Source organism: Panthera tigris, chromosome B4, assembly GCF_018350195.1.
Source record: "Panthera tigris isolate Pti1 chromosome B4, P.tigris_Pti1_mat1.1, whole genome shotgun sequence".
Lineage (NCBI taxonomy): Eukaryota > Metazoa > Chordata > Mammalia > Carnivora > Felidae > Panthera > Panthera tigris.
The window spans coordinates 121,549,469-121,693,647 of NC_056666.1; the positions used below are offsets into that span (position 1 = coordinate 121,549,469).

Genomic DNA, 144,179 nt, shown 5'->3' on the forward strand with positions numbered 1-144,179 from the left:
AAGTTCTCTATATCTTTTTCTTCATTTCCTGACCTCTCATTAATTCTTTATTTTTGCCTTAATGTGTTGCTCTCTCTTGTCCAAAAATTAGTCAAGAAAAGCCACCAATATCTGCTATGATGCAAAAGTAACCTGCTAAACATTTTATCACCTTTCAATGTAGTGGAACACTGATAGTCTCCTTGTAACATTTTGTTGACCTCACTCAGTGCACCTCAGTGTTCTGGCTCTCTTTCTATATTTGTGACTGAAGCTTCTCAGAACCCCCTTCCTTTACCCAAACTGAGTAATGTAGTTCTTTGGGGTTTAGTCCTGGGCCCTCCAATCTTCTCCATACTCTCTCCTTAGGTGTTCTTATCCATTTTCTCTTTCTAAATTGTCTTCCTTTTTTCCTCCCTCCTTCCCCCACCTCTCTTCCTATCTCCTTTTTTTCTATCTATCTATCTATCTATCTATCTATCTATCTATCTATCTAACATCTATCTCCATAGAAAATGCACTGTTTTGTTTTCTATTGCATATATTATAGGCTACTTTAGATATAATTATAAATCTTAAATTTTTTTTAATGTTTATTTTTGGGAGAGAGAAGGAGAGAGAGAGAGAGCAGGGGAGGGGCAGAGAGAGAGGGAGACACAGAATCCTAAGCAGTCTCCAGGCTCCAGGGTGTCAGCACAGAGCCCGAAGTGAGGCTTGAACTCATGAACCACAAGATCATGACCTGAGCTGAAGTCAGATGCTTAACTGACTCAGCCACCCAGGTGCCCCTTGATATCATTCTAAAGCTTTCTTTGAACACCTAATCATATAGTTTATAGAGATATACCCCATTTTTCAAAACGACATGGTAGTGCTCATTACTGTGAATACATTCACAATTATTTAATCATTACCTCCCACCTCTGTCAACATTGATATTATTTACAGGTTTTTACTTTAATAAATAGTGGTGCATCAGATATCCTTGTGCTTTCCCCGATGCATACACTCGTGAGGACTTCTCTAGGGTAGTAAGTAGAATTGATGGAGGATATGGGCATTTTAAATTTTACTAATTACTGCCCACTCACCCTCCAATGAACTAGAATATACATCCACAAGTAGAATATGAGAATATGTTTTTCCACACTCTTGTCAATACTTGATATCACTAAACCTTAGAACTTTTACCAATATTATGAGTAAAAAATTCCATTTCACTGTGGCTTAGATTTTAATTTTTCTCACTATAAATGGGAGTGAGCACTCTTTTTCATATGACTATCAGCCATTTGTATGTTCACTTCCACAAGTTCTCTGTTCATATCTTTGCCCAATTTTATACTGGGTTATTTTTATTTTTATGTTGATTTATAGGAATTATGTGTAGATTCTGGGCAGTTTCTTCTGTTACGTATGTTCACGCTACTTAATATTCCTAAGCTCACTTTAGTCAATAGGTAATCATGAATACCTAATAGAGTTATTTTGAGGATTAATTGAGATAAGATATTTAAAGCCCTTCATCCAATACCTGGCACATAGAATTCCTCAAGAAATGGTTGCTGCTGCTATTGTTTATATTTTAATTGTTTTTATTTTATATGTTTATAATAAATAATATATTATTATTGTTTATATATCATATTATTATATTTTATTATTGTTTATTATATTTTTTTCATCACAAAATCCTACCACATTTTCCTCAGGCCCCAACTCAAGTTTTCATTCATTTATTCATACATCTCGTGAATCTTTATTGAGGACCTTATATGTATCAGAAACTGTTGTAGGTGCTGGAGATACATCACTGAGGTCAACCAACAGTAAGCAAGCCAATACATAAGCATATGTATAATATAGAGCCAGTGGGAAGTGCTATGGGGCAGGGTAAGGGGATCAAAAGGCCAAGACAGGGTATGCTATTTTAGATCGAGGCCAGGGATGGCATCTTTTCTTTTTCAGTGAAAACTGTGTGAAGTAGGAAGATCCATGGGAATACCTGGGAGAAAGAGCAAGTACTTTGTTCATGTATTTGTTTGTTTCCCATCTCACTCTTACTGTGATATACGACTATACTATACTATTACTATCATATAATGTTTTTTTTCATGACTATATTCCCAGAATGGTACCTCTCACACATTAGAACTCAATGAATTCCTATGAGATGAAAGCCAAATCCCTGACTTCAGAGAATCTACAATATGGTTGATGGACAAGTGTTACATAGAGGAAAAATAAACTAATGATGGATTAGTAGAGAATTAGATTCCTAATGAATGTACTGCTAATGAGGGGTTCAGGAGTTTAAAAGAGTGAAAAATCCAGGAAAATCCTGGCTTGAAATAGGCTAGAGAGACAGAATTTTAACATGAGCCACATGTTAAATGATGGCTAGCCTTTGGATATTTGGAAAAGAAGGGGGGCACTTTCCAGGTAGGGTGAATGGTTTATGCAAAGGTGGGATACATGTCAAAAGTTTAGTTGTAGTAGATATTGGGAAAATTTAAGATATCAGATTGGACATTTGAGACATCAGTATGTAGTCACTGAGGTTTTTGAGAAGATATGCTAACTAGGATTTTTAGAATTTTATATAAAATAGATTGGAGATGGGAGAGCTTATAGGCAGTCATTGCAACTGTTCAGAAGGCAGTAGGTGTTGCACTATGGTGATGTCTTTGGTGATAGACAGAAAGAGAGATATGAAAGATGTTTGAATAAAGATCTCAGGGGGATTTTGTTTTGGCCTAAATATGCATTGGATGGTCAAATGTGTTGCTAAGGACAACTCCAAGGTTCTTAACGTGATTGACTGAGTGATGGTGCCATAGACAAAAGTTCCAAATGGTAAATTCCTTTCAGGGGTAGGGGCTGAGAGAGGAAAGTGAGTAGAAGTCAAAGTGATGGAAGATATCCAAGTGGAAATTTCCAGTAAGACTTCAGATGACTAAGGGATTTAGAGAATGTAGTCTCTTTCCAAATATTTTTTTTCTTTTTGCCTATATAAAAAGTGTTTACTTTATGTGTTTCCCTGTGGCTCTGTTGATTACATTCTTATGTGTGGTTTGAAGCTCCTCTGCTTCAAACCTGTATTTGTTTTGGGCATGGTTGGAGTAGGGTGCTAATGAGCCCAAGGTCATGGGTTTGATCCCCAGAAGGGCCAGTTAGTTTCATGGAGAGGAAAACTGTGTTCTGTGGTTCACAGACTTCACCTCTAATCCTGTCTACTTGTCTCTAAACTATGTAGCATTGGTCCCAAGGCGGGGGACATGAGAAAGTATGAGTGATTATGTGCAATCCATTAAAACTACTGGAAGAGTGGCTTCACGTGGGTTTATCTGGGTTGCTTCTTCAAGAAATTTTGTTTGCCTTTCTTCAGAGATCATATTTTCAGAGACAACGTCATGACCAAATGCACATGGAACAGTATTGTTTATGGCCACCCACATCTGTTTTACCACATTTATTTACTTCTCAGGTAAAAGGCAGTATGATGATCCAAGAATGTGTTGTTCAGTGCAAGTGTCTTCTTGGAAGTATTTGAATATTATCAGTCTGACTTTGGGAATTGGCTTACTAATATTGTACAAATAAACCCTGGAGAACATGAATGTGCCCAAAAGACTCTCTAAGCAAACCTTTTACTGACATATTTTCCTTATCTTATCAGGCTGCTCTAGCTTGCTGCATACCCTTACTGGGAAATACAAGTCTACACTCAGAATTCTTGCGAAATGATCATACGTGGATGCAGCATAGAATGTGCTGTGTTTAAAAGAGTGACGGTGTTCATAGAACAACCTTTGGACAAACCCACAGAAGGCATCTTCTACATAAGTACAGAGTTGCCAAGATTTGCTGGGATAGCATCTGAAGTCTGTTTTTGTGGATACTGCATTTTCAAAAATCAATCCTAGAGGTTCTCAAATTGCTTTTCCAGTTGACTGATACACCCCTGGGTCCTGCAAGAGCAACCCAAAGAAGATTTGGAATAATGTTACACACATATTGAAAGATTCAAACTAAATCCTCAGTTTAAGAAGCACTTGAAAATAGGTTCACTTTTCTTTCAGGGACTCTTGTGTTTGCCACATCAGGGATATTTCTATTTGACATTATGGAAAATTTGAAAGGCTGAGTAGTAAGAGACTAGACCATCAAATATTATTTAACAGGTTGCCAAAAATTACAGTGATGACTTAGAAGAATACGGCATGGAACAAATATGACTAAAAGTAAAAGGTAGAATAACTGAAGTTATATGCTGATGAATTCAGGAAAACTGATTAAAAAGTTATTGGTATTTAGGTTGTGCATAATGAAACACAAGGGACTTATTTGCATTGTTTTCTTGAACTTATAGTAAAAGAGTAGTTATTTTGATATTATATAGGGACAGCCTGAAAATACCATATAAGCTCTTAAAAATCATTATATGGAAAGTTTGTACCTCTGATGGCTGGGCTGGGCCAGGGTGAATAAAAAGAAAGGATCAGTGACACAGCAAGAAAATGCTGGGCTCACATTTGTGATGCAAGGATTTTTAGGTTCCAACAGTTCTTTTCACTTGATTTTGCTGTCAGAATCAAATTAAGGAAAAAAGTGGTCACTTGGTCAGTGTCAGAAAAGTTGAGGCCTTGAACCAGAGCGTACATAGGAAAGGGTGTGACAAGCCAATGGAGAGAGTTCTACCTTGGGTATCTTAGGTCTTTAATTACCTCTCTCATGACTAATAAGACAATGGAAGTAGAGCTAATGAAGGAAATCGTACAAAAGTTAGGAATCACACTAAACAAGAGCTGATGAGCAGACCAATGCAGAACTGTGCCAGTGTTTTAATCTAGACATAGAGAAATTGAAAAGATGAAAAGAAAAAATTAATACAAAGTGATGAGTTTCCATAAAGGTTAATTTATTAAATTTAAGAAACTTCTATTTATTCTGAGATTATATCCATGATATTTAAATGCATTCCCTTGTAATTACAGAAAGATTCTTTTTAAATGTCCTTACTGTAGTCAAATATATTTTTCTACCTTATGTCAATTTACACGTTTATTTTTGGAAATTGCACTATTTTGAGAAATCTAGAAGTTTAGGGACTTACATGATAATGTTCAATCCTCAAATACTAATATTAGGTAGACTATTATTATTATTATTATTATTATTAATTTTTACAAAAGAGGAAACCGAGACTCACAGAAGTTGTTTTAATTTGTCCAAAGCAGCCAACTAGAAATGTCAGAACCACAACACAAACCCACATCTGCCTGATTTCGGTGCTCATGCTTCTTACCACCATGTTATCCCTGTGGGTATGAGTTAGGGTCCAGTGAGGGGAGCAGAAACCATTCTAGGTATTGTAAACAGAGGGTATTTAATACAGGTGATGGAAGAAATGAGTATCCAAATAAGAAAGGGGAGTCAACCCAGAGATCAACATCAGGAAGTCACTACCATCGTTGCAGACAGGAGGTGGTGTTCCCATCTGAGAAAAACCATCTGGGTGGGTCTAGGTCCCCTCCTGGCACAGGGTGCTACTCAGGGTGGGAGCAGGAACCATGAAGGACTTGCCATCAGTGCCAAAGATGCTACTTGAAACAGAGAGAGAAAATGGGGAATACACCCCGGCTTCTTCCTTCCTCCTGCCTTGCTTCTTTTGTCACAGTGCCTCTTATTAGGCAAACCTAGTCAGCAACCAGGGAACACAGGGACTGGGAAATGTCCCTTGTGAAATAGTGAATGAAGGGAATGTTGGGAAATGGGTATGAGCACAAACAGATAAACATTCTAGTGTAAAATATGTACCTTTTACTGTGGCTGTGAGGTCCAGAGATACCAGGAGAAACTTTTCAATATTAACAGTGTAAGAGAATTTATTTGGTATAGGAAGGGGATGGGAATGTTTCCATTTCCAAATGACCTTTAAAGCAGAGAGAGGGAAAAGAAATAAGAAGAGTATTTTGGTCTTAGGGTAACCTTGCCTTTGAGTATTTTAGGTTCTACGAGGGTGGCTGAAGTAGAAGTTCTGGGCCAAATAAAGTGGCAGAGCACAACCCTGGGTATGGTTTCTGCTTCTGATACTGTTGTCTCCTTCCTTCTTTACAGGAAAAATTACTTTCTCCTCACTGTCTCTCAGAGATTTGAGGTGGGAAGGACAGTCCCATAGTTGTGGGGGTGGAATGATAGATTCAACCATAGTACTTATATAGAGACTTGCCATGAATGGAGATGATGACCACCCCACACCCCACTCCCCATTTCCATTTGGAGAGAGACTGTTACTACTGTTCCCTGAGAAAGAGGTTGGGAGCTAAGTAGGAGCCACTGAGTTAAATAAACAAAGTAGAGCTAGGAAATTATAGGACAGTTACTCCATTTTTAACTTTCCTGGTAGTAGTCATTAAAAAGAGAAACCTCCTTTCTGGGCCACATTTCCTACCTTGCTTGAAATCCAAGGTCGAATTTTACTTCGGATGTGCTGCTGCAATTGTCTCAAATCCAATTTACATCTGTTTCTGTTTTTACTGATTGCTTTATTCTTTTCAAAATCATCTCATCCCATCACAGGGTGAAGGAAAGAACATTCAGAAACCAGATGTTATATTAACCATAACCATTATCCTTTATTGGATCCCAGAGAGATTTAATCTCTATCCATAAACAGGTGAGGAAGACACCAGCTTTCAGCTCAGCATTTATACTTTAAAGACGCCTCACTGAGAAGAGGGCAAACCCAGGGAGGATCCTAATTGGTATGTATAGCCCAGTGGTTCAGTTCTGTCAAACCCAAAGCTCCCCTTTATGGAACAAATATTTTATGATATACCCTTTAATGCCCCAAAGAGAAATTCATAGATAATGCTGACATATACAACTTCAACAAAAAACAAAATGTTGCCTGAACCATAATATAAGGGAGAACTAAAATGAAAATAGTTTATAATAGAATAACATGCATTACAAGATAGAAATGCTCAGGCACAACTCTATTAGAACACATAATGAAGTGGTCAGATGTTTACACTTATGTGGAGAATCATGAATGTGACAGCTGCAAGCAGACTGATCCGTTCAGAGAATGGAGAGATTCAAATAGCACAATTAGCATTGTCATCAATGATGTTTTTTTTTTTTTTCTAAAATAGTGGCAACACTGGGTAAAGTTCCAAATGAAATAAAGTACCACCTTCCTCTTAATTTACATGGTAATTACATTCCTGGAAAAAATCAGCTTATATTAAAGTTATGGAAGAATACTTTGAGCTTATGAATAAATTGGAGTTACAGTCTAGGCTTACGTGATTACAAATAGGTTTGTCATCTATGTGAAATGTCTGGAGTCCTAACCCCTGTCCGGCTAAATGCCAATAATGCCTTCCTCAATCATCATGACTGACAACCCCAAATGTCCTTACATGTTTCCAAAATGCCATTTGGGGCTAGCATTATACCCACTGGGAAGCCCTAGAGTGGTATAATTAAGGCCCTTTTGAAGGGCAGGGATATAAGAACATGTGTCTCATGAAACTCACCCCTTGAATCCACATTTGTCTACGAAGCCCCAATTCAACCATGTCCCTGGAGACCACACTGGCTGTGATAAGCTGTCAAGAGAACAATAGGCATATTGTTGCCAAAGTTCTTGGCGAGATTCTTCATCATCAGCTTCTAGTTTTACTTATGTGGGAATGGTTCATTTCTGGACTGTATAAGGACCCAAGTCATACCTCCTCATTGAGAAATCCCGAGATTGGCTTACCATGGGATGTTACAATCACTATATGAAGGACTATCAGGAAGTGACACTGCAGTGTGAATGAGCAGAGAAATGGCGACAGGTAGGGTTGAAGGCCCAGTTAGATCCGTTGGTTATTGAGCAAAAATGTTTACTTATGTTCAGAATATAATATTCATAAATTATCACTCAAAGGTGCAATTAACTATATTTTTTCCTATAGCATGTAAAACCAAACTTTAACAAGAATGTATCTGTCAGTATATGGAACTGACCTTGGGTCTGGATTGAGGCATGAATGGCAAAATAGTAAAAACGCAGGTTTTGATGTCCCCAGTTCCAGATTCAAGCCCACCCTGCCTGTGACCTTCAGTAAGTTAAATAATGTCTTTGAGTTTCCATTTCTTCATCTGTAAAATAGGGTTCATAACAGTGCCTGACTCAGAATTTTTATAAGGACTAATGAGATAATAGAGGTAAACCACTTGGCATAGTGACTGACCCATAGGAAGTGCTCAGCAAATATTAATATTATTAATCAACAATATTACCACTCTTACAGATCTTACAGGAAAGCAAAAATGTCATTTTAAAAAAGCAGCTGCAATTTTACTCAGACGACCTTGAAGGAAGACAAAATTCCTCTTAGGGACAGAATTGCTCTTTTGTTTAGGAAAAATCACCTTTGGGGCATATTCAGTAATAAAAAGTGAGCAGGCCCTCCTCCCACTCCCAACAAGGGTGAAGCTGTGACAGGGAAGATTGCTCTGCATGAGAATGAAATAGAATGTCCTTGAAAGTTCTTTCTAAGGGAGAGTTTGAAGGATTGGATAGGAAGTAATTCCAGGGAGAGTTTGCTGAGGAGAGGAAGGGGTCTTACTAAAATGACAAGAGACACTTGAGCAGCCAGAGATTCCTTAATGGATTTTAGTGACAGTGATGTTTGACATTGGCAGCAGATTTCTGCCCCATGCTTAATTGCCTCCCACTTCATCATCCCCAGAGCCTTCAGTGAAAGGCGGTACCCACATTAGCCTAGTGTGAAGGAAGGGAGAAAAGTATTGTCTAGGGGGGAAGGTGGAGAGAAACAATGCGGTTAGAAGCTCATGGCCACTGGAAGCAAGATGCTGAGCACAAATAGGACAAGGAAGCCTGGAAAATGTCAGTGTCAAAGGAGAGCCGCAGAAACTCTGAGGGAGTCACAGAGTAACGGTGAGCTGCACGTGGGAAAATAATAAACTGGTATTGCTAGGAGTTTCTTAAAATAAGTACGAGACTCCTGAGCCTTTTAGACATTTAGGTAACTTTCCAAATAGTTCATGGGAGGTTTAAGAAAAGGCAAATAGAATGAAATGCTTTCATATAACAAGAGGGAAATTACTGATCTTTCCACTTTGTGCTTCCACAAATACTGCTATGAGTTTGATATTCAGTAAAGAGTTAGAAAAATTTATTGAAATAAAAACCCAATGCTGAGAGACCACATTCTGATGGAACCACACAATATTGGGAGTGTATTGAATGCTACTTGTAGATGTGTCCTACATGATAGAAAATCTTTTCCCAGACCATTTGTGTCATGGATTATAACTCACTGTTGGGTTACAGTGAGTGGGGTCAGTTACTTAAACCTGCTTTATTGTTAATGCATATATTGTACAATTCATACATCTTTTACATAGTTTGTACAAGTTCTTTGAAACATTTATTGTTAAATATAATCTGTAAATTCTATAAGATATCTCCATCCTGGTATATGATTAGTTTTATTTTTCTGGGTAAATTTTTTTGTTTATTTATTGCAGTGATTTAATTAATAAAAATGCTACATAACAATAGAATTCTTAAGGAATGACACATTACACCAACATTGTCCAAAAGAACTAATTAATCAAACATGATTCATTTTAATGTAATTACTAAAGAAAGATATATCATTTTATTATGACGCTCTAGCCATACATTTTTCCAAATATGGTTACTTAACAGTAAATGTAAGATAACGATTCAGTTAGTTACAGTTTTAGAAGTCATTAGGATTGATATCCTCTGCCATAAGTGAATAATGATTTCAAATGCAATCAGAATTAATTTAATAAAAAAATGCCTTTGAACTAAGACAGATATAATGAATGACCAATCATTATTTTCTTGTTCCAAAGTAGCAGGGAAAAATTCAGTGTCTGTAAGTGTCTTTATCACACCTGGTTTGTAGGTGTGAAAAAACAAACAAACATATGAATCAAAGCACATGATATAATCCCAGTTCTCATAGTTCATTAACTCTCTTAGTAACAAGAGATCTGACATGGTACTTGGGGCCTTTATGTAAACTGAATACAAGCTGCATGGTGTTTGAAAGTTTTTAATATTTGAATAGACATTTTAATGATACACAGACACAGATAAGAGATGTGAGTAGACAGTTTGAGGTTGCAGACTCCCTCCTGCAGTGTGTTTAGCAGCAGGTACAAGATAAATATCCAAACAAAATCAGATTAAGAGATTCACAGAAGTGACTTTGCACTGGGTAGGTAAAGGGGGCCAGTGGGTGGCTTGGAAGGGATTTTGAGTTTTGTTTTTATTTTTCCTACTTTTACATCAGTGTAGTTTGGGTAAAAGAAAATGAATATAATGTTTACTTTTAGGCTACAGTAGGCCTGGGCAATTAAAAGAAAGGGCAGATTCTAAGTCTTATGAAAGGTCATTTTGAAGGTGACAGGTGATTCAGCAAGGACTAAGTAGGAGAAACTATCTCCATCTTAAATCACATTTCAATTGGGCAGTAACATTTGGACTTTGTGTTCTCCATTTTCAAATGAAAAAAAAATTTTTTTTCCCTTCAAAGACCTTATCAATGACAGCTGAAGAATGGGGAGAAAGAAGGACCATGTTTAAGATCAATGTGTAACCATAAATTAAGAGGGAACATGAGGAGTATTTATTTTTAAAGAGGTCCCTTTAATTCCAGGGTTTCAGCCTGGTCACCCCTTTATAAAATTTTGAGGCAGATACTAAATGAATGACTGGGAGGAATAGAAACAGTTTCAAAAACTCCCTGGGCCTCTGTCTTATCTATGAGAGGTTTCCCCAAAAAAGTATTGTTCCAGATAGGACTTGGTTATTTCAGTTGGTATCTTTATCCTGTACCATATGCACTTAAAGCTTCAGACAGTCTTCTCATATCCTTTTTTTAAATAGAAATCACACACACAAAAATACCTATGTATCAGTTTCTAATACCTAATAGGAAAGTCTTTTAGAATATTAAAATAGCAATAAGCAAATATGTACTATAAGATTAAACACTAGCATTGAAAACAAACAAACCAAAAACAAAGAATCAACTAAATTTTCTTCTTGTTTTTGCCCCCTCATATTCTGAACTTCATGATCATTGCAGGCAAGGGGCATAAATAATTCTTGTATTAAAAAATCAGATTTATCTTTTGAAAATATTGTTGGGAAAGCACAGGTGATTTGAGTGGGAATGTTCTTTCTTATGAAAAGAGCCAAACAGGATCTGTCTCTAATAAATTAGTATACTCTTTTAAGATTAAAAATAGCAAAAACATTTTAAATAGTCTGATTATAGTTTCAACAAGTCAAACATACACTTCTATCTAGCCTATAGTTTTAAAGAGTCTATGTGGGTTTAACTTATCATCCCTCATTCCAATACAAAAAAAGAAAAGAAGAACCAAGTCATTTTTGAACATTAAGATATTCATAAAGACTGTATAAAGTAAAAAACAAAACAAAACAAAAAACCCAAAACAAAAAAATCTTCACAGATTGTTAGCCATCTCTTTCAACGATTTCTCATAAATTCTTCTCTTTCCTTATCAGTAGATAACCCCCATCTCATAAGGAAATACTTTCCAACACTTCCCAATGAGATCAGTGATTGCTTTTTATGAGAGCTACTGCTCTTTGAGATGTTTAGATGAAGGGAGAATATCTTCTATAAACCAGTAAATGCCAAAGAATGACTTAAGGGGGATATGGCAGAAGCTATTTTTAGCAGATTTAATCTATGCCTTTTTTCTCTTTGTTTTTATTTTCTCCACTTGCTGAATATCCGTTTTTAGAGCAGAGAGCACAAAAATCAATAAGTAACTTTATCATCTTTTGTTCTGCCAGTTGCCTGTAAGGTCCTCCCCGCCCTCCATTTATACTCTATGCTCTTGATTAAGGTATTTAGATTGGATAATATATTGCTAATTTTTCTGAGTTTGAGAGCCGGCAGAATAATGGAGGCTTCTAACTTCAGAAAAATGCCATCTTCTGCCTCCACACCCCCAAACTCACAATTTGGTGAACAGTACGCTACTTGTGAGTGATAAAAAGTTGAAAGGTGGTGGTGACTAGACCTAATGCTATTTTATTAAGCCATCTATCTATAGAATTGTTGTTTTCATACTTTAAAAAAATATGTCTATGCTTTCTTTTTTTTCTTTTTTTTCTCTTTTTTTTTTTTTTTTTTTTAGTCAAGTACTTTCTTAAAGAAACAATAGCACCACATTGGCATAGCTGGCCAAACAATAAATGGGAAAGCAAAATGTGCTACATCTTCCATTCAAGCAGTCTCCCAAGTGCATAAACTAGTAACAGAAACCCTGGAGCCACAGTGCATGAGATGGTTTCATCTACATAAACATTGACATTCCAAGGAGGGGATGGATTCTCAAGGGAGGCCAGGCTTTTTTTTTTTTTTTTTCAATAAGATTTTCCAAGGAAGTGATTTCTTCTGAGTATTCCATTGGACCCTTAGGATGAGCGTGTGTGTGTGTGTGTGTGTGTGTGTGTGTGTGTATACATACATGCACATGCATGTGTGTATGGAGGAGTGGGTATTGCAAATTTTTCTCTATCTCTAGAAGAGTAGATTCTCATGTAAAGATACATTAACTTTTTCAGTGGAGCCTCCTCATCTTAAAGTCTTCAAAAGATACTGTTCAATTATTTGGGGAATTGGGAACAGAGATTTGATGTAGGTAATTCAGTATTGTCAGTTAAACTAGAACTAAGTCTGTTATTACCAATATTGACAGCTTTTTCATAAACATTTTGAAATTGCCTCATTTGAGAAATCAAAAGCAAAGCTTATAAAAGTTTTGACTTGTGAAATTTCAGGTGCTCCTTTCTATCAATCCTGTGTCATTCTGCTGTAGAGTATGGCATCAAGTGACTTTTGAAGTTTTACATTGATTTGTCTTCTAGTTTTATTTCATTTTAAAATAAGATAGTTGAGTTAGTATAATTAGTTAATTTTTAATTCATTGATTTATGGTATAAAGGAGAGGATTATATGTTGGAAAAATTAAGAAAGATAATATGACTTTGCACATTTAAGCTTTCCTCACTGGGGTATTTTTGGCTGTGAATAGAATTATTAAGTGAATCAAATAAGTCATAGACACTCTTAGAATTACCATATTCAACTGTGTCTGGAAACTCATAGGTCTGCAGAGGATTACAGGTAAAGTTTTGCTGGGAAACAGTAATTTTAGAAGGTATACATAAAGAACACGAAATAAAAAACCAGAAGTGCCATTTTGGGAAGAGGGGTCAAGCACCTAATTCCATCGAACACATCTGTCTGGAAAATAGATGAAGGGCAAAAATGAGTTACAGTTTCTTTTACATTTGTCTGTAGTGATCAGAACATTGCTCAGCATGACAGAGGTGCTCAATTCAAATAATGCTGAGGGTCTGAGGGTTTAAACACTTTTTGGCTGAGCAGAGGTACCTGCTCTATAGGCCTTCTTTTGGGTATGTCTGAAGATCCAGGAAGTCAGACTTTTTCTGGTCTCTCAACCCTGAGGTGAACCAGTGGGATGAAAACTAAAGCTGTTATTTTTGTTTTCTATGTACACTTTCTAAGAATAAAAGGGATACAATTTGCATGAAGTAATCAAGCCTGGTTGCTTTTCACCAAAAAGTTTGAAGGCAGATAAAAAGATCTAAATGATGGATGATTCATTGTTCTAATAAGAAAATCTTGATAAGTAGATGGGAAACATTTTCTAGGCCACCATGGGCCTGTCCTCTCTGTTGGATTTTCTTGGTATCAATTTTCAGTTGAATGGATAAGATGCACCCACAGCGGGTCAGGGGTCACTTCTGTAAGCAGACATGAAGGAAAATTTCTAGTTTTGGAGAAAAATTTTGCCTCTCAACTAGCAACTCTAGTCAAGTATATTTTAACATAAATTAAAAAAATATATATATATAAGTAAATACAGCTAAGGAGAAGCACAAATTTATTAAAGTAATTTTGTGATTTTTAAAAATTAGATATTATTTAAATATTTGAAATCTTAAATATTTGAAACCATTTTTTTAGATTGCCCAAAGAGAAAGAATAACTATATTGTTGAAAATGAATAAAGTTATCATTTATAATATCGCAAAAAGTATTACCACATTACTAGTAACTGCCCGGAAGAGTCAGGTGGAGTAGTTGCTGTTTCACTGGTGGAAATCTTTTTTTTTTGTTTCTTTTCCTTTCTCTCTTTTCATTTTGTATTCATAAATCCAAACGCAGAATTCAGATCAAATGTAAGTCAGACATTTCTAAGTTATTTTGAAAAGTGTTTTAAAGGAGATGGAGCTGTTAGCTTTTAACAACTAGATAGTTGGATAGTTCATTGGATAGCTTCATTGACAAGAATTAGCATGTCAGGAGCATTTGGCTAATCAATTTTCTAGCTATATTGCAGATGGGCTGTTTATAGAATTCCTGGCATCCCAGCAACTCAAGGGCTCTGACCGTGTGCCCTCATAGCAACCCAGGAGAAAATCTGGAGCGTTATCTTTTTAATCCTCATACCACCCCTGTGAGGTAGGTAGATGGCATATTGCCCCCATTTTGTAGATGAGGAAACTGAGGCACAGAGAGGTGAAGTGACTTGCCCAAAGTCACACAGCGGTGAGTCCAAGACAGAGTGGGCAGATGTTTGTTTCTTCAGTGAGAAATAGAAACCAGGACGTTAAATTCCTAGCCTTCTGCTTTTTCCACTCCTCTCTAGACTCACCAATCAAATTTGCATCAGCGGACTTTGTGTCTTAAGTTTCTCTTGGAAGGCATAATTGCAGGAATTTTGCCTTCTTTCCCAAATGGATGGATTTTTAGTACCCTTCCCCTTTGTGTCATTTTTGGCTCCAGGCTTCTTTTGTTTTGCTTTCACCTTTTACCGTTTTGGCCAGACTCTTTCATATAACAAACTACAAAATAGCACCATTGTACTAAAAAACAGAGTTTTACATACTGTTTGTGATATATCTTGTATTCTTGATATGCTAAATTTACATAGTGCTCTATATGGAAAAAATAAAAAGAGAGAAATTACTAATCAGGTTGCACACTAACTCATCATTTGAAAGAAGTGTTGAGAGTTTGAGACTTTCTATGCTTAAAACATATGCCTAAAAATGATTGGCCTCAAAACTGCAACTACTTGCATTTTTTTAGCAGGATGTGGAAAAATAAAGCTTTGTGTCTAAAATAAATGCATCCAACTTATATTTGGTACAAATGCCACAGATGGAATCTTTTGGGTTAAAATCTTTTGGGTGTGCTACTGGACTGCTTGTTACTGCTCTTGAGGAGGCCAAATTTGGCAAATATAAAGATGATGAGGTGGGAGAGGGGGTGAAGATAGACAAACAAGATTATCAGACACTGTAAAACAAACGGCCTGTGTTGCGTAGAAAGAAGTGCAAATAAAAAAAAAATTAATAAACCACTTAGACAAGGCTGCTGAATGAATGGCTCCAGCAGCCAAGACTCAGAGACAAATTTAGTGCAACTGGATCTATACAACGCCCATGCATTTGTGGCTCTTGAGAGGCAGGGACTAAGAAATATATATATATATTTCTTTTTTTCTCTATAGAACATTATTGTTAAAGGATCAACAGCAATCTACCAACTCCAGGACCATTTTTGCAAGGTGCAAAGCTTTTAACAATCACTCTTAAAGACAATGTTGGAATGTTTACTTGCGTATTTCATTGGGGGGAAATGCCCATCCTTTGAAATGTCATCAAACTTATTTTTTGGTAGGTCTTCTGGTGTTTATCAGGTAACTCATACAGAGCAAAGGATCCTGCCGGTGGCATGTCATTCTTCACAATTCAGGACGGTCTTCCTACATTCTGTAGTTCTTGTTTCCTGCACTCCCTCTACTTGCGTTCTTCAAATGTACTTCCTAAAAATAAAGGAGAAAAAGTGACATTAACTTGAAGTTTTATGTACCCTACCCATCTATTTGTAACATGGGGTTTCAACCTTTCCTATTTTGTGCCTCATCAGTCAATCTCATAGAGAGCTTGGGTCTGTTTTTTTTTCCTAAGAAAGAAGTGGATAGGCCTTTAGTTTTTACTTTAGTCGAACCTCACTCAGGCTACTTTTATGTGCCCTTGGTGTCATGAGGACCACAAATTGCTTTATAAACACACAGAAATATGTTTCTATTCAACTGCCGCCATCACAGATTCATTGACAGGTAGGAGATTCTGAAAAATTGAGAATTCTGGCCTGTGGCATCTTTCCCCGGTGAAAGAAAAATAAAAAAAAAAAATTTAAAAAAGAACACATTCTGGGGTCATCCTCTATTGTTTTATTGCATTTTGTTCTATTTTAATTATTGTAAAAAGGAGACATTTCTTTTTCATTTTTATTTTTTTCTTCTTTGGACAGAGGGAAAGTTTTAGAAGTAGAAGATTGGGAGGTTTTATAATTGATTTAGAATCTATCAAATCACAGACATACTGAGCTGGGTTTGAATCTTGGCTCTTCCATGTTTAGTTATGTGTGAACTTGTGCAAATGGCAGTCTTTTGTGTCTCAGTTTCATCTATAAACTGGCATAATAATAGTTCCTACCTGTAGGATTAAGAATTAAAGAATTAGGGGGGTGGGAGGGAGGGGAGGGTGGGTGATGGGCATTGAGGAGGGCACCTGTTGGGATGAGCATTGGGTATTGTATGGAAACCAATTTGACAATAAATTTCATATTAAAAAAAGAATTAAAGAATTAGTATTAGTATATAAGTAGACTTATAATAGTTCTGGCACATGGTAAGCACCATGTAAGTATTAGCTGTCATTATTATTATTATTATTATTATTATTTACTCATTATTACTATTTTTTCATCTTCATTGGAAAGTCACCTTCCTGGACTAAAAACCCTGGTTCCTTGCTTTGGTGCTACCATTCACTTATTAGCAAACAATGCTGTTATCCAAGGAATATTGAGTTTTGCTTAAAATAGATGCCCTAGAGAGACATGTTTGTCTGTTCACTGTTATATCCGTATGTCCAAAACATGCTTGGAATATTGCAGTTGCTCAATAAATAGCTAGAGAATTAATTAAATGGATGACCATAATGGACCCTGTAATAATGTGAAGAACGAAGTCATTATGCTTTTCCTATGGTTATTATTTTATCCATGAATATATTTAAATAGGAAAGTTTATTTAGACAAATAAGATGTGAATTAAATCCAGGAAGAAATGGCATTTGCATGCATAAACATAAGGTGCTTCTCCTCTTGGTTTCATCTCTAGCCAGGAGGACCTTAGAGGAGAACATAATGAATAGTTTTTGGTACAAAGTGAGGTCAAGAATCCACAGTATCCCTTTTCCCCAGAACATGCTTTCATCATGACCCAAAACAAGAGTGCTTCTTATGATGTCTGGAATCTCCAAATTCTTCCTCCTGGCTAAGGTAACAACCGCTCAGTCCAATCATTCTTAGGAACTTAGAGGTCATTGTAAGGACCTTGGAGATTGCTCAGACCTGAGACCTGCAGAGTGTGAGAAGCTGGAACAAAATTAACTACAGTCTCTGGAAATAATATCTATTGGCTAAGGCCCATAGAGATTGGTAATTTTTTTTAAACATATTTTCCAGCTCTACCTGGAACATTGGAGTTATCACCAAGTCCTTCAAAAAAACTAGTTAGCACTTTGTAAATTGGTGGTCAATATCCTGTACTGACTGAATAGAAGGAAGATAGCGTCATTGTATAAATATGTTTATTAAAATAACTAGCTCAGTGGCCATCGAAAAAAGCTTGTGGGAGGAAGTTTGGCATTTGTACAGGATAGCTTGAAATGCCATCTGTTTAAAATCCTGGCACTTTCCCCCAAATATCATACAACTTTACCAAGTCCATTTAATGTTCATATGTTGCTGTACAAAACATCTACTGTTAAGCTACCAGTAAGTTTGTATTTCTAATCTTACATGTTATTCTGCTTGCTTAGGAATTCTCCCGACAAATGGAAGAAAGACAAATGGGGCTACAGAGGAGGATCACTACTGTCCCAAACTCCTTGAAACATTTCCGTTCAATACTCAGTGGACCCTGCTGATGGTAGGTGGCTCCCAAAATGGCGATTATTAAGGATACCACTTCTCTACCAAACTGCTAGCCAAATAACAGGTCTAGAAATATACTAATTTGAGTTTGCCTTTTTTCTGTTTAACAGGCATACCAGCTTGGAAAAGAAGGTTTTTAAGAATCTGGATAATGCCCACATAGGAAAATGCTCAAGAATGAGATAGTAACAAATTAAAAGAAAGCTAAAGGAGGTGCTTAATCTCCAATCTTTCTCTCAAACCAAATTAATCCCAGATTTACAGAATAAAAAAATTCAGGTATCTTCTATATTTCCCTCTTCAGATTCATGAAGGCCACAGCAAAAAGGATTGAGTTTAGATTGGTCAATCATACAGATCTTACCCTTTTCCCCAACAGAGAGATTCTTTTTCTTTTCTCTCAAAGTGGAGGTGTAAAGTGTCAGTCTGAGCACAGGGATACTCTGGCCTATTTCTTCTGGGTCTGTTTCGGCATTGCAGCAAAACCATGAGCAGAAACTCACTTGAGTAGAGCAGACATTGCTCCAAGTAGCATGGTTCCCATGCACAAACGCGTAAGGTGGAGGCCATTCAAAACCAGCTGGGATGTTGTCTGGTTTGCATTTGGCTCTCTTCCCAGGTTCTCACATGTGACTTCTTTGTTGCAGACAATGATGGTGACAAAACAAAAGCACTCAGGGATTTGGTCTCAGTCGCATCTGTTGCTTTGCTCATTGTCTTAATTTAATTATGCCGGCCACCCTTGACAATGGGCAGCAAGTGGAGGCATGTTAGAAGCAGCCGGAGCTGGCACCCACTTTCAATGCACTTCTTGAGGGTTATGAAACTGTCCCACATTCAGCCAAGCAAAAACTTTTCACTTCAACAGCTTGTCCAAGACAAACAAACCAGCTGAAACTGTTTCTAGTATGCAACTAGACAGATTTTTGAAAGGAAAACAGTAGTGAGTAAATACTGTTTCCTATTGACACCAGGGAAGGTAAGATTATTTAAAAAAAAAAAAAAAAAAGTTGGTCCTCTAGCTCACTCAGGTTGGTTGAGGGAATTTATCACTCTGAAGGAAACCAACTCATCAGGGAATATGTTTCAAGGTCCTAATATGCAATATACATTATAACACATTATGTACCACGCACAGATATTTAGGAAGCAGAAAAATGCCCTGAAATGTTGCATGACATTCACATTCTCCCATTGTCTTTTGGCTCTTATCCTAGCTCCTAACTTTATAAAGGAAAACAATCCACAAACTTTTTGGTTAAAAAGATCACTGAGAGCTAATAGCAATGGCAGTAACAGTAACCTTGATTAATATTTGCAGACACATTATACTTTACACAGTGATCTCTAGTAAGGTGATATTATTTGCTTCAGTCCATTTATAATCTGAGGCTTGCTAACATTTGGTGACTTGCTTGAGGTCACATAAGAACAAATTGATAGACCTAGGACTAATAATAAAACAATTTATTATTTAAATAAGATAATTTTATCACTTAGGGGCTGGGCACTATATTATGTATGTTAATTGCATATATTTTTCTTAATTCTTCTAGTTCTCTTGGGGATGGACACTATGTCTTGCCCATTTTACCTTGAAGGAATCTGAATCTTAGAAAACTTGCCTAATTTTTTATAAGGAAGATGTGACCATGGTTGGGATTTGTACCAGTTCCCTCTGATTCTGGAGCTCATCAGTTAGCCACTCTACCATATTGCTTCCCCAGAAGATAAAACAATATTGGGTGTTTCAAAATCCAAATCTCTTTCCAATGACAATAACTGACAATGTTATGAGCTGCCCATGATCCCAGATGGTGGTAGATTCTTGTTTAAAGGGTAAGGCAAGACTCTAAACTCAGGAGTAGGGTGCCCTCCCTGACCACAAATGTGAGTTGGGCCCCATGTCTATTATTATTGATAGAAATCTAGTAGCACAATATTCAATTAGTAAGAGTGAACCCTGTGGATATTATAAGCCCTTTTTTTGCTGCCTATCTTTATGAGATTTTGCCTGAGAAACAGTATCTAAAAGAAGGATGATAATAGTCTCTTTAAATTTCAGAAAGGAAGTAGTGATGTTTTCAATAGACTGTTTCCATCTCAACTACTCCAAACAAGTAAGTATTGTATGACATAAAGTCTAAGAAAAGCCTGGCGCCCTATAAAAAAATGCTGGGAAGTTATTGTCCAGCATGGAATATCAGCAGCTATTGTATAGCATAAAGTCATAATTCAGCATTGACCTTCTGTTAAAAAGGGCAAAATGAGGAAAAAAGATCATATAATTGGAAAGATCACCCACATATCAGCTCTTTACCTGTTGAAAAAAACATGTTATAGCTATTTTGCTGGTTTGGCCTGGAGACACATGAAATTGTGGAGAGTGGTTTAAATATTTCAGTATCAACTTTGATATCTCTTTACTTCAGGGAATCACAAGTTCAAATTCCATGAGAGTTGGGTCAGCCTTTCATCTCTGGGAGCCAAGAGAGTAAGTGTCATGCAATCTACTCAGCGCTTTGGGGTGTGACTTTTAAAACCAAAGGACAAAGGTGCACATTCTGAGAGGCTGGTAGGATGGTTGCCTCTTTAGCAAAGTGAAAGGTATATAGACTGGACACAATGTCAGTCTGTTCAGACTCTTATTTTTTTTTGGAAGTTACCTCATCCTACTTTTTCTGTGGTTATGATGGTAATGGCCATTTTTCCAATATTACCCTTTCCTCTAGCCATGGGGAATGGCCCAGAGCTGGCACCTCACCCAATGCCAAGACTGAGTTTGGTGGGGATAGAAGGTTACCCATTCCTGAGAAACACGAGATTCCTTTGTTGGCAAACTTTCGGTTCAAGGACTCCCTAGTGACTTTTCTGAACTTTTCCTTAGCCTGTATGGCAGTATAGGACACTTTCACCCAATGTTCTCTCTCCCTCCCCTTCTCCTTCACTTGGGGTCAGACTTGCATTGTGTTCTGAGGGCTTGCCCAGGCTTCCTCGTTCCTCCCCTATTTCCTTTCACACTGGTATTTTTCCTAATGAAATCCTACTCTTTTAGCCTAGTCTCATCTTGGTTTCCCCAAAGACCTAGGCTCACATACCTGGTATAGATCCCATCTCCCCACGTAGGAATTAAGGGACCTTTGACAATCACTATATTGCTCTCTCCTTCTCAGTTTCCTCTTCTGTAAAACGAAAGAGTGGGGTAAGGGCACCCACCTCATAATGTTGTTATGAGTGCATGTGTTTACCCTTACACATTTACCTGGCATAGTTGTGTGCGAGAAAGCCTACTATTTCAAGGGCCCTTGATTTTGATCTATTCTGTGAACTCATTTATTAGCAACATCAGTCTGCTCAGGCTTCTTTGCTATCAGGGTTTACTCTGCCTCTATCTTTGTTGGAGTATTGATGTGCTACAGAGTAATGTATGTGTTTGTTTCCCCACTGAAAAGTAAGCTCCTTGAGCACAAGTAGCGTGTCTCCTTCATCTCCCTACCCTCCCCATAGACATGGTGCTTTGAGCAAACATAGCAAACCAGGAAATTCTTGCTAAATTGTTTAAATTTTTCTGAAGAAGTAGTGCAATGGAGTTCAGGCCAATAGCAACCCTTGCATGGCGTCCTACTTTTACTGTCCTCTTCACAGGGACAAACAGCACAGAGCCCCTCCTGTCTTGCAACTCACAATTAGTAGGTTGTGGCACAAGAAATATCAATGGAAAAATGCAGAAAAGAGAGGGTGGTACATGGTTAACACAATGGAGTCCATTTTGAGTATAGATTCTGGTCTGGCCACTTGTTAGAGCAAGACTTTGGCGAGACTTTTAGCCTTACTCAGCCCAGGTTTTTACATCTATACAATGGGGGATAATTTTAGTATTTACCCTACAGGCTAATGGTGAAGATTAACTGAAATAATTCACTATAAACCTTACCACAGGGCTTGTGCTTAATAAATACCAGGTGTTCTCACTGCCCACCCCCCCATTTTTATAGTTATTGTTGTCAAAAAGCATCCCATGGCAGGGTGCTGTCCTTTCCCTGGCTGGAGAAAGGGAATCTACTTATTGGGTGCTCAGAGCTCCCTTGAGTGCTGGGATAGCAGATGTATACCTCTTTTTTTTTAGTGACTGGTGCATCCCTAGGAATCCCCGGGATTTAGGGAATTTATATTTGTCCCATAATTATTCACAGATTATCCTGATTTAGCAACTTTCTTACTCTTCAAAAGATACCACCTGACTCCATTTAAATATTTCTGTCTGTGATGTAAGAAATCACTACCAAAATTGTTTAAAAGCCTGGGAAAGAAAGAAAAGGCAAAAAAAGGCACCGAAGGGTATTTTCCCTCATTGGCAAGAGGTATTTACGTTGCCTTTAATAGTCTTGAAGGATGTTGTAAAACACTTCAGGGTTCAGTCTGCTTAGACTGTTGATTTTATGGGCAGCTTGTTTAGTTAGCTGTTTGTGTTTGTGTTACATTTTTAAATTAAAAAAAAAAAAGATTAAGCACACTATCTTTCCCAGAAGGAGTTGATTTTGGAATTGCTGAAAGGTTCAAATGTTGTGGTATTTTAAAAAGTGAAACACCAGATTCTAGCAATTTCACTGATATGTGCTAAAGATTCAGCACATTTTTACCTAAAAACTGGATTTGATTATTTTTTTCTCTCAAGCCTCCAAAATGCCATTGTTTCATCTGACATACAACTTATGCAGGGGTACTTACAGTGGTGTATGCAGTGATTTATCTTACAATGTTCTAAGGCCCGGGGTTGTACCTTTCAGTGTCATTTCAACACCATAGTGAAGAGTTCACAGAATCGGTAGGAAAGGGTGTTGTCCTCCTCTACTCATTCTTTGTGTGTGTGACACATCTGGGCAGAACACTCAAATGTTGTGTTCTAAATTTTCCTCCTCACTGAGTTGAGAGAAATTTTGGAAGTTTGGAAGGCTTGTCTGAACTTTTAGGATGAACAAAATAACACTATGACAAGTTAAAGTGATTTGCATCTGTTTGAGGTTGATGGGAGCCTTTCAGCATATAAAAGTAAACACACATGGTGCCAGACGGAGCTTTTCCAGGACAAAAACATGGCACAAGAACAATTCATGAGTGTATAGTTTTTAGAAATCAGAATTGCTTCATTGTGCCATCATCACTTTTACCTCCATCCTAATATTCGTTTGAAGAAGGAAGCATGTCATTATTTACACAAGGACAAGCCAGAGCATCCACTAGTGGCCTAAGTCAACCAATACTGACAAAGTAACAGTATGATGCTATATATTTACTGATTCATTTATACTTTTCTTATTTTCTAGTCCTGCAATGCCTCATGAAACTACTCAAGCATGCCACACTCACACCATGACATGAATATTGCATACCCTCCAAGTCTACAACAGTCCAACTGATTAGAAATTCTTGTCCAACCCTCAACCTGCCATGGTCTTGAACCTAATCATTTGAAATTTTTGTTTTGCCATAACTGTGATCTATGGCTAAGAAAAGAGCACATCATATTTTCACAGATGGCAGAGATGGCTGGTCTTTGATTGCTTGACCTCCTGGAGCTGGCCAGACAGAGAGCCCCATGCAAGCATTTATATATTTTACACAGAATTATATTAAAACTTTTGACATATGAATCCCATCTTGGAAGCCTGGGCCTCTTGGTCAGTTTGGGTTTGATGGAAAATCTCTTGGTCCCTCATTGGGAACTTAGGTATTATTTTACCAGACAGAGGAGTTGCCATCATGTGCAGCCTTTCATAGGTCTTACTCTTAACATCCTACCTTCTTACAGAAATTCTGATCCTACCAGTTAGAGGAGCCAAGGAGGATGGTAGAAACGATTGCCACCTTCTTTCCAGACTGACAGTGACACATGCCTACTCAAATAAATGTATGTTCCTTTATTTGATCCAATGGGAACAAATGTGTATGCCCAAGTGAATTGAGGAGGTTAGACGTTTATGGTTACAGAAGGGGAACATGGTAGAAAAAGGCAGTTAATAGTTTTTGCCAATACCCCCAATCTCTAATAGAAATAGGGGAAGAGAATGCTGGAACGAAGACAGACTGGATGCAATGACTTTTGTGCTAAGTCAAGAATTAGGCCTGAAAATTTCTATAGTTGCAAATTGGTTCTGTATGAAAGTTTCTGTTTTCTGATTTATAGAGTCACTCTCTTTCTCTATAGATCAGATTGGAAGTAGTTGAAATCCTTCGACCCTTAGGTACAACAGAAAGAAAACCAACTTCTTTCTGCCCCCTCAGTAATGTTTCCTTTATTTCCTGAATAATATTTAACTTAGTACTACACCTGGGCCTTTGAGAAGACAAAGGGATAATGTGATTTCTCCTGAACGATGATTAGTTTTCCATAAGAATGTGCCTTCAGTGAAAGAAAAGCAAGGAAACTGCATTTATCTATACTTTTGGAAAGTGATTCACCCTAAATTCCTAGTGATTGAAACAATACTAGAACACAAAACTATACAAACACACACACACACACGCACGCACGCACGCACGCACGCACATGGAGAAGGTAGAGAAAAGAATCCCTTTCTTCTCAAAGCTATTTTCTGTAGTTAATTACAGATTGTAAATTACCAGCAAGGGCATTTAAAATTAAAATTAGTTGGTTGTACCAATAAGCATTCTTATTTCTATCAAACTTCTATCAAACTTCCACTTTTTCAAAAGAGTTAGTTTCCTGACCAAAGGTCTTAAAACTGTAACCACATTAGTTAATAAAATAAAGCTAGGAATTTTCCAAAATGTTTTCTAGCTTTTGTTACTTATCTAGCAGTAGCCCATCAGATCTGTAATTGAGCTTCTAGTATATGGTGAGAACTTTCCTGGCTGCTCTCAAGAAGGATCAGATATGGACTCACAGGCCCATTGTCCCACATCGCACATAATTTCCCTGCTGTTCTCAATTTCTATTTCTCTCTTTTTGAGTTTAAATATAAGTCTGTCTTTCTAAGCAATCTCTTTTGGTTGGTGGATACAAGTGAGGTAGCACTAAAGGCATAACAGAGCCCCATTAAAGATGAACCCCAATGTCAGGGAAAGGTGCTCAAATTTCAGTTAATACCCTGAGGATGGAGAAGCTGATTTTGACCTGGAAGTTTGGTAGCCATTGAGGAACATTTGCTAACCTCACCCGCTCCTTTAAAAATGGATTTGTCTTGCTTATTAGGTCAGTAAATACTGTCACTGATTTTCAAAGAAATCTGGTAGCTGGGCCTTCATTCATTTTGATGAGCATACAACCTGAGGAATTCTTCACTGAAAGAAAAGCCAAGAAACTCTGTTTACCTATAATTTTGGAAAATGATTTACCCCAAATTCCTAACCTCATAAAAGGGCATTCTGCTGCTGCTTCACCTAAAACAGTTTATCTTCTTATTGCTACCAAAGGCTTCCACTTTAACTTCAAACTATCAACTTTGCCCTTGGATTAAAAGTCAACTCCATGTTACCTAGTAAATAGTGCAAAAGCCCTATTCCTTTCACATAGACAAGTAAAAAGAATAGACTTCATCTTTCCCCATGGATGTTAATATACTTAAGAAACTGCAAAATGTATTACTTAAGAAAACATTATTTCTTGGTGGTGGTTGGTGGGAGGGAGGTGGTCAAGGGGTGACGGGAGGGAGAAGGGTCTCTTTGAGGACTCTTTTTTTTTTTTTTTTTGCTTCTTTTTCCACCCTTACATCCTAACAGCACGCACATTCGAAGCTGTATGAGCTTTTGTTTGTTTTCAAGAGATGTTTGAAAGAAGATCAAATGCCTGTGAAAGGCACTGGATCGGCAGCCCTAGAAACTGAAATGTCCCGGAAGCTGTGTGAGCCCGGAAATATCCCACATTTCTATTTACTTTGGCAATTTTACTTAAAACTAGTAAGAGCTGGAGTTCATGCTACAATTAAATTTTCCTCAGGCACCATGAAATGAAAACACATATTACATTTGATTTTAACTGGTTGAGAAAAATGGTGGTTTTTTGAAAGTTCATTCTGTGACCTTGAAGTAAAAGTTAGCAGTTCCTCACATGGGAGAGCTGAGCTTCCATTTAAGTTGGAATTATTCATAGCACTGGTGTTCTCTGGGTTGGAAGGGCTCTTAGATCACTGAGTTCCCTTCTATCATCTGCTTGAAACCCTACAATTCAGAAGTGCTGAAAATTCACCAGAAAGTGCTGGCAAAGTTGGCCTCGAAGGTTTTGGTGATACAAGACTCACTTCCACATGAAGAGATCTGTTTCTTTTTCAGATGGCTCGAATTTTCAGAACTAGGTAAAATAATATTAACTAAAACTCTAATAGTGATTACTATGTGCCAGGTACCATTTTAAGCAATATAAAAGTTTGTGCACACACATTCACATACATAATCTCGATAAATTCTCACAACTGTAGGAGACAGATTCAATCAGCACCATCATTTGACAGATGAGTAAAATAAGGCACAGGTAAATGACATGATTTGCCCAAAGCCACACCACCAGTAAGTGAGAATCAGGATTTGAACCCAGGCAGTGTTCTTAGCCAGGTATTCTTAACTACTATGTTTTATTGCCTCTTCAGTCCTTATAACTCTCCTTCATGCCTAGTACAGAGGATGGCACATTGTAGGTGCTCAATAAAAATATTTTTCAACAAATTTATTTCAGGATCATGATTCCTTATATCTTCCCATTTGTTTTACACACAGTCAATTTGCCCTAAGAGAAACAGTAGAATTTTAAATGATGATCAATACTCTGCCTACTTCAAGAAAGCAGCAAGGAGAGAGATAGGTACATAACATTCACTATAAAGTACTACTCAGACAGTTGCCACCTTTAGCAGTAGGTCCATGAATGATTTCAATTTAAGCTATAGAGGGAAGTTCTAAACAGGCAAGACTTGGGTCAGTGCAACTCCTTTGCTCTCCTTTTTTTTACTGTGTCCTTGCCCTGCTATCCTATGCCAGGACAAGAGGAGTCATTTCATCTCAGCAATGCTACTCATTTTTATGGTCTTTCTCTTCAAGTATTAAGCTGCATATAACAATTATTTGTCTGTCTATTTCATCCATCCATCCATCTAGCATTATATGCCATGTATCACTAGGTGCTTAGTATTGATACTAGAAAGGAGGAGATGGAAAGACTATAATAGATGCTTCCTGTTTACCTCATTCATATTATTCAGAAATCATATGTTAGGAATTCAAGATGACTGCTTTAGAGTTGATAAAACCCATTCTAAGAAGAAGTGTATTATAAGCCATAGTGTGAGAGTTAAGCATTCTTTAACTAGAAAGTTCTATTCCTTTTTTTTTTCTTTTAAAGTCTTTGCCTTACTTCTTTTGAATGAAGTTTATCATAGAGGATAATTAATAGCTTATCCAAAGCCTTGAGTCATAATTGACATTTACTCAGTCAACAGTGAAATAGGGAAGAGAAAATCTCTAAGGAACATTTCCATAGGACACAAATCATTAATTCTTCTGAGGAACTTGAAGAGCCATCTGTGTTTGCAGGCTACTCTCAGGTGGTAGTCACAGCAAATATTGGCTTATGCCTGAGACTGGTTCCAAAGCATGGATGTCTTAGCAGAAGAACTCAGCATCTCCTGAATAAGGTGGCTGGCTAGATGGGCTTAGGCACCAGCCTAGCTTTTGTCATTTCAGATCAGCCAGCCTTTTGTAACCACAGCAGAAGTGGCTTGGCTCCCATTTGGGGCTTTGACATGCTTCTGACTGGACATTTTCCTCCTGGGCTAAGTCTTGGGCATGGCCTTATATGTTTTGTTTTGTTATGTTATGTTATGTTATGTTATGTTATGTTATGTTATGTTATGTTATGTTATATTTATTATATAATCCTGGGTTTTCACTGGACCATAGAGGAAGAATGATCCTGAAGTAGAAATACAGCAGGGACATGAAGGACCAGGCAGAAAGTTTCCTTTATACCATGACATCTTCAAAGTAGGTTACTTGGATGAAATGCTTCACTTCTTGATTTAGTCATCTTCTTACCCAAAGTCTCATTATTTGCTTGACTGACCACTTTTCTCTTATACCCTCTCTCAGCATTTATAATTCACAATTTGGATGATCTGGAGACTTTTTGCTTTATATCTATTAAGACTCTAACCCTACTAATTAAATCAGAGACGCTGAAGGAGAAGATTTACAAGACCTAAATTCTGTGATTCTACTTAGCTCTTTTTACCCTCAGGGAAATCCAACCCCTTGCTCTCATTCATGTTCTTCCTTCTGGTGGAAAAATATTGAATTAATGGAAGATTTCATCTGCCTATTTATGCCCCATATTTTCCTTTTGGAATTCTTTCTTAGTCCATGTTGATTATGTGCTCTTCTCTGCTGGCCAGAAGGAGGGCAGCTTAGAACTCAAGTACGTCTTTACCCTTTTGTGGATCTCTGTATCCTTGTCTTTAAAATGAAAGGATTGAACCAACGAACTTCAGCTCTAAAGTAACACGGTCCTAGGGTTTCCATGGAACAGAAACTCATAGGATTTCATATATGAAAACCTAGATTTGTGCGTGTGTTTGTGTGTGTATGTGCGTGTGTGTGACAGAGACAGATAGACATACACACAGGTTTATAGGAGATAGAATCGGAAGGCAGTGATCAGACATTAGGAATCTGTTCTGGGCTGAACTGTGTCTCTCCTCAGCCATTCATATGTTAAAGTCCTGACTCCCAGTACCTAGAGTCCTGACTCCCAATACCAAAACTGTTTCCTATTTGGAGATACGGTATTTACAGAGGTAATTTAGTTAAAATGAGGTGAACACCTTCACCTGGACTTTCAGCTTCCAGAAATGTGTGAAAATATCTGTTGCTTAAGCCACCCAGTCTGTGGCGATTGTTATGGCAGCCCAAGCAGACCAATACATCTTTTGTATCTGATTCCAAAGTGCAAAAAAAGAAAAGGTTCAATGACTCCTCTTGCAGGTTACCCCACAGGCCTCATAGGCCTTTAAGCAAATACTGGATGCCCTTTGGCCTCAACCTGGACTTGACTAAGAAATGCAGCCTCCAGTGACACTGCAGGAAAGAAAATCTGGGAACTTCTATGACACAATTCAGTCTTGCTGAGAATTTTGGGCTAATATTTAACTCTGGACATATATTGACATGGGCAATTCTTCTATAATAGCTTCACACAAGATTTTAAAATACATGTAAAAGCCTCGAATTTTGTCTTAATTCTTTAACTCTCATTTGTTTTTGGGGGGAGGGGAATGTAGTGTCTTATTTGCCTTTTTTATAATTTTTGTTCTTTTTTCATTCTTGCCACTGTCTTTCTTTGGACTTCCTTGAGCATTACGTTTTTCTTTTCCATTGTCTCCATGTTTGTTATCCACATTCTACAACAGGTTACTTCTCTTCCTTCCATCACATTCATTATCTAGCTCCACCAGGCCTACTGTTCTTCATTCCTCTATAGCACTTCCCACTTTTCTTTATCGCTGTCTGCTTCTCTCTCATCGTCCTTGCCTCTGTCTGCTTAGTCCTTCTCTCCTCCATTTTCCTTTTTTGCCTCTGTGTTCAGTTTCTAGCTCCAGTCTCCCTTCTCTGCTCTTTCTTCTTTCCTTTCATCTGCTGACTTGCTTCCGTCCCCACCTTCTGCTCCCCTCCTGGGTGTTTCTTTGGCCCACCTTTCCTTCTCCTCTGAGACTTCGTTTTCTTGGTGGTAGATGGGGGATGATACTGTAAACATCACAAAAATAATTGCATTGAGAACAGGTGGTTCCCTTGTTGTCCCAGAAGACAGAGCCTTTGAGTCAGCCCAGAATGCCCAGGATCCATGTGGTACAGGAGACAGCATTGGTGCTGGAGGGATGTCTAGGCCTCAGTCACAAGAACCAAGCTTCTAGAACTTTGGGACTGATCTCTAATCCCCACCCCCTCCCCAACTAGAAATTGAGAGGAACTGAGCCACCTAGGGAGAGAAAGAATTAACCTGTCTTTGTCCCCGCAAGCACACTTCTCAGCCACATTCTCCTGAGTTACTTCTGTGGTGCTTCCTCCCTGACTCACCCATTGGCTACTGTGTTCTCTCTGCACCAGACTGTGCCCAGTCCCTTTCCATCATTCAAGCTGGCTCCCTGGGGTCACATCTCTGCTAAGCTCCCTGGTCCTCCTCCAGGCTCAGCTGCAGTTTAGGACCAGGAAGCAGTAAATGTGTCATTGTGAACTTCTTGGTTTCTCTTCTTATGCTTTCTGCACAATGCTAGTTTGGCCTCCAAAGAGTAAAACCACAGTTTTTTTTGTTTGGGTTTTCGGTTTTTGGTTTTTTAAATAGTGCCCCCAAGGAGACCCTAATGAGAGCTTTTCTTTCCTTACTCACCCATCCTCACTTTATTTTTTTCTCCTTCACCTACCACCTGCTCTTTAGTTCTCATTCTTTCTACTTAGTTACTAGAATTTAATCACTTCGACTCATTTCTTCACCCATTCAACAAAATTTATCAAGTGGCTAATGTGTATTAGATGATTTATGTTGCTTTGGATGGCATAAATAGTACCTCTGAGGTTTGTTTGAAGTCTAGTTCATAGAAAAAGACATCTACAGATTTTGATCATTAGAAATTTCTAGGTGTTCTGAGAACCAAACAGAAATTTCTGTTTTTAATATATTTTTCTTTAATCAGGTTTGCCATTGAATGTGAGTTTCAAATACTTCCCATTTTAGCACATTTTTTTTCTTTGCACCTTTGCAGAATACCAGGACTTGAAAAGTTATGTGCTTTGGTATTAATTTTAATTATGACAGACGCTAACACTTGTCCAACAGTTACTTTGTGCAGAACGTGAAAAGAATTGCATGTGTATTTATTACTTCTTAAAACGACCTGGTGCAGTAGGTATTGTATCAGTTTTACCGATGAAACTAATGCTTGGATAGGTTATGTTACTTGGCCACGGGCTCTCAGCTGGTGACTGGTGAAGCTAGGACTTCAGTTTTATCTGATACCAAAGCTCACATTCAGTGACTGTTCTCCATTGTCTTCCAGTATCAGACTGTCCAGAGCGGTGAAAAGGAGACTTTGCAATATGGAGTGACCAAAGGGATGGACATCTGAGGTGAGAATGGTGGTTTTTGGACATGGAAGCCAGGAGACTATGGGACATAGTTTCTGTTCGGTCTACCCACAGGCATAAGATACCTCAGTCTCTTGAGGATGTTGGATCCCTCCCCACCAGCTGGCTTACCTTCTGAGCCTTGGGCATGTCAGTGTGGCGCTGAGCACGGACTGAGCGGGCAGACTTGGCAGGCTTGAGGGGTGCACAGTACATCTCTAGCCGCCTCAGATCACAGCTCCGGAAGCAGCACTCATCCACGATGCCTGTCTGAGGTGCCCTCCGACTGCTGGAGCCATACCCCGTGGGCTTGTCTGTACAAATCAAACAGAGGGGCCTGGCTTTAGAGGGGAATCAGCTATCTTCACAGTTCCACGCAGCCCCTAGAGCCTCTCCTCTCCCCACACCTGGTCAACCTACACACCTCAACCTCTTCCTGAAGCTTCCCCAACAATTCCTGATCCCACAGATTCTTCTGGATCACAGTGTGTCTCTAGATTCTGCATTACACTCCTTAGCACTAACTCATGCACCATGCAGTTTATTTTTGTTAATTCTCAAGTTCTCAGAAGCCTGTAGTCAAGGATCTTATTTATGCCCAAACCCAGTCTTTCCTTATATATTCCCTTAGTTTGGAGGCTGCTAGGAATATTAATTAAAGGAAGATCATGTTTCAAGTTTTCTTCATCTTTTTAGCAAATTTGCATAGTTTTTATGCACAGAATGGCTCAAGTGTTTACTCTTTTGCTTAACTGCTTCCATTGTAACATCAAATTGAGTTTCAAAGGGCTCCTCATTTTACTGACGTTGCTTAAGGTCATTCATAGAGTAAGGGATGGAGCCAGGGCTCAAACTCAGATCTGTTCCCTGCAAAGTTCAAGTTCCTCAGACAGCCCAGGAGATCTGTTGAGTAGCTATGGACAAGACACTTAAGCCTCCTGGGGCCCAGTTTACCCACTTGTAAAGTAGGTTTAATACATTCCTTATAAGGTTCTATAAGGATTACATGAAAAAATGCACTAAAGGCGCTTAGAACACCCCCTGACATATAGCAGGTCCTAAATAAATATTGGTTCACCTTCTCTGAGTATCCTTTTCCAGGATCTTATATGGTCTCTGAAGAAACAGCTTTTGTATTAACTGCATCCAGAAGCCTTGGAACTTGGAATTGGTAGCAATATTAGTGTTATAGGGCTTCCTCTCCTTTCACCCTAGAGAGACCAGAGCAATCAATTCTGTTTTCTTATAGAATAACTACTACACTGAGACAGAATGAACTAAGTGTCCATCTTTCATGTGATTCTAATTGCCCAGAGGGCATATGATGAATCAAATTTCTTTTGATATTTACAAATCAATTAGACCTCTTTACTTGGCAAGTAGGTTTTGGTTTAGTTTTATTTTGTTTTGTTTTGATTTGGACACACTTTTCCTGGCTCTACAACTAAAAGAGAGGGCAAAACAAACTTACAGGAACTTAAAATGTACCTGAATTCTTTGTAAACTGTTTGTCACAGTAGAACTTCTGTTAAATCAAATATTGCTTATATACCAATAGATAAAACAGACAAAAGTGAAACTGCTCTGGCTTGGGCAAAGGCAGGGGGACAGGATCTTGGCTTTCTCTCCTCCCAAGGGAGGTAGGGGGCCTGGGTCTTCTGCACTGATATCCAGGCTTCATGGAAGAAAATTTGTGAACCACTGATCCAGAAGAATCCAACTCATCAATCTGGCATTTATTTGATCTTTATTCCTGACAGAGAAGATAATGTTATATTTTAAATAAAAAGTCTTAGGTTTGTATCATAATGACACCATTCTTCAGAATGGAGTTTTGAAAGTCAAAATCCTCATGTATATTTTGAACTCCCTCGTTAGGGAAGATCAGACCCATGGTAATGGCCTGCTACCAAACTAGTCTGGCTGCCTTGCTGCTTGAAGGGCCAACCATTCATGGCATCCTCTACAAACCCAAATGTTTTCCTGATGTTTGGCACAGGAGCCTGGGGATGCTTCCTCCCTGTAAGGCAAGTTTATTGTCATACTTAGGGCAGCTGGGGGGTAGTAACTCAGTGAGGGTTCATTTGTGGTCTCTTTGGGTGGGGTCTGCTTTCTTGCTTAGGGGCAAACCCTGTGGGCACCTCATGGTTGAGAGGTTTGGGAGGGACCAGTCAGCTGGCCCCACAGGAGGCCTCAGCAGTGCTTTCACTTGCCATTGGAGGATCTACCAGTGCAGAAGACTTGTTCTTCTCGCCAGCCAGGCCCTGGCAAGCTGACACTCGACCAGTCCCTTGGGCAACGTAAGCAATATTTTTTGTTTTTGTTTTTTTTTGTTTTGTTTTTATAATATTTTCCTGGGACTATAAATTAGAGGAAAGACACAAATGAGCTTACATGGTTCTTTGTAATCCACAAAGGACTTCTACATACTTCTTGATTATTTGAAGAGATTATAATATATATAATATATTATATATTATAATATATATATATATATATATATATATATATAATATAATATAATATATAATAACTTCTTGTTATTTCAAGAGATTGAAGGGGTCAGCCAGTTGAGAGTAGCTGATACACTTTGGTTTTTCTCTTAGGGTGAAGGAGAAAGTGACTCAGCCTACCTTGAGGTATCCCTGTTGTCCATCACGGGTAATGATTGCTCTTTGTCAAAAGTATACATTTCTTAATGAGACATAATTGGGATTCGTTTGTTGTGTCGTATAGTATAGTAATCTGATGCTTGGAGGTAGGGTGGTAAGGGTGATTCCAAAAACCTTCAAACTTGGCTAATTCAGAAACAACTGATTTCAAAATTCATCCTTGTGGGTTGAATATGGAGAGGGATAGGCTTTGCAATGCCTGGACCTCTTTAGCATTTCTAATGCTAAATAGCATTAGAAATAGCATCTCTAATATAATGCAATAGAGATGCAATAGCATCTCTAATATAATGTTCCATCTAGAGGAAGACACAAGCCTTAATCTTGGGAAGGCAGAAAACACTGTATGTATTGCATACTCCCTTCTTGGAGATTCCAATAGCCATGAAACTCACCACAGGTCTATTTCCTCTTATGAAATAGAAAGTAATCATCAACATAGCAAAAATAATAACACATACTGAGCATGTGCTTTGTCACCTCTCTTAGCTGATCTCAGAGTTTGACATGGCTCAGTTCTATAAAATAGCTGTGCTTCTAGGTCAATGAATTTAGGAACAGAAATTTAGGACTTTTCTGTAATGCTCCATAAAGAAAATTGACCTTATGTCCATATTTGTTTGGCTTTTTTTTTTTTAAATGTTGTTGAAATGGTGGTATAAAAACTTGGATTTTTACCATAAATGTAACTACTGGTTGTCTTTAGCTACCATAATTCTAGAGAGATGATTTTCTTTGACTATTCATAATATTACAATGGACTAATTATACTTCATTTGGAATATATGAATATAATAAGTGTTTAGTTATGACCTTTTGAAGTTTAATTCATCCTTTGAAGTATGCTATAGGCTTGATTTCTGGTTCTATATCAAGATATGTAACAAAAAAAATCATTTCTCACTAATTGAGAGGCCATAGTTGAGGGTCAAAGTTTTGTCCTTTATCTTTCAAATACCTCATATTACTTCTTTTTCTTTTTTAATTGAAGTATCATTGACATACACTATTATATTAGTTCCAGGTATACAACATAGTGATTCAACATTATACATTATGAAATGATCATCATGATAAATCTAGCTATCATCTGTCACCATACAAAGTTTTACAATATTATTAACTATTACCTCTGTTGCACATTGCATCCCCGTTTCTCATTTGTTTTATAACTGGAAGTTTGTACCTTTTAATCCCCTTCCCTTATGTTGCCCATCCCTCACCCTCTCCCCTCTGGCAACTACCAGATTGTTTTCTGTATCTGTGAGTCAGTTTCTATTTTGATTTGTTTGTTCATTTGTTTTTTTAGATTCCATATATAAGTGAAATCGTATGTTATCTGTCTTTCTCAATCTAACTTGTTTCACTTAGTGTGATACTTCTAGGTCCATTCGTGTTGTTACAAAGGGCAAAATTCCAGTTTTTTTATGGTTGAGTCATATTCCATTGTATATACTATATACTACATCTTGTGTATTCATTCCTCTATTGATGGACACTTAGGTTGCTTCCATATCTTGCCCATTGTAAATAATGTTGCAGTGAACATAGAAGGGCATAAATCTTTTCAAATTAGCGTTTCATTCTTTTAAGATAAATACCCAGAAGTGGAATTGCTGGATTATATGAAAATTAAATTTTTAATTTTTTAAGAAATCTCCATACAGTTTTCCATAGTGGCTGTACCATTTTGCATTCCCACTACAAGTATACTCATATTGCTTTTTTTCTAACACCAAAGTAAAAGGGTGCCTGGGTGGCTCAGTCGGTTGAGTGTCCAACTCTTGACTTTGGCTCATGTCATGATCCCAGGGTCTTGGGCTTGGATCCCAAGCCCCGTGTTGGGTTCCACGCTGAGCATGCAGCCTGCTTAAGATTCTCTCTCTCTCTCCCCCTCTGCCCCTTGCCCCCATTTGTGCTCTTTTTCTAAAAAACAAACAAAACAAAAAATAATGATATTTGTTGGTATGGTTAAAACTAGAAATCTGAAACTATGTGGTTTACTAGAAAGGCAGTAAAATAATTTGCTCCAGTATAAATTTTGAGAAAAATAGGGATTTTTAAATGACATCTAAATTACAGCTATTGTCGTTATGATTAATTTTTAAATGAGATGGAATGAATTGTTCTATCCTTACCTTTAAAAACTCATTAGTAGGGTGCTTGGGTGGCTCAGTTGGTTAAGCATCCTACTCTTGATTTTGGCTGAGGCCATGATCTCATGGTTTCATGAGTTTGTGCTCTAGCTCAGGCTCTGTGCTGACCCTGCAGAGCCTGTTTGGGATTCTCTCTCTTTCTCTCTGCCCTTTCAAGCTCATGCTCTGTCTCTCTCAAAATAAATAAACTTTAAAAAAATAAAAGCTCCTCATTAGTAACTATGTAATTCTACTCCAGTGGGCAGAGTCAAAATTGGTAGGTGAATAGGAAACAATATTGCCTTAGTATAAGAAAAAAAACTAACAATTTGTGTTCAAAAGTATTAAAAATGGGACAAACTTCTTTTAAAGGTAATGACCTTCCCATTTCTAGAAACAGTTAAGTAAAGGCTGTCTGAACACCTACCAGAGATCCTAGGAGCATACTCCTGTATTGTACACAACATATGACTGCCATGGTCCTATTTCAAAGATTCTCTAACAAGTAAAGAAATGTAGGAGAAAACCCTTCTAGGCAAAATATTCAATATGGTTGGAAGCTACTTACATTATCTTCAAAAAAGAGGTTCAAATATTTTTTAACTTAGAAAGCAAAAATATTTTTTCTATTTATCACTTAAGTTCCCCAAGAGTCTTAAAATATTTTTCTCCCTTGAAACTGCCACAAAACAAATAGAATAGAAAAAGGATAGACATTTCTACAACTAGTATAGTCCCACAGTTCTGTGGTACTGGTCACTTCATTAAGAAATGACCATCTACTCACTCAACCATTAGCATGAAGAGACAACGCATGTATAAAATTTCACAGAAGTTTTCTTGCTGACAGAATCTTGACATTGAAATTTTATATATTTATTTTATCAGTAGTTTTTCTCCAAAGCATGCACATCAAATATTGCTTAGCAGACAAGCTGGCCACCACCTAACCTAGGCTTTGACTGCTCTATGTGTAGACAAAATGCATAGTCACAGTGCACTGCTGTATCTTGAAAGTTGGCCAACAGACAGAATTCCAATGGTTAAGCAGCTGGCTTCTATAATAATAGCACTTCCCTTTAAATAATGCATGGTCAGTGGAGTAATTCAATAATCTTCAGGGCAAACTTGCTAGTTACAAGGGTTTTGGGCAGAATTGTGGCATCATCAAAACCACACCAATTAGCTGAGTCTCACATTTTGTCATGGATGCAAGCAACTTGCTTCCCTCCATCTCTGAAGAAGGTATAATTCTAAGATTTAACTGGGGTCATCACTTCTAGAACAAAGAGCTCTAATTGTTCATTACTAGTAAAAATGGTACTACCTTTACTGTTACTATATATGTTTGTGTTTCTTACAGGTTTCTCAGAATACAGTTGGGATGCTGTACCCAATTTTAATTTCCTTTGAAACATCCCCTCTTCTTGAGAAAGCTTTACTTTAATTATTTCAACCCTATCAGTGGCAAGAGGAGACACTAATTTGAAGAATATGTATTTATTTTTCCTTAATTATTTTTAAATGTTTATTTACTTACTTTGAAAGAGACAGAGAGAGAGAGTGAAGGAGAGAGAGAGAGAATCCCAAGCAGGTTCCATACTCAGTGCAGAGACTAACACAGGGCTCAATCCCACAAACCATGAGATTATGACCCGAGCTGAAATCAAGAGTCAGACACTTAACGGACTGAGCCACCCAAGAGCCCCAAGAATCAGTATTTAAATAATGAAAAATGCAAACATTTTGCAAATAAAGAAATATCCAGTTCTGAAAAAACACCTTGCTATCTTTTGGGTTCTGAGGAATAAAACTATTCTTTAGAAATTGCTAATAGGAGTAGGTTCTAAAGTCAATCATATTTTGAAAGCAGAAAAAAATAAGTAAGACAATTCAAGCTGGCTATTCCTAAAAAATTCATGATTATGTGTTTGATAGAAAACACAGATGGGGTTATTAAGTAATAATAAACTACTTTCCATTTAACTTTGATTAACTGAAGATTGATCACAAAATTAAATACTATACTGAGAATCTACAGAAGCCAAAAAATTAGGTTTCTTACACCAGCTATTTATCCAAAACCTCCAGGCATGTTGACAATTTAGAGTAACTCAGAATGGTTAGTTTCTTAAGGCAACATTTCCCCATGGGCCATCTTGTCTCATAAAAAAAAATCATTCAGTTGACATAATTTTGCATGGTATACTATAGGAAAGTTGAGTAAAATATAAGTAATCTTAAAGTTGTCTCTATTTTAGCATTTTAATTGCTATTTTCATTTGTGGAAAAGTGAGAATCACTTCTCAATCCTTCCTACACATTTTATGGGTTTATATGGAAAACTGGACTCCTTTTGTGAATTCCTAATGTAAGGAAAATTGTAATAAGACTGTTTATTCAAACCCAACATGTAATACACTGATGGGTGAATTCATAGGATTTGCATTTAACTCAAGGCCTTTTGATGAGTCATTATTTTACCTTTTAAACAAATTATGTAGAAATCACACTTGAGTGAAAACAGTTATTGAGATATATGTCCCATTGTGCTTAGTAAAGATATGGAAAGAAGCTTTCATGACTGTAGGCCAGGCACATCATTATGCACTTAGAATAACATGGTATATACATACACATGTATCAGGGAGTCAAGTGACTTACCATCATATCAAAGCTACTATAAAACACTTTGAAATTAAGATAGTTTTTGAAGAATTTTTTCTAAAATATATACCTATTGCTTGCCTTATATGTTGCTAGTGGACTCTATACATTTCTGCTTCCCTGTAGAAGGATCTTTCCAAGTAGGATTGACCTTTGGCATCTGTAAAAGTGAATGCTGAGAAAATGTCCTCTTGTCTATGAACTACATGTCATGAACTTTTCTGGAAAACCTATCACATTTTGGTATTGATTTCACTCTGGCTTATGTTAATTTTTAATTGCTGGTGTTTGCTGGTCCCAATACTTCTCAGTTGGACGAGGTCATCTTTTCTAGGAATCTTGGCTCTATTTGACCCACCTCTACCCCCACCACTCAGCACCTCTTTCTCAGGTACTAAATCCCCACAACCCCAAAAGATCAAAGTATTCTCATTACCCAATCAAGTGAATGTGTGTCTGTGGGTCTGAAAGGAATGAAACAGAGATCTATGGGGCTTCCCCTTTCTTTAAACCCTCCTTTCTTTTGGAAGCCTCAACTCAAGGACAGGTGTAAAAATAATGCGATTTAATTCGCCTCCATCTCTAAGATCAGGATGCTAAAGCACAAGGCCCAGGGACAAGAAAACTAGAGACTCAGAGAAGAAACATTACCGTTTTAGGACTCTGGATAAATGGTCCAACAGAGTGGGAAGCAACATGATGTATTGCTTTAGTCTGATACAATGCCCTGGAGGATGAGCGTCTTGCCAGGACAGCACAATTTACTAGCTTAGGTCTGATTCCAGGGCTTGGAGGAGATAGATGTAGCCAACAAAATTATACTTTGGCAAGAGAAATGCTTTGCTGGACAGAAATGTTGTCCTAAGGGAATGGTTTGGTTTATCAACGTCTAAGGTAAAAGATAATCAAATGCCAAGAGGTCATTTTTATGTTTGAATTACTTCAGTTGGGCCTGCTATATACGTTAGCTACCATTTTCTAGTTTTGTAGTTTCAATTATTTAGAACATATTATGGGATTAGAGTATTATCTGCCAGTGACATCAGTCATACCAATGAAGGAGATAATATGTGCACTGGCTAAAAGCACAGGTTTTGGAGTCAGACAGACCTGGATTCTGCCACTTATTCTACTGTTTACCTTGGGCAAGGCACCAAAATCTTCCAAGACTCAAAGGTTGTATGAAATGGACATATGTAAAAGAGAACACGTCAGTCCCAGGACTGATGGGAAGATCAAGCAATAATGTACGTAAAGTATTTTACACAATGTCTGGTACACAGTAAAGCCTAAATAAATGTTAGCTATAATAGTAATTATTATTATGGAGTGGAGTTGAGTTGGATAACATAGCTAGCTGGGCAGGTATCCTCTTCCTCTCTTCCTCTTAAAAATGCATCTTTTCCAAAGTTTGGTTGAAAAAGATCCTTTCTAGATAAAGGAGGACTGTTCTCCATTAAAATAAATGAATCACTGTTCTTTTTAAAGGATATTCAAACTACATGCTGTATAGCCTGTTCTAGATAATTTTAATCTGGAATAGACACCCTCAGAATGGATCCTCATATCAAGTCAAACAAAGCAAAGTCATATGGGCTTTATCTTGACCTTTTGTTACCTTGTATTTCTCCCCAACAGTTTTTCACTGTTAGCATCCACGTCCATCTGCTTATTTCAAAAACAGTGTTGCAAGGCATGAGATGGGTATGGGCAAAATAGATGATCAGAAGTGGTTTCCCAATCACTTTCAACCAGCCTATGTATCTTTCTCTCTTTACTTTGCTTCATGCCTCATCTCTTTCTTTTCTCTTCTTCCTCTATTTCTTCTCCCCTGCTATTGACAGCCACTGACGTTTTTACCACTGATGAATTTTAGCACAAAAGTTGATGCTACGCAGACTTCACGGGAATTAGTGTTTAGTTCTCTCCCTGGAATGACTGAAAGTGGGGCTCCCTGTCCTGCCAACCACACTTTGGGAATAAGCAGTCAGCAAGTATACAGTGTCACCAGGCCCACTTAATCACTACTCCATCTTGGACCCATGCCTGAATGAGATGAAAACAGACAAGAGAAAGAATACGGAGGGACATTGAGGAATTGCATATATGGACTTCAGTTATCTCATTTTTTTTTTGAGAAAGGCTATGACGGAAATTGTAAGATGAGTCTGGCTCCAACCTGGAGATTACAGCCATGCTACCAACATTATCTCCTACACTTGCATTGTTATTGTTCATTTACTCTTTCAGATGTGAGAAGAGAGGCCTTGTAGGCAAAACATAAGGCACTGGTGAATAGAGGGTAACGCCTCTCTCTCGGGTGCCACAGAAAGATGAATCAGCCAAAAGGGTATTAAAACACATTCTCTTTATTTTTAGTTTCACTCTAAAGTCTATCATTTCTCTTTTCTTTGCAACTTGGCACCTGCCTTGCGTTCTCAGGGGCCCTGTTCCCTGTCAGTCTCCTCACTCAGGCCTCTGTGTTTTGCTCAGGGTGCATCTGGAGATTTTCCCAGGGGTGGGTGTGACACGGTCAGGATGGCAGGTGAAGGGGGTGACAGCTGCCAGGGCAGTCTGGCGTGTCTGAAGGAGAGTGTTGGGAGGTGGAGGCCCCGTAAGGAGAGGCACTGGGCCTGCATCAGGGAGTGAGCTGTTGGAAGGCAGCCTCCACAGCAGCAGAGACAGCCCTTGGCATCACTGCAGAGAAGAAACAGCCAGAGTCAGCGACAGACTGAACACAGAGAAGAGGAGGGAGAGAAAAGGTGGTTAGGGCGTTACATGATATAAATAACTACACGGAGCTCACTTCAGTGCCAGTTGGGTTGTGTGTGATGTCCCTTTCATGCCGGTGTTGTGAACAGTGTTGTTCCTGAACTGAAAGGTCCTGGGAAGTGTTTCTGTAGCACCTAGAACCATGCCATATGCAGAGAAGGAATAAAAAGAAGGCAATGTGGTATATTGAAAACAACATTGGATTTTTGCCTCAGATCCTTTGTGCAAACTCACAAGTCACCCGAACTCTCTGAGATTTAGTTTTCTCACATCGACAAAACAAAGTACTGATAGTATCAAGCGCTCCTTCTAACAGTATGACTCAGGATTATCTGGATGGTTATGCTATCCACTTTTTAATCAACAATGTGTATATGGCATATCAGTGCTTCTCCCTAATAATAGGAAAATATATAGTGAAGAGAAGTTTGATGAGAGAACAAGGAGTTTCCTCTTTGTCAGGTTTAATTTTAGATGAAAATAAGATTTATAGGCCGAATTTAAGGAAAGCAGGGATCAGTGTTGAATTTGATGGAGGCAAATAGGGAATGTCCAACGTGGAGGTGGGTTTGAGTAAGAAGAGGGGACAAGACCATCTATGGGGATTGCAGAAGCCGGTTCAAGGAAGATACAGGTGTGAATTAGAAACAGGATAAGAAAGAGAGTCATTTATTGGAGCTATTGAAACAGTAGAAAGAACCAAACTATATTCTGAAAATCAAGGTCCTGAAGGCTTTGAGGAATAAGTGAGCCATGGCCTTCACTTATGTGGGCACTTGGAAATGAGGATGAGCGTGAAATCCTGGGCACCACCTTTGATCATTCCCCTCACGAAGCTGCATCTTCAAAAGATGAGTAAGTGACAAGCCCTAGGAAGGTTGCTAATGTTGTGGACTAAAGTGCTAAACATTGTAACCCTTGCTGTGGCTGACTTTTATTTCACTGGTTTCCTTGGTGTCTATGAATAGTATATGAATCCTATATGATATTCAGTTCCTTCCAGGGGGACAGATACATGGTTTCCCTGGAAAATCCTAGCTACAACTACATGTTGTCTCATCTCTGGTAAAGTGAACGGACTTCCAGACAGGTCATCATCTCTACTTTTGGTACCCAAGATCTGCCCAGAGCAAAATTACAAGATGACCATTGTAACATGTCTTTTCAAACATCACTCCCTTTTGTAGTAAAATAAACTAATGTTAAGGTTATTAAAGTTTAAAAATCTGTACAAGGAGTTCTCAAGAAAGTCATAGTATTTATCAAAATACCAAGCAGGTATGCAGACTGAGGCTGAATAATTTATTTAGAGTGATTATATTATTTCAGGAACTTTCGGCTAAAATCTGGACTCATGAGACCATCCTTTGTTTCTTTTTTTTTTTCTATTAAATTTCTATTAAACTGCTATATTTTCTCTCTCTTTTCTCTTAATTGATTGCTTGAACATGACCAAGAGACTTTAAGTGCTTTCCTCAAATTATTGTATTTTATAATTTCATATATCTTTGGACATGATAGCAAACTTGAGGTCAACTAAAGAGGTTTCTTAGTAATCTGGCAATCACTAAACTGTTAGCTTTTAGCCACCCACTCATCCCAACCTCCTTCCCCCAAGTATTTTTTTTTCTGAGTTGAAGAAGTAAATTATGAATAAGAAGAGAGAGAGAGGTGTGGTTAAGTTGTAGCTTATCTCCAAGATAAAAACTTTTCTTAATTGTATTTCATCTAAGACTGTTACCATGCCTACCTCTTCAAAACTTATTAATGCTATTTAACAAATATTATCAATGAAGAAAATTCTCTGATTCTCTTATTTATTTTACTAAATTCAGCAAAGAAAAGTACTCTCATCTTGTGATATTGAGAAATCACCAAAGAGAAACCAAACTCTTTTATTTTTACTTTTTTCTCACATAGTCAAACATGCTGTGAATAACTACATCGCTCTGCTCTGGGACCCCACTCTGAAGCAATGGCCTCTTGGCCTTCTGGCCAGTCACTCACTTCCATGAATTTACTTTCTGAGAACTAAAGACAGTTGCCCCGGAAGTCATTTTTCAGTTTATCACAAAACCTTTGTCCATGGTTGGGGAATTAGTTAGCCTCATTAGGAACAAGGGACATGAGGGCTAATATAGCTGGGGAGGCTCCTTTGTGCAGGAACTCTGGGCCAAGATAACTGCTTGTGGGACATTTTATTTCCCACAACACTTGCTTTCTGTCTGCTCTCTTTGGCTCAGATCTGGGTCTGGGAAGGTTGCATGGAGGCATTGCTTATGCTAATAATTTGGCATAATTAGCTCTGTCCTAACTCAAGCAGGAAGTGAGGGCCCAAGTTCAGAGGCTAAAAGATCTCTTCTGATGCATAGTCTTTTAGCAGGGTAGCCTCCATTCTCCCTTCCCAGCATTCCAGCAAGTACCTTTTTCCTTGCAGCACTACACCAAGCCCCTCACATCTGTGGGAAAGGAGAATATCAAATCCTTTGACCACTTGATAAGTGTGGTCTCTATAATCCCCGCCATGTCGATTAGATGCATATTTGTATAAAAACTGCATGTATAAACCTTTAGGATGATGAGAAGAAATGATCCTCAAGGTTTTATAGCAACTTTTGTATACTTGGGATGAGAGGAGAGAAGCAAAGCTTTTTGACTGAGTAGTAGGGGTTGTGATAAGAGAACCGTGAGTGCAAGTCACTGTTGATGACTTTTAAAGAAAAGAGTGATAGGTAAAGGTGGGCTGTTGGTTTAGAAACATTTTAATTACTTCTAAAGCCTTGCTAACATTTATTTTTATTCTCAAACAACTTCTTGTCTTCTACCTCTTCTCCTCCTTTGCTTTTGGTTCAAGATGATACTCTGGTAAATGTCACTTGTGAAGTCCTCATCTTCACATATCTTCTCCCTGAACCAGTGCTCCCACGGTCCACTGAGACCTGCCCTTGGCAGGCATTTCTTGCAGTCAGACCATGAATCGTCATAAATTCCTTGCATTCTTCACAACATCTGTGCCTTCTTTTGCCACATCTTTTTTCCTGGTACTCAACAAGCCACAAATTACCCTGGACTTCTCTTTCCAGGCTGTTGATGTCTTAACACTCTCCTTTCAAACCAAATTCCTCTCTTGTCCTTGGCTGTGGCTCTTGGCTTCCCAGACTTCTCACCTCCTTCATCTGGGTTAGTCATCTGTGGTATCACCAGCAGTGTCTCTTTCTTCTAGCCTTCTATCTGGCCTAAAATTATGCATTTCTTCAAATGTCAGAGTTACTATGCAGACCATGCTACTTTGTTTGATGCTTGGGTAAACTCCCTGCCATGATTTAAACACTGTAGTGCAGACAACCTCCTCACACAGCAAGAACACTTGACAAGACTCAAACCTAGAAATAATCATGAGCTAGTAAGAGAGAAGGAGCTATAATAAGACCCAAAGATATAACCAAATGAGGTTGGAAACTTTTCCATTAAACCCAAGTTTCTCTTGAGATTGAAAGACAGCATTTAATTCTTTTGTTCATTTTATATTTAAACTTATTTCTTTGACATTTAGAACAATGGGGACTTTTGCAATAAAACATTACCCATAGCTTCCCTTTGTTGAGTACTTTCTATTAAACTACTATAGTAAATATTACTTTTTATGTCTTTTTCCCATTTATGTCCTAGAGCAACTACTACATGGAATAGACATTATTACTATACCCACTTTACATCTGAGGAAATGGAGGTTTAACAAGGTTAAGTAACTTGACCCAAATCATATGGCTAGATTCTTAAAGGCATGTAATGCTAACATCCATGAAGGATATGGGTGAGGCTGTCTATGTCAGCCAACCCCAAGGCTTGAGCACATACAGTAGACAGTTTTATACTTGGTATTCCAGGAGTATCAGAAGGAATGCCATCCATGGCTTTTGCCCTTGAGAGAGAAGTCTGTGTAATCCTGCAGTTTGGGGCACAGCTGGGTATGGGATACTCACATCTCACCCAGTACACTGTGATTCTTTCCAGTTGAGGAAGGGGCAGCAGCCAGACTATCCTGTTTCCAATTCTCTTGAATTGCCAAAGTTATAACAACTTTAGCAGAAATTGAAATAAAGAAATTTTACCCATAATCTTGGTATCTCAACAAATAACATTATCTTCATTTAAAATTTTTTTTCTAGCTTTCAAAAAAATTTTTTTCTAGGTCTCACCCAGATGCACACATCATTTTGACATAGCTACAGTCACAGCCTAAATTTAATGCAGTATCGTGTTTTCTTCACTTAACATTATATTGCAAGCATTTTCCATATTATTACATGATCTTCAGAATTATAATGTTAAAGCAGAAGAATGTTTTATTGAGTAGATTTTTCATCATTTATTTCTTTAACCATTTTCCTGTTACTAGACATTTAGGCTATATCCAGTTTTATCATTATTTTAACTAATGTAGCAGTGTTTTCATGCACATAACTTCCTACTCCTTGAGATAATTTATAAGAATAAATCCTCAGGAATGGAATTATTGAGTCAGAAGATATTGTCAGACAATCCAATTTTCATGAAAGCCCACAACTTTGCATAAAGACCAGAAGGGAAGACCAAAGGATCAAAACAGAGAATTATATCCAGCTATTGTCTCAGGATTAGTAAAGACACCAGCCAAGGTGGAGCACAAACAGGAATCTTACCTGCATCCCATGAATTAGAATAAAAGAACCATTTCTGTTTTCAGTTACTAGTACAGTTTCCTTTGAAGGAAACATGGGGTGTAACCAAGACTTGGGCTTGGCATCCAAAGGTTTGTTAAGTAGAAGTAAAACCAGGGAAAATGAAATTGATGACAAGACACACTGGTTCTCAATCTTCAAAACCACCAAGTATCTATGAGGTTTCTTCTCTCGGGTGGGGAGACAGCACCACACCCCACTGTATGGAGTGGAGGGATTTGTATTGTAAAGACAAAAGTCTCTCCTCCTGTTCTCCTTCCGAGTGCAAGGTCTCTGTGGAATACCAGACTCTTGCCCAATCTACTTTTAGGGAGTAATATCCCTGACCATTGGCCTCCCCATCCAACCCAAAAGAGGAGTTTCTTTCAGGCCCTTGTGAAATTTCTTGTCTGAAGACTTCATTCCCTCTAACCTCTCTGAAGGTATAAAATGATTATTTATGCATCATAACTGGCACTTAACTATCTATTGGCCTTTATTTTCTGTTTTATGAGGACTGGCCCATTTTTGAAACTTGATTTGAAGCATCTTAAATCAAGATTTGATTTGAAACTTGATTTGAGCAGAAACTGTGTTTCATATCTCTGTGTCTAGAAGCACAGCACTGGGCACTAATCAGGGACTTCATAAATGTTTATTCATTAGTGAACTGGCAAGTCAGATGGACAAACAGTACACGCAGAGATGCAATATGAAGATATTTTTACCTTGGTAAGAAGAAATCCAACATCAGGGCTAGTCTCTGTGTCTCTGTTTATTTTAACAAATATAGCAGTAAGTGTCTTTATTCACGTAACTTTCTACTCCTTGAAATCATGTATAAGAATAAGTTATATTAATAAGGGGGATGATAATGGTATGTACCTCTATCAGATTGTGATGACTGAAGGCACCAGGAAAGCTTGGAACAGTGAGTGGCACAGAGTAACCCTTAGCATTACTACTCATGGATTAATTGTGAGGCTATGCAGTGAAGTCAGAGCACCAGAGCCAGTTTACCTAAATTCAGATGCTGACTCCACCATTTCTAACTGTGGACATGGGTAAGTTACTGAACATCCCAGTTCTCATCCAAAAAGGGGGATGCAGAATGTACCCACCTCAAAGGGTATTTGATGAGTGCGTGAGTAAACATTTACCAAATGTTAGTTATAATTATTCAGCAAAAAGTCAATTAATGGCCATTATGTGCTTGAGCTCAGGGTTTAGAGTACTGACAAGGACAGAAGAGACACAGTCCCTGCCTGTGCCATTCTCCCCACCCCTGCTTCCCATGAGCCTGCAGTTCATAATATTGGTTCAGCATTATTGATTTGTATAGCTAACTCTAGGGGTAACTGCATAGAGTGCTTGGCAGTTCACAAATCACATTCACACACATTCTGTCCTTCAGCCACTTCAACAACCCTATGAGGCAGATGGAATTGTCCCCATTTTCTGGATGAGAAAACTGAAAGTTTAAGTGATTTATGAATCTGAAATTTCCTTTGATTTCCAATGGTAGGTCTTCTCCAGCAACAATTTATCTCCACTAACCTCCATGCAAGGATGAATTTCAGATTTATAAATCTGTGGGGGTTCCTGAAGCAGTCAGTGTGCACAACATGACCAACATAACAGTATCTCCTAGAGGGTTGGTTAAAACAACATCACTAGGCCCCATCCTCAGAGTTTCTGTTTCAGTAGGTCTGAGGCAGTGCCTGAGAATATGTATTTCCAATAAGTTCTCAGGTGATGCCCATGCCAATGCCTATATATGATGCAGACTTCCAATGGGTATATATAATATATGACTTAGTAGAACACTAGCAAGCAGGAAAGGGCCAATGAGGACAGGAGTTCTGAGAAAGACCTCTTACGCTTTAAAAACTCCTGAAATGCTTGATATCTCTTTTGATAATTGCCTAATAAAGGTATCCATATGTTAGTCTGGTAGCAGGACCAGTTTTATTGCAAAAAGGAAAAAAAATCATAACCCTCAAAAGTAAGAAACTAAACTGAAACAAAAAACACATGTTGACCTTTTCCCCTTCCCTGCAATTTTTATTTGCACAGTCTGTGTCATTCTGACTTCCAGCTAGCACCTGAAGACAAGCCAGGTCGCAGGGAAGGAAATTAGAGCCTTAACAAATTCCCCGACCACATGGAAAGCTAGAAACACAGGGACGTCCTCTGATATTGAAAGCCACCTTTTCTAAGTACCAGGTTCAATTTATTTTTAGGCTTTCAAAATTGTCAGGTGGGTATTCAAGCCAATCTGCTCAATTGTAAAACTTACTTCAGAAGACAGACTTCCCAAGGACCCAAATCTACTTTTTCTATGCCTTCACCCTTTATAACCTCCCAGGGTAATGCAGCGAAGCCAAAAAGATGGGGTGGGTTTTTGGCACACCTTCAGGACCACATCATCAAAACATCCTTTCATGGTTCATTCAAAACTCATGGCAAAGGAGAGTGAAAGGGAAATACGCCACTGATGATTGCCTATAGAACCAAGGTGGTTATATAAACCAGAGGACATTCAGTTTTGCAAAAAAAGAAAAATCTTAATTTGTTATTTGTCAGTCAGGCTACACATAATCATCAAATTTCTCAAGCAAGTGTCAGGATCAATCCTGCTGAGGAAACAGGGTTAATTAATCTAACTACCTTCATACAGAAGTGGCAGGAAGAGGGCAAATGCTGCTCTATTTCTTTTCCAAGCCCTTCTCATGAGAGTGTGTGTGAGGCTCTCATAGCTCTAAATCAAACGGTACCCTGCAGGCAGGAAATCCATATTGGGAGCATGGAGAGGAAAGCAGGAGCCACTGCTGGCTTGGCAGTTATAACCCTCCTCCAGGTCCCTGTTTCCATTTCCCTTTTAAAGAAGAAGTTGGGTTTTTAATAATTCCCTTTCTAGTCACTTCCTTCTCATTGCCTCGCTAGGTCATTTCAGTGCACGCTTTCTTCACAGATCTATTTCTGGAAAAGATCAGAGGGAAAATGATCTCATTCACTAATTGGGAAGCCAACCAGGTATCCCCAGGGTTGGCTGGTACTTCTTTGTTGGGGGGTCTCCTCACCCTCCCTGGATGTTTCTCAGGCAGCAGCCACCACAGGACCCTCTGAAGAGGTGACTAAAGGCATAGGGAAACTTATTAGCATCCTTGTGTACTGAGCACTCCGCCAAAGCTGAAGGAGTTTGGGAGGTGGTGGAACACCCAGTCTCAAAAAACTCACAGGCTAACCAAAAATATGAACCAAGAGGTCAGCATGATTTGAGAGCGGAAACTTAGACTTTTAACACTGAACACGTCCTTAGAAATCTAGTCCATGCACACATTTTTGTAGGAGGCCTGTGACCCCTCGGCATCATGTGTAATAATGTATATTTGTGGATTTTCCTGGAAAGAGGCTATTCAAGACACTCAAAAGACTCTCAAAAGGCTTCATGATCTAAGGAAACAAGAGAAGCACAGTCCCAGGCTCATGGAGAAGCTCATCTTGTTACCAAATCTTTCAGAAACATCCAAGGTTGACCTGCACACTGGGTGATTATGATTTGGAATCATATCCCAAATGCCAAACCCTACATCAAAAGACAGCGAAGGATCCAGGACATCTCCTCAGCCTGGCATTCATCAAAGAATATTCTTTCACAGAGTCCATGCAAAGAGCTTAGGGAACAGCTGTAAACATCCATTTGGGAGAGTCCTAACGTTCATCAACCTATTCAAGATTGTGAGAAACTCTACAGTGAAGAAATCTATGTGATGCTATTGAAGTCCATTCTCTCCACACTTAAGGGACCACTGGACCCTTGTTTTCCAGGTATGTCTATTAACTTCTTGTGGAACTAAGACACCTATATCCTGAAATTCCTTTCTTTTATCTATTCTTTTGATTAAAGAACATGAAAGAGTCCTTTGGAACTATAAATAATTAACTAGGGAAAGTACATTATCAGCCATTAACATCCCAGCAAAAGTTAGTTCTGGGTCTGGGAGAAGAGACCATGAACAAGGTTGGGTTGCTAGAGGGAATGGGTTCAGAAGAGCAAAACCCTGTGAGACTGTAAGGTCTTCAGAGTCCCCCTCCCTGCCTGGGGAGGTCTCTCCTAAGATAGCCACCACTCTGATGTCTATTGTCCCATTGTTTTCTTTCAGAACATTTATCGAGATTTGACAAAGTAGTGTTTATTTATTGGTTGACGAATGTTTTGTCTCCCTCCTCCATTTTTCTTAGAATGTGAGATCCATAAAGGGAAGAGCCTTTTATGTCCTGTTCACTTCTATATGCCCTATACCCACCACAGGCCTGCAAAGAGTAGGTACTTTATAAATCCATTTTGTGTGCATTGTATGTACATGTTGCTGAATGGATGAAGAAATTATGATTTAGTCATCAATGTATGCACAGTGCTTACCATGAGTGCTTGAAAAGATGTTTGTTGAATAGATGACTGGAAAGGGGTTACTACATTGTTTTTCATGCTCAAACCATGCTTATGGGTATTGGAAGAAAATTGAGACTCCTTCCTCAATGAAATAATAGACTAGAATGTTTTTTCAGATTGCACTAAATCAGGAAAAGGTCTTCAAATATTAGAAGGTAAGGTTAGAATTTAAAGTGACCTGGGGCACCTGGGTGGCTCAGTTGGATAAGTGTCTGACTCTTCATTTCGGCTCAGGTCATGATCTCATGGTTCATGAGACCTAGCCCCACATTGGGCTCTGTGCTGACAGCATGCAGCTTGGTTGACATTCTCTTTTCCCCCTCTTTCTGTCCCTCCTTTGCTCCCTCTCTCTCTCAAAATAAATAAAATAAACTAGAAAAAAATAATTTAAAGTGACCTTTAACAATGTAGAATGGGGGAGGTCATTAAAAGCAGGAAGATGTTTAAATGGACAAAAATGGGCTCCAACTGGCAGAGACAAGTACTATAGCAAAATAGCTGTGGGCCCCAAGTCAGCAGGAGAGTACTACAACAAAATTGTAATATGAGGCAGGCGTATGTTGAGAATTATGAAATGAAAGCCTAGAGAGTAATCCTTCTACAAAACTTGGCATTGCTGAGGTTTTAATTAGAGTGGGAACTCAGATTTCATCCTCCTATTTTAAGACTCATTTGGAGAAGCTGGAAAGAATCCAGCTAGGAGTAAAAACAAAAAAAGATTAACTGGGTGGAAAATGGAGTTAATATTTACCCCCCCCCCAAAAAAAAGGGCTAATAGATGACTTAATTACCACTCCCAGGTGTAAGAAGGGTTATTATTACACACAATATTCTTCCTCATCTCCACTGAGGACTAGACAAGGGTAAACAAACTAGTGCTATACTGAAAGTGTTTCCACTTAAATACCAGGAAGAATTTCTTGATTGTGAGGGGGAAACATGCTGATCCGGGGCGCTGTGGGAAGCTGCCCTCGAGATCTTTAAATGTAGGATGACAACCATCTGCCTTGGAAGGCTTAGATAGAGACAGGGGACTGGACCCAAGGACCTCTTGGATTTCCTTCCATCTTTGATTTTGTGTTCAGAATCACAGCCGCTAAGCACCCTCATTTGACAGTAGTCCTCCATTCCCGTCATAAGACAGACCCTGCACTGTCAAAATCCAAATGGCTTCCCCTGGGAGGAGCTTGACTGTTCTCTTCTGAATGGGAAGGAAACTGATAGTGTTGCTTCAGCTGCTTCCCCTCTCCAGCCCCCACAGAGAAAGGCCAGTTCTTGTCCTGATGGGCCTCCCCAAATACTGGAATGGGCCTGCTCTCCATCTTGTGTGGGATTAGAAAATGTGGATCCAGTTGGAGACAGCTGATACCTCCAAGAACCCAGGAACATCAGAGCTGCAAGGCATTTCAGAGCTAATTCAGACCAATCTCTTTGCTGCTCAAGTGAGGACACTGAGATCTTTTCTTTTTTTAATTTTTTAAAAATGTTTATTTATTTTTGAGAGAGACAGAGACAGAATGCGAGTGGGTTGGGGCAGAGAGAGAGGGAGGCAAAGAATCTGAAGCAGGCTTCAGGCTCCGAGCTGTCAGCACAGAGCCTGACACGGGGCTCGAACTCACGAGCTGTGAGATCATGACCTGAGCCAAAGTAGGACACTCAACCAACTGACTGAACCACCCAGGTGCCCCAGAACACTGAGATCTTGAAAGATTAAATGACTCCCTTCAGGTCACATAGCCAATTCTTTCTGCATGGGACTAACATCCACACCCTCTGGCTCCTTATTTTACCCTGTCTCCTCACTGCCTGTGTATGTACTTTAATTGGAAAGAACACTTTTAATCAGGTAAAATGTTTAAAAGCAAAGCTTTGGTAGCTGAACTGTAGCTGAAAAAATGAGCAAAGAAGAACAGAAATTCTACTAGTGGGTTATGGATACCTGGCATCACTATTCAGCATGAGTGGACAAGGATAACTCTCCTGGACTCTCTAGAAGGTCAATTTCCCCATATATAAGTGAGGAATTTGGACCAGGAACATTTTAAGGCCTATTCCAACTGCAATGTTATGATGCTGTAATTTTAAATTTTACTTAAAAAATAACAATGAATAAACTCAGTTTCTGGTCTGAAGAAATGGTTTTTTGGGGAGATCATATGTGATGTAATTGGATGATGCTCAGTTCTTGTGAGACTCCAAAATGGTAATTCTATTTCTTCCTTTTTATTTTAATTTTTTTAATGTTTATTTATTCTTGAGACAGAGACAGAGCATGAACAGGGGAGGGGCAGAGAGAGAGGGAGACACAGAATCTGAAACAGGCTCCAGGCTCTTAGCTGTCAGCACAGAGCCCAATGCAGGGCTCAAACCCATGAACTGTGACATAATGACCAGAGCCAAAGTTGGACGCCCAACCGACTGAGCCACCCAGGTGCCCCTCTTCCTTTTTATTTAAAAAAATAACTTAATATTTAAATATTGGAGTGACAGTGATCACACTTTGGCTACCATGTTTACAAGGAAACTTCCAAACCTGTTTCTTTGGGCTGCCATCTCTCTGAGCTTTGAACCAGCACCAATAATGAGCCATGGGAATTGTCTTGACTATGGCTATGAATCAGTATCTCTAAAACCAAAGTCAACATCTATGTCATTGACCAAGTTCAAATATTCCTCTGGACTTGTCCAGGTCTGCACCATCATCCTCTTGCTTATCTAGACTCAAAGTTTTACAGTCACCTTTGTTTACTTGTTATTCCTTTCCCCCTTTATCCAGGCAAGCAATGTATTGCATCAAGTTTCTTTCTTCTTCTTCTTCCCCCTCCACCTCCTCATCCTTCTCTTCTTCCTCCTTCATCCTTTCTTCTTCTTCTTCTTCTTCTTCTTCTTCTTCTTCTTCTTCTTCAAGTTTATTTATTTGTTGAGAGAGAGGGGGGCTGTGGAAGGGCAGGGAGAGAGGGAGAGAGAGAATGCCAAGCAGGCTCCACACCCGCAGCATGGAGCCTGATGAAGGTCTCAAACTCAAACAGTGGGATCATAACCTGAGCTGAAACCAAGAGTTGGATGCTTAACTAACTGAGCCACCCAGGTACCCCTCAAGTCTTTTTTTATCATAGCTCTCAGGGCTCCCACAAAATTTCAGGCACTCACGACTTTCCTGTCTCCATGTTTTCCTATCCTTGATTCATCTTTTAGATGAACTATGGAAGAAGCAGCAGGTGACAGAGTATGACAGTTTCAAGAGTGACAATAGGAGTAGAAAATAGTGGAGAAGAAAACTGTGGAATGAACTAAAGAGAAGCATGGTGCCCTAAATATTCAGAGCTTTGGAGAAGTGCATGGACTTCCCATGAAATGTGGAAAGGGGTTCTAAGCCATTTTATGTAGATAGTGGATAAAAGTGTGACCCTAGCATACCAGAAAACCTGGGGGCATCTGATTTATACATACACTATCTCATTTAATTCTTACAACAATCCTATGAGATGGACACCATTATTATCCTTATCTTACAGTTGAAAATACTAATCCTTAGAAAAGTCTATTAATATCTCAAGATCACCCACCTATTAAGTGGCCAAGCCATGATTTAAACTCCTGTCTGCCCAAGCACCAAATAGTTCTATTACAATACTTTTCAATTTGAATGGCAAGTTCCTGCCTTGATAGAAAACAATAGGAGGAGCTTAGTGCATCTTGGAGCATCTTCTAAGAGGAAAATAAAGCTCCGTATACCTCTTAACCCATTTACTTGATATAGCAGAGTGGACAGTGCCAAAGAGGTATGTATTCCTTACCCTTTTCCAGGGTGACTTTCCACAATAGTTTGCTTGACCTGATAAACAGTGAAGTCAAAATGAATACTCTTTGTATTCTAAAAATCCCACTACTCCCTTCATCATTTTAAGCTCCTTTCTGATCTCTGCTAATTCTAATTGTCATCTCTTCCAGTGCTGAGAACTTTATTAATTGCTTTTGTCTTGTTTGACACCATGCAACAAAGACAAAAAGGAAAGGACAACTAAGGATAAAGGCATTCTCTTGAGCAGCCATTCATTGCTCTAACACATCTGGCTAATGGATAGGGTGTGAAATTGTTTAAGAAATACCACCACTGGGAGCTTTGTTAATGTTTTCACACCCAACTTGGTCTAAAGCCTGGAACAGAGAATGCAGAGTCTTATATGTGGAGAGAATGATGATAATAATAATAAATGTGAGCAATAATAAATGTCTACTGTGTACCAGGCACTGTGCTATGCACACCAGTCATCTCACATCATCCTATAGGAACCTAAGTGGGAGGTATTATTCCCATGTTTAATAGCATGGGAAAAGGTTCAGAGGTCACACAGCTGATTAAGTGATGCTGCCAGAATTGGCATCTGGATCTGGCCGACACAAGATCAAACTTTGATTTTGTAGTGCATAGGTGAGCACCTAAGTGATATGACTTAAGGAGCTCTGTGGGTGGTCCTTTTGGCATGAATTCCTTCTCATTGCCCAATACCCACTCTCCCTCTTTCCATGGTACTGGAAACATTCATTTTCAGCTGAGTATATTCCCCAGCCTCCCTTGAAACTAAGTGTGACCATTTACTTAAATTCTAGACAATGGGATATAAGTTACAGTGTCACAAGACAGCTTCTGGATACTTCCTAAAAAGACAACCAGTATGTATCCTTTGCTTTTAAAAATATTCCTGCTGGCAAGAATGTTGTTCTAAGATGCTCCATCAGCTATCTTGGGCCATGTAGAGGAGGGCCACAGTGTAAACATAGTGACACAGAAAATTAGAAGTAGCCTGGATACCTGAGCTACTCTGTTCAGCTGATAGTTCAGCAGCCCTGAACTATGTATCTTGGGACTTCTATGTGGGAGAGAAACAAACTTCCATGTTGGTTAAGCCAGTGTAGCCCTGGAACTCTGTTACTTGCGCAGAATCTTAATGATAACCACTTCTTGAAAGAGCAAAGTTTGCTGAAGGTCACACTGGCTTGTTATTGGTGCCTCTAATGACCCTATTATGGCTTTGTCTCATTGGATTAGGAGATATTTATACAGAGCTTCTGGGAAGGAAGGTAACAGATCACTCGGTTTATGAATGGAGTAGGAGGAGGCATAAAATAGGCAAGCTTGAGATTCTTATAATTCTGTTGCAGGCCTTGCTAGGTGGGGGCGGGGGGGGGGTCGGAATGAAAGGGGCAGAGCAGAGTTAGGGCCTCCCTTGCTCTTGACTATATGGAAGAGGCCCAATTTATATTTTATGTACTTAACAGTTTAGTTCAGGACTGTTCTTTTCTAGGAAATTCACCCAAATCTGTGATTACACAGAGCAAAAGTTCAGGTTACATCAGCATTGGGTTAACGGTGATGATGACACCTTTGTATCAGCAATACTAGACTGAAACAGGAGAGTGAGGCTCAGATAAGTAAAGCATTCTCCTAATACTGCCTTAACTTCACAGGGGAAGTGGGGAACACCCTCTATGAGCAGTTGTACATTGATTTATTCATTCATAAATTCATTCAACAAACTTATACACTGTCTACTATGTGTTAAGCATACTTTCTATGGATTAAATATTAAGAGAACATTAAGGAAATTTAAACCTATGGTGACAAAATAATTTCTAATGTAGATACTCTTCCTATAGAACTAAGATAGAATTCCATTTAAAAACAAGTCACTTTAAAAAGCAAACAAAACTTTTTGTTACCTGCCATTTTTAAGATGCACTATCTTAAGTGTTATAGAGTATGACAGATAGTTGGGCAAGGCAAAGCCCTAGCTTTCAAGGAGTTTATGACCCAGCAGGGGATGAGATAACCCATAAATAACCATAATACAAAGCAGAATTGGCTAAGTGCCTTAGCAGGTACAAGGTACAAGGAAGGTTCAGAGAAAGCCCTGCTGAGTCACTGAGGGGTGATTTCCATCCATGAGAGATGACCATCTCGTGGATTGGTATAACACCCCATTGCTAAGATTTTCTGTTTGCAGAAGAGGGGCACAATAAGGTTGAGGAGGATTTCAGCAGAGTCCTTTTGTCAGGATGTTGAAGAAGAGATTGCTTTCTGAGCAGAGGGATTTTGAGTTTGAAGGTTTTTTGCAGCCCTATAATTCTACAGTCCCTCTGTCTCCATTCTTGACAGAAACTCTTACCCTCTGGACTACCAAGGGTTTCTAAGTCTTGACATATTTCTGAGTCTTGTCACTATGGTAGAAGTGAATTACAAACATGGATAAGCACGGAGACCTACGAGGGATTACACCTCATGGGTTCTCCTTTACCTCTCCAGTAGATGTAGGGAGGGGTAAGGGAGAGAGAGAGCAAAAGGAAGTGCTCAACCACATTAAATGTGAAGTCACAAGACGAAGTCTTAAAAAAGCATTCAGTAAAGTGATAAGTTGTTCTGAACTGAGAAAATCCATCCAGAGTGTATCTGTTTTACAAGTGTGGATTTTCACATAGTATTTTCTCTAAAGAGGAAGCACTCTTTTCCAGGGCTCTTATATTATTTCCCTATCACTCTTTCCCTCACTAAATTTCATGCTTTTCTTGCCCAGTTCACTCATTTGCTGCTTAAAGCTAAAAATCTCCTTATTTTTATACAACTCTCATAGAAATTGCTCCATTACAGAGTAAGAGAGCAACACAAAGAGCTAAGTGAACTATTTTGGCTGTGACAGGAACCGTGTTTGCCTTTTGGCACTGCTTTCTGACTTTCTTTGTGAAGTCTCTCTTGCTCTGATGGCCCCAGCAGCTTTCTGCATGAACAGAAACACAGACACCAGGCAATGCTCCACTTGGAGACAAATGGACTCCCAATAGCTCTGGGACTAAATTAGACCTGATAAAACACTGCTTTTCTGGAATTCTCAATCTCTTTTCACTGCCCCCCCCCCATTTAAAAGCCAGAGTTTTCAACCATCTCATTTAGAGATTATGATTTTTCCTTTGTGTTGGCAAATACAGATAAAGGACACACTGGCTCTTCTTTCGAATTCTTTTGGTGCGCTTAAACAAGTTCTCTGCTATTTTTGATTTTATTTTCTCAAGATCTACATGCTGTTTATCAGTATTTTATCCTTATATCTAGGCATCTAATTTTGATTCATTCCTGTCATTCTAATAAGACTCCAGTAACACCTTGGGTAGGTTTTCAGAAGAGTTTTGGATCATTTCTCCTAAACTTCTATTAATTATGGGATTTGGGATATAGGGATACAGAATCTCAGAGGTTCAACCTTGAATGAAGTTTCAGATGATCTTGTTATTGCAGGTTAGTCTGTGATAGTGTCAGAGGAGAACAAGGAAGAGGATTTTGGAAAACCAGAAAGGCTACTGGTGAGAAAAATAGCAATGTCAAAATATGCATTCTAATGTCATATCAAGTGAGTCAGTTTCATATCTAATTTGATATGATTTTATTAATGATTCTCCACATTAGGTCTGTCTTGTATATTCCTAGAATTCTTCTAGGTAAACAATTTGGCTCCTTGATTGGCATTAAACTCATCAATGAAGTTGTATCAAAACCTGTGACTTCCATAGATTTTATCAAGGACCAGAGACCATTGCTCTCCCTTGCACAGAGCACTTGAATATTTCCTGAACAAATAATTTGAGACATATCCAGTGTTTCTTATCATTTTCTACTTTGTTTGCTTACACAGAGTGGGTAAAAAATTTCCAGGAAGCTGGCACTTCTAGAAGCTTGAGACCAAGGTACCAATACGTAGGCCCATGGACATTTTATGGTTTCCTTTTCTTAACCCCTCAGGAACTGTGGGCCTTCCCAGGACAAGAGACTCCAGACTCCAGTGTACCTGGAATATCCCAATATTTGCAGGAAAACAGAGGGGGAACAATGAGTCTGACTCCTGATGGAAGCAAACTAGTCACACAATTTAAGCTGGCTCCTTTGATTGTCTGGGATAAGAAGATGAAAGATCCAGAGCCCAAACTGAAGCTAACAGTGAGGCTTCCTTGACACAAGGAATCTAAACCAGTGCCTGTAACAGTGGGTGTGCAACAATGCCTGCTATAGAAGGCAACAATAAGAAGAAAAGCTAAGAAGAAAATAGGAGATTTAAACATATTCCAACAGTTGGGAAGAAAAGAAGGGTTGGGAAATGTACTGTATAGTTCTCCTCCTAGACAACTGCAGGGCATAACGGCCTCACCACTCCTTGTTTACCTTTAGCACTGGCCATCCGTACTTTTCTAGCTAAATTCTAAGTGCTTAAGGCAAGAACCCTGTCAGTTTGGTTCAGCACTAAATCCCCAACACCTGCCACAGAGCCTGGCATATAATAGATGCTCAGCAAATAACTGTGCACTTATCCATCACCTTTCAGCACTCAACTTTGCCGATCTATAACGCTCAATCTGTGTAGCGTTGGTCTTGACAATTAGATAATTGTAGGCAATTCCACATGCTCGTCTGACATCCTTTCAAAGGCATCACACTGTGCTTACTTGTTGTTATTGACTCCCTGAGCTTGGAGGTAATGAATGACAAACATTAAAAGGATACTTTTTAAAAAAGATAAGACATTCTCTTCCTATCGGATAGCCTCACCTATGGGAGAAAGAAATCTTCCATGCCGTTAAAAAGTTGGGTGAAAGAGGGAGAGCTTGGACTGGAATCTGCCCGAGCAACCTGGCCCTCAGTGATATCTAAGCAGCAAAGCAATTTGAGGATATGGGCCGTAAAAAGAAAACAGCACCTGCCTTGCTGAGCAGTCTAGTCTGGAAATTGCTGGGTTAGCAACACGTCGCACCCTGTGAAAACTTGTGACTTCAATGTGAAAAAGAGAGGTTTTAATTAAATGGGTGTTTTGAGTCTCCCGCAGGGAGTTGGGATTTGGGGGTTGAGAAGCTGAGAACTTTATTAGGATAAAGGGAACCTTCTCAGAAATTCTGGAACCCCACAGCCTTTTGTGAGATACTTCATCCACGTGTGGCCAAGCTTTAGCCTTTAAAAGCACTGTTGGAATTAGCATTCTTTTGCAGCCAAGCAGGGCCAACCCTGGAATGGTATTTTTGGTTTGTGGCCTGGGATTGTCCACATTGTGCTTTTCCAAATGGTTTTTAATGGGCTGTAGGATTTCAGGAGTGGAAGAGTTCTCTGTAGGGCTCATGATTTCTTAGTTTTGTTGTTGTTGTTGTTGTTGTTGTTGTTGTTGTTGTTGTTTTGAATTTGGAAAGATGATCTTAACGAGGTATGTGGGATTAGGGGACATATCTCCACGCTTCATCCAGTGGACTGTGATATTCATTTCAGGCTATGTTAATTGAGCACTTTCCACATGTAAAGTACTATCTCAGGGTCTAAGGATATAAAGGGGAATATGATGACAATTCTGGCCTGAAGGAGTTTGTAAATGAGCACATACTTAACTGTAATATAAGTAAGATGATAAAAATTACTGTAGATACAAATAAAGGGGAACCTCAAGTAGGGAAAGACAAATTCTTACTGATAGAGTGGAAGAGGTCTCATTAAAGAAGGAATATATGAACTTGCCCTTAGAGGCTAGCCAGTATTTTCATAGCTACGGAAGAGGGGATGGAAGAAAAAGCAAAGAATAAAGTCATGCTATGAGCAGTATGCTGAAAGTCTACCAGGTACAATGGGTGCTGCGGTCAGCTGCCTGAATTAAAACCATGGTTTTGTCCCACTTAGAAGCTATGTGCCTTTATACACATTATATCTTTCTCTGTGCCTCACGTTAAAGTGAGGATACTGATAGTACATACTTTATAGCTTTTTGTATCAGTGCTTTAAACAGTACCATGCATATAATAAGTGCTGGGAAAGTGCTAGTTATTATTATTCTTCAATACAAATGTTTCTCCAGCCTATCTCTTTTGGGCTTATTTTGCACTACTCTCCATGAGCATACTACCCCAACAACTGGCTGGATAGCTTATGCACCGGCAAAGATGCCCTATATTTTGGCATTTATATGCTTTTCCATTAAGTTGTTTTCTCTGCTCAGAATTTCTCCATCTTTCAAAATCCTATCTATTCAAAGCCTATCTTAAGCACCAGACGTGACTTCTAAACAAACATGAATATACTTATTTCACTTCACAGGCATTGTGGAAAATTTTCGGAAGCTCCCTTTCTGAAACTTCCCATTAACCAAGGCTACTACTGACATTCTGGAGTGATTCATGAGGTCTTCGGAATGTCAGGGTTTTCCCTAGAGGGGAGTGCATGTACCAGGGGGAAGAACAGATTCAACTCTGTTGTTCCTAGATTTCCCTGAAAGAAGACAGCAACACGGAGGGAACAAGATAAAGCTAGTCACTTGAACATAGTAATGTTTCACTTAACTCAGTCTGAAGGCCATTGCTACTTTTGTGAATAAGACAAGACTCAGAACTCTTCATGAAGCTCCCAAGAATATTCTGGACCAACCAGCGTATTTAAGAATGGAGAAGGGTCTCATCTCCTCATTTTTGAAAACTATTTCATAAATTGAGCTATAGAAATGATCCAAGGGGATGAGGATAGAAGATTTCCCCATCAAAGAGTCAACAGAGTCAGTGGCCAGCACTGGAGGTAGAGTCAGGCTGTTGGACTGAGAGGTCCCTTTCAGAAAGGGAGCTTCCAAAAATTTGGGAGGTGGAATCCCAAATACTTGATTGGTAATGCAAGGCCAAGTGGAAAGAAGCCTTTCCTATTTTCTGTTGACCTATCAGTCTTGGAACAAATGGATAAACCCAGTTTCATGTTTCCACATCCTACTGTGTCAGAGCCCTCCATAATGCAGTGCTCAGCAGAGAAGTTCAGGACTGAACATGCAAGACCTACAGCTTCTTTCCATTCATCTCTCTCATGCCTGAAGATTCTTGGCTGAGAGTATGGGGGAAGGGAATGAAAAAAAGGGAGGACATGGCCTGAGCCACCCACTGTGCCATTCCCGAGTTTTGATTAAAGAAGAAAATATTGGCTCTGACATTCTCCATTTGCAAGATCCAAATGTATTTTGACTTTTTAAAAGAACCACGGGCTCAGGTTTCACGGCAATGATCCTGCTCAGAACTTCTGACTCAAAACCTAAAGCAGCTCGACTTCTCAGTAGTTGAATGCACAGCAAATGCAGTTAGTAAAGTGACATTGCAATGGCTGTGAGTTGCACAACAGCATGATGTCAGCCTTCTGATGAGAGCTGGGCTGTTGAGCAATGCCACTTGGAAGAGAGAGGTCACACGCAGAAACCTGTCCAACAGTTCTAAGAATTTTATATCTTTAAAAATATTCAATATATTTCTTTATGTGTTGGGGCCCAGCCCTTCCAAATCCCTGATTAGTGTTTTTCCAGAAATCTCCCTTGAATCTTGGGTCAGGCAGTGAATTTCCAGTTGACAAGCTAAGTTCATTTTAAAATATCCTACAGTGAAACCAGAATAGGGCATTTAAAGTGGGGACAAATTTCCCAGAAAGGCCCCTGCTCACTGCATCTGCCCTCTCCTCCCAATTACCCCACCTATAGCCTCTTTCTTAATGCTGAGTCTGGGGCAGCTGAGATCAAGAGTCTCCATGAAGCAAGGTAGGTTAGACTCAGGTAAGATTTTTCATTCCCTCATCCCAGTGGGCAGGAGACATACATTCCATTGTATTCCATCATGCCTGGTACGGCAGCACCCTGCTGCTCCCTCCACAAATCCTCGTCCCAGGATGAACCTAGCAGACGGCTTGGATGGGAAGCTGCCACTTTTCTCCCTGGCCCTGGGAAGAGATGAGTCATGAACATGAGCAAAGGAGAAGGAGTTGGCTAACCAGATCTAAAGAGTTGGGATCCCTCTGGATATTGCTCCCTCTAGAATGAAAGAAAAATGGCTGCATGTCTGACAAGTAGCAAGAGCCTATGGGATATGGCCCTTCCTCTATAGCTCTTTTACTCTGGTCCCTTAGGTCATTGTGCTAATATTTGTTTGCTAAGGACCCACAATTTGGTACAGAATTTGCTTCATGAAAAGGCAAACATTTGTAATAGGGCATGAAGACCATCTTAGGAGCCTCTGAGGAGAGTTTTACCTCTTTTGAATTTATAACACAGATATTCAATTTATTCCATTTTTTTTTTCAATTTAAAAAGCGGTGTGCATGTGTGTGTGTGTGTGTATGTGTGTGTATTCTAATCTAGAAGGTAAGGAGAGATACTGAGGAGGTGATGAAATATGAATAAATGTACTTCAAAGACTAAAATCTGGATTCTAAACACAAGTGTCTTCATTTAGGGAAAATCAGAGAAAATACCTCAGGGAGGAAAAGGTATCAAATCTAATTGTTAGCATGTAATAATATTTTGTCAGTTTTTCCCTCATTTCTGTTCAACTACAGACTTTCAGCTAGAACTAATCTTCTAATCAAAAGGGAACAAATCTATTTATAATTGACATAAATGATAGTCCTATTTATAGTTCTCTTTGGTGTTCCATGTTTCTCTGTGGGAGATTTTCCCTGAAACAAAAGCCTACTTTTTCAAACAACTGTGTTCCAGGGACAGCCTTGATCATTTCTGTTGCCCGAGAGATATATTTAATTAACCTCTTATCCCTACTCATGGGATAGTGGAATATGGGAAGCACTGACCAATAATATAGCTACTCCTACTTTGCCCTTGTAATGCCAACAAAAAAACGCACGCGACCCAAAAAGAGATGGCTGTCCTCAACCTCTGGAGGAAGATGACTGAATGTCATCTTGGCTAACCCAATTGTAACTTAGAATGTACTCTGGCCTAGCAGTCCATCAATTCAAACAACACCTCATTCAGTTTATCTCTAGAAACCTGTAGCTGGCCTTGATTCCCTGAAAACTTTGTGATGCCTCCATGGATATTATCTCACCTGAAACTCACAAAAACCCCTTTCTGGAGTCAGAACAGGGCTGACTGTACCCCTTTTAGAAACAAGATAATTACCTAAAGGCACCCAACTTATAACTAGCAAAGCCAAGTCTCCTCAGGTGTTCAAGTCTCCTTATTTTATAATCAGAGCCTCTTTTGACACCTAACGTTGACCCTTTGGTATACATACGTACATACGTACATACATATTATTCAAATATACCTGGACACTCACAGTTGAATTTCTGTTTAATTTGGGAAAATATCTGTTTTGAGGAATACTTGTGGTGAAAGAAAAGGAGCCAATGATGCCCATGTTCTCTGTGTCAGATCCTGTTTGGACTGGGAGATACAGAAAATCAGATGGGAGGAGAGCCTCTGACTCCAGGTAAGATTTGGATACATCACTGAACTTGAGTTGGAAAGATTGGTCTGGCAACTTCACAAAGGGAGGGAGTTTTTCATGAACTTTCCATCAGCTTAAAGTCAAAGCAGCTTGTTCACCCAGTATTTCTTGCCTCTTTCAAGCAACAGAGCACATCCATACCTCTACCTAGTTAAGGATCCAGGCAGACAGAAGGTACATGAAAGTGACAAAGTCCACCTTCCTTTTAAACAACCATGGAAAACTTTACAAAACTGAATGTAGAGAGAGGAGAATGAAAATTCTCAGTGTTCATTTGAAATTTAGTAAACATGTTTGACATCTGCCATGTCTAGCAGGAATAAAAAAAAGAATGCCATTTTTATATTTTATTATTTATTTTAATGCTGTCAGTTTACTTTGATGATAATTCCTACACATGGGTAAGGGTTACATTCTCAACCAGATTGAAGGTAACTTGAGGCAGGCTTTTATGTCATACCTTGAGAATATGGTTAGTTGTCCCTACTTGCTTTCTTGTTTTAGCTTTCTCTTGATTTCTAGCACTATCCTGGGTGCATATTTGTCCATAAAACATTGCTGAATTGAATTACACTTTAGAAGAGTGACTTTCTTCTTTTTAGTTCATATTTTACAACTGATCATTCTGATTCAAAATCCATGAAGTTGGATCCATTTCTGGAACCACTGAATTCTGACTCCATAAGCTTGCAACTTATTGATGGCCCTTCTCCCAGGGCAAACAGGAATGAGAGTGCATTTCTGGGCACTCAGTAACTCTGGAAATGGACACTTTTGAATGCAGTGTGCAGAGTTCTTTCTGTTTCATTTTTTTCTGGGGTATTTGTGCTCTACCTGGCGCTGGCTCAGCTCACTGTTTCAGCTGGGCTCCCAGGAATAGACTGACTCCTGTAATTCTGACAAAGTTGAGCTTACCAAAGGGTTTGCTGACACTCCTTGTGAGACATGCAATAAGGATTTAATCTGAAGATCACAGCCAGCTTCCAACAAAAAGGATCATGTTCTGTTTACCTAAATTCCCTCAGTAGTTTCCTTTAGATACAGCATTTCTCACTCCCTACTTGAAAATGCTTAAAAGTCCATGGAGGCCTTCCGACTCAGCCATGTCTGCATTTCAAATGAGTTACTACCTTCTTATGGGCACACACAACTAATATAGGACTGGAAGGCCAAAGAAAAATGGATAGCTTAATTAATTCCATGCAGACATTGACTATGTTGTATACAAGGGAGTATGTGGGATTTTACAGCAGATTAATAAAACAGCTCTCACCTTCAAGGAACTTACAGCCAACCAGATGGTATAAAGCACAAACACTCACCAAAAAACACAATATAGAATAGATGATAAGAGTTGTAAGAGTAATATTATTGCTATTCAAAGGAAAGAGAGTTGACATCTAGTAGAAGATTTTTCAGAGGAGGTGACATGTGAAAAAACAGGAGGAAAATAATATATGTAGTAGGAAATCATCTAGGTTAGATGTTGGAATATGTAGGGAGCATTTGTAAACTCAAATGCCTACAAAAGCCAAGAAAATCATGTAAAGGAGTGAGTGGGCCACAGTAATGCAATAGAGAATGGTGAAGACTTTGGTGCCAATGTAGAAGTCAGAGTTATTTATATTGACAGATAATTCAAAGTTTTGTAAAAACACTGCATTTGCCAAACAAAATACTCCTGAAGGTTGGATACAATTTACAGACTGCCAGTTTGTGAGCTATGCTGTAGGGAAATGTTAGGAAATACAGTTGAAAAGTTAGGTAGAGGTCTTATATAAAATGCCTTACTGTCAAGTTGGGGAGTTTGGATTCAATTTACTTAGCCATGGATGGTCACTGAAGTTGTTTAGAAAAGGGATAAAGTGATTAGAACTGTGCTTTAGAAAGATTAATTTCATGGGTGGGATGGCTGGTGTCAAGCAATATTGGACACAGAATGATCATTGAGGAGGCTGTTGCAATAGTTTTGGTGAGTGATGAGGAGGACCTAAATAGTGATGGGAATGGAAGGAAGGACACATGTGTAATCTTCCAGTGAATTGGTAACAGCTGTTCTGGATCTTGGTGCAAAACAAACTACAATGCTACAACTCACTTTGTCTGAAGAGTTGGGTCTGATGGTCTCCATTGTCCTAAACACTGAGTGATTGTGTAACTCATCCATTGCATTGGCTGGGAACCTGATCTTTCCTGCTTTACAAGGTCACTGGCCAAAAACTCCACTTACTCTTGAAGAAATATCCCTTTGATGATCTCTAAATTATTGAATGTTGAATTTTTCATATTTGGGTTCTCCCTTCACCAGGAGGACTTGATTGTCTTTTAAATTTTACCTGAACTATACCTTTTCTATGTTTGAGAAGAACTATGAAGTGCCTTAAATAAAAATTTTGTGCCTTATTCATATGAATCAGCAGTGGCTGGCCTAATGCATGGGTGATGGTACAAAGGCAATAAGTGAATGCTGTGTTGAATAAAAAAGAAAGTTGTGTTAAGAGATCTTGCATATCTGGGGTAGGAAAGGCATTTGTCCATGTATGCTAAGGCCAGGTTGGTATATAGATGAATAAAGCAAGCTTGTAAGGCCCTGTGGTGAGCTGGAGGGATACATATCCCACCTAAAAAGCTCTAGCCAATAGCTGCTACTCAGGAATGCTGGCCAGCAATGCTAGATCACCTAACTTTTCAAGAGGAGCTTTTAATCTTTGTTTTTATTTTAAATCTCTTGGTGTTTATAATTCCAAAACTTAGAAAGTATATTGGCTGGAGAAAACAAAACAGTTTTGAGCTAGATTCAGGTGGGATTGGAATAGGGCACCATTTGTGACATCTGCTCTAAAGTAACTCCATGAGGGTAGTAGGTATGCTTTACATTCCTTTCAATCATTAGTGTTTTGCTAACCAGAAGGCACTCAATGGATGGTGTAGACTGGAATAAGACAGGGGAGAGATATTTCTATCTGACCCAAGCTTGGGGTTTAAGATTGATATTTAATGGGTCCTCATGCACCAGTGTGAAACCTCTTTCAAGGCATAGTTTCATCCTCCCCTGGGTATTGCTTAACACAGAGCAGATACTTAGTCAATGCTATAATTAAATTGGTTAGTACATAATTTTACTTCTATACATTTTACTGAAGCTCCGAATAAAAGTAATGAAAGAAGAATGCTAATAAAGAAACAATAATAGCTTTATATCCAGTTGGATTTCTTAAAGGATTTTAGAGATTTCCATGAAACAATAGTAAATATTAGTTTTGGAAAAGGTCTTAGTATCTTATCAACATTCTTTCAATGGGTATAGTGCTAAGGAGTAAGGGTTATTGCATTAAAATGCTGTGGATTAAGTCTGAACAAATAAAATATATAATTGTTAGCTAAGTCCAATACCACCAATCCTAGAATTGAACGCAATCAAGAGGTGACAGTTATTTAAAGTTTAAGGAAAACGAATATGAAAAAAAAATGTGAAAACTATGTCTATGACTTATTCCCTCCTCCCCCCCCCCCCGGCTCCCCCCCAGAAAACTGTGAAAAGAGATCACAGTGATCCCATTTCAGTAGTGGAATGTCATGGTTCATCTTAATAGTATTGTTCCAATAGAAACAGGTTTTGAGACTCATGGGACTATTCACCAAATTTACCAAGTTATTTAGTGATAAACCTATGAGTAAATCCAAGATTCCCTAACTCCCTAATTCAAAGCTCTCCCCCATTTTTCTAGTGTCATTCAAGGAAAATAAGTTATAAACTGGTCTTCTATCACTTTTACCTGCCCTGCTGTGGGATAAGATCTTTCTGAAGAAACATGTCCTTTAGATATCTAGACCTTCATTAAAGTTCAGGCTGGGGAGCTTGCCGAGTTCCAGAATGGATCTAGTGAAGGCTTTCAACTGGGGAGCCAACTGCCTCTTTGAAAAGCAGTTTTAAAGTTTACCCTTCATCTTCCAATAGGAGATAGAAACCCACTTTTCTTAGCTCAAAACCATTTCTTTTAAATCTTGATAACAAATCTAATGGATCTGATCAACCCAGAGTCATAAGAAATAATATTAGAACCTGGCTGAGCATGACAAAGGAAGCAATTTGATATGAGTAAAACACACATTTGTCCACTCAATGCAATTAGAAATATTTTTTTTAAGGACTCTTGCTTGGCTGTTCTTATAAAATGTAACTATTGAAAAAGAAGCTGGCAAGATCTTAAGGACTGGATCTCAGTTCCTGGCCCCAGTGATGGGTTTGGAAATTGCAGCCACAGCAATTAGGAGTTCCAATTTCCAGTTCACAGAAGGTCAGGCCTTGGGGTTATCCTTGGAGCAGTTCTATACTTCCCCTGAGGAAAGGCTCCATTGACCTAAGGAATCAGGGACTTAATACTGTTCAATCAGTATATACATTGTTAATGATCACAAGCATGTTTGGCCCCAACAACATTTTTCAAAACTTCAGTGGAAGTTCAGCCCTGACTAGTTGGTGTTCTCTTTCTTCAGAGATGAGTCACTAATCAACATGTACCTGTTATTTCCTGTGATTCCCTAGACCAGGGCCCTTTGAATCCTAACGTGCATGCAAATCTCCTGGGTATCTGGTTACAAGTGCAGATTTTGTTTTAATTAGTCTGGAGTAGGGCCCCTGATTCTGCACTTCAAACAAGCTATCAGGTTGCGTTGAGTAAGTAGCAAGGTTCTGTATCTGTCTTCATACGCTAAGCTATATTTTTACTATGTGACATGTGTGCCCCTTAGAACATTTGTTAGTCAAACCAAATTTTCCTATCGTAAACAAGAGACTACTTGCCACAAATCACTTTCCATGGTCTTCAATAACATCTGGTTTCTTCTAAGAGATAGACTTCTCTGTTTTTTATTATTGCTTTTGTGTTTTTTTGTGGGGTGGGATTTGAAATCATATATATTGAAAGAAATCAGTTACCTGCTGAATGACTTTAAGACAGTAAGTGATCAATGCCTACTTCAGAATCAGCCAGAAGTCCTTCCATGTCTTTAGCTTATGCAGGCCAGTGTTTCCGTGCATTGTTACTGAACCCTTGTCTGGCTTCTCTGGTAAGGGAGATTTCCACAATTGCATGCAAAGCACTAGTAATCTACAGAATGCCAGCCGGATTTGTGGCACTAATACCTTTTATAAGTCTTAAGATTCAAATGACTCAGGGCTCATAGACTATCTTAAGGTAAGTCTGAAGTGATGCTTATTGTGTGAGTATGTCATTGATCTCCTCAGAATCTGTCCCCAAATATCTATTCCATAGTGGGAGGCAAGAATCAGCAGAAAAGAAGGAATCTTTGGAAAGCCAAAAACTATCTCTATACCAAATTGAGAGAGTGGAATTATAAGGTGAATGCAATTAACTGGCAGTCACGTCTATGCCGAAAACATAATCATCCCTTTAATAAGGAACATTTGCCGTGCTTGACAAACTCACAGTGAAACGGTTAGATCCATAGGAAGGAACATGCTGAAAATGGTTTCAATATGATCCTGTTTTTTCACTCAATAACCATTGATTGAGGGTGTCCAGCCAAAAACAATGAGAAAATGAGCCAACAATAGTCTTGCCCTTTGACCATATTAGATATAGTTGCAGCTGAAATTTGTTATATGTTTCAGTAATAACAAAGCATCCATATGGAACAAATATTTGGCAGTATGGCAGCTGATGAAACCAGGAAAAATTAGACAAATTATCAATCGCTCGCTCCCAAATTACCCCAAAAAGAAATTAGATCCATTTTCAGTAGCTTTGCTTTCAAATTTCTTCATTCCATGAGTCACCACGACCTTCTGCCAAACTAAATATGTCTATGAACGGCTGGAAACTTTAATGGAAAGAAACATAAAACTCAAAATACGTAGGAAAATTTAAGCTTCTTCATGGAAGACCTTCATGGAAGACTAGCAAGTCAGGAATGTGGAGACAGAAATAATGTATTGACAGTGCCTTTTGTTTTGGGTAGCTTCTGAGTTAACATGCAATACAAATGCATAAACTAGGCAACCAACTGACATGACTTTAAATTAAAAGTATCTCTAAAAAGAAATGAGCTCGTCACTTTTTTCTTTTAGGCCTCCAATTCATCAAACTACTAGGGTCTATGAAGATCCATAGTCCTGTAGTTAGGTTGATCAGATTTGAGATAAAAAGACTTGATGATGTTATCCAAAGGGTGGTAATAGTTGGAAAAAATGTTTTCTTGTTGGTTAAGGGCTCAGATTTTCAAATACTATTCTAATGCATTACAACAGAAGAATGACATAGCAGTTCTGAGTTGTTAATGCTACCTTCATGTGGGTTTCTCAAGGTTAAGTTCAAAGCATCTTCCTGTGTAAAAAAACCCCTAGACTGAGCAAGGTGACTGAATTGCAGTCCCAGCCTTCCCACCAGTGTACTTTGTGACCTGATGCACATTGTTTTCTTCTGGACCTCATTTCATCTGGGAAGTGAGTGCACTGGACCAGATTGCTCTCTACAGTTCTTTCTAGCTCTCTGATTCTTCAATTATACTTTGGCAAATAAAAACTGCTTGTAGAGTTCTCTGAGGGCTGGTACTCCAGCTGTTTTACCCACCTTGGGGGCTTATTTGCCAGGGATTTACCTTTTGTTACCTGCCTGCCCGTGGCTACCATCGCTCCTTTTAGTATGGATACCTCAGATGAAATAGAGAGGAACTAAATAGAGGTCTGTTTTCAAAGCCATTTCCACAGGTAGAATCTTTTTGTGAAGGCTCCTATTGTAGACCTCGAAAACTCTCTGTTGACTAGAATTAGCCTACTGTTGAGCAAGGAGAAATTTTTACTGGGGCAATAGTGAATGGGTCCTAAGAGATGATACCTCAAATAGAGTTTTAATTCTATATCTTAAATCTCAGATCCTTAATGGTGGCAGCAGCAGATGGGGGTATATTCTGGGGACTGGTAGAGGGAAATAGTTGTTGGAATGACTTTGTTAACATCAAGTCAAGCAAGGAGTTTTAAGTGCCCAATATTGGATGGTGTGGAGGACAGGAAAAAAAGTAAAACTTTGTTTTTCTAAAAGAGCTCAAAATAGAACGAAAATTCACAGCAGTGGTAACCAGTACTTGATTGTGAGGTTCAAAAGTGTCTTTGCTAAGTCAAATATTATGTATCTGAGAGCTGTTGGATTTGAAGCCTCTGGGATAGAAGAAACACATGCCAGTTGGTCACTGGACTGCATGGTGATAAAACTCACAATTCTGATTTCATCAAAGCCATGCTCGAACAAAAAATTTAATTCCCCTAAGTCAGGCTATGATAAGGAAGCTGTTACAATGGGCAACCTGAGAGTGCAAAGATACTTTTCTGATTAGCGAGTACATTCCCTCTGCTGAACACCGCATTTTGAGGCTAAGCAGAATTAACCAATAGCTGACTTGGGAGAATGGAAATCTCTTGCCTACATGTGATACCTCAGTGCCTACAAAACCACCTTGTGGAGACAGACTTTTTAAGCAAGCTTAGTGTGGTAAAGTGATAGGCTCTGTCTCTTTCCTGTTCCCTGCAATGAGGACATAACAGTAATACTGGGTGAGCATTCTGAAAATACATTAATTAACTCTTGGGTGGTCTAAATGTAAAGTGATATAGAAGTGAACAGAAGATACCAACATACTTTTCTTTCTAATTAATAAGGTTGAGGTGATACACTGCCAAATTAAATTGTCTAGATTATAATTATTGCAGAACAATTGAACTAATGGGTCAATGTCATTAATAATTGAAGTTGAACCACTAAACTAATTTGTGGTGGTGATTACAGGGACAAGGCAAAGCATTTAATTCAATCAATTATAGCAACATGTTTGGATGACCCCTTAGGTTTTCCAAACCCTTCTATAGTTGAGCCTCAAAAGAACTCTGAGGTATAATATTTTAATTCCCACTTTACTAATGAGGAATGTAAGACGCAAGGATATTAACTAACTGCTCCAAAGGGGAGAAATGCTGTTAAGTAGGGGAGGTGGGTGAGGCCCAAATGTGGAACTTCTGATTTCCAGTGTTTTCTCTTTCTGTTTTCTGCTGGGGCTGTTTCTTGGCAATAAAATGCCTCTGATGATATTCAGATAGGAAAGACACAAGAAGGGAAGAGAAAAATCATGGCCACCATATCTGAACCAGGCCTGTTCAACTGTGGGACATTGACAGCTTATTTGTTATATGACTAAGAAGGGAATGGCCATAAATATTGAGGTCAAAGATAACTAGCTTATCTAGTTATCTTTTGCTCCAGGTGGTCATAATCATACTTCGAAGCACAAAGTTTTGCTTTACACCATTTCTGCCTTCCTTTGCTGCGTTACTAAAATAAATGAATTCCACAGCTATAAGACAAGAAGGAGCACCTACAAATACCTTCTAGATAGTCTATAGGAAGAGCTTTTTATTTTCAGGGAAAGACTTTTGAAACCACAATGAGTCTTCTCATTGTTACTCTGGGTAATGGAACATAGACTTCTGATTAACCAGTGACTGACGATTACTTTCTATGTTAGTTTCACTAATGGCTTTCTCATCTCTCGAACTGCTTCTCTTCTGGAAACCTCTAGTCCAGTAGTGCTCAACTAGGGGTGATTCCACACTACCCCTCACCCCCGGCCCGCCGCCGGAGACATCTGGCAATGTCTGGAGATATTTTGATTGTCACGACTGGGAGGAAGGACACTGGCATCCAGAAGGTAGGAGCCATGTGTGGTGCTAAACATTCACAATGCACAGAACAGCCCTCCTCCTCCAACAAAAAAAAAAAAAATCTGGCTCAAAATGTCAATAGTGCTTAGGTTGAGAAATTCTCTTGCCAATGGCACTGCTCACGGAGGCAAGTGGGGAGTATGAGAATGAAGTAGGATTTAAAAACAGTCCACTTGGTCTCACAAAGGAGCTGGGGCAGGGGGCAGCGAGAAGGGAGGCCAAAATCTACAGTGTCCTCAAATCAGTTTAATCCAGAATTCTAACTCTTGGTGCTCCTTTCCCCAGTTTCATAGATTATCAGGAGTTGGCTCTTGTGGGTTGGCTCAGTGTGGACTTTCTTAATCACTTGCTTCTGATGAAAGACCATTTCACCAGGGTAAATGGCACAGAGGTAGTACCATCTTCCCAGCAATATTCACAGAATTGAGTCTATGACTAACAAAATTTCAAAGTTTAAAAAGACCCCTTCAACAGCCTTTTTAGTACCTCATAAAGACCACAGATGAAAGAAGAAAGTCTGAAGAGATTCATAGAGTATTTGCTTGGAAGTCTGCAAAAAAATCAGGTGTAAATTTCTTTTGGCCTAGTGCCGTCAGAGAAATCTCCAGAAAAAAAAAGCTGATCCAACAACTCGTCAGACTGTTTCAGATTTTCCAGGAGCACAGCTTTGCTAAGTCATTCCAAGGCAGTTCTACCCAAGTTGACATTGGAGAGAGTGACCAAAGAGTCAGAATAATATAATATACAATAATAGTCTAAATTATGACCTTAAGTGGAGTGGAATGCCCAAAGCATCTGCAGGTTTTGTGTAATGTATAAGAAACAGGCAGGGAATTATTTTAGTTTGTGAAAATTTCTACAGCAAGGGAACAAAAGTGTTAACTTTCAGGTGAGTTTGTTGGAATGAGAGCCACAAAGATCTACGTTCATTTGGGTGAGCTTGATTGGAGGCCCCTCCTGGCCATTTTAATTTACCAGGTAATTTTGATATAGGCATGGTTCATTGTTTCTAAAGGCCAAACACTGCATTAGAATCAGAAAACAGAATCAACAGTATCTTTTTCTATTTCTGTCACTAATTAACAGTGTGACCTTGGACACATCACTTCTCTCTGAGTTTAAATCTCTTTTTTAAATATTTATTCATTTTTGAGAGAGAGGAGAGAGAGAGAGAGAGAGAGAGAGAGAGAGAGAGAGAGAAAATCCAAGGCAGGCTCCAGGCTCTGAGCTGTCAGCACAGAGACTGATGTGGGGCTGGAACTCATGAACTACAAGATCATGACCTGAGCCAAAGTCAGACACTCAACTGATTAAGCCACCCAGGCACCCCTCTCTGAATTTCATTCTTGATGTTTGACTATTTTTCAAGGCTTTCCAAGCTTGTAGCAGTCTTTAATTTTACTTCCTTTGAACAATCAGGTAGTTTTAAGAGGGAGATATTAGAGAGATGTATGCTTAATCAATAATCAGTTTTTTGCATGTCTTCCCAGGGGCGTCCCCATGCCCCCCCCTTTTTTTTTGGCATGGAAACCATTATCCTGTAGTATGCCTGAGCATTAAATGCAAAAGGTTTTAATTTAAAAGACTGTGTGGTCTCTACTGGTTGCACAATTTCTCTTTGTATCTGTACCACTGCTGATCAAATATTGCAAAGCCATTAATTACCTTAGGACAAATGCAGAGGGCCACATGCGAAAGTTCTGGCCAACTTCATAAAGCAATATGCCAGATATAAAGTAAGTGAAGGGTTTTTCTTGGTATTTAAGGTTCAGTGAAAAAGTAAGAGGGGCAGCTATGCCAAGAATGAAAAGCCAGAGCTTGCCAAGTGCTTCTTTAAGTGGCTTTAGCCAATGTGAGACTAAACAATGCATTAAATAGGCATACAACTTACTACGGTTCAGGAATTGCACGTCAAATAACAGCTCTTTGCTGTTTTAAACATGATCTCACATGTAGATAAAGACAAACAAAATGCTGTGTTGTCATCTTCTTAGTCTAACAGCTAATAAGGCCTGAGGATTTGAACTTTCCAGGCAACCAAAAGCAATTCTTTGTGATGTAAGAGCTTGCTGATGTTTCACAGAGAGGTGTAGGATGGAACTTTGCCAGAGCAGCAGCTCAGTGCAAAAACGATTTTTTGCCACCATGGTTGTCAAAGACGTCTGGCTGCATAAAAGAGCAAAGGCTTTGTAGTCCATTATTGAGAACAATGAAAAATGTACTTGAGAGAGATCTTGTGCCTGTTTTCAGTGTGTCGGATTCTTTGTTACAGGCTGTGAAATGGGAAGGAAGGTAGCTAGAGGGATAGTCATCTCTTAACAGAGGCCCTGAGGAATGCTGGCATGGAACATGATGTCTGGACAAGGTATATGGAGGCCCAAGGAATTTGAAGAATGCCAAAACTCTCTTCTGGATCTAAAATGCCTAACCTACCAGCCACTTAAGATACGAGACATCCAAAACCAATGGTCTTCAAAAAGCTGGTTGAGTGATACCTGCACAGGTGGAAGCCTTTCATCCAAACCCAAACCTGCTCTCATAACTCCTTCCATGGCCAAATTGGAGAAGCCTCTTCCTGCCTGGCACACTATCTGGATTATGGAACCTTGTGACCACCTCTCCTTTACCACATCTCTCTCATAATCCCCAGAGAAAGATTTCTGGTCTAAATAAACAGCCCTTCTTCAACCAGTCTTTGAGAAAAAGCAACAGAACTAACAGCTGCAAGAAATGAGGCACCTGAAGTTTGCTGGAAGAGAATGAAGAGAACTTGAAGTTGGCCAGAGGAGATGTCCCACCCCCCCCCCTGCAGATCATACTACATATCCTGGTGCTCACAGGTGAGCTTCAGTGTTCTGTCTGAATGGGGTCCAGTCTCTGAAGGCTCTTGAACAGCAGTAGCCTCCAATCAAAGATTTTGTTGTGCACCCTGAGGAAATTCTACTAGTATTTCCTAATTTTTCCTACAAGAGAAACTGTAGGGTTATCACATGAATATCTCCCTCATGCCTCCTTCCAAAGAAGTTTTCAGAATCAATTCGGTTACCCAGGGGTTTCTGCTCCTTATCTCTCGGAAGAGGACTGGGATTTTTGGAAGCATCTCCCTATGCTATCACACGTTGGGCCTCTAAACAATGTAAATGGCCAAATGAACATGCTTCTTGGAGACAAGAGACCTTAGCTTTGGTTCTGGATCCAGCCAGTGAGGTAAGTCACAAAGTCTCAGTGTCTTATGTTTCTCATTTATTCAGTGAAGCCATAATTCTTGCATTCCAGGGGTAAAACCAAACAAAGTGAGAAAACTCATGCAACTGAATTTTGAAAAAGTAAATGTACTATTCAAACACAAGACATTCTTCTTGTTACTGATACTGCTATATACCAATTATTACTAATAACAGGTGTTATCAGTTGTCCCTAAGGAGAGAAAATGAGTGTATAACTTATTGGGCTGTGCAGATTCCTCAACCTTTGCAATAGACTCTGCAACAGATCCCAGAAAAGAATAAATAAATATAATTGCTAACATATGGATGTGCTTACTATGTGCCAGGCAGTATTCTAAGTCAATATGTTCTAATACATTAACTCATTTAATCCTAACACTACTTCTATGAGGTAGGCCCCCATTTTACAGATGAGGAAATTGAGGAACAGATGTTAAGTAGCTTGATCAGGGCCACACACCAAGTAAATTAGAATTCAAACTCTAAATTTTTGTCAATAGAGACCAGGATCTTAGTCTCGAACCCTTCACTTTTTTGCTTCCCATAATTCTCCATCAGGAAGATAAACCCAAAGAACATTAAAAATGTCAGAAAAATGCAAATTAGTTTCTTATTTTGCATAGATACTATCACTTTTTAAGTGGTCCTTTGGTTGCATAGACTGGTCCTCTTGGGCATATTTAGAGTAGTAGCAAGCACTTCAGGTCAATGTAAAAACTCTTTGCTTTTCTTTAAGAATACCTGTGACTTATTAGTTTAGTGGTGCTAATGAGGCCAGGGCCATAGGTCAAACCCCACATGTGCCAATTAATTTCAAAGCTTTTCTCTTTGAAAAGCTTTTGCACAGCCAGTGACTGTACCCTTAACTTTGACCAGCTGTCATACAAATGCATGACTGGCAGTCCAAGGGGTACCAAAACAAGGAATACAAATGGTGTAGCCCAAACCCAGCCCCACTCAAAGCAATGCTAATAGTATGTATCTTTGAATGCCCCAAACTATACACTTCCTTCTTTAGTTGGAAAGACAGTATCAATAGGCTGGCAAAAGGTGGCTGGTCAAGGTTTAGAAGCCTATAGATTCTTATTGTCCCCTCAAATGTAATCAAGTGCAACTTAAAACTGACCTACTCACTTGTTCTCACATTCAAGAGAGTAAGAATATGTGAAGATGAGACCTGTGAGCTAGTCCTTCCTTGCAAAGAAAGATGGCTATCTGCTTTCATGAGGTGTGTGCTCCTTTGGCCAGATGACCCTCATGTATTTGGTCATGTCTGAGCTTTTATTCCATCCCTGAGGGGTTGAAGCTCACCTTAAAACAAAACAAAACAAAACAAAACAAAACAAAACAAAACAAAACAAAACAAAACAAAACAAAGAAGCTGGCTACTCTTTCATTAAGTAGGTGGAATCGCCTATCTTTAGGAGCAAACAGAAACTCTGTAGAGAAGATAAAGGACACTAAATGTTCTTTGGCCACTACTTAAATCCAAGGTTCTCCTTTCTTGAATAGCACCCAATCCTTGATAATTACAATCTGGACTATGAGTCCATTAAAGTTAGAAGAAGTCATTTGCTTTAACAAAATCCCCTTGTTTTATAGACAAGGACATTTTGACCCAGGAAGTTTAAATGCCTGCCAAAGTCATACAGCTAATGAATGACAGGTCTGGGAGCAGTTTTCTGAGCACTATATTTCAAATGAAAGAAGCCTGAGTTAATAATAATACCTAGATCTAGGAAGGTTGTTGCAATCAATAACAATGAAATTCATTGCAAAGTTTCACTTAAAGCAGTATGTTTTAATACATGAAGAATGCCTTTAGTTTATTCAGACCCATTCTTAATAACTATGCATTGGAAGTATGTTTTACAAAAGCCATAAATCTGGAATAGCTGAAAGGGTATCCAACTTTTTTTTCTAATTGATTTACTTCTCCTTTTTCCCAGACCGCCGAGGTAAAGCATATACAGTTTATTTAAGGGACTGTTTATAGACTCTTAAAACTAAAAAGGACCCCCGAAACTTGCTTTCTTTTGGTTGCTCTTAATTGAAACCATCCAAGATAGTTGGTTGTCTGTCAATTTTTTAAGTATCTCCAAAGAGAGAAATTCCACGAGCCCCTAAAGTACATGTTAAAATGGTTAATCACCATGACTGTCAAAAAATTATATCTATGGCAAGCTTAACTTCTATTTCAGTTGAAGCTCTTTTCCTCTTGCTATGTTTCATGCAAAATGAGGTTATAACAAGCCCTCCTCTATGAGGGCTCCATCAATCTGGCAAGATAATAGCTAGCTCTTTCCCAACGTGCCACTTCATTATGCTACCATTTTCCTCATAGGACGGTGAGAGCACAAGACTGGCTGATACCTTCTCTTACTATGATACATAGGGAAGAATTAGTAATTAGCTGTTCATTGGAACTTTCATTTCATAAAATGTCTGGGGAAGCTGCATTAATTATAGAGGAACTGTTCCACTTATGCTGGGAAAATATTCACAAAACAGATAATCTAGAAGGATGCTTCCACTGTGCTGTAGTGGAACTTGTGCTTGTAGACAAAGATGAGCTCATTCACACACTGGGTCAGTCAATACAAAGTCAACATTAAAAACTTTTTTTATATTCAGAACTGTTCTTTTCTAATAGGTTGAGAAAATTCCCCTTGTTAAACATTCGGGCCAAGCAAAAAGATAAATATGGAGGCAATTTTCTTTTAGATGTTTGAATTTCAAACTAAGATCAGAAACTGCCTTCCACTATTAAAAAATAACAAGAACAACAAAACTATACTTTCAAAATGCATTTGACACAGCTTAAAATAAAAAGCACAGCCACAGTAAAACTTTGAAAATAAGGATAAAAACAATAAGAGTCAATTGACAGGGGATAGAGGTGGGGAAGACTGATTTCCTCTAAAAAGTATCTCAAAGACTGTAAATGCTTAAAGCTGACTTCTACACACACTAAATCTCAGCGGACAAAAAGGAAACTCAATAAAATTTGTTGACAACAGTTAATGCCTGTTAGAATAATTGGCTTAGACACAAACCAGACCATCAGTGTAGCTTGGGGATGACCAAAATGCAGTCTCTAAGACATTGTTAGTATACACTGTATTCAGTTGAATAAAAGAAAAATAGTTTTATCCAATAGCTAGATATATAGGAGGTATAAATTGTCCAAAGTACTTGACAAACCTAATTCTTTAAGGTTCTGAAGACTGAGATCCCAAATAAGTAATTCCATTCCATTCAATTGGATTCAATTAAATTCAATTCAAGCTTGTCAGTTCAATAATCAAATACGAGCCTTTACTATATCAGCCAAGCATAGGGCTAGATACTAGGATTCAATGGTAAATAAATATAGTCTTTGGCATCAAGAAGCCCATTGAGAGGGTAGATCATGGCTAGGTGATTTCAAATGGGACAAAATCTTCAGGAAAAGCATAAAGGACTATAATCTATCCTTCTATGATTGTGTTTCTCATATGACATTTGATAATAGTTACATGCAGTTTTGAAACATCCTGATCAGACTATGAGTTTCTTGAAAGCCAAGTCAATCTCTCATTCATTTCTAGGCATCTTATTCATGCCTAGTACAGTATTTCACATATAGCACATGCTCCATCAATGTTTTGAATTAAAGCTAACTTCTCTTTGGCAAAAGAGATTGTCCAGTTGACTAGAAAGTTAACAAGAATACTTTTGTTCATGAGGTTCTGTGTCAGACAAAAAATTTATGTAAGTCATAGAATTCTATTAGGCAGAATTTATGAAACATAGAGTCTCAATGGCAATGCTGACAATAATCACAATTTATGAAACCACTTTCTATCCAAAGTTATACTTCAAACATATAGAGTGCCTATATATAAACTTTCCCTTTCAAGTTATTAAAATGGAGTTTAAAAACATCTGCTAAAATTTGATCATTGTAGTAACAATAAAAGAACCTTTTCAGTGGCTTGAAATTGGTTTCCATCTTAGTTGTCCCATACTCTTAACTGTCTGTGTGCACATGTATCAGTATTATATGATTATGTGGGACCAAATCACTATTTCTGTTCCCATTTTTCATCATCTAATTCAAACATCATAGGCACAGAATGATCCAGTTTCCATGCACTGTGCATGGAAATCCTGCAGCACATCATGTCAAACAAGACAATTCAGCTTGGCACATAACAGAAGACAATTGTGGGCTTGGCAATCACCTGGATCCTTGGATCAAAGGAAATTTTGCAAATGGATTATCAAGGGGGAAAATCTCTTGAGCATAATAAGTGGAATGACTTATTCATTTTTTATATGTGGATCAGTAGCAGCAAAATAAAGAGTAATGACAACCCACCATTCGGTGATGTTGATGTAACACATTTGCCTTTCACTGGATATTTCAAAGGTAAAACAGGTCTGCTATTTTAAAATTACCCACCCAATGAACTCATTCATCTGCACTACAACAGAGAACCAGATAGAATTGCTTTGTTGGGAGAAAAATACCTGAATTCACTCTATTGAAGCATTAGCTGGAAACAGAGAGGGGGAATTTACTCATTCAAGTATAGAAAGCACTTCTCATTCTCTGTTAGTAGTTGTTTAAAGACTGTTTGTTGCCAAATCTGTGATGAGTACCCATCAGTCCTCCACCAGCCTCTCCTTTCCCATCTCCCCGACTCATCACAGACTGCTATATTCAGGACCCTTCCCCTAGTCTCTCTCTCTCTCTCTCTCTCTCTCTCTCTCTCTCTCTCTGTCACACACACACACACACACACACACACACACACACACACACACACAAGCACACGCCACCTTCCCCAGGAAGAAGATGAGAGAGACTTGAAGTCTGTGAGTCATCAGACGAGCTATTCAAAGCTTAGTGGGCAACTGAGGTAAGCTGTCTACACTCGAGTGATAATGAACCTCTAAGAATGATTCATGCTCACTGAGGACCTGAACAACAGTTTCCTGGAACTCTCTAAAATTCCAAACAATTATATAGAATGAGCAATTGGCTTTAAATCTTTCACTGTCCTATAATGTACAATTTGATAGGTACCTCTGAGGTAGATTCTTTAAGTGGTCAGTTCCCCCAGGCAACATTGAGTTATATTTGTGTTTATTATTTGGAAACATTGAGTTGGCTGTCTATTTTTTATTGACTGTCAACATTTTAATCACCTGAGATCTACTTATGGGATAAGTAACCCCACACTTGTCAGAAACCCTTTTCCAGATGGAGAGTCCCAGAGAAAAGCTAAGTCAAAGGAAGGCAATAACCAAAAAAATCAAGGTCAATTTGCATAGAGGACAAATTAATATGGCATTTGAGTTTGCATTTAGAGACTGTCTGTGTATTTGCAAATGTGCCTTTGAGTGAAGTTCACCTTCTGTTCCTGGTGATTTCATATTGCGTGGAGACATCTGGGATGTGCCCCCTTAATTCTTTCTCCAAGTTCCCCTTACTATTTTACTCCAAATTACCTAGCACTTGTTTCCATATGTTTATATGTGCACCCACAGATCTTGAGACAAAAAAACCCGCAATCCTCTAGGCTCCATCTTGTCCCATCCTTTCACTGAAAGGAAAGGAATAGTGAGGGTAGAGCACAATAGATTTGGGAAAGCTCTCAGCAGGAAGTAGTTAAAAGACAAACTGCTAAGGAGGAAAATTCCATCCTAAATCTGCAAAACCTGCCACAGCCCCGTTGAAACACTAGGCTTACTTTAAGGTGAAGAATCTCAGAGGCTGAGGACGGCTGCCAGCCACGGGCAGTCATTCAGTTATTCACACACTCCCTGAGGTTGTAAATCCACAGAGCAGTGAGAGGGAGGGCTACTTACTGAAATAAAAACCCCTGTCTCCACACACGAACTGAAGAGCGTCCACCAACTCAGCCCCACAGAGCGTCTCTGGTCCAGCTGTGGCAGAGCTGGTGAAGGTGAGCAAGCACAGGCCCAGATAGAAGAGATGAGAGGGGGACATGATGTGCATCTTTACCTGCCAAAAACACAGAAGAATGGTCATGTTTCCTCCCTGGTCCTTGCAAGGGCAGTGTGGGTGAGGCAAAGGTACATTGCCCCCCTGCCCCTCCCCTCACACACACATTCTGTTACTGCCATTAGTCAGAACTACCCTGCACAAAAGTGCATCAGAGTGCATGGCAGACCATAGGGTGGTGTGGACGGATCATGTCTTGGCATCAAACAACCTGTGTTTAATCCCCTTGCCACTGTGGACTTTTTTCGAACCCCTTCTTTACAGATTCCTATTACAATTCAATGAGATAAAACATCTAGAAACATTTACTATGTAAATGAAAAATGCTATTATTGCAGTAGAATCCCACACCACTCAGAGATCCTGGTAAACCTTCTGAATTTTCAAAGGTTAAACTATGCTCAGTCCAGATTTGGGGCCAAATACATTTTATTAATTTAAATTCTCTAAAGATTGGCCATTCAAAGATGACATATGCAGTCGTTATGGACCAGAATATGAAGTTAACTAGAACATCATTCCCCAGCTACTTATTAAAAAGAATTTACTGTGGATAAAAGAGGACTTGTGAAAATACTGTATGTCGTTATAGGGTGGTTTTTTTTTTTTTTTTAATTTTTCACTTAATGAGAGAGAGAAAGAGAGAAACAGAGACAGAGAGAAGCACAAAGAGAGAAACTTTTTACCTAGGGAATATCAGTAGTTAACACAACCACAAGTGGAAGTGAAAATATGAACAGAAACTGGAGAAATACGAGGATTTAGGAATGAAATTGGCTCATGCTAAGTAGACCCTTCACCTTCTGTATTCTAATGCCTTCTGTGTCAAGTGCACTATCAAATCAACGTATGTGTAGATATTGCCTTTCAAGAACAGGGCATTAAGCTCAAAACCTGCAAAAGACTTCCTTTTTTTTTTTTTTTTTTTTTGTCACAGGAATTGTGACTTCATGTCTCGGAGGGACTTATGTGTCACTGTATCCATTTTACAGCAAAATATACCAAGGGACCCCTGGTTGACTTATTTAGCCAATAATAGAAGCCAAATGGCAGCCTTGCCTAAAGCAAGATTTCTGTGGCTCAAGGCTCCATCCACTCTCAGAGTAGTAGTGATCACTAACTTTCCCACATTGCTACTTGTGGCACAAAGATGTGGTTTCTTCCAGGAAGACTCCCAAGGCAAGTAGCTTCATCTCTTTCAGATGCATTTACTTTCAGTGGCCTTGGATGAGTCACTGACAGGATGTAAGCGAGGGACCCTGTCAAAAGGGTCATGGAGTTACGCTGGAAGTGATCATTATAAAAAGAGGCTTTTCTGAACCTCACAGTAGAGGCCGGTCCATTCAACCCCATCCCTTTTGGAGAAACAGACTCCATCATTTGTCCTCCTTGCCCTCCTAACTCTCAACTTAATGGCTCTCTACATCAGTGGCAGACTTTACTCCATCATTCTAATTAAGATTTCCATTTTTGTGGCCAGACCTTCAGCTCAGAAATTGGGAAAAAACCTTAAACCCCTGACTCTTGTTAACACAACGTAAATATTTAGTTAATGCTTGTAAAATAGTTTAAGATGAAAAGTGCCCTCTGTTTGCAGATCATCATAAATAATGACCGTAAAATAGAAGAGAAGGTAAACACCCAACCGAACATCTCTTCCATTTTCTCAGGAGGATCTCTGCCTGGAAGCCCTCTGCCACCACATAGCCAAAGCCACCAGGACTGCTGGGCACAGGTCATCAGCCAATCTGCATTGGTCTTAGTTATAAAATAATTGGTGGGGGCTTTCCCCTTCAATACTTCCAGTGGAAATCTCAACAATTCCAACCCAACTGGACTTCACTGCGTTTTTCAAAAGAGCAAACTCCAAACTGATCTTACAGAACATACCCCACACTCTGGCAATGGGCCATTTTTAGAATGTATGCTAGTCTACCTGTCTCACTTCTCCATCTCTCCCTTCTTTGTTGAGTTTATAGTAATGCCGAGGGCCAAGCACCTGCAACTGTAGATGCCTTGAAGTTCTTTAGTTTTCGTGAAATCCAGGGAAAGAGGTAGCCTTAGTGAATTGAGAACTTCGGGAGATGTCAAAACTGTATTTTCCATAGTTATTTCTGGTATGACACATATAACCCCAACAATACCTATAGATCACTAACATTTAAGAATTTGAGATTGATTTTATATAGATTTTTCTTTTTCCTTTTCTTTTTTGCTGAGTTATATTGTTAGATAAATATCAGCACTTTTATCTCTAGGACAGGATAGAACCTCTACTGCATTTTCCTTTAGTTCAGAGAACAGTCCAGTACACCCACAGAGAACCAGAGAATTTTATCACATCATGTTCCCCTAAAAGAAAACAATAACAAACTCGCTTAGGAGTTAAAAGTTTGAAACAAGTGGCCCCATATGTTCATCCTTTTCTTGGTCTTTTATTTTGCCAAACACAAAAGAAACAGAGAAAGGAAAGATACAGAGAGAAAGGAAAGAAGAACCAGAAAGAGAAGGAGAGAAAAAAAGGGGAAAAACATCAGAACATTGTTTCTCAAAAATCATTCACATTTTCAAAATTTAAAAGACCTTTCTTTTTATCTTAAATAAATGGAATATCAATTGATTCCAGATGTCTGGGCTACAACAAAAATGCCCAGCAAAATTTCAGGGCAATAGTCATAAGAAAATACTCACTGTAGGTGTAACCATTTTTGTTTGTTCCAGATCTTTTACAGCAGGTCAGGGTGGGTATTATGAGGCTGATGTGAATAGAAAACAGGACTTAAAAACATGTGCTGCTTTGTGGGTGGGGCTTGTGAAAGCATCTAGTTACATTTGGACACCCAGGCAGGTATGCTATTAGCCTGGGTAAACTGCCTTTTGTCCATTCAAACAATGAACAAATTGCACAGCTGGGATTTGAGTCAATCTTTTCCTCCCAATCAAGGCACCAATTTCCATTGTGTGCCTATTGTAGCCACCCTGAACAGTGACCCAAGCTCCAGTCTTCTGCCTTACCCTCTTCCCTCTGACTCAAACACTTGCAAATATCTTGAGACTCAGTACAATCAAGTTGTGAATGCTGCCTCTAGGCAGGACACCTTTACTTACTGAATTATGTTTGAAGGATCACACGGCTTCCTCAAACCACTTACTGCTCCAGGAATGGGGGGAAAGCAATAACTTATTGCTAGCTTTACTTCTGAAAAGTTCATCTGGAGACAGTTTTCTAAACTTGTAATTAATGCAGAATAACACTCAACAACCTCTTTTATGAATATCTAAGTAGGGAGACAAAAACCCTAGCTGTAAGATCGCCTGATCTATCTATCTATCTATCTATCTATCTATCTATCCACACATATATATACACACACATATATATGGATATATATACACATACATATATATATATACATATATATATATATACGCACACACACACATACATGCATATACATATAGAGAGACTTCATTTCTTTTAAAAGCAAAGTACCCATCATGTGGCTTTGTATCTTGAGGGTAGCAGAATCAGGTGCCTGACAAAGCTGTATCCCTAACTCCTAAGCCACTTACTTGACTAAGAAAAGTCCTAGTGGTGGAGTATTTGAAAGCAGCGAATGAATGCTGTACTAAGTGCAGGGACGTTTTATGAATTGAGCTCTTAGGCAATTGCATCGAGAAGCCAGTGACAGCGGCTTAAAAGTGCTTGCAAATTGGAAAAACACAAGTCTTGAAGGATATAATTTTGCTGAGAATGGAAACTTGAACTAGGGCCAGTGATTGGAAACGAGAAGTTGGCATTAACAACAGCAGCCAAATTTACCTAAAGAGACTTTACAACACCGAGTATAAAATCAGAGTGTTACAACATGAAACCCTAAGTCCAAACTTCGCCCATGATAGTCCTCTTCAAAAGAGAAAACTTAGACATGCAGTTGCTAGAAAGTTTTCCCTCTCCGTATATACAGTATGCATTTGTTTAAATTATACGAATATGCGAGGTCAGCAAGAATTGTCAAGGAGTTCTTTTTCGGAAGAGCAAATTAAACTTCACTCTAACTTTGACTCTCTGGGCATAAGTGCAGAGAGTTCTGGGACCTTAGCTCCAAAGATCATATTTAAAAGCTTTAATATCATCTAAAAGATAACTCTTCGTATGTGCCTTGTAATAAAAAGTCCAGTCCTGACAAGTTACACACACACACACACACACACACACACACACACACATACACACACACACATACACACACATACACACACGAACATGGTCTTAAAAATAAAACATCTGCACCTGCAAAAAAAATCCAAAAGTTCATATCCATGCTCTACACTCTTTAACCATAGACAGGATTTAAAGGAATCTTCTATAAGGACACCACTGAAGCCCTGCAGAAGTGGAGGATTTAGCACAAGTACCTTGCAATAGTTTCTACTCATACAGATATCTGTGCAAAGGCATCCATCTCCCGGAGCTATTTTTTCAGATCCCACAGAAATGCATATTCAGCAATTTATAAATAACTCCCAGTTCCGAAACAATGAAAATTCTAAAGTGAATAACATTTCTAGGCAGAAGCAAACAGTACACAATTTAAAGAAAATTCCCCAATGACTTTAAAGAGTAAGAAATATTTACCTTCAAGAAATCACAAAAGCAGCACTTAAATAATTGGGTTGGAAGACTGCTGATTTTTCCCATTGCTTCTGAAGTGCAAAGTCTGGAAATGAATTGCTTAGCAGGAATAATGAGGCAAAAAGAAATCCAGAGAGATGGGAGATGTTGAGAGCAATGTCACATTTCAATTTTGAGGACTTTATTCCATTGCGCAGGCTCTATCTGCTCTGAATTTAGCAGTGACAGTGAGATTTAGCAAACAGAAGAGGGATTTAGAGAAAATCCTCACATTTATCTACAAAACACAGACACTGTAGACAGGAAACAGCTGGGGGAACATTTGCCTTCTCTCTCTCTCCCTCTTCTGGCAAAGTTATCGAGTAAGGACTTTTTTGGGCATGGTGACAAATAACATCATACCTTTGCATTTTAAAACTAGAGCACAGAAGCATTTTTTTCCCTTAAAAGAATGTGTGTTAGTGACAGGGTTAGCAGACATTAAAATACTGATGCTGCCATAGAAAATAAGGATCTGTTCTCTGATTAACTTTCTGCTGGGCAGGGAGACACATCTGCTAATACACCTTACCAGTATTAAAGGAACATACGATGGAGGATGGGCAAACGTTTTTATATTCTAGAGCAAATGCAAAATTAAAAGACAGAAATGAAGAAAAAAACCAGCTCGAGCAAACCCTATAATTTTAACCCTGAAATGACCAGGGTAAACTAGGTTGGAAGATAGCACTGGGGTGACCCCTTGTCCTAGTTGCCAAGCAAGGGGAATGATCTCATTTCCTAGAACCTAGAAAAGGGGCAGGCAGCATTGCAATTGGCTCCCTTTAGGACACTGTCTCATGCTTTTTGCCCACAACAGGGCAAAGACTTTGCTGAGCTGTAAAGCCAATTGAAAAAATAAAATTTTTTTCTTCCTTTCTCCGCTAGGCTTCCTATCAACCCCCCAGGGGAAGGGCACCTGAGGGGCAAACTATTTTTCCATTGTTCGTGTTTTTCTGCATAACTTGAACCTGTGTGTGTGTGTGTGTGTGTGTGTGTGTGTGTGTGTGTTTTCTTTCTCCAATGTTTGTGTATTCTAAATAACACCAGCTGGCTAGCAATACCCTCTCAAGGGTTATGATGTCATTTAAATCCCTCAACTGGATGAGTGGCCGGCAACATGGTCCAAGCCAGCTGTTTTGCTATTTATAATGTATACTTGCCTTTGCCATTGAGAATCAAGTTCTGATCTTTTGTCAATACAGTTTGTACCAATTGCTCTTTGGTTTTGTGAGATAGTAGATAAGAAAGTAGATTATGAAATAAGGTTGCAAAAGCCCAGATCAGACATAACACTTTCCCTAGATGTCTATCCAGGGATGGTTTCCCGGGTTGGTGGAAATAACCTGGACCTTGTGTTTCTCTCTCGTGATTCTCAGGGGCCTCGATGGCTCTGACGCAACAACTAAAACAGAGGTCTGCTCCAAACCCTAGTCTGGACCTTTATGGTGTCCTGTGGCCAGAAATTTGTTTGCAGAGGTGAGTGTCCTCAAAGGAAAACCTGGTTGGTTTTGCAAGGGGGTTGGGTTTGGTCAAGTCTTCTGTGTAGTTAATAACTCGTGGCAATGTTTACCTTCCAGAAAGAAAAACTGGAAATCTGGAGTCATGCTGTTTGGATGGTGCATTATATTCAGCATCATTTAGTGAGTGTCTACTATGTGCCCAGCTGCATGCATTGCAGTCAAGGCCCCCACGGGGCTTTCAGCTGAGTGGCAGAGCCAGAGAGGAAAATGTCACTGTCATGTGGCGGGTATGTGCTCTTGTAAAAATACAAACAGTACACACCGAAAGGGAGTAAAAAATTCTCTAGAAAGATGGGGAAGTGAAACTCTTTGGAAATCCAGAATGAGGGATGTGTCACGAGAGGGTTTGGGGTACAACGTTGGGAAGTTTCAGTGGATTTGATGTGACCTGAAGAGTGTATACAAATACACATCAGCGGGAGGTGGCCTGGTAGGCAGCTGCAGGTGTGTGGGCAATTCCTGTCCTAAAGAATAACTCAGATCTTCCTTTAATGAGCTCCTCTCTGTGCACTTAATTTATGACATGATTTACCAAAAATCCTTTCTGCAGCCTTTGTGGACCATGCCCTTTGTGAAAAACAAAGCCCACCCTTTCGTGGACATTGATGATATAGATTGTATTGAGCCAAACAGCTGTACCTATTTCCCAGGTAGAAAGAACTGCATTTTCCAAGCGTGCAGTCAGGTCTTGGCTGGAGTCTCGGTGCTGAGTGCCTTGCTCCACCACTGGACACCTTCACAGGTGAAGGCCAGGACGTTCCAACTGCAGTGTTAGCACATTTTAATCTTTCCAAGATGTCCTAGAGGCTCACTGCATTTCTCCAAGGCCGTAACCCAGTCTGATGTACTCTCTCGGCATATGCATTGTGCACAGATCACCTTATCCCCAACCATTTCGTGTGAAAGGCTGTTTGGGACACAGGACACATATTGTTCCGTCAGACGCTGTGCTCCTGCGATATCGACACACTGACTCACAGTCTCTTGGTTTTATAACCCCAATTACCCTTAAAGGATAATTGGGTTTTAATTTATGTCCCAGTTTTTATGTCACAATCAAAGAAAACTGAAATTTCAGTGAGTCGTAATTATCATCAGCTGTGCTGTGGAAACATTCCGATGTGAGCTCTCAGTTTCCAATAGGGAAAGCAATTTCCTGAAGTGATTATTGTATACTTCGATGTGGAGAATGGTCTGTATTTCTGGGTAGGGTGAGCCAGCAATGGAGCGGGGCAATAATTCCTAGAGAAATGGAATTTCTTTGCTAATTCCACGAGTCAATATGAAAGCGAAAGGGCAATAAATGTGCCACATGATTACCTTTTAATAACTGAGGGCTGTACCTGTTTAGGAAAAAAAGAAATGAAATGTATCTATTACCAGACAGTCCAAGGTGGTAGTAAATCTGATCCTAGGAAAAGTTCAGATCATGAAGTCCCATGGGGAGAGAAACATACGGGGTCATTCTAAAATTACTGAATGATTATGTAGTCTCCTGTCTGGAACAATCTGACAGTTAGGTATGGGAACCGTGTGCCACCAAAATAGCTAACTGCAAGGATGTGCTCATCATGAGAACATCCACTCCTGGAAATTCAGAGATTCACAGTTTCACCTTTTGCATGTGTAATGCCTATGGGATATAAATAACTCTCCCCTAGAGCCGGCTTCTTGAGTAGCGTATTTGCATAAAGCTGCAGCCTCAGAAGACTTCTGACACCTCTCTTTAAACAAACAAACAAAAAAGTTGTTCATCTCCTTAAAGAGCAGGCTGATGGAAATTCACACAACGCAGTGGGCAAGGCCCAGTCTTCACTCTTTTTTTCTCAAAACATGTTCCCAGCGTTCCCTGGGTCAACTGCAGAGGAACTCACCCAAAAGGCAATTTCGTATCCATGTACAATAGGGCATATTTACAATTTATTTCATTAATGGCTTTGCTGACTCCCAAGAAATGCTCAGGATGGATATTTAGAGGGAAGGGGACTTTGGGATCAGAGAAACAGTGAGGTGTAAGGTTCTAGGGCCACCTACCAGGCAAAGAACATAGGGAACTCTTGGATGTATGTCTTAGACCATGATTTATTGGGACGGTTAGTCTGGAAGCGTATTCTGCAATGTTTGAAATCAAACGTTTGTCAGTTCAGAATGTAAAACTCAGAGAAGAAGGCTGGACCTCAAAAATACAACATGCTGCTGAACGAGGGCACCAATGTCAGCTCCGAGAGATCTGCTCAGAAGGAGCTCTGTTATTCTTTAGGACGATCTTTAGCTCAAATGAACTGCTTTAAATCCTTAGAGGAGCATTTTCCCCACAGCTAGGGAAAACGGTAATAGCGAGAAGAGATCTTCTCACTAAATAAATCAGTGCTTTCTTTTCAACATCAAACTTGGATCCCATTTCTTCTAAAATGTCAAAAGGGCAAATGCTGAAAACAGTCAGAAGCAAAACTGTTGTGGTTTGGGGAGCAAAAGAATTCTTCGTAATGGCAGACAAGGAGTCACTGCATGGGGCGGGGATGTCTTGGTGCAGTGAGAGAACCCGAGGGCGCCACAATTGCCCCAAGTTAAATAGAAAGTGGGGAAAGGAGATACCAATTCCAAACTTCAGCGGAAGTACCCACATACGCACTTTCTTTTGGAATCGAAAAATGTGCGCGCCGCCTAGTGGCCTGCAGGGAAAGTGCCAGGGCAATCTTCGTGGTTAATGTGTGGAATTTGGGAGGAGTGGGGCGTTTTGAAAAGCTCCGGATTCAAATAGACTTTAAGCTGCACTAATCTTTAATCTTTTCATCTTTTTGAAATAAATAAGCTGGGTCTTTGATTCGCTGTAGTTTTAAAAAGGGGAAGAGAGCTAAGGGGAGAGAAAGATGATAAACTTAGCGAGGGCACACATGTCTTTCCCGTGACTGCAGTCCCAATGCTGAGCTCCTGGTATGGGTTCAAAACATTTTGTTGATTTAATGAAAGTCCGGAAAGTAAGTGATGATAAAGGTAAACTATTTCACGTGAAAACTTTAATAAATTCTCTTGCAGGTGAATAAGAAAAATGAAGGGGGGGGGCATCGATGGATAGAAAAGTGACTTACTTGTTTAATGAAACAAATTTAGGTGCTTGTAAGTGGATCTCAAATCCACTCTTCCTGTCTGCTCTATGCTCATCACCGTTCAAAATAAGGGCTTTTACACTGATGGTCAAAGACAGGGCATTAAAGAGTCACGCAAGTGTGGGTGTAGTTTTATTGTCAATTCTTTCTACCCTAAGTTTACCAGGGAGAAAATCTCAGTTTGGTACCAGCCTGCCTTCACTGCCTCTCTAACATTTCCTAATCTTCCTGTCTGATTACAACAAACAAACAAACAAACAAACAAACATGGACCTTAAGCCCAAAGGCTTTGCGTGCAGCGGTTTTATCCAGAATTTAAAAGTACTATTTTGTTTTCATGGAGTTTATTTTTAAGGATAACTTCTTTTTAAGGCAATTGATGCTGTTTTTGAAATAGATATTTTAAATCTCAGATTCTTTCAGAATCTAACTTAGCATCTAACTTTTAAAAAATCAATTTAAGAAAAAAAATTAAGTAAGTAGATAATATAGGTGGCCAACAGTTATGACCAAAAAACAAATATGTAATTGATATTTGAATATCTGATGTTTGAAAATCACTGTGGTAGACTCTGCCATGTGTTGGGGAAAAAAAGTTCATAGCCACAATGAAAAGGTATGGAACAAAGACCCTGCATGTAAAAAATGCTACCATATAAATGTATTGATTACGTTTCTTAATAATTTAAATACCCTTTAAACTCACACTCATTTTTATTCCAGTCTTTCATAGAGCTTAGAGATGTTGAAAAAGGAGTGAATAGCATTTGAGTTAGGTCTTGAGGCATGAGTTCACGTCCAAGATGAAAAAAAAAAAAAATCAGTAAAGGCTATTCTGGGCAGAAGGAACAGCTTGGACAAAGTTATATAGGAATGAAGAGGTACCCATTGTTGGGGGGATGTGGGGGGATGAGGCTGCAGCTATGCTCTCAGACTTCTGCACTGTGGAAACCCTTTTGTCTTCTTTCACCATCAGTAGTCCTTGCTTGGCTACGAGACTGGAAAATAGTCTTAATTCTCTCATGATACAAAGATTTGTACGTAGCTGAATCTGTGATTACCTCTGGGAATAGCATTGTGCCTCAAGGTAAATATGCAAGAACAAACCTGGGTTACATTATAACATAGGTCAATTTGAGCAGTGCTAGGTGAGAAAGACTGAGGTATCTATTGGTCACCCAATGGTCTTGCCAGAGCTTCCATTTTGAAAGATTAAATTGTGTGTATACTTTGGTAAGTAGGTTTTAATGGAAAAATGAAATAATTATATTTGATAAAGATTTTGCACAATAAGTCAGAAAGGTCTTATTTCTGGTGAGACCTGAATTTGCTATAAAAACCGGTTCATGAGAGCATCCCACTCTTTATGTGGGTCAATCAGGGAAGTTTTGTTGTTCTCTTTGAGAGCATGGGGTGAAAGGAGGCTATGGACACCTTACAGGCAGGGATTCAGATATGCCTATAACACACTTTGCTATTTTTCACAACACCTGCTATAGGCCTCAGCTTCTTCCAGAACTCAACATAAATATTTAAACCCAGTTGTATTGATCAGAGTTCTCCAGAGAAACAGAACCAATAGGATCTCTCTCTCTCTCTCTCAATGTATTTTAAGGAATTGGTACATATGAATGTGAAGGCTTAGCAAGTCTAAAATCTGCAGGATAGGCCAGCAGGTTGGAGACTCAGGGAAGAGTTGCAGTTTGAATCCAAAGGTGGTCTGCTGGTAGAATTCCCTCTTCTTCCGTGGAGGCCTTCACCTAATTGGATGAGGCCTACCCACTTTATGGAGGGTAATCTGCTTTTACTCAAAGTATACTGATTTAAATATTAATATCATCTAAAAATTACCTTCACAGGGGCGCCTGGGTGACTCAGTCAGTTGAGTGTCCAACTCTCAGTTTCGGCTCAGGTCATGATCTCACAGCTGGTGGGTTCGAGCCCTGCATTTGGCTCTGCACTGACAGTGTGGAGCCTGCTTGGGATTCTCTCTTCTTCTCTCTCTGCCCTTCCTTCACATTCTCTGTCTCTCTCAAAATACATAAATAAACTTAAAAATAATAAAAGTTCAAAAATAAAAAATTAACTTCACAAAACATCTAGAATGTGACCAAATATATGGCTACTGTGGCTTAGCCAAGCTGACATATATATTAATATCACACCACTGGTTCTCCAAAGGTACATTCACTAGTCCTCCCTCACTAAAATTGAACAATAATAATTGTCTTTTCCTGGCAGAAAAGAAAACTCAAGTTAATGGATTATATTTCCCAATTCTAAGTTTTCTTCCTATACATTTTTCTTAAACCTTTGGCTCCTGCACTCACTGTTCCCTGATTATTGGTAAAAGGAAGTCACAGGGCACTTGCCTTGTCCATGTCATTATATTTTATGAAGATACTTCTCACTGGTGACAAAAAACAATAACAGTTTTTTTTCCCTACCACTAATGGGAACAAATATACATAACACACATACACATACACTCACACAACTCTAACGTATGCACACAATAACACTCAAACATCAGTGCTTAGTTTCTCTAGATAATAAGTGTATTCATTCTCTTATTTTAAAAATAGCTGTTTCGATCACTGGAGAGAAGTTTCAGGCCTATGGTGGTGTTTGGGTAGGATGATGTCTTGCCTTTTTGCAAAACGGGAGAGAAATTTCCCACATGCTTCTGCCTCCAGAGACTGACTCCATGCCTGGCTTTTTGGGGCTGATGCTCTTTTCAGATTCAGGAAGACAAGTGGTATTTTAACTTTCTTCTTAATACTTTCCTGCATTTTCCAATTATTATTATTATTGTTATTTTATATTCAGCAGGTATTACTTTTATAGTCAATAAAAGTCTCAAAAATTTTATTGAAAATGTCATCTGTCCTTAGTATTGACTGAATAGGAGCATATATGCATTTGTGTTTGAGAAGATGTGTATCTAGTAACTCGGTTTACCTCTGCAAATATTTTGGACTTCTGTGATTACTATCTTGGTCTTGGCTTACTTATGTGATGTGGATACACACTCACTCATCAAACCTCACCCTCATTCTTCCACCTTCCTTTATAATGTCTGAAAAGCTCAGCCCCTTCCTCTCAATTTGCCCAGCATTGTTTTAGATTGGATTAATGAATTCCTGGATTATTGCATGGGCTCCTAACAAGTCTTCCCTCATGTCATTCTAGCCAATTCTGGTTTCTAGAATCATCCTCCTCAAATGCCATGTTCATGTGTTTCACATTGCCTCAGAGTCCCTTGGCCACATCTAAGTCTTTCTCCTCCCATTCAAAACACCCCCTTTCCCAGTAGCCTCCTCTCTTGATAATGCTCATCATGGCTTCTTCATAACCTGTTGTTGTCCACTAGCATATCCCTAGTCCCAGCATAGTGCTTGCTTTTTAATAGGCTCTCAGTGTATATTTGTTAATTAACAATGACAATAACTACTGGTATTATTAAGTATATATTATATTCAGTTCTTTATTTCATATTACTTTAATTGTATCACTTAATTCTCACATATCCCAATGAAATACTCTATTACCATTTTCATGTCAAAGTGCCTGGCACCCTTCTTAGAACATAATCAGATTCTCAAAAGTATTTGTTGGATGAATGAAGAGAAAATTGAGCTAGGAGAACATAATGATTTGCCTAATGTCCCATGGTTGGTAAATTACAGAGCCAGGATCAAATTCAGGCTAGTCTACTATATAACATGACATGATTTATACATCTTTAGTAGATGGATGATCCTTTCAGTATTTTGTTGTATAATCCCTCCATCCCCCATTGTACAATATTCTACTTTCCTTGCTGCTCAGTAAAGGGATAATTAATTCTAAACATGAATTTAGAATAATTGTAATAGTAATTTCTAAAATAGCCAGCCTGAAGAGCTCAGAGATGAGCTCTTAGGGTGGAGTCTGGTTACAGCCAGGTTTGGAGCATATTAAGAGAAACTAACAAAGAAAGATTATGCTTACTTCCAGCCTGAGCTGCTGCCTCAGAAGCATAGAGAAGAAAACAAGTCCCCACAGAATTTTCACTACACTATGTTGTGTCTAATAAAACAAAACAAGTAACCAAATAAATAGACAATTACTCTCAAGAAGCAAAAGGTACAAGAGCCCAAGCCAAAAGCTCAGGCAGAGCTTGCCTCAGACAGGAGGCTTATACTCTCCTGATTACAGTAAGGACAGAGTGTAGATTTTCTGGGATGTACATGTGGGCAGCTGCAGTAAAGCAACTCACACCGCCAAACATCTATCTACTGAATTCTACTCTGCTTTATATGAACTTGTTCCAATGAGACATTAAGATCTTAACATTTCCTATTTGATGGTAATTTATGCTCAACTTCTTAGACTCTTAGACATTAGGGCAAACTCAATTTTTGGTGTCTGTACTTCTTAAGGTTGGGAAACAGCTACAGGTTGTCCTGGGTTGGATAACATAGCAGACCCCTCTCAACCTGCCTTAGAACCAGTACAGGTTGAGGGTTCTCAGAAAGCTATTACTTTTCCTGTCTGGCAATTCCCAAATGGACCTCAGGATAGATTAGGAACAGTTCCTAATTTTTTGCTGACTTTTCTGCGATTCAAGGTAGGTTGCTTTGACCAGACTGTATGTTCACTAACTAGTATTTTGGCCTTTCATTCCCAGTTACTCTTTGTGTTCGTTTCCATACCCCTTTCTTTCCATTCTTTCACTGGCTAATGAATACTAGCTGAACTAGTTCCCTTTAATCAACTGCTCTCTGGCTTTCCTTTTCTGATTCTTCACAAAGAAGATGGTGACTTCAGATTTGGATCTTGCTGGGGCTAGATCACTGCCAATCCAACTGGCAGGCTCCTTCCCTGCTTGGGTTCCCATCAAGGTAGCAATCCCATATCCTGGAGTAGCTAGCTTCTCTGCAAGGTGCCAAGGTTGTTAAACTCACTCCATTACTTTGGAAAGCAAGAGACATCCAGAGGCATTTGTAGCATTTGCAGTGTTTGAAGAGAGGCTGGGGCTGCTAAGTGAGGGCATCTGTTTTTCCCAAGCGGCTATCTAGGTCAAGTTTTCCAACATCTGAACTTTTTCTACCCACTCATTTGTGGATTTTTCAGATAAAGCATGTGTTGTGAAACAACAGACAATATGCCAGTGTTGCATCCATGGATAGCCTCAGTGGGGCAAGGGACTCTTGTGATCCAAACCTAACCAACTCTTAAGACCCAAACACAAAATAGACAAGGCATAAAACCCAAAGTTCCTGGGGAATGAAGGGAATTTTTTTCAGTGGGAGAGAAGAACCAAGAACAAATGCTAAGTGTAGTCAGGAATAACCAGACAATAGCAATTGTCAGTATTTAGCATCAGTGATGATAAATTTGCATTTTTGCAGGTTATAAATAACAATTCCACAGGATCTTCATTGAGCCCTTTTGAAAAATTTTACCGGCAATCATGTCCCGAACATGCCAAACCCAGGGCTGTGTTATCCTACACAAGAGGGATTTTCTTTGTGAAAGGTAAGACATTTCTGAAACATATGACTAGAAGATCCAATTCATCATTTAGGGCATACCAGCTATTCACACTGAAGCTGGGGTCATCCCAAACTGGAGAAAACTTCATTCTCCCGAAACTACTAAATTATGCTGCCTGGAGAATACATTTACATAGCTCAGTGCTAAGTAATTTGGTTAAGTCCAGAAAATGGGCAGGAAATGCCAGGGCTGGGCTGACATGGGTGCCCTGAATTACAGCATCACTTTGAATGAGACTATTATTTACTTTTTAAAGTAAATATCACGTGACAAAATCAGCCTTATACAAACCAGCTGAAGTGTGTGATGTAACCATGTTAACACGTTTTTATAGTCCTGGAAGAACGCAATAGGATTGGGTCTATCAGTAATCATGTAAAGAAGCTGAGTATACATTCCAGATGTTCATTATGTCCCAATCATCTGCTGGGAGCAGAGTGGAGGCTTTCTCCTTGCCCAGGAAGTCTGATTTTAGTAACTGAGACAGAGAAACACTTGAAATATGATACGTGTGGAATTATAATGCTAAATCCCATAGTTCCAGTTAAGTAAGTGTACGTGTGCAAAACAAAACAAACACGTAAAAAGCAGTGGGAAGAAAGAGAAAAAGAAAAGAAATAGCAAGCAAAGGCAATACTGAAGGACCTTTCCATCTGAGATCTTTCTTTTTCACTTTAGTCTCATGGTGCCATGCTCATTTCTACTGTCAAACGGACTTTTGCTGGAAATTTCTAGGGACAAGAAATGCAAATGCAGATAGAGATCACCTTGACTGTATCACTGAGTATCCAAACTTTGTAAAATCAGACCTTTCAGTGTCCTGCACTGTCAGAACAAGAGGCTTCTATTTGTTGTGTTGCTTACATTTCAGAATGTCCTCCAAAAGGAGACATTCTAAGCAACCTCTAAAGAGTCATCTTAAGAAGAATTTAGACTTGGGACACATGGGCGGCTCAGTCTGTTAAGCATCCAGCTCTTGATTTTGGCTCAGGTCATGATCTCGTGGTTTGTGAGTTCAAGCCCCGCGTTGGGCTTTGTGCTGACAGCAAGGAACCAGCATGGGATTCTCTTTCTCCCTCTCTCTCTGCCCCTCCTCAGCTTCTGCATTTTCTCTTAAAATTAATAAATAAACATTAAAAAATAAAAGAAGTATTTAGATTCTTTGTAGATATCTGCTTCACAATGTTCTCTGTCCTGGAGGGTAATGTATTGAATCACACCAGCTTTTTATTTTGAAGTTATATAAATCAGTACAACTTCCAAGCCCTATACAAATAAGCTTAAACGTACCTTTGCAAACAAAAGTACCTCTTGTTCCATAACTCATCTGTCCATCGGACCAAATTAGACTGCTTACTATACTCTAGACATGTGTTGCCCCATTTGTACCTTCGGCTCCTACTAAAGTCATTTTCATCGTTACCTCAACCTCAGCACATTTGGCTTGAAAATTCTGGCATGTTTTCCACCCATCCTTCCTTAATCCTCCTGCCATTTCTTCCACACCCTCCTCACCCCTGCACTGGCTAGAAGTGATGATTCATCCCTGTAAACTCCCATATCACTTGTTCATGTCCTTCTCCTCTTGTATGCATTTGTATAGGCATACAGACACTTATTTGCATATTTATTCCTTCATTCATAAGATAGTCAGTGAGCATAATAGGCAACATGGTAAGAAGTAGAAATACAATCTATATTCTTCTAGCTGCATTCCTCTATCCAGTACCTGGGTTAATTGATTGTGTCACTGACCCACTTTGAAAAAAGGCCTCCTAGAAACACAAAGGGAAAGTGTGCTGTGGGCACTAACTGTGGGCTTTAACTAAACAACATGAACCCAAAGTAACTTTTTTTTTTAAATGCAGGTAGAAAATAGGTTAGACTCAAGAGATGGTGAATAATTTAAATTTGAAATAAGATTAAAAATGTAAGAATCTAGAAGTAGTTCTTTGAAAGAAATTACCTGTTATGATAATCATGGTTAAAGGACCAATAATAAAAACTAAAATCTCAAGTTGCTTAAACTTTTTAGCTGGCAGAATAAGCTTAGTACTAAGAGTTGAATCAAAGTTTCCTCATTTAAAGTTGTAGTTTGAATAAATTGAAACAAATATTCAAATGTTCTTGAAAAATGAGCAAGCAAATGGATTAACAGTTAACTTATCTAAATGGCACAGATAAAGATTTGACTGTGTTTTACTGTATTTGCCATGGGCTGGATAAAGTTTTGTCATGCATTCCTGGTGACGTTACTTGGACACAGTAAGTCTTCCAAAGACACCTCTGTAGTCTGAAGTCTCCACAGAGCATACAACTCTCCAGTGTAGATATTTGTATCCCAGTTGGTACCTTCCTAACCATTACCCCCAGTCCAAATCCCCAAGCTCTAAGACCAGGGAGCTCAAAATCAACCATTCTGAACCACATTCTCTTTTTGTGTTGGCATCATGCTTGTGAGTGCTGCCACATGAGGTCAGTTTCTGATTCTAGAGAGGGAGCAGTTCTGGTTCTAATTGAATGCAGTGAGCATTCATGGAACTTCTACTACGTGTCCCACTCCATTAGTTGGCACCAGAAGGACACAGAGAAATACATGACATGATCTATGACTTGGAGGAGCTAGCTCTTTTGATTTAAGAGACACTAAACACACAAAAAAATTAGAGATGATATAACCATGAAGTATTAAATTGAACATGTGATGATGAATTCCTAGATTATGTGATTATTGGTATGTATTTATTGCTATGGTCAACAGAGAGGGGAGAATTGGCCCTTGACCTTGGCTAGCAATCATACTTCATTTCCTTTATCTGTTCACTCACCTCCTCTTATAGATGGTGGTTTTCATTTTCTCTCATTTCTCAAATTCTCTACCACCTCTACCACCATCCTCACTCTTAGTTGAAGACCTTACTTCCTGTTTCATCAAAAAGATAGAAGCATCAAAAGAGACTTCCTGCAACCTCCTCCTATAGTATTCTTTTGTCCACCCATTTTTTTGTAGCCACATACTGTGGCTTTCCCACTAGCAGATGTACATGCCCATGCTCCTAGTTGAGACTAATCACCTTTGCCTTCCCTCTTGCCTGTTCAAGGACCTCACTCTAGAAATTCTTCCCTTCTCTCCTGTATTCTCAATTAGTCCTCCCTCCTGCATCATTCTCACTAGCACATAAATATGCTTGCCCTTCTCGCATCTTGATTCTACCTTCCCATCCAGCTGCCAGCTCATCTCTCTCTCTCCTTTTACCTTTCTGTTGTTGGACTTTTCCCTACTGAATTAAAAATGTGTATATTGTTATAGGGAATAGGGGAAATCACAGTGTTATCAGTGGTAAGAATTCCTAAAGATCTGATTCCAACTGAATAGAAATAATCTTTTCTTTAGAAAAAAAAAAACACTTCTTAAAAGTAGGTAGAGTAAAAAGAAAATTGGAATAAAAGGAAGGGCTTTGTATTTCAGTGTGACTTCATAGCCAATATCCTAGCAAGTGGGTCAGTTCCTTCATGCAGCTACGATTTCTTGGAATACATAAACATTTAGAACACAAATCATTGGTGTATTAGATACTGCTTCTTATGTTACTGAATTATAATTATGATAATTTTAGTTTATTGGCAGAAAATGATTTAATCTCGGGCACCTGGGTGGCTCAGTTGGTGGAGTGTCCAACTTCGGCTCAGGTCATGATCTCGCGGTCTGTGAGTTCGAGCCCTGCATCAGGCTCTGTGCTGACAGCTCAGAGCCTGGAGCCTGCTTCCGATTCTGTGTCTCCCTCTCTCTCTGCCCCTTCCCTGCTCAAGCTCTGTCTCTCTCTCTCTCTCTGTGAAAAATAAATAAACATTAAAAAAAAAGAAAATAATTTTATCTAGTTCACAGAACTGAACCAAAATTGTGTTAGATGTAGGTGGAAAGCTATTTGAGAAAACTCATAGAAAATCAGAAGCTGCAATAGACAAAGCTTAATTGGTAAATTGCCAAGAAAGTTTCTAAAACAGACAATCTGTAGACATCTAGAAGAAGCACATGAACCACTCATTAGTACATATGGACTCTCAGCCTCAAAGACAGGAAAGCCAACATCATCTTTTCATCTTACTACTGAGTATGTGAAAACTTAGATGGCAAATACAGAAAACCATAACAACCTTCCCTCTTCATGACTAAACCTTATTACTTGACATCATAGAAGAAACTATAGAAATGCAAAGCCAACACTTAAAATAAATACTATGCATATCCTTGTGGAGGGGTGGAGGAGGAGTGATAGCAAGGAAAAGCACATATTTGCTATCAGTGCTTAATGTACCATGTTTCAAGACAAGAATCAGAAGTATAGTATTGAGAGACTCATGGTATTTTAGTATTGGAAGGGACCTTAGAAACCACAAGTCCACCTGACTATTCATTTGATATCTTACTGAAATGGAGAATGGGAGATCTGATGAGGGATAATGTACAGAATTATGAGGTACAGTGATCTCAACTAGGCAACAGAACAAGAAAGAAGAAATGTATCTTTGCTATATATGTTCACTAATATGGCACTTTGTGGAAGAGGTAGGTGAATAAATAGAATGGCCTCTTCGACACATTGATGGGCACTTGCCTGGGAAAAAGATTTCTTCTAGATTTGTGTGCCTCAGAAAAGAGAGGCAACACTAAAAGAAAGGAAGTTTAGACATAGATTTTTGGGTGGATAGGCCAAGCTTCAAGATGGTCTAGGTTGGGACATAGAAGCATTGTGTTGGAAAGAGTAAATAACCCCAAATTAAGTGTCACAGAACTTGAGACAAGACCCGGATTTAAATCCCAGAAGTATTGCCAAATAGTTCTATGACCTTGGATATTTACTCATTCTCTCTGAGCTTTCTATCTATAATCCCAGGTTGAAGCAGACTGGGACTTAAATCCCAGCAGCATCATTAATTGCTGGTATGATTTTGGGCTAGTTATTTATTCTCTGGAAAACTACTTACCTATAAAATTAGGATATGGATACATACTTCACGGATTGAGCACACAAAAAGTGCTAGTAAAGTAGATGTTGTTAGTGTGAGAATGTTTATATACATTGAGTATAAACCACTAACATAAAGTTTTCCAATTTGGAACCTATTTTGTGCTATCTGTATACAGAGTTTCCTGATGGCCTCTCTTTAGTAGAAAAATTGGGTCAAGGTCAAGGTGACCTGTTTCAAACCAATTTGGATGTTCTCAAATTTATTTAAGCCTTGATAGATAAGCTAGCTAATATGAATGATTGCAATGTCCATAGGAAATATCACCTACTATAAAATTTACTATCCCTGTCATTAATCCACAGTGGACACCTAATAGCTATCCAAAAGAATTTCAGATTCTGAAATTTCATTCAAACTGAAAATAGTCACATTGATCTCTCTGTCATATTTGTTAACTTTAATTTAGAAAGACATTACATTAAATATTAGTGTTTATCTTATTTTGATGATTTGTTTATTTTTGATGATTTGATGATTAGTATTTATCTTATTTTGATGATTTGAGTAGCAACTGTAATTTTTGTTCTGCCATGTTAACTCTCTAGACAATTAGCTGAGGTGAAGTGGAGGAACGTACATAAAAATGGATCAGAGGAGGCAAGATGTAAAGGCCCAAATCCCTTCCCTCCATATACTTAAGGAAAACAGACTCACTTAGAAGTACAAACAGTCCCTGGAAAGGTTCCAGTTTATGCAGAGGTTAATAGGAATTGCTTTGGGGTTCCTTAAAAGGCTAACAGAGCTTCTCGTGCTTTTTAGCAAGACCATGTTGCTTTCCAACACTTCCCACCTCATTACTGAAAACTGCTTCAGAGACCAGTCACAGAAAGGAGACTACAACCAGAGCTGGTTACTAACTTCCCTCTAAAAGACTACGTAGACTAATCCCATCATGTTTTTGATCCTTGTTTACATTTCAGGTCACATCTCATAATGAATATTCTTTATCCTGCTCTACACGTTCCTTAATCTGACTTAGTCTTCTGTATTCCTTCCCCAAACTCTTCAACTATGCTCTTTGGAACTCATGACATGTCATCAGCAAAATCCCCCATTTCTTCATCTTTTGCTTCCCTTTTTACTCTAACTGAAACCCATCTGTTTCTTGAGGACAGCAATTTTTTCTAGTCTTCTCTTGAAACTTTTATTTTTTCATGTTATATTTCATAAACAGCAGGGTCTGGAAATGATGGATAGATATCCTTTTTATTCCCCATGACAATTTTCTGATTTTGCTCTTTCTTTCCCAAGTTACTCTACTTCCAGCTCCTGGGGAGCACAAGCTATCAGAATATGCCACCTTCTATCCCACCTTATTGCTATTACCCATTGTCTTCCTAGTCATTCCCTTTCATTCATTGAAGATTTGTTGTCTGGATCATTGTCTTTCCTTCCATCATTGTTCTTGTAACCATTCTTGAGGACTATAGCATCCATATGAACAATCCATCTGATAATGTGGTCTTTGAACTCCTTGGCTTCCTTGCATCCAATCATCTGTTCCTCCACTCTGTCTCAGCTATCACCCACCTTCCACATGCACACACTATACCCTAGAGATTTCTATTTCAATTACTACTCTCTTGGGTATATCAATTGGTAGAGCATCAGATGTTTAATCCGAGGGTTCAGGGTTCAAGTTTATGTTTGGGGGTTTGTGGCTTTTGCCACTTACTTAGGTGACCAAGTATTATTCCTCAAAATTCCAATGCAAAAGCATGATTTCACTTTAAATTGAATTCAATCCATTTTCCATTGTTTTCAGAATATGTTAGATAAACATGTTCTCAGGGAAGAAAAAAAAGAATCATCTCCAAAATCCCTATTCCAAGTATACCTACCACTGCCTGCATACCATCTTCTATCTTTCCAGTTTACTTCTTTCAGTGCTCTTCCTCTAACCATTCTTAACCCCACTGGGATATCCAATCCTTTGATTCTACCATATTTCCCTGTCTTATTCCCTCATGCCCTTGCTTCCTTCTCTACCAATTTAGGTTCTATGACCTGGCACTTTAATCCATCCCTATGTATATATATACCTTGTCCATCCCTCCTCCCACCACATTTGTCAGGCAAAAACCCCAACTCTAAATCTCTGTTGATTCCCTAGCTGCACCTTATCAGTTGAATGTGGCTAACGAAAACACATAATCAGGCTGAGCAGCCTCACATTAGATTTTTTTCCCCTCAAACATCAAATCAACCTACAGTACAGTAGGTTGTACTGCTTGGAAATCTAAGACCTTTCCAGAAGTAATGTGAAGAATATTGAGGAAGGGGACAATACTACAAACAAGAACACTGAGTAGGATTCAGATGAAAGAATCAGAAAAGAGATGGTGGGCCATGAACTAGAGAAATAGTCACAGGAATGTTGGTTGGAGAATATTTTCCAAAAACATTTAGGAAGCAGAATTTGCAAGATTTGGTGAGTGAAACTTGACTTGGGAAATTAGATAATCAGTTTGGCTCATATCATGAACCATCAGGTAGAAGCTAGAGATAATGGACAAATGAAGTCATTCTAGATTTAAGATTTTACCCAGAATATTTCATTGGATGATTGGAGGGGCCTTCATAGGAAGGTATTGTTCATAGGAAGTTGTTCATTTCTGTTGTTCATAGGTTGTTGTTCATTTCTTTACACTTCACCTTTCAACAAACTTCCTACCTAAGACTTCTCAAAAATAGTCTTTGTAGTTTCTCTCCATTCCTGTTTGTGAGGCTTCCATTCTACTATCCTTTGTTATTTATAACTTCCTGTTTGAAGGGATGAAGACAAGATATTGATCCCTAATAGTTAAAAAAAAATTATGCATTTAAAAAGGAAAACCAATTCAAAGAAAACTGAGTAAGAACTTCAAAGTAGGGCATATGCTAATTTCAGTTTGGGAATTTTAATTTTCCTATTAAGTGATAGGGTCAATAGGCAATTGATTATAATTGTTAAAGATGTAGACCTGGGAATTGTATCTATTGTTTTTACCCACTTAGAATTCATTATTCCTTCTGTTAACAACATCCTGATATTTTCTGGGAAGTTACCCCTGTCCCTCTCAGCAGCTTACCACTCTCCACTCCCTTATCTTCCTATGCTTATCTTCCTTTGTTTGTTTCTTTTATTTGTTTATTGACTATATCTCCCTCTGTAATATAAGCTCCATGAGCCTAGGGACTTTGACTCTGTTGGTCACTGTTGCATTCCTAGAACAAAGAACTGGGCACATAGTAAGTGCTCAATGTATGCTAAATAAACACCAGTTTTTTTGAGGTTGACCTCACTCCTGCCTCCAGAAATGGTGATATGACTCAGGATTAACAAGTAATCATATTACTTTGTTGGAGACAATGATTGGTTTAAGATGGGCACATAAACCAATATGGCCCTGGAACTGAAAGCATGTATTTTTGGAGCTTTAAGGGACCACATAGAGGGACGTGGACTAGAAGCAAAACCAAGTTGGATGGAAGCAGAGTTAAGAGAGAAAGAGAATGAGGCCAAATCCTCATAACATTATTTAAGATCCTGGGGCAAGACAAACATGTTACATGAACCAATAAATTCTATCTTTTGTTTAACATTGTTCAACATCACTTAAGTTGAATTGCATTTTCTGCCATTTATAACCTAGACTCCTGACTAATGCTGGTTGTAATTGAAGTATTGTAAATAGATTACACCACATGGGCAGGACAGATAGTGAGATAATAGAGCACCAGGAAAAACCGTATTTATGGATGAATGGAAGAAGGAGACTAAAAAGAATAGCTTAAAATGTAAAAGAAGAATCAGTACTATCTAGCTCACAGAAATTAAGTGAAGAAGGAATCTTGGAAAGGAAGAGGAAAGGTTAGAAGTATTAAACTCAGAGTCACCTAGAAGGCTTGCTGAAACACAGATTGCTGGGCCCCACCCCAGCATTTCTAATTCAGTAAGTCTTGAGTGGGGCCCAAGAGTTTAAATCTCTCAAGAGTTCCCAGGTGATGTATGTATGTATGTATGTATGTATGTATGTATGTATTGATTGATTGATTTATTGCTTGCTGGTTTGGGGACCACCTTTGAGAACCACTGCTATGGAGATTTTGAAGAAGGTTGAAATGTGAAAAGAGTTTATTCGACTTGAAAATATGGAAAAGGAGAACAGTACATGTGTTTGTGGTGGGTGGATGAAGATGCAGGGAGTTTGGAGTGATGGGGAGGTGGAGTAAAGGCAGTGAGGATAGGCAATTATTTCAAGGCATAAAATTATCAAAGAAATTAGAGAGGGAGCGAGTTTGAGGGAATGACCCAAAAAGCACCTCTTAATTAAAGTTGGGAAAGATTGGGCATGTTTATTTGCTAAAAACAAAGGTCTGTAGTGAAGCCTTGGGAAAATGAAGATACAAGAGGTATAGGAGGTGAGCCCTAGAATAATGAGTTGGAGGAGACCAGAGAAATAGGTGAGGTCCTTGAGTCCTCTCAGTAATTGAGAGCAGAAGATGGAGCAGATATGGAGAGATTTGTGGATGGAGGAGCCCATGTTTGGATTCCCCAGTTTTTCCCCTTAAAATAGGAAAAAGTTTCATGTGCTTAGATTAAGGCAAAAGGTAGAAGCTCAGGGGGTTAAAGAGAAAGGAGAAAGTTTAAAATAGCTGCTGAGAAAAATGGGGGAAAGTTGACTGTGGGCAAGCATCAGGTCATATTCAGAGCAACCAGGGCTCAGCTGTGGTTGGAGTCCATGATTTTAGAATGGAGCTACTTCTTCCCAGCAAAGCTTGGCAGCCTGGTTTAGGAGCAGAGAAGGCAGACTGTGGCATTTGTCCAGAATAGGGGTGACTTTCCTTCTTGTTCTTTTAAGAACAATAATACCTCCATTAATTAGTGCTCTGGGAATAAATTTCTTTACTATTAAAACAGGCAGTCTGAAAAACAAAAACATGTCCATAAATCACAAAAGCAGAACACTTGTAGCTGTATGACAGAATTGCTTGCTTACTACACAGTTTCTTTTTGTACTGGACCAGACCCTAGTCTCGATCACCATGTGAAATCTCTGAAGAATATCTTCTGTCCTAGGTCCGTTTGACCTACTTCAAAGGTCTGACATCTCCTGTTCTCTTCAATCCCATCCATCTACAAACCTGGGGAGGATTTGATAATCAGTCTTGTTGCTGCTGATAACAGATTTTTGGAATCCCTCACTTGTGTGTTTCTTTAGTCAAGATTATGCATTTTCAATGCTTTTCCTCTGACTGTGGAATAATATTGGACTTCCTTTTCTTAGAAGCAATTTAAGTGTCAACTTAAAGGAGGAGGAATACAGGCAATGGAGGTACGTCTGATCTGTAGTGCTTCATATTGTATCCAGGGGCCAGCTAAGTGCCTGAAACATAGAGAATACTCAAGAAGTATCTATTGAACAAATGAACACATGAATAAAAAAACAATAAAACAGATAGTGAGTTGGAGTGGGGATGGAATTGAAATGGGGATGGGATCAGACATTGTTTGTGGAGGTGCAAATTATCACAAATTTTGTGGAGGGTACTTTTAAATTGTGTTTCCTCAGAAGTAAGCTCTGAGACAAAGATTTGAGAGCAAGTAGTTTACTTAGTAGGCGATCCCATGTAGCACGGGTAAAGGTGAGGGAAGGGAAGGAAGCCAATAAAAGGGTACGTTAATGAGAGGGCTATCATTGTGGATAGCTGAGGCTCAGTTCCACTACAGACCTCAGTATAGAGATGTTCCCTGCCAATGGGTGAAGAAAGTGGGAGCATTTATTTGTCATTGACTGAGGACTTCTCTTTGGTATGTTCAGTTCCCAGCTTTTCTGGCCTACCCGAGAGCACTCAAAACACACTTTGACAGCCAGGGAAATCCCTCAGACAAAGCCGTGCAGGTGCTTGTAGTAGGAAGCCATTAGTGACTAAGGAAAGGGTATGGTGGGGGCATCGGAAGCAAAGGGCCTGTATGGCACTATATTTCAAAAATTTAAATACTCATACCCTTCCATGCAATAATTCCAATTCTATAAATTTATGCACTTGATAAATGCATACAACTGCACAAATATGTACACATATACACACAATATTCACTGCCTAATTATTTGTAGTAGCAAAATTTTGGACACAGTTTCAATGTCTATCAATGTAAGAGACTGATTAAACAAATTATTGCCAACCATATATTGGAATCCTATGTGGCTGCTAAATAAATAAGAAGGTTCTATCTGTACGGATACAGAAAGATCATCAATGTGTATTATTAGTATAGAAAAGCAAGATTAATAATGGCCTGAGTAATATGCTACCATATGTGTAAAAATGTGTGTATATATGTGTGTATATATATGTGTGTGTGTGTGTGTGTGTGTGTATATGTGTGTGTGTGTGTGTATATATATATACATATATATATATATATGTATATATATATATATATATATATATATATATATATATATATAAAATATCACTGGAAGGATGTAGAAGAAACTGCACACAGTAATTGCCCTAACATGGAAATTGGAAGAATGAGAGACAAGATAGACAGGGTGAAAGAGAAAAACATTATTTTTACTATAGTATGTTGTATTGTGTAATTTTTTTAATATGCTCAAGTAGGACCTATTTTAAGAAATTAAAATGTTAAGTGAATTGGGGTAGTTGTGTATGTATGTGTGTATGTGTAGATTGTAGTTAATGAAACAAAATAGAAACTTTTTTTCCTATTTCCATTCCCACCTTCTAATCTTAAGGGAATTGAATATGAAAGGATTCCAGCAATTTTCTTGAACTCTTAGATGTCCTAATGCTGAGATTATTCTGCTCCCAGCCAATCATGAGAATGACCTCCTCCATACTTCTTCTGCTGTTGCACTGTTCTCAGGTCTCTGCTTTCCTGTGAACCAAAGAAACGACGGCTGATAACTTTTTAAGGTAAACACAAACAACAAATAAGTTCTGGCACAAGCTGGACTAGATATTCTTGATAAGACATTGCCAGCAGAAATGTTCTCATCCTTGAGGAAAGTCCCTCGAGTGGTCCTGACACTCTGGGGCAGGGAAATCACTCCTTAAGGGTGCCCAGAATGTCTCAACACTTGGCTGGGCAGTGGCATGTCACAGAAGTGGCTAATACAGATCTTCATTTTGAGGAACTGGTGCTTTCTCTGAAGTGCTGGCGCTGGAGGAACTAATTTTCCCTAACAAAACTGGTGACCTATTGCTGTTTCTTCTGCCTTCTCAGACTCTCCATGGAAGAGAGGATTAATCAGCTAATTGCTCAGTTTAATCAGTCCAGACAGTCACATTTAACATTGACTGCCCAGATTAGATGGTTTAATCTTTGGCAGGGAGTTGGGGAAGAGGTACAGAATTCCCATTTTTCTTAGTCGGCACCACTGAAGAATAATAAAGATCTTAATTTCACATCTGGATCATTGCTACAGCAAACCTTAAATGCTCTTTCTGTCTCCAGTGTTGCCATTTTAAAAATTTTCTTCCAAGATGTGACCATTGTAATCTTTCTAGAATGTGGGTATAACTCTGATGATCCATTTCTTGAAACCCTTTAGTGGAAGCCTATTTTCCTATAAAGTAAAATACATTCCACTAAGCGGGGTACTCACAGTCTCTCATGGTCCAGCCCATGCCAACTTCTATAGCTATATCACTTACCAGTTCCCATCCTTTTGTATTTTCAGCAGTGCCAATGGATCCCTGTATGCTGCTCGTGTTCTGCCATATTTCAAAACACAGAGACACTGTCCCTGCCCTTTAGGTTCTCATGGACTCATTAAAATCCTTCTGTCTCATAGTACTTGTAACACTGTATTGTAATTCCATGTTTGTCTATATCCTTTATTAGATGGCAAGCTTTTCTAGATAAAGGCAGTCTCTTATTTTTATATTCCCATGTAGTAGGTAATCACTAAAAGTTACTTACATAGACTAACTTCCCTCTACCCTATTTCCATCAAGTGCCTGTGCTTGAATGCCTTCAGCTTGTGTCCTTTGTAGACATCTCATTCTATTTTCATGATGGATAAGAATAGTGTTACAGGTTGGGTTCCTCGAGAAAAATATTCTGAAATGGAGATTTGCATGCAGGAAGTTTTGGTGGAGGTTTCTCAGGATCTGCACCTGTGGAGGAAGTGAAAGAAGCAGATTGGGAAGAGAGAGAAGCTGTGCTGTGGCACAGCAGCAGGAAGGCCTTAGTTGACCTCAGAGAGTTCTGAAGCGGGGGCAGCCATTCAGAGTTGGCCCAGGTCAGGGGAAGGAGGCTGAGCTTTCATGTCTCTACATCAACCAGATGTTGGATGCAGGCTGCTCCTGGAGAGAGCCATGACCTTAGGCAAGGTGTCTCTTTTCAGCCAAGGGCAATTACAGTAGAGGCCTGAGAATTGAGAGCCATTGGTGAGCAACATACGCAGCACTTGAGTGAATACACCTTTCTTTCCTGCAGGGAAATCTGGGCAGTGCAGGTCCTGCATCAACTCTGTATCAACTGCAAATGTGGACTCTGGAGTTAGAATACCCGTGTTCGGGTGTGAGCTCCACCATTTGTTAAGTGTTCCAGTTATCTGTCGTTATGTGACAGACTTAAAACATAATAATGTTTTGGCTTAAAACATAATGGCTTAAAAACAATCATCATTTATTTACGGCATAAATCTGCGATTTGGGTAAGGTTCAGTGGCTCATCTCTCTCTTGCACAGTATCAGCTGGGGGTGGCACATTTAAGGTTGGAAGATCTACTTCCAAGATGGCTCACTTACATGGCTGACAATTTCAACAGAGACCTCTCCATATGAGAGCTTGGGCTGTCTTGTAGCTTGGTGGTTGAATTCCAAGGATGAGTAGTTCAAGATAACTGGGCAAAAGCTGTATTATCTTTTATGACCTAGCCTCAGAAGGCACAGAGTATCACATTTTGATAGAGGAGTGCCATCCCCTTCTCCCAGAACCCCAAATCTCATCTCGTTATGGCATCAAGTACAGTACAGTCATTTGAGTATTTATTCTGATGACTTGTGACTAGAGAGGCAAATTATCTGCTCTTCTCATAGCCAACATATAATTTGGGATAGGCATTAAATAACCTGACAGACGTTGTCTTTCAGAGAGAGGGAAAATAAGAAACACACAACTGTTTGGGGCTATAATAATTTTGGAATCCAGCCAGACACATATGTTAGTCCTTGATTAGGGCTTATCCTACTCTCTAGAATGGTTCTCCACAGCTCTTGGTTCTCTACCTTCTGACTCTTGGTTCCATCTTCTGAATTACCCTTTATTATGCATAAACAGTAGACTGTGTTTGCAGCTGAGTAATTTTCTTAGTCCATATCCCAGTCCAAAAGTCTTTTAATTTTATATAGTCTTTGTCCTTTCAACCTAAATTGGCAGTGCTTCCACCAGAAAAATTATTTTAAAAACACTGTGGGTTTTCTATGCATCATATTGATCTTTACCCATTAGACAAAAGTTATACCCACAAACCTATTTCAGACCTTTAAATATTTGGCCCCCTGTGAGTCGACTGGATGACATTGCCTTTAAGATTCTTGGAAACCTTATTATTTAATGGAGATCATTGGTGATCTATGCCCCTCATATTCTTAGAAGTCCTTTTATCAAGGTCTCTGAGGCACCAGGTTAAATTTTTCTGAAGCCCTAACAAAAGGATTTATAGTCACACCCTGTATTTAATCATCTTTTCCTTGAAGCCATTTATAGATTTGAAAATCTTGGAAAGGCTAGGCATGAGACAGTTTTATTTTCAAACCCTGCAAATCCTGGCTTATTTGTACACAATAGTTTGTTCTTTAGCTAATTTGTCTCCTCTCACATTTTATCATAGATAGTGAGAAGAAGCAAGGTGGCTTTTTCCAATATTTTTGGAAATCCCTTTAGCTAAGTCATCAAATTCACTGGGTACATTTCCTATTGGCCATGTTACCCTAGGTGACTGACTTGTCAAATTTTCTGCCACTACACAATATGGATACCCTTTTCTCTAGCTTCAAAATAACATTGAATTCACTTTTTTTTTTTACACCTTCTTAAGGCCTTTTGGCTTTCACTCTCTTCAAGACCCTTTAGATTTCTGCCCACTGTTCAATCCCAAAGCTGGTATGGTGTATTTTACTTTTTCCTCCCGTTCCCAGTACCAAATGTTATCAATTGCTCCATGATATACCATTCCAAACTTACAGATTAAAGTAAAAGCAATAATTTATTTAGTTCATGAATCTTCAACCTGCACAGCACTCAGCAGGAACATTTCATCTCTGATCCTCGCAGCTGGGGTGGTCCGTCTATTGTTGGATGATGCACTTCCAAGATGGCTTATTCCCGTGACTGATAATTTGGTGCTAACTGCCAATTTCTCTCCATGTGGGTTTTATCACAAGGAGACCTTGGGCTTCTCACAGCATAGTGTCTAGGTTACAAAGGGAAGTGTCCCAAGAGAACCAGATGGAAGCTGTATCACTGTTTATGAACTTGTCTCAAAAGACACATTGTGCCATCATCCCGTAGTCATAATTTTGCCCCGAGTTAAAGGTAAGAAATATGGACCCCACCTCTGATGAAAGGATGTCAAAGTCTCATTGTGTGAACAGCATGTGCAGTGGGAGACATTGTTATGACCATATTTGAAAAATATGCATACCATAGGCATATTATGTAACCTCTCTGTGCCTTAGTATATTCTAAAATTGTAGTACCTGCAGTTGTTCTGACTAACACAGAGTGGAGAGAACTTGCCTTCTCCTTTTATCCTTCATATCAGGGTTCTACAAACTATAGCCCAGGGTCAAATCTGGACCACTGCCTGTTTTTGTTGATAAACTTTTATTGGAACACAGCCACACTCACTCATTTATGTATTAACTATGGCTTCTTTCACATTATAATGGCAGAATCTAGCAGTTGCAACAGACACTGTATGGTCTGCAAAGACTAAAATATTTACCATTTTAGAGAAAAAGTTTTCCAATGCCTCCTTTACATCCTACTCAGTCATAGAAAATGGGAACTGAGAGTCACCAGAGAGATAATCTTGAGCACACTCTGTTCTGTGGATGAGGTTGTTGAGACTAACAGAGGATTAAGTGACTAGTTAGAAGTAGAGGAACGCCTATATTTTGCTATTTACTGTATACCTTGTTAATGTGCTTATAAATATTTTGCAAACATTCTCTCATCTAACAGGAAGGTCTTATTTTCATTCTCAATTTATACCTAAAGAAAGTGAGACTCAGGTTAAGTAATTTGTCTGATTATACATGGGCAGAGCTGGAATTCCAACCCAGGTCCTCCTGACTTCAGAACCTGTGCTCTTAACTACTGGAGCACCCTTTCTGAGAGTGCAGCTTGCATTCTACTTGCCTCAGAACCCCCAGTCTGAGACCCATTGCACCCAGTATAGCACACATATGCTATACTCAAGATTCTCAATCCTGACTTTACTTTGGAATTATCTGAGGAAGTAGTTAAATATACATATGCCTGCTAAAAATATAAACCTGATCTTACTCCATTTGGGTTGGCATAACGAAATACCATAGACTAGGTGGCCTAAAAACAACAGGAATTTATTCTTCACAGTCCTGGAGGCTGGAAGTCCAACCACAAGGTCCTGGCATAGTTGGGTGAGGGACCTCTTACCAGGCTGCAGACTTTTCATTGTGTCCTCGCATGGTGGAAGAGGCAAGAGATCTCTCTCAGATGTCTTTCATAAGGGCACTAATCCCATTTACAAGGGTGCCACCCTCATGACCTAATTACTTCCTAAAGGCCTCTCTTCCTAATACTATCACCTGAGGTGTTAGGATCTCAATGTATAAATTCTGAGGGGAAACAAACATTCAGGTCATAGCTGACCTACAGATTGAGTAAATCTATAGTAGCATTTCTATTTTTAACAAATTTCTTTGGTGATTCTAATGCTCAGTTAGGGTTGAGAACCATTATTCTATACCCACTAGAACAAGATACTCCTAACTCTTATTTAGGAGTTAAATGGACAGATGTTTTCATTGTTGTTGTTGTTGTTGTTGTTCAATTCACATCTTTCCATCATCACCTCCCCCTTATGCTATCCTTACCATTGTGGCCACAAAGAGACCACAAGAAAGGCAGTTTATGAGAGCTGTACCAAACTCTGGAGGGCTTTAATGCAATGACAAGAAGGAAGGCACATCTTTTTCCAACTGACCTGACTCTTCCTCCCAAGGCAAGTTCTCCCCTGAGGCATGGGTGATGGCCATCCAAATCCTCACTCTGGAGCTGCAGAGAATTAGACTAAGAAAGGAAAAGTGAGAAAACTTAGAAGAGGAAAAAGTGGCAGTTTCTATGAGCTGGGGAGCAGCTTCTGGCCCAGCACTATGATGTGGGGATTTTTGCATTCAATTTTCTTCTGCCTTCAATCTTAAGCATATTTTCAGAGGATCTAAAAATGAAATAGAAATGCAAACGGCACCTCTAACCAGTAAAAGTCAAAGAAACTAGCAACTTTTTAAGTCACTATGACACTCATGAGCTCATTTAAACCTTGGAACTTTGAAATAGTACAACAATTATATTTCCATTTTACATATAGAAGTTTGATTTTATTTATAGGAGATGTTATTTCTACATTTATCACAGAAGTTTGGTAAACTTCACCATTGGGAGGGTAGGAATTTAATCCCTGCTCATCAGGCACAAGACTGGCAAGAGAGAAGCTTTCTAATTAAGATTCTCACATTCATAAATAATTTAAAGCATTACTATTATCCTAGGAAGTGGCTTCTGAAAAATTATACATTCTTTTGATGTGGGAAGAGATGTTTTCTTTCCCTTTTTGCTCACTTAACCTGTTACAAAACTTCATAGTGTTTTGCAAAATTTGACAGTCCTTTGGATTTTTAAAAAAGTTATTTTGTAAACTAAATGTTGAATGAGGCCTCCAACTCCCATAACTATGCATGTTGCCATGGAGTGATAAACTATCCTGGTTTGTCCAGGACTGAGGGTCTCCTGGGGCATGGGACTATGACTCCTAAACTAGGAAAGTCCTAGGCAAACTTGGATGAGTTGGGACAAGTCAGCCTACTGACTGCCTCAACTTGGGTACAGAACATAGCTATTTCATGGACCTCCCCAAAAAAAACATCTATTCACCAATGTTTCATGACTAACATTTCTCATCTCTTTCCTCTTTCCTCATCCTTACCTTTTTAAGGAAAAGATACATTTCTCTCCTCTTGTGGAGAGAGGTTCTGCCCTCTTCCTAAAGCCTTGGCACCAACCATTTCATGACCCCATGGCCTCAACTTCCAGTCCAAGTAAGCTTATCATAACATTCCTTGAAGCAAACACTGTGCTCTCTCCTTCAGTGGAATGCTGGCGGACACAGTTTTCATCTTGTTTCATTACTGATTTTTATACTCCACCTTGTTCCAGATGGATAGTTTTGTGATGGGTCTTTCCAATATGTGGTAATCTTTCCCCATTCATCATATGAACCCCAATATACTTTCTACATAGTGTCATCTGTAAGGACATGACTAGCTCTGTAGCCTAAGACAAGTCACTTGACTCCTCTGAGTAGATGCCTCATCTAAGAAAGGGAACAAAACAAATTGATTTTGAAGATTCCTTTATGCCCTGAAATTCCATTGTATTATTATTCACTGAGTCTAATGCAACTGGTCAAGGCAATCTTTTATATGTCGCCTGGAAAACTTACAACATCCTCTAAACATGTAACGATATAGAACAGGGAAATGTCAACAGGGTTGATCCTCAAATCTTTCATAGACATAAATGGCTATTTATATCCCCATCATTCTCAGAAGTCCGTGCTCTCTGCTCTACAACCCTATGGGGCAATGCTATTTGAAGAGTTGTTTTTAAATCAACTACTTAGAAACAAAAAGATGCATCCTTTCACCCACCTCCTAATTTTGAAAGCATTGTAAGTACTTTATGTGGGTTGCAGAAAATTTAGAAAATATACAAAATAACAGAGGGTGACAAAAACCACCAATAATCCCTTCATGTAGATGTAACCGCTGTTAAGCCTTTGGTGTATTTATTAAAAATAAGTAAATGAAATAATTGTTCTATGTTGTTTTATAGTCAGCTTTACTCACTTAGCAACAGATGACACTTTCTCATTTCATCGTGAAATGTCTGGTGGCTCATTGTATTCCATTTTATGGGAAGCTATACTTGATTTAATTAAGTTTCTGGGTGGATATTGAGGGGTTCCCCTCCAAAGTGTTATAAACAAACATCTAATGTATTATTTTCCCACCAGGTATTCTTAATGGTGAATTTCTAGATCACAAGTTATACACATTTCTGGGGTTTTAATATGGACTGTCAAATTGTCTTCCAAAAAGTATTCTGAATTTATACTTTCCCTAGCAGGACATAAGAGTGGTGACTCTTCTTTGCAGCTTTGTTAACAATTAGTCGTGACTAATGATCACGTTGGCCAAGGACTTTGGGCAAAGTCCAGTGTGACAGCCAAACTCTGATATTGCTCTTTGATATTAGTGTGTTTATAAAACATCCAAAAATAGAACAGGAAAGCAAACAGCAACATTGATCATTTGGGGTCAGAGTCATCCACTGAGTATTGGAGCATGTAAACATACATCAGGGACTCTTCACCTGGTGTCTATGAACCTTACCCCAGACTTTTTTAAGTGTTTGCTCCAACTGTACAAACCTATCAAAAATAGAGGCTGTGGCTGCTACGAGGAAATCTGAGAATATATAAAAGTGTTTATGAAAAAAAGGAGAAATGAAGGGAATTTTCCTGTAGTGAGTACACTTGTTGTATGGATCAACTGATTTCATTTTCAAAGTATAGTGTGGGTATTTCTTATACCCATTTTATCAATGAGAAAAATAGAACTCAGAGTCTGAAACTTCTCCCATGGTCATGCAGCTAATTAAGAACAGATATGGGACCCTAAAGCAGTGCTGTTTCTGTTGTAACACAAAGATCTTTCTAGAAAGGAAGAATAAGGCTAGGATTAAACATGAAGTATGAAGATAATGTTAGGTTAAAGGCATAGTGACTAGTGCACATAGGACTTGAATGCATTTGTGCTGAGGAATCGAATGAATGACCAATATTTCCTTCTTATCCTTGGCTTCAAGTGTTCCTAAGCAATGACAAAGGGGTTGGGAGGCTTTCTCTTCCACAGAATTTTTTGGTCTCAGACTTCACCCTTTAATTATGGTCCATATTTTCTTCACTCCAAGTTAGTCTAAAACAGCTGACAATAGTTTTGTGTGCCATGACTGGGTGGAAGAGGCATGTGGGAAATGTTCTAGGCTGACTGATAAGAACCTTCTTTTTTGTTTTTTGGTAGGTAGCATACTGGCAATTTCATGTAGTTCAACTTAATAGTTCAAATCTGCAGTGTTGATGTTTCTTTTTATGCTAAGTGTTTATGAGAGAAACAGGCCCACTTCGTCTTCCTTTTTAAGACCTTGGGGACACCCTTTCCATCTTCCATAGAGGAGAAGCAAGACCAGTTTGCTTGCTCTTGGTGTAATAGTACTTAAGACGGCCCACCATTCTGGTGTTGGCTGCTTTGGTCAAGAGTTGGTGAGAGGCTTCAATGGGGGAGTGGAGATAGATCCAGTTGAGACCCACCAGGTCAGCAGCAGCATGGCCCAAGCACAGGGATAGGATAAGGACCAGGCTCTAACTCCTGTGATCGGGGGAGAGTGGATAAGAATAAGGCAGAGGGAGAAGCAGGGAGAAAAAGGCAGAGTCTATGTATGACCTGAGGAATAATGTGGATATTTAGGTGAAGGAATAAGCCACAACCTTAGGAGTTAGACCTCAGGCCCAAAGTGGGAGCAGGCTTCACATGAGGGAAATTAGATGTGAGATCCAAGCAAATCAGGGCTCTTTCAGCATTTCCTACAGTCTGGGTCTGAGGGGAGCCATAGTGCATCAAAAGGTTTAGCTGTATACTGCGTTGAGGCCCAGGATAGGGGAGCAGCAAGGTTGATGTAAGGATTTAGGCATTCTGCATTCACAAGTTATAAAGGTTTGCCTTAATTCATTCACCTAGTAAACAGTTATTCAATTTATTTTCTGTTTTCAGCACTGTGCTAGTTGTTGAGAATAGAATGGTAAAAATACTAACTCTCTGTCTTCATGGAGCTTCTGTTTTAATGGAGAAGAGGGATAGTCAACAAGGGAAAATATAAATAAAATAAAATGATGATGGTGTTATGAAGTAAATACCCACAGTGATGGAACAGAAGTAAATACCCCCAGTGATGGAACACCAGGAGGAGGGAGGCCTATTTTAAGTAGGGTTTTCCCAGGGCGATTGATTAGAGGCCACCCTTAGGAAGATCTGTGGGGGAACAGGCCAGGCAGAGGGGAAAGCAGGTACAAAAGTCCTTGGGTGGGAACAGGCTTCAGGTTCTAGGGTCAGGGAAATGAAGAGGCCAGTGAAGGAGAAGAGAAGCTAAGAGAAGAGGCTAGAGAGATGGATATGAGGTAGGCTAGATAGGAACTTGGGGGTCCCAGCTAAGAGTTTGGGCTTTATTCTAAAGCACAATGGAAGGACATTGGAGGGTTTTCAGTGGTGGAATGACATGATCAGAACTGCATTTGAAAAATTTCACCCTGGCTGCTCTCTGCAAATTGTAGAGGGCATCAGAGTATCCAGGTAAGAGACTTCAGAGCCCTGTGGGGGAATCAAAACCAGTCCTTGACCCCTTGTGAGAGCTCCCAGAAAAGGCATTTTGCAAAGGATTACACTGCTTTTCTACAAGTATCTAAAATTTATATTGAGATGGAATCATGGACAGAATCTATTAAAAGCTACTTGGCTTTCTTTTATGAAGATGTATGTAGAAACTAATGTTTAGAAAAGTGCCCAAAAAGTTCATGCATCTTTTAATTAAATTAAGTAATTATTCATTCATTCATTTTTGTCTTTCTTTGATATAACAAATATTTAGTAGTCTTGGCTCTGTGCCATCTGCCCAAGGAGTTCAAAGGAGAATAAATAGATAAGCTCTCTTCCCTCCTGTGGCTTGTGGTCTACTCTAGGAAGTTTTCATGGCCTACTAAGTTCTTTACGAACTGAGCCACATGGAAGGATGGAGAAGAAAGAGTTCTCTCAGGAGTGGGAACTTGATATATATTGGTTGACAAACCAATGATGTTGAACAAATCCTTAAGCTTCTTTGGTACTATTTCTTCCTTCAAACAGAGGAGAAAAGCTGGGTAGGGGGGTCATAAATTCAAAGTGGCTTCTTTAAGTATTGAAATTCTATCATGGAGAAGTTGGATAGAAGATCAGGGTGGCATCACCTGAGTAAACTTAACATCACTAAAAGGTCAATCAGACATTACTAGCCTCCTGAAAGGCACCATACAACATATGTCACACCCTCCGTGAATTCTTCTTGCCAAAAAATTGGACAATAGTCCAAGTCTGGTCAAGCTTCTGATTCTACCCACCAGCTTTCAAGAAATAATGGGACTGAGGGGCATACCAAATCCTTCCCAGGGAGTGAGAATCTAACCAGCCAAATGTAACGTGGACAATTCTATGGACAAATGACCTGGTTTCTTTAACAAATAAATGGCACAAAATGGCGCCGGGTTTGGGGTAAGAGGGCACTATTAGATTAAAGGAAATTTATCTTAATAATATCATATTAATTTCATTAAGGATGAAAATGATACTGGATTTTGCTACAGAAAAAAAAGTCCTTAGTGTTTTTCACGCTGCAACATGAATGAACTTTGAAGAAATTATGTTAAGTAAAATAAGCCAGACACAAAAGGACAAATATCATATGATTCCACTGAAACTAGGATCTAGAGGAGTCAAACTCATAAGGATAGAAAGTAGAGTGGTGGTTGTCACAGGTTGAGTGAAGGGAGAACGGGGAGTTACTGTTTAATGGGAACAGAGTTTCAGTTTGGGAATATGAGAAAAGTTCTAGGAATGGGTGGTGGTGATGGCTGCACAAGAATGTGAATGTTCCTGGGGCGCCTGGGTGGCTCAGTCGGTTGAGTGTCCGACTTCGGCTCAGGTCATGATCTCGCGGTCCGTGAGTTCGAGCCCCACGTCGGGCTCTGGGCTGATGGCTCAGAGCCTGGAGCCTGCTTCCGATTCTGTGTCTCCCTCTCTCTCTCTGCCCCTCCCCCGTTCATGCTCTGTCTCTCTCTGTCTCAAAAATAAATAAAAAAAGTTAAAAAAATTTAAAAAAAAATTAAAAAAAGAATGTGAATGTTCCTAATACCACTGAACTGTACGCTTAAAGATGGTTAAAATAGTAAATCTTGTGTCGTGTTTATTTTACCATCGCAACAAAAAAAGTCCTCAGGTGTTAGAGATAAATTCTGGATTAGTCACAGGTGAATAATACGACAACTGGGATTTGCTTTATTTTTTTTTCCCAATATATGAAATTTATTGTCAAATTGGTTTCCATACAACACCCAGTGTTCATCCCAAAAGGTGCCCTCCTCAATGTCCATCACCCACCCTCCACTCCCTCCCACCCCCCATCAACCCTCAGTTTGTTCTCAGTTTTTAAGAGTCTCTTATGCTTTGGCTCTCTCCCACTCTAACCTCTTTTTTTTTTTTTTCCTTCCCCTCCCCCATGGGTTTCTGTTAAGTTTCTCAGGATCCACATAAGAGTGAAAGCATATGGTATCTGTCTTTCTCTGTATGGCTTATTTCACTTAGCATCACACTCTCCAGTTCCACCCACGTTGCTACAAAAGGCCAGATTTCATTCTTTCTCATTGCCACGTAGTATTCCATTGTGTATATAAACCACAATTTCTTTATCCATTCATCAGTTGATGGCCATTTAGGCTCTTTCCATAATTTGGCTATTGTTGAGAGTGCTGCTATAAACATTGGGGTACAAGTGCCCCTATGCATCAGTACTCCTGTATCCCTTGGGCAAATTCCTAGCAGTGCTATTGCTGGGTCATAGGGTAGGTCTATTTTTAATTTTCTGAGGAACCTCCACACTGCTTTCCAGAGCGACTGCACCAATTTGCATTCCCACCAACAGTGCAAGAGGGTTCCCGTTTCTCCACATCCTCTCCAGCATCTATAGTCTCCTGATCTGTTCATTTTGGCCACTCTGACTGGCGTGAGGTGATATCTGAGTGTGGTTTTGATTTGTATTTCCCTGATAAGGAGCGACATTGAACCCAGAAAACCGCCAGAGGATGGGATTTGCTTTAAAATAACCTGATAGAGCGGGATGCCTGGGTGGCTCAGTTGGTTAAGAGTCTGACTTCAGCTCAGGTCATGATCTCACCATTCCTGAGTACAAGCCCCACATCGAGCTCTCTGCTGTCAGTGTGGAGCCTGCCTGGGAGTCTCTGTCCCCCTCTTTCTCTGCCTCTCTCTCTCTCTTTCAAAAATAAGTAAAACATTAAAAATAAATAAATAATCTCAGAAAACAAAACAAACGAAACCCTGGAGGACAGAGAGGAAGCAGAACTAGGAAACTGTATGTAATTGCTGAAGTTGAGAGATGGGTAATGGGGGGTCAGTCACACTGCTCCTTTGCTTTTATGTGTGTTAATCACTTGATAATATAAAGTTTAAGGTGCATCTATCATGTTTTGGTATGTTGAGTTTAATTTTCTGAGATGCTCTGAGCATTTAAACTCTTTTTAGAGGCCTCAAAAAAAAATTCCCTTCAGTCTCTTGGTGCCCGGAGCTGTCATAGTATGAAATTGAGCATGAAATAAGCCCAAGCTTGAGGAGGTCACTGAGGCTGCTTTATAATGAGAAATCCCCTCCTGTGTTATACTTGATACCCCTGCCGACCTTGTCAGATTGTAGGGGAGAATAAACGAAATTGTATATATCAGCGTGGCTTATTGCTGCCTCCAACTTAGAATCATTAGGGAGCTTTTTAAAATACTAATGCTCAGCCCCCACCCCAAACCAATTGAGCTAGAGTCTCTGAGGGTGGGCGCCAGGGAGCAGTAGTTTTAAAAAGCTCCCTCTGTGATTCTCATGTGCATTCAAGGTTAGGAACCACCATGAACCACCCTGTACCTAGCTGGTGCTCACAAAATGCTGATTGAAAATGAATCTGGAACTAGTTACCTAGTATGCTCTGTTTCAGTCATTTGATAAAGCCTTTTATGGAAAAGAATTTATGTGCAACCTTTTTTTCCCTCCCACCCAAGAGATCCAACTTCCAGAGGCTATGAACTTATTTCTTGAGCCTTTACTAGAGCAGGCACTCTTATGCCCAAGAGAGTATCGTGGTGGCTGTTAGCAAGAGCCTGGAAAGATAAGAACAGTTTCAAAAAATGTTTTTGGGGCATCACAAAAACCCCATTGTAACACAACACTCTTTGGAATAACATTAAAGAAAAGCGAATTATGCCCGTTTATCAAAGGGAAAATGAAAGCCCCTTGGACACGAATTTTATTTTGAAGCTGAAGCCTTTAATCAAATTGACAATAAAAGATATGGTCCTTCTATGAACTGAGGAATGATAAGCAGCCATTTGCAATCTCAATATGTGGCTGCTGGAATTTAACTCTATGTTTCACCTCTAATGTGTTGAGAATGGACAGATTTTCCCAACGGAGAGAGAAATGGAGTCCTTACTCAGTTAACTGCACGAGCACAGAGTGTAAACAACTCCACATATCTTCCCTCCCTCACCTCTGCACCTTGGAATTTGGAGAGAATATTCACAAGGCAGTCACTTCAAACAAACTGACCCAAAAAATGCTCTAAACTTTCATTGCAAATAACTCTTCCATGAAGTGACAGAGTAAGTGATCCTAAACCTGAATTGTGTGTGTGCTGTGGGGGAGGGGCATCTTTTTCTTTTTTCATAGCCAACCAGAGTTAAGCAGTAGAGGAGCAGTGTTGTCAGATTTAATAAATATAAAGTGCAGAATGCCCGGTTAAATTTGAATTTGAAACTTTGTAAGTTTATTTATTTATTTTGAAGCAGGGGGGCGTGAGTGGGGAGGGGCAGAGAGAGAGGGAGAGAGAGATTCCCAAGCAGGTCCCGCACTGTCAGCATGGAGCCAGACACAGGGCTCGAACCCACAAACTGTGAGCTGAACCCATGACCTGAGCTGAGACCAAGAGTTGGACGCTTAACCAAGTGAGCAACCCAGGTGCCCCAAATTTGAATTTCAGATAAATATTTGCAAATATTGCTCAGAATATACTAACGCTAAACAACATTCAGGTTTTATTTGAAATGCAACTTAAACTGGGCATCCTATATTTTATCCGGCAACCCTACAGGGAAGAAAAGAGAAGTCTTTTCAGATGTGAAGTCTAAACATCTTGCTCCAAGATGCCCAGGATATCTAGTCAGTAAATGTCCAAGAATATGGGCCAGGAAGGTGATATTGACAGCCAGTATAAGGAAGTCAGTGTATCAGTTATCAAATGCTACGTAACCTATCATTCCAAAATCATGTGGTTCAAAATAATAATCATACATTGTTAGTGCTTTTGCAAGTTGGCTGTGGTTTTTTCATCTGGAATGGACTTGGGTGAGCAAATCTGCCTGTAAATGTTATCTTTGGTTAGATAGGGATAACTCCATTCAGGCTATTGCAGATTGGAAGGCTCTCACATATCTCTTATCCTCTTCTAGGAACCAGTGGTAACGAAGTGTAAACAGAAATATGTGAGCCCTTTTTAAAAATTTTTTCTTAAAATGTTTATCTTTTTGAGAGAGAGACAGAGTGTGAGCAGGGGAGGGGCAGAGAGAGAGGAAGACACAGAATCTGAAGCATGTTCCAGGCTCTGAGCTGTCAGCACAGAGCCCCATGCAGGGCTTGAACTCATGAATCGAGAGATCATGACCTTAGGTGAAGTCAGACACTTAACTGACTGAGTCACCTTGGCAAGAAATATGTGAGCCCTTTTAAGGCCTAAGCTTCGAACTAGCTCGTTTTTATTTCTGCCCACATGCCACGGGCCAAAGCAAATCATGTGGCCAGACTCAAAAATCAAAAGGTAGAGAAGCCCACTGCCCCCATGAAGAGGCCATGAAAGGCTGTGAATGTAGGAGTGAAGACCTGGGACTGGTGATTCAATCGACTACAGGCGGGCGTGGGGAAAGTGAGACTCAGGAGAAGGAAGTGAAGTCCCTGGTAGCTTCGGAGCTAAAGAGGACTCAGACACAGGGGGAGGCGGAAGCAGGAGGTCAGTTACTGTGAAACGGGGCTTCAAGGGTCAGAGGGACCCAGATATAAGGCCTATTTATTCCAATATATCCACGTTTGCCTAGAAAAGTCCTCATGAACTGAGGTGAGGCTGAGTGTGAAGGTGGGGCTTTAATGGTCTCAGTTGTGGAAGTTTGAGGCTGAGCATAAGGTTTGATGTTCTCTTAAATGTTATCCACAACTCACATGTACTCCTTGCTGTCTTGCATTAATTACTCCTTTGGCTGAAGGGACAACACATTAAGACCATTAGAAAAACAACAACTAATTTGCATCAATCAGTGTTGTAATCATTACTTTTCCCATTCCAGTAAGAGAAATCCAACTTAAACTAGCTGAAGCTATAAAGGGAAATTATTAACATAACTAAAAAGATGGGACACTAGCTTCAGGCAGGGCTGGATCCAGGTGCTCAGATGATGTGAATAGGATTCTGTGTCTTTCCATCCCTAGGTTCTGTGTTGGCATCATGCTGAGGCAAGCTGTTGCTTCATGATGCCACAATGGTTGCTGAAAACTCCAGATTTACTTTATCAACTTGGCAACCCAGGCAGAAAGAGCATTCCTCTTTTCATTTATTTCAGTGAAAATCCTGGAATTGAATTTTAGGCTTAATGTGGGTCAAATGTCCACCTCTGAACCAATCCCAATGACCAGGATTCTGATTTGCTAGACCTGGGTGTCCAAACCCGGATCATGAGGTTTGGTCAGCCCCACCTAAACCGCATGGACTGAATGGGAGAGGGAAAATGGAAGTATGATAAAAGGTGAGAAATGGGTGCTGGGTGGGCAACAAAGCTACAGATGTCTCCATCTAATGGCTCCCTGTTTCCCTTAGAGTAAAAGATCGTACAGCATCTGCTTTTCCTAACTCATTCCCTCATCTCCTACCACTCTCTCCATTCCATTCTACTTTAGTTTTACTGGGTATCCTGCTCACACATAAGCATTCAAGGAACACGTGGTCTTAAGGACTCTAGGCCACCTGTTTGGTCACTTTCTTACTGAGACCTATGCTAAACCCTTAATGTTAATAGCAGTCTGACCTTCTATCACTTCCAATCTCTCTTACCCTTACTCTTTTTTCCCTTTTTCATAGCACTTCTGATACTATATAACTTAAGTTTTTTATCATGTTTATCGTTTACTCACTATCTCCACTTTCACTCCTGCCTCTCTTCGTACCTCCGTAGAGTATCAGCTGCATGAGGACAAAAGTTCTTTGTATCATAGACTAAAATATCGCAAGTACCAACGGTAATAATTGATGCTCAATAAATATGTATGGAATGAATGAATGGACCTGATATAGTTTCCAAGAGATGCTAAGTATCAGGTTAATTTGATGGGAGAGGAGGAATTTGTCAGGGTTGCAAATCTGTGGCAATCCAACTGTATAACTCCCCAGTTATGTACCCATGACAGAAACATGTTTTTTTCATAAGGTCTTCCTCTTGAATCTGGACAAGGCCCACCAGGCAGGCTCTATCAATCAGTGGAGGGTGTCCAGATATTAATATTTTAGTCTTTCACACAAGTTGGAACTTGGGGTATCAGCGCAGGGGTGATACAAACTGAGAGTGCCAGATGCTTGTCTGGTGGTGGTGGTGGCTTGGGGGGTGGAGTCTGATGAAAGTGCTAGATGCCATCAAGGTGGAGGTGATGGGCATTGAAAGGGAGATAGAGCTATGTCTAAAGCAAGACTAGATCTTTATATATCATACCTCATCTTGGAGGGAACAATCTGAGTTACCTAGCTCAAAATCAAAGGGTGGATTATGTGCTCATGCCTGTATATACTCATGAGGCATCTAAATATATTTTTGTTTTTACCAGCTGGTCAATTCTCTTCCCTATTGACTAGGGCATCTCTCAAAGTCCCTGCCCTGTTGCCAATATCATGAAATCCTCCAGGTGTGGGCTTGGAGCTTTCACCCCATTTTCTTGAGCCATTACCTGCTCAGGAAATTATCTTTCTCAGACAGGAGCAGCATTGACTGGGCTCTAGGGAGATCCAGTGCCTGCTGCCCAATTTCCATTTGGTTTTCTTCCTTTTTTCCTCCCTCTCTCCCTCCCTCTCTCTATCTCTCTTTCTTTATTTCTTGAGAGAGAGAGAGAGACTCTCTCATGACTGTGAGATAATGACCTGAGCCAAAATCAAGAGTCAGATGCTTAACTGACTGAGCTACCCAGGTGCCCCTCCATTTGATTTTCTAAGGAGGAAATGTTTGTTACTCGCTGATACTTAGGCCGATGCTATTGAGGAATATAATAGAGAGATGGAGAGTGAACTGGGATTCATAGTGAGTGGGAATGTGTGCCTCTTCTGGACAGAGCAAGCATTTGGAATAGAACACATTCCGAAGGCCCTATTTGAAAGGTTATTTCTTGGGGCTTTTCTGAGAGAGCTGCACTTTTTAACTTAGAAAACAATAAAAAAATATAGGCAGTTTGTGGTGAAAGCAGAACAGTGGGTGGAACCCCAAATTAACACTTGGGGCTGTCTTAACTTGGGGATCTCAAGGACAGCACAGATCCTTAGGAATGTCTTTCTTTGCCAGTGACCTCATGTGTTTATTTAACTGTCCAGCTGAGGGCTCACCCTGACAGTTCAGCAACTAAGCAGAGTCTGCCCATTTAGGGTGACAATTCAGACCTAAGAAAGGGAGAGCTGTCCCACAGGGCTGCAGGAAGACTATTCAGGGACCTTCTGCTTTTCAGGATTTTTCTTTTTTTATCCTTTTCTTCTTTCTCTCATCCCAAGCTGCTGGTGATTGAGCTCTCATCCTTGTATTCCGTGATTGTGCTCAAAAGGACTTGCAACTGTGCAAAAGTTGGCAACAGGCAGTTGCTGCCCTCCAGGGAAGGGCCAAGAGGCCTTGGGGTGGAGGTAAGGCGGGGAGGTGGGAAAGACACTGGAAAGAAGCAAAGGATGGCTTGTGTCAAGAGAGTGCTGCCCTGAACGGTTGGGGGAGGTAGGAAAATGTGACTGAAAAGGAAGAACTGCTTCTTTACTCAAAGGGGATTTCAGCAAAACATCTTCCAGAAGCTGCATTTGTTTCCCTCACAGAGGTGAACAGGAAAGGTGGAAAGGGACAGCCAGGTGAGGGCGATTTCTGCTTTTCATTTGATCACTCTCCACACTGTTCAGATAGGTTACCTCACGTAGGTGTTGCTTTTTAATGGAAATTTTAAGAAAAGACAAATTTAATGAGAACAAACTAAATCATACGGACTTTACCTACTCTATTTTCTAGGATGCAAGAAAAAGGGCTTCATTTTCTAGCTGTGTGGACTTTGGCAAATTGTTTAAGTTTTCTGTGGCCCATTACCTCATCTGGAAAATAGGATTAATGGCATCAGTGAATGTCATCGTGGAGCGAGTGTGGGGATTCGATGACAAAAGGTATGTAAAGTGCTAACAGCGGTCATCACAAGCGCTCCGTCATGCTGGCTATCACTGGTATTGTCCAAATTCCGTTCTAACACAGAACTCAGCAATTTGGGCTTGTTTGTCCTAAAATCAGTGCCTCATGGTCATGGCAAGTGACCACAGCATCTGGAACTGTGATGGATGATGATGGCGGTGGCGGCGGTGGTGGTGGATAGATAGTTCCTGAACATCCAGCCCATCAGAAGCGGGGAAAGGAGCAGATGTTTGAGACTGAAGCCATAGAAACGGGCAGAAGGCAAGGTTGATGGGGTCACAAACACACCTGTCATCATCTTAGTAGAATAAATTATCTGCCTTTCAACATGTCCTGAATATGTCTGAGATAGATCTGAGAGGAATAGATAATGTGAAATGGCCCAAGTGGTAAACAAGTATTCTTTCATTTGGTGAAAATGTAGTCGTCCCCGCCGTCTTCTACCTGTACCCCTTTGAATTATTTACCTTTCTATTGAATACATACAGGGCTAGAAGCTACATGTAGATCTTAGCCACATCTAGGATCATAAAAGACTGAAAGGAACCATACAAATCAATTGGAGAGTATCTCAAGTAACAGAAAACAAACTAATTTATACAACTAGGATATTTACTTATCACATGTAATAAGTTTAGCAGTAAGGTGGACTTCAGGTTTGGTTGATCCAGGAACTCAACGATGCCATAAAGTCTGGGTTCTATTTCTCTCTCTGCTGTGCCATCCCTGGTGTACAAGTTGTGTTCTTGGGCTACTTCCTATGGTCATAAGGTGTTTGTCAGTGGCAGGTGGGACAACATGCTTTCTTGTTTCTAACCAATGGAGAGGGAGAGGTGAAGGAAAGAGAATGAGACAGAGGGAGAGAGAGAGAGCTTCTCCTTAACCATGGAAAAACAAGTCCTTTCCTGCGGTCATATTGAGTTAATTTAGGATAGTGCTCACTCCTGGACCTGTGCTAGTGGCCTGGTGGATGCTGTGTGGTACAGGAATTTTAAACCAATCATTAGCAAGGAGTATAAAATGATTAGCTTAGACCAAGATTTTCAACCTTGGGTCTATTGACATTTAGGGGTAAGTCTTTATTTGGGGGGCTGTCCTGTTCATCGTTGACTATTTACCAGCATTCCTCATGTCTACCCACATGGTCCCAAAAGCAAGGGACAGTGTGGCTTCAGGTGAGGCTGGGAAGACGACAAGGGCAAGATGAGGCATATTAAGGATTTCAGTTTTTATCTGGAAAGCACCAGTAAGCTACCAAATGGTTTTAGTTGGGATCTGTAGAAAGAATAGGAGAAGATTTGGAGGGAAGACAGTGGGACCAGTTATTGCTGGAGAGCAGGTAATGAATGATGGCAATTTTAGTTAGGGTGGTGGATATAGAAACAGAGATAGATGGACATAATTTCAGTGTATTCATGAGTTAAACTAGGGAGGACCTCGTGCTGAATAGACAAGAGGGGTGAGGAAAGGAAAGTAGTAAGGATGTCTCATAGGTTTCTTGTTTTCTCACTCCAGTGGACATATGATTTCTCATGAGATGGGGAGCACTTGGGTAGGAGCAGACTGTGGAGAGAAGATTGTGTTCTGGTTGTGCTGAGTTTCAGGCCTGTGTGAGTTACTCAAGTAGAAATGTCAAGTGGGCAGAAAGAGATACAAGCATGGTGCTCAGGGGAGGATACACAACTGGAGATAATAACTGGAGCCATGTGTGTGATAAGAACTCAACTTAGGGACTTGTAGGATAGAGATCTATGAGTCCTGGGAGAAACATCTAGAAGAATAGAAGGGATTCCAGGAGAGGGTTTTATTCCTTAACCCATAGGAGGAGAGCACTTTGAGAGGGAGGGCTGGATCAGCAGTGGTATATGCTATTGGGGGGAGATGGGAGATAAGGACCAAAATATTGTCCTTTGGATTTAGTGACATGCAGGCCATTGGTGAACCCCGCAAGAGCCATTTTGGGAATGGTGGGTGTTGGGGTCAGAAGACAGGCTGGAGAGGCCCAAGCAATGCCTAGGAGAAGATATGGAGTAGATTCCTCATAGAGAAGTTTGGCTATGGAAGAATGGAGGATAGGCTAGTAAAGGGGAAAGTGAGGATGACTTTCTCCCAGAAAAGGGGAGAGCTTTTCTGTAGGATGAGAGACACTTTACCATGTTCAACTGGTTTATTGGTTCCAAGAAACAGAGGTTGGAAAATATAGGAGAGACAGAGGTAGAGGTAGGGGGAGGGAGGGAGGGAGGGAGAGAGGGAGAGAGGGAGAGAGAGAGAGAGAGAGAGAGAGAGATTGGAAATGGATACTGTAAGTTTCCTGAAAATACAGGAGGGGATAGAATCCAGACCTATGAGCCTTAGAATTATAACTAGAGAGGAAGGACAAAACTGTAGGTGGGCTTGAAGTGTTTGTGGCAGGAAGTTGATAACATTCCTATTTGAACTCTTCTACGGTTTCTGTAAAGCAGGAGGCTCTGTGTCTGTATGGAGAATGGACGGGAAGTTTCTGTGCTCAGATACATTTAGGAAACACTGTGTTAAGGTCAAGCAATTATCTTCACCAATGGACTTTTCAGAGTCTTTAGTACACAAGAATTCCTTGTGGGTGTCCAAGGAGGGATAGAGCACATATCATTCCTTATTGCACCACAGAGCTCTTTAGGTGCATAGCACCTCATGGAACCAGTGTTTCACAGCAGACTTTCTGGAAAAGGCTGAACAGGATCAACAACTTCACTTTATGGTGGAGGAAACTGCAATCCAAAGATGGAAAGGGACTTGGAGAAAATCACTTGGTTAGATTAGCAGGTGTGGAGGGCCCTTCTGTAGAGAGAACAGGGACTTCCCCAACCCTTACTTTCTGCTAGCATTGCCCTCTCATTCTTGATTGTTCTGTGTGACCCTAGACTCCAGCCATACTGGGACAATCTGGTTTTACTTGGAAATATAAAATGAGACAGAGGTAGCCATTACATCTTTCTATGTGACATGAAAGAGTATGAGGCAGGATACAAATCTATTGCCTCTGAGTTCAGCCTACCTGGAGTCCATAATAGAACCAGCTGTGTGCCCTTGAGCAAATTACTTAATTTCTTCTCTGTGTCTCTGTGTCTCTGTTTCTTCATCTGTACAAAAGTGGTATTCATGGCATCCTTACCACAAAGAATCGTTGTGATGCTTAAACATGATAATACGTATAAACAGCTTAGAATAGTGTCTGACCCACATTAATAGTAACTATTAGCTATTATGGGGAGCAGAGGGGCAGCTGTGTTCCATCCCATAAACAGGGCAGCAGGAAAATCTACTCTGGCAGAGAAAAGAAAAATAAACAGATGTGTTGAGCAAAGTAGAAAAGAATAATAGAGAAGGCATATTCTTTCCAGAGGCTTGGATCTGTCTTTTGGACCAATGAAACACCCCATGTCTCTATGATAAATCTGTTAGTTTAAGCTATCCTGGTGACTTGCAAACAAAGACATATAATGAGCACAGTGGCTGAGACAGGATCTGAACCCAAGTCCCCTGGCTTCCAACCCAGTACTTTGGTGATTATGGCATGAAGTTTGTTTAGAACCTGGATGTGACTTAGTGAGAAAACTCTTCTCCCAGAGGAACAAAGCAGACTTTTTCAGCCAGGGACAGACTATGTCAGGGATTATATTAAGTGTCCCTGGTTTCAAGAGAGGCAGACTTTTGACCTTCCAGCTGTGGTAGCCCAGATCTGATTGAAAAGGCTGAAGGTGTTAGAGACTCAGGGACTAGGGCTCCAAAAGCATTTTAGCTCCTCCTTTTAAGATTTTCAACTCAGTGGTTAGTCTGTGACATCACCTAGAAATGGATGCAATGGATAATCCTTGTGGATTCTGAGTTTTCCATGAACGTCCATAACTCCAGACATCAGTTTGCACACTTCTCCCTGCCTGGAATGTTCTTCCCTTTCTTTTCTGCCTGAAGAGGGCCTCCTTTGGTGGATCTCCAACTGTAGCAGGCTGGAGAATCACCTGGGAAAACTTGTCCACTTTTTTGGACCTCTCATGAAATTCTGACTCAGGCAGTCTGGGATGGAACCCAGGCGTCTGCTTGTTAGACAGGCATCTCAGATGATTCCGATGTTGGAGATTCAAGGGCCACTCTTTGAAAAAACTCCATATTCTTTTATCCAGACATTCTGAAAAGAATTCCAGAATTAAGGAACATATGGGTGAGATTTTTAAAGACAATTTTGATGTTGAAGTCAAGGTTATGTGGGGGCTAGTTTTTTTTTATCTCGAGCCTTAGTTTTCTGGTCTGTTAAATAGGGTTGTTAGTGGAGACACCTCTCTCTAGAGGTTGCTGCACAGCTCATATGAGCTCAGTGCAAATGAAGGCAGTTTGTTAGCTGTGAGGTCAATGGCACTAATTGTTTTGTATTAAAATGTGAATCTCTTCTGGAAAGGTCTCAGTGATATATAATCTAATGTTTAAGTTTTCAGCAGGAGAGGACTAGAGCAGGAACCACATCTTATTTTCTACTGTATCCCCTGTCCTACCTCAGTGCCTAGTGTATAGCAGAAGGCTTAATTTTTGTTGATAAGGACCTAATATTTTTAAGCTTTTGAATGCAAATGAGTCATCATTCAAGATGCTGATTGGCTGACAACAGTTCTCTTTGGTCGGATACAAAATAATGAGGATGAAGAAACTGGTTATTAATGCAAAGAGGCTAAGAAGAGGCAGTGAATAGCGGCACAAAAATAGCCTCAATAATTATAAGTCTTACAAAGCCTGTTGCGACACACTTTATGAGTCAAAAATGAAGTGTGTGTGACATGAAATGAATCATTATGTGAATAAGAGAAGGAATCTTATTTATCTAAATGTGTTTTGTCAGCAGTAATGCTCTTTCCTAAATGATGGTTGCCCTTAAACAAAAGTGATGGGTAGCATTGTTAGTATCTAACAAAATATGTGTTGAACACTTATGTCCCTAATATGTACTAATGTGTAAAGTAACATATGTGTCTAACATAAAATGGGTAAAATTCTTCTTGTAAAAACATCACGGTTGTTCAGTATTATGTTGGCTCTGGATTCACCTTAGCGAAAAGAGGAACAAGACACTTAAGTAAGTTTTCATGTATCAACTCCTTGCTCTTTGAGAATGTATGGCTAGCATCTTTCTTTGACTTTGGAATTGGACACTGTATAGAAATAAGAAGATAATATTTTCCCATTTATCTTCCTCCAGAACAATCTCTTAGCGTTGCTATATGCTATTCTCATAAGCTGCTTGTCTTATATATCAAAATGTACATATATTCATACTTACATTATCTGTAATTATTTCTAGTGTTTTTATTGAGAGTGGGGATGGAAGGTATTTCTTTGGTATATTGGTACCTTGTTTCCAGAACAAAATTGACACAGTTTACCATCTATACTGATTTGCTACGATACATTGAAGGTATTGGGTTTTAGTAAATAAATCCCTTCTTCCACTTCTGAGTTTGAAACAATTGAGAGAATCACATAAGAGGCAGACCAATGGAGATCCACGTTTTTCCTTCATGACTAATAAGTGAAAGGGTAGTCCTAAAACACAGCTAGATGGGTTTGCTAAGATCTCTCTTATGAATTCAGTAGCCAAGACTGCTAGCCCTAATATCCAATCCCTCTTTTTCCTTAGTAATAAAATTCCCAGGTGTTAGTGAGACACATAGTCATCCATAATAAAGACCATATTTCCTAGCTTCCTTCGCAGCTCAATATGGCATATGATTAGGTCCTGTCCAATGCAATTTGATGGTGTGTGTAACTGCCAGATAGCCCTTAAAGGGAAATTTTTCCTTATCCCTTTCCTTCTTTCTGCTGAGTGGAATGTGGTGTGATGACTGGAACTCAATAAGCCATCTTGCCCCACTGAGTTCTAACTACATGTTGACAATGATGGAACAATAGGACAAAAAAAGCTGGTCTTCTGATGGCCATTGCGATTATTAATTTTATATTTCAATTTGACTAGACCACAGAGTACCCAAACACTTGGCTAAACATTATTTCTGGGAGTGTCTGTGAGGATGTTTCTGGAAGAGATTAGCATTTGAAATCGTGGACTCAATAAAGCATCTTGCCCTCCCAAATATAGGTGGACATCTTCCAATCTGTTGAGGGCCTGAAGAGAATAAAAAGGCAGAGGAAGGGAGAATCTGATCTCTCAGCCTGACTGCACAGCTGGAACATCAGTCTTCTCCTGTACTCAAACTCCAACCAGGACTGTATCATTGGCTTCTTTAGTTCTCAGACTATCCCACTGGCTTCCCTATGTCTCCAGCCTGCAAGTGACAGACCATGAGACTTCTAAGCCAGTTCTCTCTGTGTCTGTCTCTGTCACTATCTCTGTCTTTCTGTTTCTTTGGAGAGCCCTGACTACAACAGATTTTAGTTCTGAGAATTGTCCAGAAGGTGAGCCTATTGATAAAGACCTAATATTTTTAAGCTTTTGAATGCAAATGAGTCATCATCCAAGATGCTAATTGGCTGACGCCAGTTCTCTTTGATGACATAAGATAGCTAAAAGTGGATCTGAGAGGCAGAACATTCAGCTAAAGAGTTTTGTTCTTGAGTGTTAACATCTCATGGAGTTTGCCTTGCTAAATTTTAGATTACCCTGGGACCTGTCATCCCTTCTTTATTTTCCATTTCTCACTTTCGAAATGGGAATGTCTATCCTATGCCTCTAGGTATTCATGCATTTGAAGCACATAACTTGTTTGGCTTCACATGTTCACAGCTGGTGAGGCATTTTGTCTCAAGAAGAATCATATCTTAAGTCTTACTGATTTCTGATTTAGATGATATTTAGATAAGACTTTGGACTTCAGACTTTAGAGCTGATGCTAAAATGAGTTAAGACCTTGGAGCTTCGAGGGTGGAATTAATGTATTTGCATGTGAGAAGTACATGGATTTTGGAGGGCCAGGGGCAGAATGCTATGGACCAAATATGTCCTCCCAAAATTTACATGTTGAGGCCCTAGTCTCCAAAGAGATGGTATTGGAGATGGTAATCAGATCATGATGGTGGAGCCATCATGAATGGGATTAGTGCCCTTATTAAAAAAAAAAAAAAAAAAAAAGACAAGAGAGAGATGACCTTTTGTCTGTCATGTGAGACCACAATGAAAAGACAGCAGTCTGAAAACCAGGAAGAGGGCCTTCATTTGAAATTCAATTGGCTGGCATCTTGGTCTTTGACTCCTATCCTCCAGACTGTGAGAAAGAAATTTCTGTTGTTTAAGCCACTAGCCTGTGGTATTTTTGTTTGTTTGTTTGTTTGTTTTAATTTTTTTTAACGTTTATTTATTTTTGAGACAGAGAGAGACAGAGCATGAATGGGGGAGGGGCAGAGAGAGAGGGAGACATAGAATCAGAAGCACGCTCCAGGCTCTGAACCATCAGCCCAGAGCCCGACGTGGGGCTCGAACTCACGGACCGCGAGATCGTGACCTGAGCTGAAGTCGGACGCTTAACCGACTGAGTCACCCAGGCGCCCCTAGCCTGTGGTATTTTGTAATAGCAGTTCGAGCTAAGATAGTAATAACGTGCCACTGTGGTCCTGAACTACCTACCTCTGGATTTCATTTACACAAGGTAAAAGATAAACTTCTGTGTGACTTAAACTCTAGTCATTTTGGGTTTTCTTTCATTTGCAGTCAAATGTAATATTAAATAATAGTTATTTAAGAAGCTAAAAAACACCTTTAAGATCACCAGCCCAATAATCTTCATTTTATTGATGTGAACCAGAGTGGTTAAGAGATTTTTCAAAAGTTGGTAACAGGGTTCCTATGGGTCCATTAAACTAACCAGGACCAGAACTTCAATCCCTCAAAGGTCTGTGCCTTTCTCCTGGGACTTTGATAAATTGGGAGGAAAAGAGGAGCAATACAGATGGAAGAGAAAGACATGAACAAAGGCTAAAAAATAGAATTGCCAACACGTTCTGCAGACAGTAAGTAGACCATTGTGGTTACTACAGTGGGTGAGTTATGGTGTTAAGAAGTAGGATGAGCAGGGCCATTTATATGCCTTTTTAAATGCCAGGTAAGTGTTGTGAATTCATCTTTTTTCAAAGAATGAGCCATGAGGATTTTGAAGCTGGTTTATTGTTATGTGACCCTAGACCAGGCACCACGCAAATTATGTGTCATGAGACTGTGAGCTCCTCAAAGGCAGGAGGGCTTAGCTAAAGCATCTCCCCAGTGATTTGCAAGACAAAGCTCAAGTACCTTAGCATGCCCGCCAGACACATCTCCTAACATTCTCCTCCATGATTTCAGGCTCCAAAAATACTAAGGTGTTTTCAGGATGCAGCATCTGACAATTCCATATTTTAGTGGATTAAAGCAAAACTTATTTCTCCAGCATGCTGCATGCCAGTTGCAAGTGAGCAAAACGATTCTGATCATCACCATGGTTCAGCCCTCCAGACTGATGGAGGCTCGATCCCAAAACAAGCTCCAGGTTGGCAGAGGCAGGGAAGACAGTACAGTGAACCAGGCAATGAGTCCTAAAGCTGCTGCCCAGAGGTAACACACCCTTCATTCACCTTTCATTGGCCAAAAATTCACATAGCCAAGACTGCCTCCGTGGAGTGCCAAGTACATCCTCCCTAGGGAGGAGAAACAGTTTACTGTAGCCCGCACGCCTCACCTTGCTATCTCTGCCCCTGCCAAGCTGGTGTCCTGTGCTCCCGTACTACCCCAAGCACACCTGTGTCCTCACTATGCCGGACACCAGGCTAAGCTTTTCCCGCCCTTTCTCTTATTCAATCCTCACAAATGACTCTGCCGAGTCAGTGCTATTATGAACCTCACTTTACAGAGGAAGACGTTGAGGTGGAGATGTGGACAGCTAGCTGTTTATTTCCTGCTTCTGTCTGTGTTTCTCTAACCCTGTGGTGGCCCATTCTGATTTCTGCCTCTACCAGCCTTCCTTGTTTGTCTCCTCCACAGCTTCCAGAGATGGCAGCGGCTTTGGAAATCCCAGAGATGGGACCACCTGCAATACCTCCGGCCAGGGATAGGAAACTGGGAACAAAGACAAGGTGCTCTGGGAACACAGAATTGGCTAACTCTGTTGATGAAGAGGAACAGGAAGGCAGTGGCCTGGCAAACATGTCAGGTCCAGTTTGCTGGTAGAATGGCCTGTGTGACGTGTGGCAGGCCTAGGAAGGGACAGGTGTTGCTTATGCGCTCTTATTAGAGAGACACTTTTTATCTGCTCTCTCTGTAGTTCAGAATCTGGGCTCCACATGTAGTGATGATGATGCTGACAGCAAACATTATATTGTATGCTCAGATGGTAGATGGCATGTAATGATACTGCTCAGCATTATTTTAGGTTCTCTCTCTCTAAACATATTTAAGTGTCACAATACTCTTGGGAGGGGAGACGATGATTATCCTCAATTTGCAGATGATGAAAATGAATCAGGGAAGTTAAGTGATCTGCCCAAGGTCACATAGCTACTGAGTAGCAGAGACTGGGTTTAATCCCAGGCAGTCTGTCTTGAGGGTTTGTGTTCTTTCCTCTGTAATTTTCATGCGAGTGCTTTCCATGGGCTAAGTTCCAAGTGTCTTACATGTATTAACTCATTTGCCCTATGCAACAAGAAATTTTTGATGTGTGCACCCTTTTTATTCTCAGTTGGCACATAGAAAGTTGAAGCGCAGACAGGTTAGGTAATTCGTCCAAGCTCGCACAGAGGTACTTAGCAGAGCTGAGGTTTAAACCCAGGGAATCAGACCCCAGACCTAGCGTTGTCAGCTACTGTGCCACACTATCCCAATGTTTGTTTAGCTATAACCTACTGGATACAGAGTTCTCTATATTGAGACCAGATGGGTTTGAGTATAGATTTAACAAAGACAGCACTGACAGATCTATCCTGTGGAATAAGCTCTCTACAGTTCAGTGAGTAGTTAAGCATGTGTGTATCCATAATTAATACATAAGACTCAGATTCCAGTGTTATGTCAGTTCCTCTTTGCTAAGAATTTGGTGAAACTTTAATTTGATAGGGCTATGAAAATCGCCTCTGTTCTGGTTCTGATTAGATGCTATTCTGTGTCCCATGATGACCCATATCCCACACTTATCTATGTAGTTTTGTTTGTTCTTTTATTCATGCATTCATTGGTCCATTCAATAAATATCTATTGAACCCTACTAAGGGCCAGGCATCCTTGTAGGTACTCAGTCTATAGAATTGAGTAAAGCAGTTAGATGCCTGCCTTGTCTACACTTTAATGGAAAGAGTCAGATAATAAACAAATAAATAAGTGATAAGTCCTAGGGAGAAAAATAAAGCAGGGAAGGGAGAGATGGAATTCTAAGGGGAAGGGGAGTTGCTTATTTAGGCTGGGAAGCTATAGACAGTCTTTTATTTGTTTATTTATTTATTTTTGAGGTGGGGGAGACAGCATGAGCAAGGGAGGGCAGAGAGGGAGAGAGGGAGAAAGAGAATCCCAAGCAGGTTCCACACTGTCAGCACAGAGCCTGATGCAGCGCTCGATCCCATGAACTGTGAGATCATGACCTGAGCTGAAATCAATAGTCGGATGCTTAATGGCCTGAGTCACTCAGGTGCCCTGAGACAGTCTTAATAGAGATTCCTGGAGAAGATGAGGAAGTGAGCTGTGTAGATATAGGTGGAAAATGTAGATCCAGGATAACAGTAAGTACAAAAACCTAGAGGCAGGAGCGTGTGTGATAGGTTTGAAGAGCCACAAGGAGGTCAGTGTGGCTGGAGCAGTGGGGGAGGCAAAGAATGCCCAGGGAGGATAGAAGGGAAGTGAGGGTAGAAGAATCATTCATGACCTCACAGGCCATTATGAGGCCTCTGGATCTCATTTTGAGTGAGAAAGGGCGCCTCTGGGGGGCATTGATCAGCCAAGTCACAATCTACGAGTGGCATTTAGGCCACAGAGCACAGGAAAACCAAACGTTCACCAAGAGGTGGTGGTTAAATAAATTATAGCACAGTCAAACCACGGATTAAGCCATGATGAAGATTGACTTAGAGCTTGCCTCTTGATTTGGAGGGAATCCCATGAGGAAATTGAGCGAGAAAGCCAAAATGCAGAAAAGCATGTATGACACCCCATGTTTATAAGGGCTTTCACGAGTTTCCATATGCAATATGAACATGAATTTAATTGTCATGATTACATAGGCATGGAGAAAATCATGGAAAGACACACCAGATAGTGCACAGGGGCTACATAATTATGAGAGGGTAAGTTTGCAAGGGTTGGGGAGAGAAGAAGAAGGGAGATGCTAAGTTAAAAAAACAAACAAACAGTGTGTCTGAATTGATCACATTCAAGCATTTATGGAAAAAAAACTGTATGTGTGTATGTGTGTGCGTGTGTGTACAGATACATTTGTGGATATACAGTGTGTATATGTATATGTTATATATATGAAGCAATTTTAATATAAATATGGTATCAATCCTATGACCAAGCATGACTACTCACTTTCACACAGGGGAAACAGAGACTCGGTGAGTTCTATGGCTGCCCAGGGCCACACAGTCATGCAGCAACTGTATAGGAGGGTTTATGTTCCTAGAATTCTAACTCTACAGCCTACATTTCTTCTTCTTTCCCACATTATTCATTCCTATGCCTTATTTCCTCCTCCTAAAGGGGAGTAACTTTCCTTAGCAAAAATGGAAAGAGAAATCATCCACAGCATTTTCCATGAAGAGAAAACAGATTTCCTGAAACTTTTAAACTTTGGAAAAACACTTCAGTCCCAAAATCAGACCTGCAGGGACTGTTGCATTCATGAATGAGGTGGCTGCGCCATGTAGACGAGTATCATTGGTGACATAACTGCCCCCCACCCCACCGACTCCGTGGCAAACAAAAGAAGGTGAACTGGAATCTCTTTACACTGGAAAAGATAAGTTGCCCATTTGGAAGGGAAACCAAAGGAAAAGCAAAATAAAACAAAAGAGAAAAATATAGTTGTTGGTGAGATTGTGCAGAAATGAGGAACCCTTGTGCACGGCTGATGGGAATGTAAAATGGCACAGCCTCTGTGGAAAACAGTATGGTGGTTCCTCAAAAAACTTCACATAGAATTGTGATATGATCCAGCAACTCCACTTCTGGGTATGTAACAAAATAATTAAAAGCAGGGTCTTGAAGAGATATCTGTACACTCGTTTTATAGCGGCATTATTCACAATAGCCAAGCATCTATCGTCAGATAAATGGATAAACACAATGTGGTCTATACATACAATGGAATACCCGGCCTTAAAAAAGGAATGAAATTCTGATACATGTTACACCATGGATGAGCCATGAAGATATTATGCTAGATGAAATAAACCAAACATACAAAGGAACAAATATTTTATGATTCCACTTGTGTGAGATTCCCACAGGAGTCAAATTCATAGGTAGAATAGTGGTTGCCAGGGGCTGGGGAGCAGAAGAAATGGAGAGATAGTCTTTAATGGGTACAGAATTTCAGTTTGGGATGACAAAAAAGTTATGGAGATGGATCGTAGTGATGGATATACCACCACAGTGTGAATGTACCGAATGCCACCGAACTGTGAAGTTAAAATGGCTAAAATGATGGATTTAATGTTGTGAGTATTTTTTGACAATTAAAAGAATAAAAAAAGAAGAAAGGAAGCCTCATGTGACTGAAAATCCACCATTCACAACATCCCATGATTATTGCATTAGGGAGAACTTGCCCGAGCCTATGGCTGCCCCTCTTGGAATCCTTTATAAAATGGGACCAGTGCTTTTGTGCTCCACCTTTCACAGTGTCAATTAGCTGGCAGTGACCCTGGTGTTCCTTGCCCTGTTCTGCTCTCACAAGCTGTGTACGCCCAGATGTGGAGGCTCCTAGGGGAAGACAGATGGCGGCGGCCATCCATCACAGAGACAAGATCATGAAGACGGCCTTCCTGGGAAGTATCACCTTCACAGGGAACCTGATGGAACTGGGAATATGCTAGAAGCAGGTTCTGGCAGCACAGAGGGGTGTGGAACTCAGATGGGAATAAACATACTGGAATTACCAAAGGCTGTCCAAGACTACTTCAGTGCCTGCTGCATTTAACCTTCTTTCTCACTTCCTGCCTTCCCCCATTAAGCCTGCTTTGATAAACATTTCTCCCCAAGGAGGCGAGAAATTCATTTCACTTGGCTGAAGACAGCAGATGTCACAAAAGCCTTAGCTGTGGTTATCTGCCAACAGGATTGAAGACTGCAGTCTTCCTTTAGGAGAACCCCTTCTTGTTTCCATTTCAAGTACCTTGTTGTGTATGGAGCATCCTGTTTCTCATTCTCCTTTCTCCTCAACCAGCCCCTTGCATCATGTTCCTCAAAAGGAAAGGATGTTCTGTATCAGACACGTGTGAGCGCCTAACAGACACCTGTCATCATAGACCATACTTTTCAAACCAGGTATCAGCTGCCAATGCATAAAAATGTCTCCATGGAGAACCGTCCTCAGTCAGAGCAGCCAGGGAAGGAGAGGAGTTGGTGCCTGAAGAGCCAGAACACTTTGGCTGATGGGAGGAGAGAGTAGTAGCAAATCCAGAACTCAGTTTTACCGCTGGGGAAGGTGTGGCTGGAAAGAAGCTACTGCTTAACTTATAGGGACAAAGGCTTAACTGTGAGCAAGGGTGGCTGGAAAAAGAAGTGCTTCTGAGTGTAATGGAGTATTTATAGCTACAGCTGTTCAGTCCTTGACTGCACAGTCTCCCAGCCTCAACTTTGCCTGGACTCTAAAGATACATTGTAAGGCTTTTGATTCCTGCCCCCCCACCCCCCGGCCCGGGCCTGGCTCCCTAGTGTTTCTGATCTGTAAATGTGAAGCTGAGGTCTCAGCCTGCTCTGCCTGTGAGATCCCAACCGTGTCTGTCTTGCTCACTCTTATCCTTCTCTCTTGCACCATCAATTCCTTGGTCATGAGCCAGCTTGCCTGTGTTCATATTCCACATGCCTAGACCTGATGGTTGGCCAAAGGACAACACTTTGGGTACACCCCAAGGCCCTCATAGTGCTGGGCAGAGGGGTGCCCACTCTGCTCCATGGTCAGGGAGCCTACTGAAGTCCGTCTCCTGCTGCTTTCTCTGGCTGGTTTCGTTAATTCATCCCACATGTTTCCTTGCTGGCTGGTGAAAGAAAACTCCAGTGTCAGCTTGTGCCTGCGACCAAGTCAGAGCGCGGCTTCCCCTGACATCTCTGTGATCCTGGGCAGATGCATTTTCAGGGCAGGGCAGCATGACCACCGGTCCACAGAAGGTCTGTGTCAGAGGGAAGCACACGCACGGGCTGAGGGGCTCAGCAGGCACCTCTCAAGGACACTCTGGTATTAAACCTTCCAGCGTTAGAGGCAGGAATGGCCTAGCCTTGTCAGCCACCTGTGGCAGCCTGGGCCTTCACTTTTGCTTGCTGTTTTGCAGTTGTGAATACAGATTTCCTTAATAAAACTTATCAAGTGTAAGTACAAACTTACACACACTGCTATCTGCTATTGCTTCTTAGACAATCTTACAAATGGGTGCAGGATATTCTCACTCTCATTTACCAATGAGGAAACGGACTCACAGATACCAGCTAGCTTGGTTAGAGTCACCCAGCAAGGAAGCAGTGAGGCCTTGAACGTGAACTACCTGGTGGTGGAGACTGTGCAGGATACTGCAGGGTGTGGGTTGATTTTGCAGAGCCAGAGAAAAGGATGGTAGAGGAAGGGCAGGAAAAGAGCCCTGAATTTAATCCCTTTTCTCATCTGGAAAACAAGGGGCTTGGTGAATCCCAAGTTTACTTAATAGTCTTCGCTTTATTTATTTATTTATTCATTCATTCATTCATTCATGTATTTATTTTGCTTGCTTATTTTCTCTCCAATGTGAACCCACTTCTGTTTTGTGTTTCCTTGGAGGTTTTTAACACTCAAGTGCATTTGTCTTCCCTCCCAGCACCAGGCCTGGGCAGGGCTGTCCTGATGGCAGGGTGAACAAATACGGTACTATAAGATGTAGTATAGGTAGTATAGGATGGCAGTATAGGGTCTCTGCCCTGGCTCTTGCCTCTGTCTGTCCTTGCCTTATCATGCACAAGCTCCCGTGGAAGTTTCAAAGCCCAATGCAGTTGTCACCACCACAGAGAAGCCTTCCTTACTATGACCCTGTGCTCTAGTTCCCCCTAAATAAAATTCATCCCCCTGCTCTGGTACTTTGTATCTACTTTTGTAGCTGTGATGTCTTGGCCCATTGCTTGTTTACACATCTGTCTTATTTACAGATATGTGGATCTCCTAGAAGAAAGGGAGGAAGGAAAGGAAAGAAGGAAAGGATAGGAAAAGAAAAGAAAAGAAAAGAAAAGAAAAGAAAAGAAAAGAAAGGACAGGAAAGGAAAGGAAAGGAAAGGAAAGGAAAGGAAAGGAGGAATGGAGGAAGGGAGGGAGGAAGGAAGGAAGGGAGGGAGGAAGGGAGGAAGGAAGCAAGCAAGCAAGCAAGCAAGCAAGGGAGGGAGGGAGACATCAAATTAGTTGGTTCTTTTCTGTAGTTATACACTTACAGGAAACCTTCAAAGTGCATGTGACAGTCAGCAGGGTTGCAATACTGTCTGATGAGGTTTTGCTGAGCTTAACAGTCACACACACACACACACACACACACACACACACACACAGCCACAGGTTCACCTTTGAGCAACACAATTAATTTTAATAGGCCCCTTTTCCCTTCCCTTCAAACTTAAAGAAATTTCATGAATTATCCTTTAATTTCTCTTTAGCAAAACTCATGGGTGACATTTGAATTATTCAGATCCACTTATATATCTATGACTATCACTCTTCTGTATTTATTTCTTTCTCTGGGAAGCTTTACTTTTTATTCATAAAAATGTGTGTGTGTGTATAACATCAAGCAATAATGAATTTTTAAAGCTGATTTCTTAAAGCATCAAGCATCTTTGAAACTTTTCCCTCATTACTTATAATGAGGGAAGTTATGGTCAAAAACAATAAGAGAAATAAAGTCCATGGGATTAGAAATAGTGTTAGCTATAGGTACATCTGCTCATTTCTGTAGGTCATGTCTTCAGGCTCAAATACACAAATACACAATAATTAGAAGGTATGATAAAGATAGGGAAGACTACTCTGAGATCAAAAGGATATGAAGAACAAGAGGAAGAGAGTTTAGGATAGCAGGAACAGCATGTGCAAAGGGCCTGAGGTGTAAAACATTTTAGTGTGTTCTAGAACTTGGCAGAAGTTCAATAAGGTTGTAACCAAATGAGAAAAGCAGAGGAGGGGCCAGACCACAACCTTGTGTGCTAGGGTGAAGCAACTGAATTTCATCCAAAGTTCAGTGGAAAGCCACTGAAGGTTCTAAGCCAAGGATTCTATACGTTAAGAAGAGTGTGGTCAATTCTATATGTTAAGAAGTTCCATGCAGAGTGGAAGAGATAGGCAAGACAGCATTTAAAGGGCCTGTTAGGAGACTAAAATGAGAATCCAAAGGAATGTTAACAAGGACCTAGAAAGACTAATGCTAGTAATTACAACTCACAGCTCTGTGCCCTGTTCTGAGTGCCTTATAGACATTGACAAATTTAATCCTTATAACTCTCCTGTGTAATCACTTCTATTACTACCTCTATTTTACAGATAAGGACTTGCCAAAGCCACACACCCCTTGGTAGGTGTA

General features: G+C 39.6%; 1 protein-coding gene across 4 annotated transcripts; it reads right to left on the reverse strand.

The window, feature by feature from the left end:
• Positions 1 to 14,088: 14,088 nt before the first annotated feature.
• Positions 14,089 to 86,801, reverse strand: IGF1 (insulin like growth factor 1). Of its 4 annotated transcripts, none has more exons than XM_042993049.1 (4): positions 86,547 to 86,801; positions 81,751 to 81,907; positions 31,383 to 31,564; positions 14,089 to 15,945 (listed from the first exon to the last, which is right to left on the reverse strand). In XM_042993049.1, the coding sequence occupies exons 1-4, from the start codon at positions 86,607 to 86,609 to the stop codon at positions 15,886 to 15,888; spliced, it is 462 nt and encodes a 153-aa protein (XP_042848983.1). In that variant the 5' UTR covers positions 86,610 to 86,801; the 3' UTR covers positions 14,089 to 15,885. The 4 variants fall into 4 exon arrangements, with proteins under 4 accessions (XP_042848983.1, XP_042848984.1, XP_042848981.1 ...); XM_042993050.1 differs by lacking the exon at positions 86,547 to 86,801 and adding an exon at positions 84,599 to 84,624; XM_042993047.1 differs by lacking the exon at positions 14,089 to 15,945 and adding an exon at positions 29,410 to 29,876.
• Positions 86,802 to 144,179: the final 57,378 nt, after the last annotated feature.

Excerpts from the sequence above, each read along its gene's own strand:
- IGF1 (XM_042993047.1), bottom strand. The coding sequence starts at position 86,609 with ATGGGAAAAATCAGCAGTCTTCCAACCCAATTATTTAAGTGCTGCTTT. Across the intron at positions 81,908-86,546 it reads GCTTTTGTGATTTCTTGAAG|GTAAAGATGCACATCATGTC; the intron begins GTAAATATTTCT and ends TGTTTTTGGCAG. Across the intron at positions 29,877-31,382 it reads ACATGCCCAAGGCTCAGAAG|TATCATCCCCCATCTACCAC; the intron begins GTAAGCCAGCTG and ends TGATGTTTACAG.